This window comes from Onychostruthus taczanowskii, unplaced genomic scaffold, assembly GCF_017590055.1.
Source record: "Onychostruthus taczanowskii isolate IOZ18803 unplaced genomic scaffold, ASM1759005v1 scaffold1, whole genome shotgun sequence".
NCBI lineage: Eukaryota > Metazoa > Chordata > Aves > Passeriformes > Passeridae > Onychostruthus > Onychostruthus taczanowskii.
The window spans coordinates 10,202,383-10,346,561 of record NW_024496525.1 but is presented as its reverse complement, the minus strand read 5'-3'; the positions used below and the strand labels follow the sequence as shown (position 1 = coordinate 10,346,561).

General features: G+C 37.3%; 3 protein-coding genes and 1 long non-coding RNA gene across 5 annotated transcripts in view; 3 read left to right on the top strand and 1 right to left on the bottom strand.

The window, feature by feature from the left end:
* Positions 1 to 53,560, top strand: part of SPRED1 (sprouty related EVH1 domain containing 1) — a 60,942-nt gene extending 7,382 nt beyond the window's left edge. The window contains exons 2-6 of the mRNA XM_041397211.1: positions 26,431 to 26,605; positions 34,382 to 34,550; positions 35,841 to 35,890; positions 43,807 to 43,965; positions 48,483 to 53,560. Of these exons, the coding sequence (XP_041253145.1) occupies positions 26,431 to 26,605; positions 34,382 to 34,550; positions 35,841 to 35,890; positions 43,807 to 43,965; positions 48,483 to 49,142 (1,213 nt within the window). The 3' untranslated portion in view covers positions 49,143 to 53,560. The remainder of the gene's footprint in view (positions 1 to 26,430; positions 26,606 to 34,381; positions 34,551 to 35,840; positions 35,891 to 43,806; positions 43,966 to 48,482) is intronic.
* A 24,062-nt stretch (positions 53,561 to 77,622) lies between these two features.
* Positions 77,623 to 92,517, top strand: FAM98B (family with sequence similarity 98 member B). 2 transcript variants are annotated; one of them, XM_041400394.1, is made up of 9 exons: positions 77,623 to 77,761; positions 77,947 to 78,099; positions 78,700 to 78,848; positions 79,648 to 79,782; positions 80,538 to 80,716; positions 87,301 to 87,381; positions 87,760 to 87,876; positions 90,241 to 90,408; positions 91,859 to 92,517. In XM_041400394.1, the coding sequence occupies exons 2-9, from the start codon at positions 78,035 to 78,037 to the stop codon at positions 92,225 to 92,227; spliced, it is 1,263 nt and encodes a 420-aa protein (XP_041256328.1). In that variant the 5' UTR covers positions 77,623 to 77,761; positions 77,947 to 78,034; the 3' UTR covers positions 92,228 to 92,517. The 2 variants fall into 2 exon arrangements, with proteins under 2 accessions (XP_041256328.1, XP_041256339.1); XM_041400405.1 differs by lacking the exon at positions 77,623 to 77,761 and having other exon boundaries at positions 77,832 to 78,099.
* A 1,278-nt stretch (positions 92,518 to 93,795) lies between these two features.
* Positions 93,796 to 95,157, top strand: LOC121333765. The gene is made up of 2 exons (XR_005952360.1): positions 93,796 to 94,229; positions 94,319 to 95,157. It is a non-coding gene; the product is annotated as an uncharacterized LOC121333765 (long non-coding RNA).
* A 1,111-nt stretch (positions 95,158 to 96,268) lies between these two features.
* On the bottom strand, positions 96,269 to 134,105 carry RASGRP1 (RAS guanyl releasing protein 1). The gene is made up of 17 exons (XM_041401884.1): positions 134,019 to 134,105; positions 131,569 to 131,738; positions 118,178 to 118,283; positions 116,035 to 116,097; positions 114,823 to 114,954; positions 113,598 to 113,751; positions 110,314 to 110,487; positions 109,471 to 109,587; positions 107,510 to 107,785; positions 106,250 to 106,330; positions 105,499 to 105,603; positions 104,394 to 104,503; positions 103,602 to 103,746; positions 102,849 to 102,885; positions 102,133 to 102,279; positions 100,542 to 100,915; positions 96,269 to 99,180 (listed from the first exon to the last, which is right to left on the bottom strand). The coding sequence occupies exons 1-17, from the start codon at positions 134,048 to 134,050 to the stop codon at positions 99,046 to 99,048; spliced, it is 2,358 nt and encodes a 785-aa protein (XP_041257818.1). The 5' UTR covers positions 134,051 to 134,105; the 3' UTR covers positions 96,269 to 99,045.
* Between the last annotated feature and the right edge of the window lie 10,074 nt (positions 134,106 to 144,179).

Below are 144,179 nucleotides of genomic sequence, written 5' to 3'. Positions count from 1 at the left end.
ACACAGAAACCCTAACTCCCAATGCTACAATTAAGGTGGGGAAAACAGATGATGGTGATGATGATATTATTATTATTACTATTATTAATTTTGTCCCTGTATAATGACAGTAAGTTAATATATCTGTGAAAGGAAATCACAAGCATTTTTCTCTGTAAGAACTCAATTCCATATGACAGTAAATAATTCAGACAGGGAAAATAGGCCATAAGAAACTTCATCAGTTACTGTGTTTCATTCTGCACTGCTGTGTGATACCAAACTTCCATTCAGAAGGAAATATTTTTCATGTGTACACTGTGCAAGAATTCACCAAATGTGTATAATTGAAACATCTAAACCATCTTAAAAATTAGGTGGTATACATCTGTTTCTTCTTCCCCGCCCCCCCCCAGATGTATTCATTCCTGTGTCTTGACTGTTGCTGTTCATAATGTTTTGATTATGTAAGGAAGTCTAATTCTGTTAAAGCAAGTTTAACACTCGCCTGTTCAGAACGCCAGAAGGAATTCTGTGGCCCAAATGCTTGGCTTGAATGGTTTTGTGAGCCAGTTTTTGACTGGAGTGGTTTGCAAGAGCAGGTGTCATTGAAGTCTATGGAAGAGTTGGGGTTTTTTTGAGTTGTTTTTAAAAACTTCCAGAAAAACAGTAATAAATTAATAGGCCTTCCCCAAGACAATCACCTGTTTTCTTTGACTCCTGCTGGTTAGTTGAGATACTGAACTGAAGTTTGTCAAAGCAAAAATGAAACTGATTTCAGTTTTAAGTAAAGTCAAATGTTGTCAACAAACGTACGTACCAACAAGAAGCATCAAAAATTTCATTAATTAAACAACTAATTACTGAAATCTAGTGTGATGTTTATTAGAAATTGTTACTGAGACTGACTGTCTTCCCTAAAAAACGCCAGAACTGGTAAGATGTAGCTGTCAGTGATGATTCCTGCCAGGCGTTTTTATTCCTTCAGAATTGTGCAGAACTGTTTTGGTGAAGTGGTATAAACCTTGAGGGCAGAAGAGATTTCTCTCTCCTTAGCCTTTTTTGAAAGAATTAAGTAAGGGTAGTGAAAGGTGGGAGTACTGCGCCTGCTCCGATTTAAGAATTTTTATGTAGCTTCTTAGAAACTTCTTAACCTCTCAGTGTGATAAAGTATTCTGAGCCCTGGGTATTCCTTTCTGTGCACGATGTGCTTATTCTGAATCCCAGTACAACATGTCTTAATATGAGGCTGATATATGTTGAACATTGAACAGGAATACATTTTTAAAAGGTGTAAAGAAGCGAATTCAGAATTTAGAGATGAGATTTGTACATTTGAAGTGGGAAATCCTGATGGTATTTTAATCTGTGTATGGGGCTGACCTTATGTAACAAAGCTATATGTCTGTAAGCACTAATTATTGTTGATAATCACTGGTCTTTGGTTGCTTTAGGGCCAACAATAATTTGGAAGTTTCATAGCAGGATAGAGTTTGGATAGGTATGTTTGTGCCCTCTTCAGGGAGTAGTTAACTATCTCATTACAAGTTCTACTTGTGATTCAAATGATACTGATCTGTGCTACTGATGATGCAAAAAATTTTTGGCATTGCTGTCTCTAATTTCATAAGATTTTTAAGAAGAAATTGATTGCTGGTACCATTTGTACATAATGAGTGTGCCAAGGGAATGCAGAATTGTAAAATTAAATGTTTGAGAATTTTTGGGTTTGAGAACTGAGATTTTTTTTGTGCAAATAAAATCCACGTGGCCAGGATGCATGAATTTTGATGATTTTGGTAATAAGACAGATACACCATTGTAATCAGATTGCCTGGGTTCTGCTCTCAAATCTTCAGTATTAGGAAATGGCCAACCTTTTTTTTCAGCCCCTTGCCTCATTTACTTCTCCTGTGCCAGAGAGGAGGATTGTGTCTTCTGGTCATGCACAGGTGGTTCTGTGTAATTGAAGACTCATCTTAGTAAGCATTAAAAGTCTATAAATAGTAATATCGAAAAATAAAGCAATATTCTGACAGTTTTGTTAAGGTTTTTCTGTTTGATTTGTTTCTTGGGTTTAGTCTGATTTTAGTCTTTAATCTTCAGAGTTCAACTATGTGAGCATTTCACATGTTGGTAATATCACTGCAATTGCAGGCTTGTAGCATGCTGTTTCTTACATTCTTTCTGCTAATGTGATTTTCTTAATCATTACCTGAAAGTTGGGGTTTTAGTATTGGGGTTTTTTCCTGACCCGTTTGGAACCTCCCTATATTTTTCAGTTTATTTGAGGGAATAATACATTTGCTATGTTGAACTTTATTTTGGTTTGGTTCTTTTGAGGTAGTGATGGCATCTGTTATGGCAGGTCATGGAGGCTGGACACACGCATCACAATGTGGCAAGTTACAGAGTGCTAGTGACACTGTTAACAATGTCTGGGCTTATTTGCTGTGGAGCCACCTAATGTAAGGGGTGGCGTTAAGCCTGGGTTTTCTGTGGTGTCCCTCATGTATCCTATAGTAATGGTGTCATAGTTCAGGCCTGTAAGTGCAAGGTACTTGCTGCTCTCATTGACATAAAAATGTCAGTTGCTTGTCATTTCTTAATGAGTAAAAAGAAAAGAGTAAGTATTTCTATCTGGATCTTTTTTTCCTCTTTCTGAGGGGCTGGGGTGGGTGGGGAAACTTTTTGGTAAACGGTGTTCATAAAATCTTTTACTGTGTTGTGCTTTGCTTTGTGGTTCCCAAAGAAGTTAGTGTGTGTAAATCAGGCCATTATTAATTACACAGTTGTTTTAATGCATTAAGGCCCATAAGTGTCCTGACAGAATCTTGCTGCATATTCTACTTCTTTCAGCCTCCAGAAAACTTTTTAATGGATGTGTAGCCATTGCTTGTGGTCTTGTGCAGTCTTGTGATAATATCTAGCACAGGATTTTCATGCTTTCTGTATTTGTACTGAACGGGGCTAGCTTAAAATATCTTATATTGTCTTAGGTGTATTCAACTTGACACATCCTCTAGAAGAGCCCCCATATGCACCTTAAAATGTACGTGCTTTGTTACTATGGTGATGCAGAAGAATCGTGCATGTTAACAGCCCGCGTTAGGTAATGGAGAAATCAGTTAAGCATCTGCCTGGGACATGGAAAACTGAATCTGTGACCATACCTGCACCTCAGCCTCTTGGCTGCAGGCAGGCTGAGGGAGTCTTGTTATGAGAGTACCTGCTTCCCTGTTTTCAGGTTGTCTGAGGGCCAAAGATGACTTTTTGCTAATGGTTTCAGGAGGTGAAGTAGCCTTGCCTTATCATAAGCTTTTAAGTGTCTTCTGTCGTATACTCTAGGGTATTCTACATAGTGTAAAGGAGATGCTTGGGCAAACATATGTTTGTCACTGACACAAACCTAATTTTGCTTTTCTTCAGACTACCTGGGCTGGCGATGCGTGAATTCACAAGCTTTCTTTTCTCAGTTATGGCTGCCAGCAAATCCTGCACAAGGAGAACATGTCCACATTCATTCCCCTGAAGCAAGGTAGAAAACATGAGCTCTTCTTCATCTATTAGTTGAATTCTGGATGAAGAACAGGTCTATTCAAGGAAGATATTCCATAACACATGAATTTAGAGTGCTGTACTTTAGTATATTGTAATTTCCTGTGGAGGCATTTTATTTTCCTTGTTCTGGAGTAAGTTGTGGTTAACTAGGGGAAAACTAATAACCTTAGTTGGCTAATTAGAGGAGCTTTTTCAGGTTCTCTCTTCTTTCCTTCTCTGTACATTTAAAAATATATGGGTTTTTTGCATCAATTAATTTATTTGTTTCTTTGTGGTTTTTTGTTTGTTTTTCATTTGATTGTTTTGTTACTGCTGAAAGTGGTGTATTTTTTTCCATGTTTTGAATGTGTTGGTTTTGAAGTATGTAGGTTTCTCACCATCCTCACAGATTTTGGCTTGTTTTTAGTAGTTTTAGGAAGCATTTTTTCTGAACGTTTTTCTATTAGTGTTCTCATACAGGTTATCCTGAAAAGCTTCTCTGGAAAGTAAGCCACTGGTTAGTGTTTCTTAGAGATGTTTCACTGGTCCATTGAGCATCCTTACAGGTCTTAATACCAGGGTTTTACCCTTGAGCAATGTTAGCAAGAAGCTTGTCCTTTACCACTCTGGAACAATAAAGACATAACCCAAATAAAAACATGTGTTGCTTTTGCTGTAGAAGGAGAGAATACTTCCCACAGGCTACAAGTTCATCTTCTTTTCATCAGTGAAAGAGGACATTACAAAAATGTTGAAAATCAGTGTTGAGTCACTTCTCTGTTACAGAAAATTCAAGTTTTTTGATATTTGCAAACAAATCTTTCTGAAGTAGAACTGTTAGATGTATAGCTTCTTTTCAGAACAAAACCAAAATGTATGGATTAGACTTGAGGAGTAACGAGAAATAAGTTTACCCAGTCTGTTTTTTGGCAGGTATAGGATTAGCCTTTGTGGCATTTGGCAAATCTGTGCTGCTTGAGCCCCTCAACTGAAGCTCAGTGGATGAAATATGGGCTTTTAGTTAAAGATCCTCCTGCTCCTTTCAGTATGTGCTAAAAGATCATTTCAGTAGAGATGCTGCAAGAGAGATCCTAATTGAATTTCACATGGCAAAGGAGGAAGGATCAAGTGATACTTCTCAAGAGGAAGAGTGATTTTGGTCAGCTTTTCTGAGATTGCTTCAGAGTTTGTTTTAAAGGCAATTACAGTCAGGTAGTGCAGAAACTGTAGTATCCTATGGTAGAAATTATTTGCTTTCTGCATTTTTTGTTTCTTCCCTTTATTTTACAGTGGAGAAAACATAACTGTCAGTTACAGCATTAATGTCTGTGATCCAGGGTGTATTTGGTGAGAGGATTTTTTTCAATGTTGTTACTACTTGGTTTCCCTTATTTTGTCTAAAGAATAAAACCAGCACATTTGATTCCTGTTTAATTCAGTCTTAATAGTTGAAATTAAAGATTCTATTCAATCTTTTATCATTAACCAAAAAAAAAAAATTGGTTGTATAATGTTTTCAGTAGGATATAACTTCTTTTAGCTTTATTTACACTGAGAAATGGTGTTCTCCGAAGGAGCAATCTTACTTTCCTCTGCAATGAGTTCTTACTGTAACTCAGCAAATAATTTTGTCAGGATGTATTCCTGTTTGTCTTTGGGATTTGGCCTTTGTCAATAACAATGCTGGCCAAAAGGTAGCAAAATCTTTTGTTCTAACCTTTTCTTCGTGCAATATTCCAGTAGATCACAAGAAGCTCAGATCAATAGTTCTCACAGTTTAAATAGCCACCTACTATTTGTGTTCCTTTCATTTCCGTGACAGTATGATCAGAAATTGATGTAGCATCTGGCAGCGCAGGTAGGGAGGTTTATGTGTTCCTTCTGTCTATCTGTTTTTGAAGATTTGATTTTTCCTAATGATAAACTTAGGTTCATTAACCTTCAGTCTCTCCAGCTCCATTGTGTACCATTTTCTTCACAAAGGACAATGTTGTGTGTGCTTTATTCATTCCAATACTAGAGTTGCACTGGAGTTTCTCAGTCTTTGCTGCTACCAAGTGAGGTTCCAAGATCCACAGGAATGAAGTTAAATTCAGTATTAACCATATTCCTTGAGATTACACAAAATTATTTATCTGTGGCTCTGAACAGTCTCGAAGTTGTTGCTCCTTTGTAAAAATGCACTGAAAAGGATACTCATAAGATCTTCATAATTCTCTGGGTGTTTTTAAGAGATGTATGTAAATGCCCCCTCTCCCAAGCCATATGAAGATTTGTAATGATATATTTAATATGTGCTATCGATGGGTTTGTTGTAAACGTTTGCATTATTTGCAATACTTAACTCTTCAGGATAGGTTTGAGGGTTTGGTTTGAGTTTTTTCAGACCCTTTCTGTGAAGTATTTCAGAATAAACTACAGTTATATAAGTACACAGGCCATTTAAAATAGAAATAAAAGAGAATTCCATTAATGCTCTGTGGTTAATCAACACTGACAAATCCAGTTTCACTAAATATAAGAGTACTGGTGCTGTCATTTTGACACACAAAATAACTTAGTCTCTATGTAGTTAATAGTCCCCTTAAAGCAACTAAAGCAAATTTACAGTTGAAATCAGTTAATGAGAGAGAGTGGGAGTAGATTTATTTAAAATCTACTGAACTTTAATGCTCACTTGTTTGCTTTTTAATGGTAAAACAGATCTGTAGTTTGAAATGGTTTGGAGAAGTTGTGACAAGGCAGATGATTCAGAACTGTTGAAAGACTACAGAGGGGTCAGCTACAGTTTCTCTTTTCTGGGAGACTGGAAATGTCCCTTTGAAAATGTCTGAGAAACTCAATAGACATTGAAGATGTTCAGAGATGCCATTAATATCTGGACAGTATTTCAAGAGCATCACAAATGAGTAATGATTTAGTACTATATTTTGCTATTTTAACTTCGTAATGCTGCTGTTACCTGAAGATTGTCATGCTTTACATAAAATCATAAGTTTCCATAAAGAATCTGGCAAAAATTTTTGTTGACATGCTTTCTCTGACTTTTCCATTTGCTATGGAACTTGGTTACATTCGAAATGCATCTGTTTCCTCATCAGGAGGTTTGGGCTGAAATATATTATTTCTGTCTGGATTCTTTGGTAGGGTTGGTTGGTAGGGCTTCATTTGACCTTAGCAGAAAGTTAGGTTTGGGTGGTTTATCTGTTCTTAATTGAAGTGTTGTGTTTTCAGGCATTTAGAAGTTCAAGTAAACTGAAAATGCTCTGCCAGCTTATGCAGTTCTAATCTTTTGATGTAACTGGCTGTTCATGCTTCATGGTAGAACATGAAATTTCTCTTTTCTAAATGAAATATTTCAGTATCTGTGTATTGCATGGATGTTTCTTTTCTTGAAGCCATTTGTCTCAGAAGAACCATGTAAATAAGGTGATGAGGGAAAATGTTGTAGGGAAGAACTTAGCAAATTCAGTTTTGTTAGGAAATGTGTTGAATTTATGGTCATGTCTCAGTGCCAACTGCCTTCTTTCTGATGTTAAGGTGTGGTGTTTTAGCAGGTAGAGAAGGGGATTGGGAGGTGCTGGTGCTCTTGGGTTTTGCCCTTGAACAAGGACCTCATGAAGTAGGGGGAGATTGCCTGTGTTGCTTTCCTCAGTCTCTGTTCAGTCAAGGTTCTTTCATTAATACTTGGAAACTGGGTGGATTTCTTGTTTGTTTGTTTTGTTGGGGTTTTTGTAGTTTGGGTTTTTTTTAAGATGCTGCTTTATACTAGATACAATTGAGGTACAAACAAAAGATTTATGGATTAAAAGTTAGGTACTTCAAAATTTGCCTGTGTATTCCACTTAGCTGTAGGTCTGTCATTTTTGTATACAAAACAAAATATGCTTAATGGAAATCAATTAAATTCAAGGGAATTCTAACTGTTTTTTTGGGCTAAGGCAATACTGACTGCAAATGTGAATTCATATGGGTTTGAGAGAGCTGCTGAGTGTTTTAAATTACATTTTTTGTGTTGCTGAAGTAGAGTTAAATTATACCAGGTCTGGTTTTGTTGCATGCAACACTTCCTCAACTGTAAAATCTTTTTCCAAGGGTGGTTTATCTGTTAGATAAACCATTAAAGAGATGAAAGTATGAAATGAAAATAAGGGCAGGAGTGTGGAAGGGCTACCTGTGTCTACAAAATATATTAATTCCTTTTCCCTACTTAGAACTGAACCTTCTGCCAAGACAGGTCTGCTGTTCCAGCTGGGGCTTGCAGTAGGTGATATATACCATTCTTCTAATTCTCAATGGCATTGATGGGACCTGAAGCTACTTTTCTTTGCTCCTGACTATCTTTGTTAGAAGTTGAAATGAAAGGCAGTAGAAACAGTAAGACAATGCTGGGGAAAAAAAATTACGAGGAGAGAAATATGGGGCCTAGTTTTAGGTATGCATCTAGAAATCAATTAGGCAAACTGCTGGCATTAAATTTCTAAAATTATTTCAGATGCCTGTCTTGCTATTTGAAAACTCTTGTAGCAGATTTTTAAGGTTTTTAATTGAAGTATATAGTACAGTGAGCATTAGAGTCCTTTATTAAGACTGCTTCTCATTTTGAATTACTGCCGTGTTGCCCAGTGCCTTGAGTTTTGGAAAAATATCTAGTAAACTCCACAGCCTAATTGATGTTCTGTTTGGCAGTGTTGGAAGCTATAGATAGTTTGTCTAAGAATTGCTTCCAGTCCTACCAGTGGTATCCATGGCACTGGTAAGAAAGCATTTTTAGGCAATTTTTATCGGCTTCACTTGTTAGCTTTCTTGCTACTTTAAAAGAATGCCCAAACACTATTCTGGAACTTTAAAGAAAATGCAAAGAGAAGTTTAAATGTCTCTGTGGGCTATACAGCTGCCACTCTTTATATGAAGAATGACAGGCTTCACCAGAATGTCTGGCTCTTAGAGCAGGAGACCATGATGCTGAAACACATTAGAGCAATGTTATTTATATTCTGCCAAAAGCAATTATCTTGCAAGACTTATAAATATGTGTTAGCTTTTATGTGTGTGATAAACTCTACAGACTTCCAGAGAGATCTGTAGGTCTACTCAGAGTGATATATTTAAATTTTTGCAGGACTGAAGCCCAAGTGTTTGCATAAAAAGATGTTTCTAGTTGCAGGCATATGCTGATTATTCAGTAGTATGGCAGGAGTGTTTGGGATTGGTCTGCTATGATTAGGATTGTTAGTATGCCGAGCTAAAGAATTTTATATTTAATAGTATCTGATAAGAGTTGTTTAAAGAAACCTGTCTGGATCCACTGGTATTTCTTTTCAGCAACAACTTCTAAGCTCCCAAGGGCTCTTATCTATCCAAGTACCCCTATTTTTAATTTCTGTGAATCCTTTACTTTTTTTTTTTTCCCCTTGAAGATTTATTACTCCTTAAAAGTACCTTCAGTTAGCTACTTCAGGCCCTAAAACTGGCTTTGTTCTATGCTGTGTCTTTTTGTCACCCTGTGACAGAAAATGAGCTCCACTGTTTGAGAGGAAAGGTCTGTACTTTGGATCTTGGCTACCAAATAGAGCAGCTTTTCTGTTCACCCCACAGCTGTTGTTAATGTTTCATTCTGCAACTGCTAGAGGATGGGCAAGTAACCATCCTCATATGAGACAAAAATATAACTCCATTAGTCAGCTGGCGTGGGTTGTTGAAGCAAAAATGCAGGCAGTATTTTCTCCTGATGGAGAAAAATCCATCACATCCTATTAAAGTTGCCATTAGCTGACTATGGGGCAATGTACATTTCCTGAATTCATGATTGCCTGTTCTCCTTACTTTGATGGCTGTCTACTTTAAAACTTGTAATTTAGTCAAACTATTATAGGATCATGTTACATCTCTGGGGTTAATTTTATTTGACATATAATCTGTCTGGGAAAAACTCTTAAGAAATAATGATGTTTGATGCTACCTGAACCTCAAATTTCTCAAATTATTGTAGTGTGAATTAGAGAACCTCATTCCTAGAGAGGTTCCATGAGATTTCTCAAATCTATATTACCCTAAAGGACTTCTAAGATTTAGTATTTAAAATCATTGCTGTTAAACACAGACTTTTAAGTTTCTATCAAAGATGACATTGGGGGGAGGAGGGGGTTTTGATTTCTTTGTTGGGGTTGTTGGGATTTTTGTTTTTTACAGCTGTCTTCTGAAGGTTGAAAATGTGATAGGCTAGCGGCATCTCTGACATTCTCTTGCCAGTCAATATTCATTATAAAGTTTAAGTGAGGGAAAGTTATAATCCTTCAATGTTTTTACACTAACATTTGAGCCCTTTATGGTTTTTGGATGTTTCATCTTCATAACGTGAAGTTATGACCTAAAGCAGAACCAAGAAAAGAAAAAGGTGCCATCTTTTCCTAGCTGCTTATCAGTGAAAATAAAATTATTTTTCTTTTGTATTATGGAAGTGTGACTCTTCCGTCACATCTAGAGCAGTGTTTCAATAGAGGACGACTCCCTCTCTGAGGGAAATACATACGTGGTCAGGCTTCTTCTTAGTTTGGTGCTTAGGGATTTTGTTAAAATTCCTTATTTCTTTAATAGTTCATTTACTTTTTTAATGTAATGTGGACAGAGGAAAATGTACAATCTCTTAAATTGAGAGGGATGAATATCTAACCTTAACAGGAAGATAGAATGGTTTTTTACAATAGCACTTCTGGTATTAGTGTATCAAATGTCATAGATCATTGGTTGCAGGTTACAGGTGCATTAACATCTGTAAAAATTAAAGACAGACTATTCTGCAATTCCTGTGCTGAGTGACCCATGTCTCTTTCCAAGTTGTGTAGGATATTGGTGAAGAAATGACGCAATGGAAAACTGGGGTTTAGTTTTGGTCCTTACTGCAGTAATGTTTCAATATAGGCAGATCCTGGGTGTATCTCCAGCGGCTTGACGGTTCTTTGTCTCTGGTGGTTTTCATGTTTATTTAGGGCAGGTAATTGGCAGCACCTTCTGCTGCTTCAGTTTTGCTCCCTATTCCCTCTAGTAAAGCCGCTTCTTGTTCTCAGTAAGCTGTCTATGTGGCAGTAAGGAATTTAAGAATGTAGCAGTGAGCAGAAAAGTTAAATAGGAGCATTAGATGACTGTGTTGTTATACAGATATAATGACTCTACTAGTTGAATTAAACTAAAAAGTAAAAATTACCCAGCTCCAGCTGAGGGAACTATTTTCTGTCAAGTCACTTGTTGCGTGCTCATGTATGTTACATACCCTAAAACCTAGTGTAAAAATGTTGACAGAATTACGTAATAATTTACACAAGAACCTGGTTGCTGTGCTGAAAGCTGTTGTAAAACGCAATTGTTAATTTATTAGATTGAAAATAAAATCTCTGTAAAAATAATTTTTAACTTCCCAGAAAAGAACATGAGCAGGATCCTATTTCAGTGTATTTGATCAGGCAATTCTAGTTTTACCAGAGTTAAACGCAGGTTTCATTGCTGTAAAGGCTGGGTCCTTTTTGGAATCTTCACTGAGAGTAGTGGAATGTCTCCTCAAGTGCTGTGTCTTGGAGTGGTTTTCCTACGGATTTTTTCAATTTGCTGTTAAATAAAACTTTAATGCTTTCCCTTCATGAAAGGAAAAATCCATGTTCACTATGTTTCTGATTGGTCTGGTTTTGTCTAGCAGCTCCCAGGCAGCCATGGGGGTTTCAGAGTCCAAGCTTTCTCTCTAGTCTCACTCTCCAATAGTGGGCTTATCCTCTGCATGCATTGCTCATCAAACAGGCACTGTTTTTTCTTCAATACAGTAATTTTCTTTATGTCAAAGCCTTCGTGTGTGCTAAACAATACCTCCGAGTCTTTGGTTTTTCCCCGGACCACTTGAAGTTGCGTGTAGGCAGCTAGATAGAAGCTGAAGCATGCTTCTGTGAGTGTGGACAGGGCTGCTCTTACCCTTGCAGTGACATTTTCTGTACTTCCTACTTGTTACATTAGGCATAGATGTAGTAACTGGTCTCTGTGAACATAGGCATGTGGACATTGCTGTCTGTAGGCTCTCGCTCTTACCTGCTTCTCTTCAGATTGGCTTGGTAGGAAGCTTGTTTTGCCTCTTACAAATTGAGAGAGATTGCCATATGGTCTGGTATAGTTCATGTACACAACTGTGATCCAGTAGAGGAAAGGCAAACTCCCAACCCCCCTACTGCTGTTTCAGAAAGGAACAGACAGGAGGAAGTAGGAGTGAGAACAGATTTCTGGATAGATTGGTAGGCAGTGGGGTGAATTCTTAGCACTTCCCACCAGAAGTCTATTCTAATAAGCGTCGGATTTTAACTGTGTGTGTGCTGCTGAGGAAGCTGGAACATGAGTATGAGGAGTAAATGCATAAAGAGACTTAAAGGGATAATTTCAATTTTAAATCATCAAAGTGTTTCTTTCATATCTGAAAAAGGCTGTGGTGCTCTCAGCCTCTAGCTGGGTGAAGTTAATCATGGCTTGATGTTTTTTGGGGGGGCGGGTTTTGGTGGGTTGTTTTTTTTTGGTTTTTTTTTGGGTGCTTTTTTTTGGGGTGCTTTTTTTTGTTTTTGTTTTTTTTTTTTTGCTTTTGTTTTTAACTTCTCTTTTTTCAGTTTCTTTTTAACTCTGCATTAAACTGAATGTATGCACTGCTGGCTTTATCTAGAAAACACTGCTGTAGCAGTATCCTGACTGAATGATACTTTCCTAGGGTTCACACCTAGGAAGTATGTGCATAAATAGATCGAAAGTGATTGAAATATGCCCAATGCAACAGAATTTTTTTCGTGTTTTCTGGGTCCCTTAAAGCAAAGGAGTAATGTTATTTGTTCCCAGAGTGTTCAGGAGAAACAAATGAATTTTTATGTTGGACAAATGGCTAGGATATTGGTCATCAGTTTCAGTCTGATTTAAATCTTTACAGCTTTACTGAGTTAAAGTAGTAAACAGGTAGTCTATTTAGAATTAAAAAAAATATGTTGACGATAGAGCAACTTCTGTGGCTTTCCTGTGGATAAAAAACATATTTTATACATGCATGTGTCCACAAAAATGAATATTTTAGATAAGTCTTTAAAAACCTATGCAAACCTGCATTTCTAATGATGAAATATAGTTTTGAGCTGCCATTGAAAGGTGTAGTTGGCATTCACTGCCTTGGCCCTAGACATAGGGGGCACATGACTGAAGGTAAGTTGGGGCACTGATCCATCAGAACAATCTTTTTGGGAGGATGGGTTTTCTGTTTTGGTTTTACAACTAGTTTTCTTTACAGTTGTGTACTGATTTAAGTTAACACAAAGGAGGTAGGAGAATTGTACCCCAAGACTGGAGGAGAAAAGGGGTAGGAGTTCAGGCTGGATTTATGTGCAGAGGTTTAGCTGCTTTCCCATTATCCCATAAAAGCAAATAATTTTTGCTGCAGACCTACAGATGCTGAATCACTGATACAGCTCTGCATTTACGGCTGCTCAGACATCTCCTATGAATAACATCTTGCAATTAATAAAGAATTCAAAAAATGAGAGATCTACATAGCATTTGTGTGCTATGCATAGTGCAGTGTACTCCTGTCACATAGCTGTTCAATGGAGCATCACCCTTTAATTTGTCTCCTGGAGATGCATCGTCTGTCTGTGTCAAAAGGCTTACATGAGTGCAGTCTTTTCTTTTGAGTGCCAGTTTACTGGAACCCGATGTTAAAGTTTCAAATCTGTGGATTTTGTATTATTTCCTTGCATTCTCAGGAAATACTGAATAACTTTTTCTAAGTAATGATGCTTATTAAAGGATGAATAGCTGCAAAGCTTGTGGTGTCTTCATGTTTGGGGCTTTTTTTTTCTTCTTCCTTTTTTGTAGAGAGGAGATTTGTATTTCCTCTCCCTTATGTGCTTGGCATAATAATGCAGGAGCACGAGCAAGGGGGTGGGGGGGAAATGTTTACAAGCAAAAGTAGCTCATGATGCCAGTAGTACTGTGGCTGAAAAATGTGTTTTAGCAATAAATTGACTAATCTCAATTTAAAGTATCTCCTTAACAAGTAGTTAGTTAGCAGCATGGTCATTTAATCAGTTTTTGTTTTTCTTTATTGTGAATGAATGTTTTATAGCAGAAAAGGTTCAATTGCCAAGTGAATTTTTTCTAGGCTGTTTTTGAAGGCTACTTTTCTATTGTAAAACCTTTTATGGGTAATATTTCCTTCAGTATTGGTGACTATGCATCAATGAAGATGAGGTGATAAATCACTTCAGGCAAATCACATTTTTCTGCTGTATATTAAACTTCATCCAAACAGAGGCTGCTATAATTCCTTTCCAGTGAAAAGATCCAGACTGAATACTCCTAACTCCTAACTCCTTCCTGACACTTACGGTGGTTTGCTTTCAGACTTCGAAATTCATACAGTAGAACTATCTTTAGTGCTAATTTACTGTAAAATTATTGGTTTATTAGTATAAAAGGTTGGCCATATATGCTGTATCAATGTTTTAATGTGCAGAAAGGTAGTAGTACTCATTTCTTTTATATCTGCGCTGAAAATATTAGGTTTTGTGTAGATTAATGATACACAGATTTAAAGCTACATGCAGGTTATATGTGCTTTTAATTGATCCTCTTCTTGTGATGTATTTTCAATTGTATTTCTTGACGATTGTTGTTTCACTACATTAAGGGATGAACTTCTTAGTATTCAGAATACCTATTTTCTGTGCTACCAGAGTTAATCCCTTTGCACATTCTGGAATCAAGGGTGCTTTCCTTTTGTGTGTTCAGTCATTACATAAAGGAAGTGGTTTGATTTGTTAGCATGTAAACTGGGTTTAACCAAAGGAGGGCCAAAACCTCTCACAGTAAGAATTCAGAGAAAGAATCTTTTTTCCCATTACTTTTTTTATATGTTTGGTCCTCATAATTCCTCACATATGAAGCCAAAAAACTTGATAATTAGATTTTCTCTTTGTGTTTATACTGCAGGAAAAGGTCAAATGTGCCAAACTTTGTGACTTAAATCCTGGATGTTCATATTGTTAGTTGTGTCCCAATCTCAAAATACATATGTAATGTAATACATGCAAATAATGTAATAATGTAATACAATACAAAATACATATGTAATGTAGAGTAGCAGGCAAGCTCCAACTGGGCTGTAATTTACTGATCAAGGTTGGATAATTGTTCTGGATTGAAGTGGCTCTTTCTTCTGGATTATTCTTGATTCCCATCAGCTTTCCCAATGCCGATCACTGCAGGGCTGCAGAAGCGGTGGAGAAAGTGCATGTAGAAATAAATGATCAGGGCAAGAGAAGGATGGAGAGTGCTTCTGGCAGCAGTGCCAGATCACATTACTTTAAAGTGCTGAGAACGATAATTGTAGCATAGGTATGCAAGTTGCCTTGGATTTATTAGCACAAGATAGTGTAGAACTGTCAGTAGCTTTTGTGTTCTCTCACAAGTGCACAGGTGGCTGTTAAAGGACCTCCCGAGATCATGCTGCAGAGAGGAGTTTCAGGAAAGATTCAAAGAAATCTGACTGCTCTGCATCTTCAGCCCTCTCTGCTTACTCATTGGAAATGCTTCTTAAAACCATTCTTTCCACTTCTCCGTGATGCTTACCAGTTTTCCACCTGTTAAAACTGTTAATATGGTATAGATTTTGATACAATAACTTGTTTTTGCTGAAAATGACTTAATGAATAAACAATTTAAAATGAAAAATTTCTATCTTACTCTGGGTTTTTTAATTGCAACCAATCTAACCAATATTTTCCTAACTTAAATTTGGCTACAAGATTTCATACTGCCCTTTTAATCCATGAAAAAAAAAAAATCAGTGTATTATAAAAAGCCATAGCATAACAGTTGCATGTTAAACAATGATGTTCATTGTGATTATGCTTGTCATTGAAAGGCACCTAGTTTTTCCTCATGTGTCTGCTTTTTGTTTGGGAAAAGGAGATACTGTTTCTTTTCTCTTCCCTATTTCTTCAGTATCCCTTATTTTTTTCTCTCCTTTTTTTTCTCTCCACTACTGTTATTTACTTGACAGCTGACAATTTCTACAAACCATATTTTTCCCCCCAATCTTTTAATATCACTGACTTTGGAAACATCTATTACTTCACTTTGGTTACTTGAGTTCTGACATTTTAGCTCCTTCTTCTTCCCCTTAATTTTTTTTTTTTGTGTGCTTCCTAAAGAAACAACTGTGTCAGCTGTTTTTTTTTTTTTTTTTTTTTTTTTTTTTTATCATATTTTTAAGCAGAATAGGCAATATTAGGTTTTTACTCAGTCTTCTGTGAAAATGCCTCATGCAGATGGTTTTATTGAGTACTGGGCACAAAACACTTCTCAGTCGACACAAGGGTGAAGAAAACAAGGATGAGCTACAAGGATTTAGCTACCTAATGGTATCTGAAAGTGCAGTGACAGTTCTAAAATTCTTCTACTCACATAGTCACTTCTCTTTATTGGTATTACTATTTCTAAGAACTTACTGATTAAAAAAGTCTTTTATCCATTCCTCCCAATATTATTGAACTTATAGGCAAATGAATGTGTCTAGGAATTGCTGCATGACTAGAGAAGAGTCTTTCTTCTCTTCCAACTCAATTTAATTTCTTGATATTTGAGCAACCAAATTCAAGAAGCAGAGCCCTCAAACCACTATTTTAACATCCTGTATGTAAAGCTCATATGTAAATGAGCTTTAAATATATAATAAATATATTCCTAATGTTGGGTTTTGAGCAAAATGTACAGAATTCTGTCAGATGAACATGTGTGATGCAGCTGATACTTGAGGCTTAAGTTCCTAAACAATGAACATTTTAGCTCAAAATTTAGAGATTGTTAGCACCACCAAAGCAGTTACTTATAATATGCTGTTGGTCTTTGGACTTTGCTTTTCACCATGCATAATAAAATGCTGACTGCTTATCTTCAACTAATAAAACAGTTAATGACTTCTCCTGCCTTATTTGAATTACTTGGATAGTACCCTTGAAGATAAAAGTACTCCAAATTAATTGTTATTTATAATAAAGGAAAATTATTTGTTATCCTCACTGTTTTGATAGTAGACCCTGTCCTTGGAGTATAAATATAGAAGGTCTTTCTGTTGCTGCAGTAAGAGCAAAGATCTGTAACAAAACACATGGGCACTAACGAAAGAGCCAAATTGAAATCCTTGAGTTTGATCTTCTCCATCTACACTTATTTGTCTGTTCTGCCAGTTTAATTTCTCCTTATTTTTTTGAATATATAATGTCTTCTGTCTCTCTAAGCAGAGATATTTAATTTTCTGATTGTATTTCTTCAATTATGTAGCCGTGATTCATTTCCAGTACTGTTAAATAGAAAGACACAAATATTTTTGAAATGGCTTCATGTATATCTCATTAATTTAGTAAGGTTTTTTTAGTTTTGTACTTTAGCCTATATTTTATAAGCTATTACACTTTATTTTGTATAATAAAAGGGGCAAATGCCACTTAAAACATTTTTACAGTGGATAGCAATCAGCTATGTCTAGTAAAGCTGTGCACCATTGATGTCAGAGCAGCACCAAAAAAAACCCCAAAAACAAACTTCTGCTTAGCTGTTCCTATGTGGCGTTTTTGTGTCATAGATTGACTGCAGCTGAAAGGCTGTTGTTTCACTCCTTGCTTGCATTCTACTGTCTAAAAACTGTTTTGAGCTTGCATTGTACAATGTTGCACTTGGCGTCTTGGTACTCGAATCATGTATTTTGTGTAGTTTCACTTATCTGTCTCCATCACCTTTTCCAGAATTTCTTCCATAGGGTGAAGTTCCACCCTTATTTATCATGTAATGATTTTCATTCAAAGAGAGCGCAGAGGTCGTCTAGTGGAAGATTTGGGCAGGGGCGTTTTCCACTAGACCAGGTTGCTCAGAGCCCCATCCAAGGCACCCTTGAACACTTCCAGAATGGAGCATTCACCACTTTTGTGGGAAACCTGTTCCTGTGCCTCACCACATTCACAGTAAAGAACTTCTCCCTAATATCTAAGCCTATCCTTCATCAGTTTAAGGCCATTATCCTTCTAATGGTATTAATGGTTTTAAAAGTCCAAAAAGGAAACAAGGAGATGTGATTATAACACTAAATTATCTCATTATCTCATAATTTCTGTTGTAACCCTTTGTTTAGAGTTGTGTTGTTGCCAAAACAAGGAAAATGTATCTGGTGGATCCCTTTTAAGTTGCTGAATAGACAGAGATTCAATGATCGTTGTAGGAGTTCTCATGACTATCATTTATAAAGTGTGGATTTGTTCTTACTTTGGTTTATTACATATTTGGTGAGGAAGGGGAATGCATAAGTGTACTCCTTATTAGTTTTCTGTGCAGTTGCTTAACAAGTTTCTAAACTTTTCTTTTGGAAAAGCAGCAAGTAATGGAACTTAAATAATCTTCATTTTGAACTCAGAGGCCTTGCAGTGCCTTATTATTGCTTGTCTCTGTGTTATGTTCATACACGACCCATGCATTCATTACATGCAGTTTTTTTGTAGAAACTGGTGAAGAATAATGCTTTAGCAGTAATTGGAATGGGGAACATAGTAAACCAAGGCACAGTTGCACATTTTTTGGGGTGTGCTGTTAAAATTCATATGTTCTGACCTTAGGGTCCATGGGTCACCTATTTCTATGCTTAGACTGCTGGTTAGGCTGCTAATTATTACTGAGATTATCAAATATAGTAATACAATTATATAATGGCTATGTAAGTTACATTGTTCATGTGGATGCGTGACAAATATAAAGGGCATACCATTGAAACAGTTTGTGTAATCTTATTAATATTATGTTTTTTTCTGGTTTGAGGGATTGTTGTAACAGAAGTATTTGCATTTGTCTTTCCCTTGTTTATTTCCATTTACTTCCTCTCTCTGAAATATTCATGGTTTGTTAAAACTACAGAAAAGACTGGTTCAAGCCATGAAATGTGGTGCTGTGTAGCAAGGGAATGGTAACTTGTTTTTTTGGTCAGTGAACATACACCTTTAAAAAGATTCTGTAAGTTCACAAGCTTCTTTCTTAAGGCTCATTTGGCCTTTCTTTTTTACTTTGACTTTGGTGTTGTTAAGCATTTTGCAGTTTGGTTTGTAGTCTGTGTTTTGTTAGTGCAGACATTGATGATTTGTCCATTTGTGTATGTTCAAAACGTCCTTTTGGATGTTCATTGGTTTTTTAATTATGTTAAAAGGAGAAATTTAGCATTAGGGATTTTCTTAGAATATAATTTACCTTGCAAGATCACTTTCATACATGGTTAAAGTCCTTGAAAAGCCATGTCAGTGTAAATGTTAAGACAAACTTTAGATTTAACAGTATCAATGAATGATGCTACAGTTTAAATTCACATGGGTTTAAACACAGGAATGTTTCTTATATACAATATTCATTAGCAATCTCACAGCTCAGCAAGGCTGTTTGAGTATTTTTATAAGTGTGGATATGCTTTATTTGGTTCCAGGTTTCTGTTCCTTTTCTGTGCAGGCTGAGTGGGAAATGCATGCCAGAAATTACCTGTACCTATTAGAAATTTCTTTTAATGTGATAAGAATAAAATTTAGTTTTTGTGCTTGCCTACCTAATTTCAAGTATTATTTTAGGTGAGTAAGCTCAGTAGGTCTGATGCTTTTTTCTTCCATAATGCATTGCCAAAAGTTAAAGAGTATGTAGCAGTTCACCCCCTAAGTTCTGTAAGCCAACGAGCAACTCTGGGCTTCGTTGGATTATGCTCATTACGGATGCTCTCTGGCCCAAAGGGTCTATAGACCAGGATGACCTGACAGAAATTCAGGCAGGGTAAATACAAAAAATCTGTGATAATGTTTTCTGACCTGTTTGAGAAAGTATAAAAGCTTTGTCCTTTATTTTTGCTATCTAAGTTCTTAGGAGGAAAATAATAGTTATCTGAGCATTTGTGGAGTACTATTCCTAAATACAACAAGCAGTGGGACAAAAAGTACACAGGTGCTTGTTTGAAAATAATATACTTAGTACAGTCTGTTGTACCTTAGAGTAGTTAAAATTGTTCATAAGGAATGTGTCAGTTACCTTCATCTTATTTTAATAGTCTAGAACTTTATTACAAAATGGCTTGTTGATTAATGTATTCACATTTGTTAACAGGGTTTCCAGTCCTGAAATCCATAACCTCAGTGGCTAGATGACCAGCTTTGACAATGAGAGTGATCTAATTGCATTTGCGTACTTCATACTTGGACTTTGTGAGCATATAAGACTGGAGTACAATGGCTGTGAGAGAAGAGAAAATTCTGACCTGTTCAGATACAAATATTACCCAAAATCTTTCCATAAATTGTTGTCCTAAATGGTAGTATTCCCAGGAAAATGAAAAGTGCAATTGAATCCACAAGGTTCGTCTTAAAAAAAAAAAAACAAACCAAACTGGACTGGATGGTGTTGTCTGATGAAATTTACTGGAAGTGTCAAGTTGTCTTAGTTTCAGTGGAATCTGCCTTAGGCTGCAGACTTGTGCTTGTTTGCTAAGGAGCTCAAGAAAATGAAAAGCTTGTGTTCCATCGTTTCTTTAGATGTTTCTTTGTTTTTGCAAAGAGCTTACAGCTACAGCCATTCTTCCTTGCAGCATTGATTATTTTACATGGACATAAATTGTCTGTATTCAAATAGGAACACTATAACCCCTTTCCTAATTTTAAATTTTTCTAAATTATTCTTATGTCCAAAAGAAAACTTCATGAGAGCAATATAGTATTTTGACACTTTTTCATTTGTGTCTCGTTTTCCCTTTTGAATAGTAGGTGCACTGTTAAACAGCTTGTTTCATGAGCCTCTTCTACTGAATAATAGTTGTAATCATGTACTTTTGACTCTTTCAGGATACCAGTTATCCCTTCCTTACGTGATACTGTTTCCCATGTAGCTTTTTCCTTTTGCCATTTTGGGTTCAAGCTATTTTGCTTGATAGCTCAGGTTTCTGTAAATAGATTTTTTTCTTATTGTTTTGTATTGTTGCTTTTTTGGGGTTTGTTATTTGAGCAGAATGTTCCATACAGGTTTTTTTTTTTACAAAATCCAAAGCTCTTCAGTAAAACAATGTGGTTACCAATATCCTAAGTGTAATAGCATTTGTCTGTATTCCTTCTAGAAATCCATGTTTTTCCTTGCTAAACTTCTCAAAGAAGTAGGCTTCCTAGGCATAATAGCCATGCATATTTGCTGTTTATTGTGAGGAATACCTCCTTGCTTCTTTTTAAAGGAGAAAATCTGACAAGTCTTGCATTCTACTAGTGTAAGAGTTTGGTGTATATTCTGATTTGTTGATATAATTTTGAGAGGAGAAGGGTAACAGACATGTTAAGCAAAGCCTCATTTAGTAGCTCTTATTATGGCAATATTCCTCTTCATTAAAAAATAAGAACATATGCTGTCATGCATTTTCTTGATGTAAATTATGTCTTCTTTAGCACTTGTGCTACATTTGCATCTCCTGTTCTAGGTAAGTCATTAATATTTTGTGCCAGTCACACTCATTCTCTAAACCCTTAGTAACGAAGGGTTTATAACATCAGCAGTGTACCAATAAGGTCATCTGGTATTTGTGATATTATTTTTCTTTCTGTACTGAGTCAATACTCAGAAAATGCTAACTGCAAGCGAAACAGACTTTAGCTTAGTGATCTGACAGTACCTTTTGGTATGTGGACATGCATGTACTCAAGCACTTCTTTAGCTGGGAATCATGAAGTCTTCTGCTAAGCTGTTTGGATAATAAGAACCATAAAAAGCCAATATATGCCCTTTTGGTAAGGCTACAAACACAAAAGTACATTGCACCAGAAATTGGAGGGAGTAAAGTATGTGTGTAAAGTGCCAGTCAAAGGTAAAGAGCCTTGATCCATGACCATTTCATATTTAGAGACCAGCCTGGAGCTGTTACGTGGGTGCCAGCAAAGATAGTGTAATTTCATAGCAGAGTGTGTCATGATTTTTCAGAATGCCTTTTTTTTCCCCTTAGTCTTGTCAGAAGTTTTTAAATAGCAGTTTGCCCAGTGACAGCTCTTGCTTCAAAGAATCATTAATTCTTCTAAATTAACCCATATATTTATGCAGTTGTATTTTATTGAAATTGCTGTGCTTTGAAATATGATGTTAAAGAAAAGAAAGAAATTGGAGGGCATCTCTGGTTGTCATCTTCCCTGCTGCTCAAGGATGGGTCATCTAAATCTGCTTACCTGGGACGCTGTCCAGATGGATTTTGGAGCTCTCCAAGGATGGAGACTCCACAATTTCTCTGGTTAACCTGTGTCAGTATTCAGGTACCCTCACAGTGAAGAAGGGGTTGCTGATGTTCAGATGGAACTTCCTGTGTTTCAGTTTGTGTCGGTTGTCACTGGTGCTCTCACTGGGACCACTGAAAAGAGCCTCTGTCTATCCTCTTTGCACCCTCCCTTGAGCTATTTGTATACACTAAAAAAATACCCACAAGTCTTTTCTTCTTCCATCTAAGATGTCCCAGCTCTCTCAGCCTTCCCTCATATGATGGATACTTCAGTCTCTTAATCATTTTTGTTGCACTCTGCTGGACCCACTCCAGGGTCCATGCCTTTTGTGTACTGGAAAGCCCAGCACTGAACAAAGCTCTCCAGATGTGGCCTCAGTAGAGCTGAGTAGAGACAGAGGATTGGCCCCTGTGACCTGCTGGTGAAATTGTTGGCCTTCTTTGTCCCAAGGACATGTTTTTGGCTTGTGTTAAGCTTGGTGTCTGTATGAAACTTGAGGTCCTTTTCTTCAAATCTGCTTTCCAGCTTTGAAAGAAATTATATTTTTACCAAATATTTTTACCAAAGCTTAAAGAGTCAGTTTCTCTTATGGTTCAGTTTATAATTCCACTTGCAGATTCAGGTTTCTTGATGGTAACACTTGTAGCTGTATGGTACTAAAAAAAAGAATTTGCAATTACAATACAATCACTTCAAGCAACATTTCTAAAATTGCTTTTGGTTTTCAGTCCTATATTAAAATAGAAATGTGCAAAATGCAGTACAAGTAGAAGAATGGCGATGTTTAATATGAATTAGAAGAGAGAAGATTTGCATACGGTTGAAACTACGTTAAAATATATGTAAAGCAAGAAGATGGCTGCTTCCCCACTATCCCTAACGTCTCTTCCCCTTTTTTATGATTGTGTTACTTCCCCAGCCACCAAAAGCAGGTTTGTTCCTTAGTTGTTGAGCTGAGGGTGCCAGCCTGTCTTGGCCAGTGATGTGCCTCCTGCACTTGCACAACAGTTTGGTCATCCAGCTTATAAGTGAGTTTGGGCCCAAGAGCATTGCAGTGATATAAACACACAAGGACTGTAGGTCATATCTTTCCTGTCCGCTTAAGGTTTGTAACCTTTTGATTTTGTCCATAATGCTTTCTTAGGGCGCTTAATTCACCTCACTTCAGATTTCGATTTTGGTATAAGAATAATCTTCATTTGATATATTTTTAGAATGAAACTTCACACAACATATTTATTATGCTATCTTAAAATTGCTTTGTTTCAGGTTCAGTAGGTATAGCACTCAGACATAGGCTGTACTCCTCAGTAAGTCTTCACTGCTAGAAGGGAAAAACAGCGTAGATAACCTTTTTTTTTTTCTCTTTCTCCTTTATTCCAATTTATAATTCCTTTTAATCACATTAGAATACCATACTCTTATCTCTACCTGAGGCACTCAGTTGTTAGAGAGATCTGTTTCCTTACTTATTAAAAAGTAGGGAGATCTTTTATTAAAAAGTAAAAGATCTTGGATTCCAGTGTCATTGTCCCCAGTCTTACTGATCCTCAGTACTGACTTGAAGAAAGCAGCATGCTCCTTTGTCCAGAATACCATTTCCTTTAAACCTTGCTCTGCTTCAAGAATTTCCTGCGGCCATGAGCAGAACCAGGGAGTCTCAGGAAAGGCTGGCTTCAGTACAGTAGCTTTGGACCTGCTGTTGCAATGCTGCCTTCATGCTCCATGTCGTACTCTTGTGATAGCTCTGGTAAAAGGCTTTGTAAGAGCAATGCTCAACTGATTGCCTTGTTTGTTTGTTTTTTCTTTTGTTCAGGTATTGCTGATAGAGCTGCTAAACATGCAAGAGTAGGTAAAAACCTTAGGCTGTGTTAGGAAAACACCAGATCCTTGTCTGCCCTTTTTCCCCGCTGCTAAGGTACACCAGCTGTTTAACAATTTGTTCTAAAGTTCCCAAGAGTAGATAGGGCTATAATGCTTACAGATACAAGACTTCCAAGTGCTTTTGTAGTGCCAGAGTGTGACATGCAGATCCTGTTTTGTTTGCAGAGGATTTTGGAAATGGGAATCATTTATAGGGCCTGCCGCTGCATTCTGGTTAATTGCAAACCAGCTTGTGTTGTGGCTAAAAATAGCTATTGTTACCAATTGTGAGTTCCATTCAAATATAAAAAAATATTAAAAAACAACCACCAACAGAAACATAAAACAAAAAATCTCTTTGTAGACTGAGGCATTTCTACAAGTACAGGATTTGTCTAGTTAATCTACAGGGTGGTTATATGGAAAAACTGTCTTGTTTCAGTTTAAAAGTTTGTCCATTAAATATTACTTTTTGGGGATTTTTATTTTGCACTAATGAAGCGGAATTGATAGTAGTTTCTAAAATATTTGAAAGGATAAATATTTAAAACATTCATTTGGAATATATGAAAAGCAAATCACACAATTGTTAACTAGACCAGACTAAGCATCTCAGTATAGGATAAAGGGAAAACCCCAACACTGACAGAGAATTCTATTGAATGGAAGTAGCTTAACTCTCTGTCTTTGCTTGTTCTTAGCAGTTCTTGGAAAGAAAATGCGTGTGGAGTGTGAACTTCCATTTTAAGAAAAAATTAATGTTGTAGGTTTTTCTCATGTAGCCTAAGGGAAGTTCTCTTTAACTGAATTCTTGCTGCAGTCGGTTGATATACAAAAAAAAAGCTCTAATATTGAGATTTGCAACCAAGTTTAAAGAGTGAAAAACTTAAAAGCTAAATTTGTGGTTCACTTAAATTGAGAATAGCAAAGACAGTTTTTAGGCTTAACCAATCATACATCCTACGTCTTATTGGTTTAGAGGAGAGTCCTGGAGTCCTCAATTTCTGTCAGAAGAGGCTCTTCTGAGAGGAATGAGATGAAAGACTACCTGTGTATGAAGTGCACAGCTACAGTCTGACCTTAGCTCTGAGTGAAACACAGTGATGGAGACCAGTGAATGAATGATTCAACTTTCAGTAATATTATTCAGCATGAGATGTAGCCAGTTGTATTTGCAAATATTAGAATTGTGATAGATGCATACCATGAAGGATTGGATTTTTCTTTATTATATTTGTCTGCTGTGTTTGAGTACTTAGCTAAAAGATGTTGGTAAAGAAATGGTGAGCAACATTGACTGAACCGTCATTTTAACTGAGGTTTAGAGAGAGGAGGGGGCTTTGCTCAGAGGCAGCAAACTAAATACAGCTGCCTATAAGCTAAAAATTTACAGTCTTGTAAAATTTTCCATTTTACAAACCATTATGTGCTTAGGCTTTACATGCTTGCAGCAAAATTCTTATATATAAGTGTGTTTGTGTGTATATATATACACACACAAGTGAATCATATTTTGAATCATACATGTGTGTGATAATGTAATATATTAACTATGCAAAAAAGCCTACCTTTGTTATTTTGGGGATTGTCGGGGGGTGTTGGAAATAAAGCAGTGATCTTTTAAAAGTGCAACAGCTTCATGAATAATTTTATCTCAAATATAGAAGGAACAACTTTGATCTCTTCTAATATTTCTTCTTCAGCCCTTAAATTTGACATCACTGGTGCTAAGTGGCATAAATACTTAAACCCACAATCAAGAATATGTTGCAAAAAGATACCACCTTATTTTAAGGTGTTGAAATGTTAAATCACCAACTGCTACATTCATCCAGTAAACTGTATTTCAAATATAGCATCTTATAACATCCTTGGCAAACCATGGGGTTTTCCAAGTGATATAGTGGCAAATTCATAACCAAAAGTTTTCATTTAATGTAAAAGAAAAAACGAAGAGCAGAGAGAGAGCGAAATGACCAAAACCTCTTTTTCCAATACTCTGCAGTTTGGTATTTAAGTAATGACTTAAATGGTAATAACTTTTTTATTTTATAAAAATACGAAATTATGGGAAAATATGTTAGTTTGTAAAATTAAAGTAATTTTACTATGATGCAAATACAGGAGAGAAGTGGCAAGTAGACACTGCAAATATGGATTTTAAGTAGTTGTAACTGGTTCTGTTTTCAAACCCCACTGTGTGTGTCCTTACCTACCCTTGCAAAGAACGAGTTATATTCATGGGGAGGAGGGATGGATGAAGGGAATCAGGGTTTCTGGCTAGAATCCTGTTCTTGTTTAGATTTCAGTGACAGAAGGCCTGACCTCTTTCTGTTTTCTCGTTATCTTTTCTGTGCAATTTCGTGGTGGCTGACTGGCTTCATGATTAGTCTAAAATAAATCAGGAGTAGATTTGTATTTTCTTTCTGACCCTCTAGCTAGATCATTGAGTGTAAAGTTTTTGGAAGAAATATGAGTTTTGATTTGGCAACTATGTTCTCTGGTTAAGCCTCTTTACAAAAGATCACAACCTCTGAGAAGTCCTAATGAAGGCACAAAAACAAAGATGAACATTTTTTAGAGGGTGTTTTCTTGTAGGTGATGTTTGTGGAAAGACAGTGCTAATTATTGTGAACTTGGTTGTGGGTTTGTTGGTTTTGTTTTGTTTTTTACTAGACTTAGGTTGTTTATGTTTGTGGAAAAATAATTTCGTCTTTTGCTTCTCTTTCAGTAATAGTTATGCACGAGTGCGAGCTGTGGTGATGACCCGGGATGACTCAAGTGGTGGATGGTTACCACTTGGAGGGGGTGGACTAAGCTGTGTCACAGTCTTCAAAGTCATTCCCCAAGAAGAGAATAGCTGTGCTGATTTTCTTATCCATGGAGAACGACTCAGGGATAAAACGGTAACAATTTTTATCTATTTAATGATGATATTAAAACTATATGGGACATAGGTATAGATGCTTGCTTATTACTGCCTATAGGCTACAAAGTAAATTTATAGTCTCAGTCTAATGCTGCTGCTGAACTTCTCTATATCAATGATTGTGTACCAAAAGAGCCAGTTATTTGGTTTTGATTCCCCCTTTTTTAGAATCAAGCGCATTGATTTTTTTTTAGGAACTCTCCATACATTTTGGGAAAAATTTTGCTATTAATTTTTCTTCCAAAGAAAGATTAGAGTTAAATCTTGTTTCTATACTAGTGATTCTCATTTCCACCACTCCTCCTAAATGCAGTATTTTATTAAGAATATGAAACCAAGTGGAATTACGCAGCAGTGATTTGGTTAGCTGTGGAAAATGGCTATGACAAAAATAAGCCATTTTACATGAGACCAACTTCATATTGAAAGACAGCATGAAGCTGACAGGTTCAAGAATTGGCCTGGTTTGATGAATACATAGACAGTATTCATTCATCAGCTACCCTACATAAAATACCAGTAATAAATCTCTCTTAAGAGGCATCATGAAAATCAGCCTCACAAAAGGAAAACTAGTGCAGGATCTCAGCCATTTCTACATGCAGACCAAAGGAAGACAAAATGAGCTTACTAGATTGCTTGGTTACTTGTATGGCAAACAGATTTCTGAATGGGGCTGTTTTACTGTGGAAACAAAGAGAAGTAGAGAAGACACAAAAGCTCCACCTTAATGACTTTTTTCAAGAATTTATTCTTTTCTGCAAATGAACATTGACTCTTCTGTAAGCTTAAAAGATAGAATTACTTATACTGTGCTGCTGACCCTTCCTCAAGCACACCAGTTTCTTGTCTGAGGCAGGACTGCTGAGTTTTCTGCCTTGACTGTGACTGTTGTAGGAAGAGAGCATATAAATAGAAATTCTGCTGACTCAGTTGTTTCAGTGGGGCGTAGTGCGATTAGCAGAGTACCCTGTGTTCCCGCACAGCTACGTGCACCTGCAGTTCCTTCCTCACTTTGCAGCAGTTCCCTTTAGAACTTTTTTTAGCCTTGTTGAGGCTCTTTTTGAGAAACTTAATTGCATTTAGAGATACTTGATAATTTTTTCTTAATTCTTAATACTTGGAATATTCATAGCTTGCCTTAAGAATAATAAAATGCTGTGAAGTAGAGACTGGTTTAATGTTTTGCCTGCATGCATATAAAAACGTCCGGTCATCAGTGTCCTGATCTGTTTGCAGTGTCCTCTCTCCCATTTCCCCTAGGCAAGACTTGTTTTGTTTCCACTTCTGGTAGAAGGTTTTAAATGTTTCTACTCCTCTTCCTGTCTAAAATCAAGCTCATGTTAGCATGAATATGTTTTCCAAACCTTTATTGTCTTAAACAGTTTGTTTTGGTTTTGTTTTTTTGTGTGTGTCCCATCCTGTGCCCATCTGTCTTCCTTGTACTTGCCCCCCCAAATGTGATCTAACAAGATTGTAATCTTGCTGTAGTTATGTGAAGTTGCTGTCGGAAGTCAGCCCCTCCAAAACATGGGATAAAAGGCGGAAGAAGTGCAGCTAGGACGAACATCTCTCCTGTGGATATTGAATAAAGCTCAGGGAACTAACAAATATAGATTTAGGGTGTGGTGAAGAACACTAGAGAACCAGTAATTAATTGATAACTGAATGAAAGTTACTGTGTATTCATGTATTTCTACAGACTTCAGTTAATGAAATTATAAGCAACAGCTAATCTGTAATGAATTAATGACCAAGTTGTATGGAATGCAAGAAGACCCCACTTGGCACTGAAGAAACAAGATCCTACACTAAGAAATGTGGTGACAAAATTAGGTCATGACGCTTACTTAGAAGGGCAGGAGATAGCAGGCACTGAAAGAGAAATTCTGTTGGACATGTCACTGATTCTAAGACTATTGTGATCATTATGCTTTCAACATGATTAATGGTTTTACATTCATTCTTTGGATATTCCTGTGGATTCAAGCACAAATTTTAACCTTTTCTTTAATGAAGCCAAACAAATGGGGTTTTAGTCCAAATAGAAGTGCCAGGTGACTATTATATTTCATAATAATTTTATCTTTTATTTTTTATTTAAAAGTAAAGTAAAAGTGGAAGCCACTGCATTTGCTATTGAGTCGAGACGAAATATTTTGATAATCTTCAGATTTTGTGGAAGTGTTATGCTGAATCTACTGTTTCTGTGCACCAACTTCCCTTTAGACTCATTTTAGAATGCCCTTCATAAATCTCAATGCCTGAATAATCTTAGAAGTTAGTAGTATGCTGTTTAGTTGGTTGCTCTGCCATTGTTTTTGAGAAGAGTGTTACAATTTTTTTAAAAAACTTCCTGAACAGTTTCTAACATTTCAGTTATTCAGACTTTGAGTATTTGTGTCTTCAGGAATGTTTAATTAATAATCTATTTTAATATCTACAAGTCACTTGGACCATGGTTTTCAGTTCACTAACGCTTTTGCAAGGTACACACAGCTGTTTCTGAAAATACTTCTATGGATTAAAAGAGAAAGTCATTTTTACAAATAACTTCCCTGCAGTCTCTAAAGTCACATTACAGGTTGCTAAAATACCTTTCTAATCAAGATTATATCTTGATTTTCTCTGGCCAGTAAGTCTCTTCTGTTGTGAACTAGTTAGCTTCCAGAAAAGGTACAGAAATTCCTTTATCCTGGAAACCTAGAGTGTGGAACTTGGAACACTTCTCTGCGACATGGGGAAGCATAGGTTTTGAAATATCTTAAGTTAGAAAGTAAATGGAGTTCAGATCTATAGCTTTTACCTAAGATAAATGGGAATCAGAATGCCAGTATAACTGTTTAACCAATGTGTCAGTAGAAAGGTGAAACTCTCTCCAGTCCAGCTTGAAATCCATAGGTGAGGTATCTTCCAGATACCTCTTAAATAGTTATACTGAAGAGGAATTACCTTTAGTTGCTGCTTCTGACACTACATTGCAGTTCCATTCCAGTGTGCCAGATCTTTCCATGTATTTTATAGGCTGTGCAGGCATTTAATTGTAACAATAGATCTCAGTCTGTAAGTCAGCTGTATAAATACAATACTCTGGAATGAACATCAAAGTATTGAAGGTCCTTGTTGGAGAGGGCTTGTCTTGTTTCTTTTTAGACCTGAGAGGCAGGTTGCGGTCAGCCCTTATATGAACCAGCTTCAGACTACATGTAGAACTTCCAAAATTTTTGTGCAGTACACAGCTATTTAAAACATCTTGTGGCATTCACAAAAAGCATCCTAGTTATCTGAGAAGAAAATCAAAGTGGTGGCTCCATTGAATTAATTTGAGAGAGAATACTCCTCGCTAGTTTGCTCAGGTTGTTTAGATTTGTGTTGGAATGTAAGGGTATATTTCATGAAGACTTTTCCCATAATTACACATTTCCCCCTTTATTATAATCACCTTCCTAGATCAGGCTCCAGCCAGTCTGCTTGGAACAATTGCACTCCCTCATAACCTGGTCAGATCTGCTGTGTTCCCTTTCTGTGTTTACAGTGGCTCTCTTCTATCTCGATAGCTAAGCACATATTAGGCTCAAACTTACTGGTTTTTAGGCTTTGGTGAATTTTACCGTCTTGAATGAAAAGTCTAATAGACTTCTCTTGTTTGTTTTCTTCTCCAGACTTTGGTCACGCAAGTTTCTATCAAAGGAGAAAAAAAAATATTACTAGTATCTTTTAGGTCATGAAAGAGGAGTAACAAAGTTTAAAGTCTTTCCTTTGAACAAAAACTGATTGTGTAAAGGGAGAGACACAAAGCTAAAACTGAATAGAAATACCTGTCTCTTCTGAAAATCTGCTGTTTACAAACTTAAATATTTACTTTTTAAATTGTCTTTGAAGTTTGAGGGGAGGTTGATTCTGATGGCTGTAGTACAGCCCAGTACATCATCATCTTTTTTGAACTGAATCAAAAGTATGCATAGAATAATTATGTCATATGGTTACTGTGGCACTGGGTTCGTGTACTCTGTAGCATTGTAGCATGAAGGTAGTGCTGCTTGTTCCCAGGAGTAAAGCAAAAAAGGCATTGAAAAACTGTGTGCTTACATGTTTGTAGATTTGGGTTGGGAATGAGAAACAGTGAAGCTGTCTATCTTACATGTGCTCTTGTAAGCTTTGAAAGTACAGCTAGAAACCAGTAAAATAGTATCCAGGATCTCAAAATGTTCAATTATTGGGTCTGTTACCAAGGTAGAAATTTGTATCAAATGCAAAAGTTTTTTTGTTTTCTTTTTTTTTTCTGAAATAAGCTGTAAATAATTATGTGATATCTTCCATACTCATTTCTGTTTTAAAATATTTGGGTTTTAAGTGCTGAAGTAGAAAATTTCTGACTCTGGAAATTGATCTTGTATATATAAGCCAAATAGATTTTATTATCTTTAAAAATTTAGTTTTTAGAGGTGAGAAAAGAAACATTAGGCAAACAAGTATTTTTGAGTAGCAATGAATTCATTAGTGTTACATTTAATGACATCTATTAAAAGGAGCTTTTCATTAAATAACAGGAGACATAGAGCATAAATAGAGCTCTGTATTTATGCTCTGAGAATTTAAATTTTGGTCATGTGGATCTGGTTTTCTTCTGCCTTGAGTCTGATTCTACTATAATTTTCCATTATGTGCCAAGGTAGATGTTTCATATTGGTATGGAAGTCTTATGTTTAAGTCTCCAAATGAAGAAAACCTTCAGAACAGTAACCCATGAGGTGTTTTTTGAAATTAAACTTAGTTAAGCTGTAGGCATTTTACTTACAATTTTTCAGGCCTTTGCTGTGCTTATCCCTGGAGATCTTGGGGATGGTCTACCTAAAAAGGTTTGGGAGTGCATATTTTGGGTAACCATGTGGAAAAGTATATGACCTTCACCCATGATGTGGAGAGTTCTGAACCATAGCAAAGCGCACTAAAAATAATTGGAGTTTTGAAATATATCTGCATTGAAAAAGCCTGGTTTCCATTTCCAGGCCTTGGAGAATGTATGTAGGGGGATACTTCCTCCCCAGCCCCCATGATACTTTGCATGCTTGAGCATAAGGTAGCCTTTGGCAAAATTAAGTTTTACAATTTAAAAATTCACTATTGCTGCAAAGCATAGAAGTGTTTCATAGACAGAAAAATGCTTCTGGGGATAGTTGGTATGTTTTTTAATTTGATTTGCATTTTTTGTATTTCTGAATGTAACAAATACTATTGTTTATAAATTTGTGTCCCACTGCTAATTGAGACTTATAACTTTTCAGCTTTCTCTCAGATAGGGCAGGAATCAAGTCTTGCTTAATTTTAATGCAACATATTTTTCCCTTTTCAACGCCCTTTCACTTATATCTTCTGTGTTAAGCAATCTGTTTTCATACAGGTTTAGATGGGAAAAATCAGTGTCACCCCCTCAAATGTGTTATTTCCTTGAATCAAGTTGGAAACAATTACAATGTTGGATTGGATGTTTACTTGTTTTGTTAATCAAAGCTTGTTATATACTAGGTGAGGGTTGGAATGGGGGGTAAGTGTTGCTTTTTGGGCTGGAGGGAGTTAGTTTGGGAATTTTCTAGTTTGGATTGTGTGTCTTTGAAAACCATAACTTCTACTCAATGAAGTTTTAATCCTGTTTTTATCTCTAGTGGTAAAATTTTTACTGCATATGAATTTTCAGTATGAAATAATCTGGATTAATCCCTTGGGCACCAGAAATTCATTGTGATGCTATAAAATCAGGCTTGCAGTACTCTTGTTGATGGTTTGGATGACACGGCACACAAAAATAGACTGTGAAAATAGTTGGTGTTAATGTATTAGAGATTTCCCCTGAAGAGCTCTCAGACCTAGAAAAGGCAGTGGTCTGAGAAGCCTTCCTTTTTAACTGCTCTTTGAAAGAGGAAGCAAGTTTGAAATCATCTAGAGGAACAAAGAACAACTATTTGATGCATCTTAGAACTGCAGAATAATCCTTTTTTTCTTCCTGCAACAACTTTTCCCACAGACCTCTAGCAAGCAGATTCCTTTTTATGTTTTCTTCTAAGCAGTTTTACCTACATGTTGACCATCTAGGGAGATCCGAGTGGAGAAACAAAAAATTGTGTTAATGCTGAAGGAGTTTATATGTGCAGATAGAATATTATCCTTCTAGAGGCAGAGGTAAAAGGCAGTAACAGTTGAGAGGAGATGATTACTGGTGGGTTGTAGGGGGAATAAATAATGAAGCACAAGAGAAAAAACCTATTTGCCTATGTAATAATTAGACAATGAAAGGAGAAGAGGAACACAAAGAATAAATAATAACTCAAATACATTTATATTTTTTTAAAATTTGAGGGGTTTTCTCAGTTGTTTATACTTAAACTAATTTTACGATATCCTGTGAGGAAATTTGTATTTTTTCTTTTAAAAAGCCACATATGTTACAAAAAATAAAAACCTTCAAGAAATACATCAATGAAATGATAGAATATTGAAATTCCTCATTCATGTCTCAGTCAGTGTAGGCCTCCATCATCAAATAGCAGTACAGAGAGACATGTCTTGCTGGGCACTTTCTCATTCTGCATTTGGAGCAAATCAATGAACTTCCCTCCATACTTTCTTGTTTGCATTGGATTTTTTTAATCAATAAGCACTCTCTGTAACAATGTTGCTTAAAAGTAACATTGTAAAGTAAATATGCAAATATATTTTTAAAACCAGTCTAATTAAAGGGGAAATCATAAGGCTTTGCAGTACCTGAAGGGAGCCTGCAAAAAAAGCTGGATAAGGATTATTTAACAGAGAATATTATTGACAAGACATGGCAGAATGGCTTCAAATTTAAAGAGAGTGGATTTAGATGAGATACTATAAAAAAATTCTTTATTGTGAGGGTGGTAAGGCCCTGGAACAGGTGGCCCAGAAAAGTGGTGAATGTTCCATTCCTGGAAGTGTTCAAGGCCATTTTGGATGGAGCTATGAGCAATGTGGTGTAGTGGAAGGTGTCCCTGCCCATGTCAGGGGGGTTGGAACTGGACAGCCTTTGAGGTTTCTTTCAATGCAGACCATTTTATGATTCTATGTGAAGACTTCGCTTTTAGAACTGAATGTACATGTATACCTCTAATGATTTTGTAGCCAAATACTGTTAATTATTCACAGTTACTGTTTTTTTTTTATAGTTGAACATGAGCCACAAATGTGTTTTTGTCTAGGTGTAGGCACTAGTACACTCATATAGATTTTAGGTTTTATTAATTTCATTTATTTTTTAAACATTTCTCTTGTATTACTTTCACTTGTCTAGTAGCCCTTCTGAGAGAAATCTGAAAATGAAAGCAGAATGAAGTTAGTCTAGTGCTAAAAGATGCTGTAGATCTCAGTGATACAGTAAAATTTGATATCAGCACACATAATGCTTTTTGGGGGGATGTGACCTATTTCATTTGCTGAACATGTACCAAGTCTGTACTGGTTGTTGCAGGTATGAGATACTTTTATGGGTATGAGATTTTTGAATAGGAAGGCTGACTCAGTAAACAAATAGTGTCTTCAACCCATACCATTTATCAGCAACTGATAATGAATAATTTGGCCATAATGGAAATGAAGTTAAAATTACATCCTTGTAGCAGGAAGAAATTTGAAAAGAGACCTCTATGATGTATGTTTTAGGTAGTTCACAAACACTACCTTTTGTTCTCAAATTTGATATATTGGTCATTGATGTCTTCTGTTTTCTTTCTGAAAGGTGGTCTTGGAATGCACATTAAAGAAAGACCTTGTTTACAACAAAGTTACTCCTACTTTTTACCACTGGAAGATTGATGACAAAAAGTTTGGCCTCACGTTTCAGAGTCCTGCTGATGCAAGAGCATTTGATAGAGGTATTCGGAGAGCAGTAGAGGATATTTCTCAAGGTACATATTTCAGGTGAAAGACTTGGTAGGGTGGATGAATATTTACTAAAAAATAATGGATGAGTGGATGAGTGTTTACTAAAAAAGATGTCAAAGCACTCTGTGTAACATTTACATGGACAGTATTTAAGGATGTGGATTAAACTACAGTATATTGGGATTTTAATAATTTTTGAAATAGTACTTCTGGCATTTCTAAAGTGCCATTCACTGAAGTGTCTTAAATTGTTTCACGAACACTAATAAGGTAATTTCCTAAAACATCCCTACATAATAAAGCATTGCCTCTTTCTTTTAGACACGAAGAAATGGAGGAAGCTGGAGTGTAATATTCTCTCACTTTGATCTTAGAAGCTTTTTGCAACTCCTGTGTTCTTGTAGGATAAGCTGGGAAGTTGAATGATTTGTGACCTATTGAGTTCTCTTTTTATCTGCGCATACTTCCAGTTAATAGTTTTATTTTTTACTAACAGCTGAGTTAGTAGTAGTAGTTCAGCGTGGTTCTGAGGACAGGTTCTTTAGGAACAGAAGAAGAATTTACTTAGATAGCAATATGGCCAACTGGTTCCAGAGTTTTCCAGAGCTTCACTGAATTAATGGAAACCAGTGAGCAAACTGAAGGACATCATCAAGCTTAGATTCTGAGCTGAAAATATGATAAATGTATTGCTGGTTTGAGACAGGGAGGGAAGAGAACATGTGTCTCAGGCTTGTAAAAAGTAACTTCAGGGATTTTGTGTGTTATCCTACTAATGAAGGGGAGGAGCATGTTTCCAAAGGGAAATGCTTTTTGACATACTCTAATGACTGCTTTGGAATTTTGTTGGTATGATCCATATCCCTGCAAGACAAATATTCAGAGAACATGAGAGTAATTTTTTTCTCTTCGGGTCTCACTTTTAATTTCTGCTGGTTTATAGGAAAATGCAACATAGTGTGCATTCATGCCAACCAAATGTGTCTGCCTTTAATTTTCAAAATGCTACATTAAAAGGAATATACTCCCTTGCTTCTGACTGTTGATGACACTTTGAAAATGCTTTTATAAGGAAGGTGGGAACAAGAGAGAGGAGTGTGGCTGGGAATACTCAGTATAGAAAATGCAGTGTAGAAATTAAGGATGCTTACTAAATCAACTTGAAATGCAGTGATCTATAGGTTAAAACAGTAAACAAGAATATTTATATAATTATCACTGGATATTGAGAGATGATATGGATAACTGGAAGCATTAAGTGGTAAATATGAAGAAAATAACCTTGCCTGCTTTTTTTTTTTCTTTATTTGAAGGTTATCCACCCTCCCAAAATGATGTTGAAGTGGCAGAAGACTGCTTTCAAGTGAGTACATTTTTTAATTAATTGTGCATTTTTTCTTTTACAAATGTACAGAAAAGATTTTGCTCTCACTACTGAGAATAAGCAAAATAAGAGCAATAGCAAAATTCAGTTTAATGAAATAAGTTCTAGAAGAATTGTCTAGAAGACTTATAATATTATCTGTCTTAACAAAAGTAGTTATTTAATCCATAGGATAATTAAGTATCCTGAGTTTAATTTTTAAGTTCAGTATGTCTGTTCAAGTTATATGTCCTCTTTGATCTTATGAAATAAGAAATATTTTTCTGGGAAAGAGAAAATAGAGGAATGAAGTATCTTTTTTACTTGTACCTCGTGTTTGTTTCCTTAAATTTCCCTTTGCAGTGATAAAACTCGTCTAACATCAAATGGTTAGAGTTGAAAAGATGCTGAGACAACGGTTGAAAGAATCTAGTCCGAACCAAGACAGAAGTTCAGACAATTTTTTAAAACACACTGAAGATAAAGTAGTCACTTGTTGAGATTCAAGTTTTTATTGATCATTTTTGCACTATTCAATTTCTGTAGGTCATAATGGCTTAAGAGAAAAAAAAATTATGTCCAACCATGCTTCATAGTTGCAGTGCTTTATAAGTATACCACATCATATACCATAAGTACAGTAACACTGATGCATAGCACTGCCTGGTAATATCCAAGAATCGTGTAATTAAAAAGCCAGCACAAAAAAACATTATGGAGATATATATATATATATATACACACACACACAGAGAGTAAATAACTATATTGTAAGTGAATAAGTTCTACTTGTGTCTATGTATGCTTGTCATTTTTCCCTTCTTATTTATGGTTTTAGGGAGAGCCATGTCTTCATTCATACATATATTCTGTTTTCAGAGTGCAGAAATTTAAATGAATATGAAGATGGTAAAGAAACAAGTTGACTCAGGGGTCTTAGTGACTATTCAGAAAACTGATAGTGTTGCTAAGTGATTTCTTCTGGGAAGGAGTCTTGTCACTTATGCAATAATAAATCCTGTATCAGTGTAGATAGATCTAGTGTAGAACCTCTAGAACACAAAATCAAGAAAATTGGCAGTTGACTTTGAAGATATGATAGGAGACTGAGAGTCAAGTATCTAGAAAGGATACTGTAATGGAGTGGCAATACAGAAGTCTCCTGATATCTTTTCACTTTATGGTAGAAGAAATGTATTGCTTTGTGTTAGTGTTGGCTGTGTAACTACCTGTTGTTCTTTACTTGCAGTGCTTTATTTTAAGGCGCTTGAAAGTAAATTTGCTATGAATATTAGAAATTTCAGATTTTAAAAAAGAGATTATATTTTTACAGGGTGAAGGAAATATGTGCCAAACTTAGTGCAGTCCTTAATCAGGTCTTGAAAGACTTTCTTAAACTTGCTTTGTTGCAAGGATTAATAATTGAACAGTTTCAACAAGCCTAATGAGATCAGAACAAATGAATTACCTCTGATTTTGCTGCCTGGTTATTACCTTTCTATATAAGGATGCCAAAATTGAGGAAAATATCTGAATTCATTATAGTTACAAATTTGTTACTGACAAAGTGGAGAAAAGTGTATTTATGACATCTATTCTATACATATGAATATCAATACGCCACCTATTTACATATGTAAGTATAGGTTTACTTTATATTCCATTTTAAAAAATATATTTTTTTAAATGTCTGTAAACCAGATTTTATATGTATAAATACTCACACACCATATATATATTAAAGGTACAAACAGTCTTGTGTGGTACAAACTGCTGGCTGAACTATCTTTTACATTCTAGACAGGAAAACATAATTAATGACTTCATCGCAATAGACATTGTTTAACTGTGGATTTATGCTGTGGATAGATGTCCTGTTTTCTAAACACAAAAAAAGCTAGCCAATATCTCTTACCATATCTCTGCACAGCAAAGTAAAATAAGTGATACTGATACTAGCATTTATCAGAAGGAAGGAAAAAAAAAGAAATGCAGAGAAAACTGAATCAACCCTGGTTTAGCTCTGCTTCATCCAAACCAGGTTTATGTATCAATAATGAAGCTGTAATTGCAGACTTATGCACATGAGTGTAGAAAACTTCACCATTTTAGTTACAAGCATCAGGTCTGGTCTCCAAGACCAAATTGTCCACATTCTCTTTCAAATTATTAATTCCTTCCCCTTCAAGACTGATAAGCTGATAAGTGAAACTGGATACCCCAGTTTGATGCATAAGACCATCATTCTTTAAGGGAAATGTATTGAGTATTTGAAGTCATGTTGACTTGTCCCCCACTTTTTGCCACTTCTACATAGTTTAAAAGGCTTAATGATTTTTTGTTTACCTGTTTATTTTATAAGCTGTTTTCCAAAGTCTCCATTAGTATTTTTGAGTGTATTTTGGAGTACATCTATGCAAGGGCATTTTGGAGTGTGGATACAATATTAAAGAGTAGTTTTTCCTATACTCTTCTTGTCATCTTACACAGCAGGAAATCCTATATTTAGTGTACATTTGAATTATAAATATAGTATTTGGTTTGTACATAAATTTCTTTCATAGTGACTTGTTTTTGTTGTTTGATTTTATTAAATGAAGATGACTAGATAATGAAGAAAGCTAAACATGTTTCTTAATTATTTTACTGGCTGGTTATATTTGGTGCTACAGAGAGCACATAAAATTATCCAAAGAAGATCAAAAGTTATCATCTCAGTGTGAAATCTCAGTGCTTCCTTGTAATAAGTATTATCACATTTTATAGAAGTAGTTAGCAGAAATAGTGATTGTCCAAAAGTTGTATGTGCATATCTTAAATGTAAATCCAAAAACTGAACTCTTGTCTTGTGCCTTCTAGGCTAGCAGGTGGCTTGCTATGTTAGACTTTGGTTCACTAAATTTTTGATTTTTTAATTTACATTTTGTAAATAAAATCTCCCAGAGAAAGCATTCTTTTTGCTGAAGATCAAATTTATCATTTTAAGAAGACATAGCTTCCTTGTAGTTTCTTTAGCCTCTCTGTTTTTTACAAAAAATATTAAAATCCTAGTATTAAAAGAATATGATCACTTAAGGGTTGTCATGGTTGCTTAAATTATTGCAATTATTTTTAGTTGTTTAATTAACTTATTAGATGCGAAATGTTCATATCATCAAATAAGACCTAGTCTTACCAGATTAATTTCAAACAGAAATACATTAATGAGTTAAGGCAGAGCTATCTGACTTCCTATAATGTTGGTAAATGGACCCTGGAAAAGTATGTGTACTTACACGGAAATATACGTTGGGAATTTGTTCTTTTAGGAAGTTTAGATGGTTTTGGTATAAAACCTTGCATTTTGAATCTAGGAGCAGCTTGTGTAAGTCACTTTGCTGGTTTGTTAAAATATTGGCTCCAGTTATTTTCCTCTACCAAATATAAACTTATTGCTCTAAAACTTACCTAGCTCAACTGAAAAAAAACCCCAAAAAATATATTTTTTTTTTCCCAAGAAGTAAATCTAAATGAAATCTAGAGCTCATATATTTAAAATTATTTTTGTGGGGGTTTGGGATCCTGTAATCTGTAAGTCTTACTTTTGTGAACTGAAAAATAGAGTAGTTGAGCATTAATTTTTTCAGTTTTTGTAGATTCAGCCATATTGTTGTTATTTATAGGCTACCAACACATTTTAACAGTTTGAAGTAATAAGAATTGAATCACTTAGGCTTCTGAGTTTCTTACTACTAGTAGAAGAAAACTGTAGACTGATAAATTGTAAGCAGAAAATAAAAAGTTTGGCTTGTTCTTTCAGAAGTAAGTACACTGGACTTTTTGTTAATAGTAAGGGGAAAAGGCCTGAAACTCACATGCATCTTAAGTGGTTTTGGTGCAGGCAGGGAAGACATTAATTGTTTATGCGCTGCTGTGTAAATACACTATTTTGTGACCTCTTCATAAGGGCCTTCAATGACCACTCAATTTATTTTATCTATAACAAAATGTTTGCAGAAATTTTATTTTACAAAAATGCCATTATGACTTTTAAGGAAATGTGAAATAATTTACCCTTGACACACTGTTTTATGGATAAGATGGTAAAACACTAAGGATTAGAAACACTTAGTGCAGTTAATAAATTGCTTAGGTCCAGTTCTTAGAACTAAAAGTAATATCAATTCACATTATCAATTTCAAATAAATCTGTTTATATATTGTGCTAAAACCATTTTGGTTTATTAAGCTTTTTTTGTTGGAGTTGTATATAAAAAACAGGAAGAATTCTTTTTTCCCTCACCGTATTCCTAGCAGCCTCTTTATATGTAGTGTTCTCCATATATTCAGGTGGAAAAGCCTTTGAAGAAAGAGACATGCCAAATGCCAAATTTTTTAGTTTAAACTGTATGAAATATTCAGAGTAATCTAGGTCCTATGTCAGAAACACATACCTGAAAATAATAGAGTTTCTTTGCCAAATATATTGCTCCATCAGTCTCAGAAATAGCCAAAGCAGAAGGAAGTCATTCAGATGTTTTTGAAACCTGTATAATTTATTCAGAATTGAAAAATTAAGGAAAAAGCATTGAAATGTTTTTTGTGTTGTTAGCATCAAACAGCAGATTTTCGGGCCTCATGGGAAGTAAATGCAAGAACTGGGATGCAGCGGAAATGTGGTCTCTCATCCATCCTTGTGTGTAATCATTAAACTTACTTAGAGGAGAACATTTTTAACAATGTTTGCAGAACAATGTTGAATTCTCTCCCAGACTTAACTCTGGCAAACTGGGAGAAGTAAGGAGAGAAAATTTGAAGAACAAGAGAAGCTCAGTCTGGTTTTCATTTTCTCTACAGCTGTCATCTGGCTTTGAATTCTGCTGGAGAGCTACAGCTGGAGTCATTTTATTGCTTTACCCAGCATCCTTTTGCTTGTGCTCACAGAAATGTTTTAGTAGTCTTGGAAAAAAATTCAGAGTATCTCTTAGCAACCATAGGACAGTAATTATTATACCAGCAGCTGGGAGCAAACCAGATTTCCGTTGTGCGTTAAAAACTGGCGTAGGTTACTTTACAGATGATACTGAATAACCTATGCCAGTACTGTACTTTGCAGGCTGTGGTTAAAGAATATTGAATGTGGGCGGTGTAATTGCTTTGGACAGTAGAAAAGGAGAATGTGTGCATCTGTATTAGTGTGTGATACTCTGTATGTTTGTTCTGTATATGTTCTTGTGGAAAACTTTATATGTTTGCTTCTTACTTAAATGCATTTTCAACACAATACCATTTTTGTTTCTAGGGCTTCCTACTTCAGATTGTCAGTGTTTCCATTATAAATGTGGGTTTTCAGATGTTTATGACCTTGTAATAAAACATCACATTGGAGCAGGAAGTTGTCCAAGGAAAAGGTTTTTGATGCTAATAAGCGTGGTTTGACTGTATCAAAACTGCAGTTTAATTAAGAGCAGAGAGTTCAGCATGTTCATCTGGCTTTTCTGTAATTCAGCATAGTGAATATTTATTGGCTAAAGGACTGACATGATTGCTTTTCATTTTAATACTAGAAGTCAGTCTGTGTCCACTTACCTGTAGGGTGTAGGATGGTAAGCTGAGCATTGTGCTTCAGAAATGCTGTCTGGCGAGTTCTTGCCTTACAAAAGGTCACATGCTTTTCTCTGTCTGCTACCACCCTGAAATTTGTCCTTGAAGTCAATTAGTTTGAATTGTGGCATCTGTGTTGGAATTTTCTAAAAGCATTCTTTGATAATTGCTGTGTATAGGGCATGAAGGGTTTGCTTTAAGATGAAGGTTTGGGTTTCGTGCATCATCTGGCACTGCTAGTTAGCACAGTAAGAGGTGATCTGTGCCTGTGTCCTTTGTTAGATGGAGCCCTCCTTGACTGCCAAGGGGGGTTACTTGTCTTCCTGTGTGAGCATGTGCATGTGTCTTTTTTGCTTTAAAGTTATGTAGTTTATTTTTAAAGAAGAAAGGTGTGAATCACCTGCAGGGACAGGAAATAATGCAGGCTGCAAATATCACCCAGGGATAAAAACAGGCTTGTGGGTAGTATGTGTTTTTTCCCTGGGAAGGAAGGAGTAGAAGTTTTTGCAGCTTGCTCCCTTCTTCCTAGACCACTCAAATTTATAATAGCCAGGGGAAGGGGGATGCTTATCACTGTGGTTTCTGTAAAATGGCTTCTGGCTCTTAGCTTAAACATTTGTGGTAATTTTATACATTGCTCGGACCCAAAATGGTTGTAGGCATTTCTTTCTCATTTTGAATGCAGTTCTTCTGTAGTTTGGGCCACTGTTTTGGAAGCTTTTTATGTCATTGGGCAATGTATCTGCAGGAGTACCTCCTGCTATGAAGATGTTTGCTATTGCAGTAATATTTTGATGATTTTTGCTCTTAAAATAAGTATACATATATGAAGTCTAATTGTTTTTAGTTATTCCAATATATCTTTTATACTCATTTCCCAAAAATGTTTCACCAGAAAATTTAATTTTGACAATAACAGGGTCAATTACTTTGTGGTGGTGTCATGCTCAAGAATCTGGCAATAGTACTTCTTTTTGGTGTTTTGCCTGTCTTCAAAATTTTTCAGGGGAGCTTTACCCTGATTGAGTGAGCTTTTGTCTTTCTTGGGGTGTATGCTCTGTAGTATTAATTACACTGATCATTAATTAATTACTAAATTCAATGTTTTCCCATATGGTGCTTCTGAAACAATACCTATAAATTTAGTGACCTGATGATTTTCTTTCTCCTACAAAATCAGCTACAGACCAGCTACTTCAAACTATCTACATCTCTTCAAACTTGATATGTTAGACTTTTATGTGTGTGAGGTACTAATGTAATCCTAGAATAAGTTCCTTAAGTACTTTGATAAGTGAAAACTAATGATTCTGAGTCAATATTTAACCTGCCAAAACTTTAAGTTTGCTTCTGCCTCAGTATTTTTCTGTAGTATTCTTATTCTTTTCCTCTAAACGTTTTCTTGATACATACAAATCCTTGTAATAAAGCTGAAACATTCTCATTGCTGGAAGCTGGATGATGCCAGAATTTTCTCAGTGCTATCCATGATGACAGCCAGTTAACTTTACAGCATCCCTCAATGCAAACAAAATACAGTACATTTTTGGCAGCTCAATGGAATTTGTATTAAAATGCTGTGCTGTATCCTAAGTATGTCCCAGTCAGTCAAGCTTAAAGAATGAGAACTGTTCGTGTTTTCAATTCATTTCAGAAACTGGATCATCTTACAAGCCAGTATTCCACCCAAACATACTTCCTCTTCCTTTTTCTGAATAGCACAGGTCTTGCAGCCATTTCATCATGTATTGCTTCATAGTCTCACTTTTGTATCAAATTGCCTATACAGCTTTAATTGCAAAATGACACTCATTCGTGTTTAATGCGCACTTGCTGCAATTAGGTATTTTAATTGGGCCAGTATAGGTTAATTTTTTTTTTCTTCCAGCTGATTTTGCTTTTAATTTATTAAAAGATCTGACTAGCTCTTGCCTTATTAAATAGTCTCAGATTTTTTTTTCCAATTGTGTTTTTGTAAATACTGGCAGCCTCATGGGTAGTTAGAGAAAACGTTATCTCAGAGACAGGTTAATCTCTTATTTCCTTAAAGAAGTCTAATTTTGCAACTGTATTTCAAAGGCATGTATCTCTAGTGCCCAAGCTGTTTACTGTCTGCAGAGAAATTCTGCATTTACAAAGGCTGACTCAAAATAAAGAAAACGCTTGCCTGCTTCTAAATGCTTTAAAAGTGTGCATTTAAGAATACTGGTGTTTATGGATACCTCTAATACATTATATGAAATATTAACACATTTATGTATGAACTGGTTGGGTTTGGTGTTGTTTTTATATAAATGCAAAAATCATTTCAAGGAAGTTCTTATGTGTTCTAGACGGCTCAAGAAAATACATCAGGTTCACTAATGAAAGATCACCTTTTTCAACATGAAACTGTAGTAACCAGTGAAACTTACAACAGTGCAAATTTAAGGCCTTCAACATTTGAGGATTTCAACACCAGGAGAGCCTGTTTTCCTAGCCAATCTAACCAGGTAAGAATACCAATAAAAGAAGCAGTCTTTATTTGCTTGCTGTATTAATGGCACAGTAAGTAGTTTCTGACAAGAAATCACTGCACTCCAAGTCCATGTACTTTCAGCTTCTTGAAATGTTCAATATTAAACTTTGCAGCTGAAATATTATAGCATTATTAGGACAGAGGTAAAGCTTTGTGAAGGTATTTACCTATCAGTGTAGTGCACCAGACTACGTGATTAAATATTTAATTTCTTTGAAGTCTGTTTTTGTATTGCAGATTTCAGTATCTTTAAAAGTTGTTTAATTTTTTTCAGAAAATGTTAATTGGACATTAGCTCAATCTTAGTTGCATGTATATTAATACTGTTTTGCTTAGAAATATTGAAAAGTATTCAGCCTTTGGTACAGCAGTATAGCACTATACATTTTTCTTCTTTTCTAAAGCTAAAAGAACTGACAGTTTTTGTAGACTGTAGAAGTAGTCTTAGTAAGATGGACTACAATTAATTTGATGGTCTTACGTCTAGAACCAAAGACATGGGAAGCTTTTAGAATGTACTGAATAACAGATGTCAAAGCAGAATGCAAGTTCAAGTAGTTCTGAAGACTTACCAAATAATTCTGTTGCTTGTAACAAAGCTTTTTAGTACCTTCAGTTATTTTTGCAGAGAAAAATAGAATTGTAATTAAGTCTTATATCAGCTGCTCTTAATCTGCTTTATTGGGCAAAAGAAGCAAGCAGTGTTGTCTGGAGAACTAAGAAGCTTGAAATTATTAATTCTTTATTCATTGATCTACTCCAATTATCTCTTCATATAAGTCACCTCATATTTTTGTTTCTGTTAAGGTGCATATTTACCTTTTTTTTTTCTGTTAAGGTACATATTTTTCCCTCTTCCCATTTACTTGCAAAGAGAATTGTAAGTATTTTTTAGAATAGAATGGTGATTAGGTTATTGCAGCTAAAATTTAATGGCTAGAGTAAGCAGTGATGTATGTCCTGTTAGTCTTCCTTGCATTGTAAAGAAAAGTGCAGTAGCTTGAAATTTCTGTGTGTTTTAAAAGCACGTATAAAATCAACTGCCACGGAAGTGATAGGTTATGTTAAACTGATTAGTCTGTGTCTGTCTGATAGAAATTAAATAGAAATTTCTTCCAAATGACCATGTTAGAATTCAGTTCTTGAAAAGTGAAGTTATGGGGGATTCCATAAAAATTTAAATAGATATTCTTTAAAATATTCTTCTCCTATTGTAGCACCACTTGCAAGCAACAGACACTCTCTGCTTTTTGCATGGTCTTGTGGTACACACATTTAGAACATAGGTAGGTCACCAAAACTTCACATTCTATATGTGCACACGCTGTACTGGTTCTGCCAAACTCCATGCATATGACCAGGTGGCACTGCAGATCTTGAGCTAATTACTGGCTTTATTTCAATTTTGTGTAAATAAGTTTGAACACTCTTACTTAAGAGTGTGCTCATAAGTTGAATAGTTCAAGAAGTACATGCTCCAACTAAAGAAATAATTAATGACAATTCAGATTTTACCTGTCATATTTTGACTGTTAGTAAAACATACTCAAGTCCTTCACCTTTCCAGCTTCTGATACCTGGATGTGTGTTAAACTTTGCAATGATGTAGGCAGCTGCTGGTGTCTTCATACTGAGAAGTTGCAACATGAGCAAAATCAGGTGTAATTTTTTGAGGAGAAACAGCAGAGGCTACAGTACCAGAAGTGACTGTGCCTTATTTAAAGGTGCACCCCTTCAAGTAAGGTGCAATACTTGTGGGTTCAGTTACATCAGGAAAAGTTTTCTGCTTAATTTCTGGTTGGCTAATCATGTCAGATTCTCTGTGGAATTTCAGTTTGCTGTAACATTCTTCCTCCCTTCCTGCTTCAGCTTCACATAGATGACATTTGTACTGAGTTTTAGTTTTGACTATTTAGAGGATTGAGTGCATTATTCTCATTTGTACCTATGTGAATTTGGATTGTGAATTGTTCAAAACTTTTCATGTACTTCCTGCATTCACATAGGTGCCATTTAATACCCAATGAATAAGCTCTTTCCAGCCTTTCTTCAGTTTGCTTATTTTTCAGTGTGTTCTGCTCAAAAAATATTTCTTAATATCGGTACCTTAAAGTGTAGTGGTGCCTTACTTGTAACATGCCAGTTAAGTATTTTTAGGTGTTGGACTCAAGGCTTGAAAAAAATAAATGAGTTCCACGTATGTGGCGTGTTCTGCTCAAACAAATAAAAAGCCTTCAAAGGCTAAGGAGAAGTCAAATTCTACCATTGTTAGTATTTGTAGTGATCTTTATTGGCTGTTAGCTGTCTGGGCAATGGGAAGTTGAGGGTGCATTTTTGTATGGAGGTTTTAGGGTTTTTTTCTTTTAAACAATGAGTTTTATTTACTGTCTTAAGTGCCTGCATAATATTCTACGTGGACAGCGGGGTAAGGATCCTTTATGCCTGTAACATATGGAATTCTAATAACTTTTGTGGCTTTTTTTCTTAAATAAATTTATTCTGTAAAATGTTCAAATAAGCCCATTAGCCATAGTTAGTTATTTTTGCTAAACAATGGATTCTTCCTCTTGTTTGAAAACAGAATAGGGCTGAGAAGCAGTCTGCTTTTATAAGCAAAGGGGAAGCCTAACTGCTTGTATAGGAGCCTGGGGAAGTATGGAAGTGAAGCAATGTTAGCTGAATTGGGTATAGCCTTTCTTCTCCCTGTATCCTTGAAACCTTGTGGAAGTTCAACTATGTGGCTTAGAGCCAAGAAAAAAAAAATTGTTCTTGTTAGCATACTCCAGTTGAAAGTCCCAGGGCAAAGCATCTCTAATTACAGTTCTGTACTCATCACACAAGGATTGTTGAGCAGGGAAGTGATGGTTAGAGCAGGCTACAGATATTCTTACATAATCAGAAGATAGCATATTTTAAGAAGCTCTTCCTTCCTCTTTTACAGCTGCCTTCCCTTTTCCCTTCTCTGTCTCCTACCCCAAAATCAGGACATGCAGACTTCAGCACAGTAGGAGTACAGATGCATGCAAAGTGACATAGAAGTGTTTTAACCTAAAACAACTTCTTCAGTAGTTTCACACACTGCAACAGATCAGGAACATGCAGTTCAATTGTTGTACATGACTATAGAATGGTGACACATTCATTCTCATTAATTTGAGTACTAATATGATAAACCTTCTCAAAGCAACAATACTGATGCCAAGATTATTCCCAAGTAATTCATGATTCTAGAAGAATTTGTAATACTAATAGGTTAGAGAGGGGAGGGGTATTTTGTCTTTTCTGAGAAATGGATTACAGGCTGTGCACTAGACAGAAAAAAAGGCAGAATTTGACCTGAAGCCCACTCATAATCTGGCTCTGATTATAATAGCCCTACAGTGTAGAAAACTAATTGTCTGCCTGTAAGGTAGAAATACTGGGGCATACTGAGACCCTTGCTCTTTTGCTGCACTGCCTGCTGTTTTCAGGAGCTACTTTTATACACATATGCTAAATTTTTACCCTGTCATTATTTGCACTTTTTCTTGCAAGTCACTTGTAATGTGATTTCAGTAATATTTAGTGTCAATTCACTGTCTTACTGCAGGCCTTAGATATCTAATTGTATTTCAGTTTGGATGATTCTCTGAATTTTGTCATCTTTGTCAACTTTTTCATGTCCCCACACCCTTTCATTGTAAGGCAGAATAAACAAGAATTCTCACCTTATTTCTCTAATGGTTTTGTATGTGTTCGGCACATTCATTATTACTTGCCTTTTGAAGTAAAAGGTCTTAAATTATGGTCAGTTCATTACAAATGGAAAATTTAAGAAGTACTTGGGTCTTTGCCGGCCTGTGTCCTAAACTAATCAATCTAAGTACTGTATATTATCTAAGGAGAGATAACGCATGCTGTTACTGATTGATTGTCATAGTGAATGTTGTTCTTAGTAGTGCAAAATCCTCATCTAGAACACAGCCTTGATAATTAGTTACCAGTATTCAGTACTCTTGTTATGAATTGGAGAGGGTTTGAAAACTTACAGCAGGAATTAAGGAAAGCTTCTCCTGGATAACACAGTAGTGAATGTAGCAGAGAGTTAGTCCTAAAGCAGCAGATCATCACATGAAATCAGCACATAAGGCATAATTAGTCTGTGGAATTAGTTTCCACTTTAAGATGTTAACACACTAATTTTGAGCATAATTCACAGAGCAGCATCAAATTCTATGTGGATACCAAAATACCCAAAGCTCTTACAAAACATTAAAAAGTCAGGAAAGAATACTGAAGCTCATAGACCTAATACCCTGCAGAAGACTCATTATTGTGGGGATGTTTGTAAATTTTAGTAGTGAGAAAATAATATGATTTTTTTTATCCTCAGGCAGCAAAAGAGAAAAGTCTTGATTTTTTAGTTTTCTAATTGAAGTTTTACATTGTAGGTGGACACAAATTTGGGACTTCACCATAGTAAACTTCTATTACTTTGCCTCTACTTTTCAGGTCCCACTGAAGTCAATCAGACACGTTAGTTTTCAGGACGAAGATGAAATTGTGAGAATAAACCCTCGTGACATTTTGATACGTCGTTATGCAGACTACAGGCATCCTGACATGTGGAAGAATGACCTGGAGAGGGATGATGCGGACTCAAATATACCATTTTCTAAATCAGACAGTAAAAAATCTGACTATTTGTACCCGTGTGGAGATGGAACTAAGTTGAATTCCCTAAAAGACTCAAAGAGTTCTGTGGTATTTAAAACTCAGCCTTCCTCATCAAAATTTAAAAACTCAAAAAGAAGAAAAGAGGATGGTGAGCGTTCCCGCTGTATATACTGCCAGGAAAGGTTTAATCATGAAGATAATGGCAGAGGAAAATGTCAAGATGCACCAGATCCTATTAAAAGATGTATCTACCAAGTTAGTTGCATGCTTTGCGCAGAGAGCATGCTGTATCACTGCATGTCAGACTCTGAAGGAGATTTCTCTGATCCTTGCTCGTGTGACACTAGTGATGACAAGTTCTGCTTACGCTGGTTAGCACTGGTGGCACTCTCGTTCATTGCTCCATGTATGTGCTGCTACCTCCCCTTGAGAGCATGCCATCACTGTGGTGAGGTGTGTGGGTGCTGTGGAGGAAAGCATAAAGCTGCGGGATGAATCGGTCTTGTGCCAAACAGAGCTGAAAAATCTTTGTTTCCAGGAAGCATCTAACTTGGATTTGTGGAAGCTTTTTGGCAAGCTGAAGGGAATCTTCTTTCACGTAAGAGATGCTTGATGTGGAGGAAGCAACAAGACTTGTCAGACCTTGGCATTTTACAAGCGCTAGCCACGCCTAACTATTTCCTTTGAGTGCGTGGCATTTGTTGCAAGTTGTGAAGGAGATTTTGCAAAGGAAAGCCTGTTCTTATTATTGGCTATAAAATGAGTATATAAACTATGATTATACTAAAAGGGATTAACTTTTGCCACTTTGTACATTCATGGTTTAGGTGAGGGGGCTCTTCTAAAAGGATTAAAACTTATCTGAGGGGAAATTTTAACTAAAAGTGCACTAGTGACAGTTGATTTAAGATTAAGAAAAGTTAATACTCAGCAAATGAGAATTGAAACTGATTTTAAGTGCAACTAAATCACTTATTAATAGTTTTTTGGAAGCAACTTTATGTATAAATAACAAATGTTTATATTTAACTAAATGTGTAAGGTACGAATTATTACTTGTTAAACTTTCCTTCCCTCCAATATAGTAGGTATGGACCATATCTACTGTCACATTCCATGGTAGTATTTTAAATAGTTAATTTAGTTGCATTTTTATTCCAGATGGACAAATTGATATTTTCAGTCCTGGTTCCCTTCAGCTACAGTTTGTGTTGAGTTGTATCCATGCATTCTGATAATCTAAAAACCTTTAAAATATTAATTATTCTAGTCTTGAGTGACCAATATTTTTTTTGTTAAAGCACAGATGTAATTGTCTAAAATGTTCTTGTTAGAACATAACATTTATTTTTATATATAAATTACTTTGATTTCAACATAATAGCAAAAAGGACATTGTTTCTGTTGTTCAACCAGCAAGTTGTTTTCTTTTGGGGTGTCCTCCAAAAATACTTTCTTGCATATTCAAATGTTCATTAAGCAAAAGGTACATTAAGGCAGTTGTAACAAATTGTCACCAGTGTTCTTGTTCATCCTTCTGTTAAACTAGGATCCTGTTCAGCTGTTTATCAAGTACTATGATTAAAACAAAAGATTAATAACAAAAGTGAAATTGTTTTCATTATTTTGAACCACAACTTTTTCTAATTTGAATGGGCAAGAACAAAAGTACTGTGTGTTTTGTTCAAAAAGAACAACAAAAGACTTAGCTTGAGAAATAAATTACAGCCCAGGCAAAACTGAGTGAATTTCTTAACTGGGGAAATTTGAAGGCAGGGCTGGGGAGGGAGGCTGAAGAGTGTGCATGTATGTATGTGTATGAGTGGTGGTATATTGTGTATGGTATTTCTTATGGTTTTGTACTTAGCAAGTCTAGCTTTCAGGTAAGAATTAATCAATTAACCCACAGAGAATTTTTAAAAGCATTACATGTTGTGCTGTGTTATGAAATAAGAATAATTTACTTCTTATTAAAAACATGTGAAACACTAAAAAACAGTCACAATTCGTTAGCAAAGGTGCCTGTTTGACATCTTGGCTGGAGTGGGACAGGTTGGCTTTAGTATACCCTTGTTCTTAAACACAGAACCAAATAATTTTATTTTTAAAATGCATTACTTTTCTCACTTACATGCATTTCTTGAGTATATTTTGCGTAATTTTTTTTCTGCATGTATCTGGCCCCTTAGTTTTCCTTTGTAGCCCAGAAGTAAAATAAGCAAATGTATATATCTATTTGTAAAATACTTTTTAAAAGAAAACATTTATATTTATATTACAGCTTGACTTGACCACCTTGTGTACATAGATCATCTCAAAGTATTATTTCACATTGAAAAAGACAACAAATAACTTGATAACTGTAGAAGTTATGGAAGAGCTTCTAGTTTTGTATTAAGAGTTGATTGGATGGCTGAAGTCCAAGAATATGACACGGTAGCAGCAGTCTTGGGTTTTTACTGTTTATGTATTTGAAAGCTGCTACTCTGGTTGGTTTTCGTGCTTCACACATTTTCAGCTAAACTTGGTTGCCTAGAATAGACTGTTAACTTTAAAAACAACTTTCATTAAAAAATGTTGATGTTTTTCTAGTGAATGAGAGGAAATTAATGTTTGTACATGCTAGGTTCCTAATTCAAGGTGGAGAGGTATGAACAACCTAAGAAAAGAACTTGCTGGCTGTATAAGAAAATGCTATATAATCATACTGTAAATATACTCCAGAAAGAAATTAGTTTTAGCAATTTCCTCTGAGCACTATACAACATAGTGAAACTCCTGGTCCTGTACTGTATTTTATATGACACATATACTTTAATATTTTTATTAAATGTGTGCATTAGTATTTTCACCTTGCATTTAACCACTTTGCTGCTAAAATGTTTTCACCTTTTGCTTTTCTCTTTGAAGACTTCTGTCATCTAATAATGGTTGCTGAATGGGCCCATGCTTGCTTGTTCCTGTTGTGCAGCAATGTCAGCCAGCTTGCCTGGTTTGAGAGACCAAACAAACGCAAAGATGTGAGATTGCATAAGGACTGGTTTTAGTAGCATGCACTTGTACTTTTTTCTCTGGTGCTAGGGATTTTACCCACTGTTACATTTAGGAGATGAGCAGTGGAAGGTAGACATACAGCAAACTCATTCCAGAACGGCTTGTTGCATCCATACATCTTCTGGTTTTGGCGGCACGTACCATTCATTCTATCTCTTGTGAAATACTTTCTTGAGCATTTGGAAATGGAGAAATTTCTTCCTCAATCCGTAGTCTTTGCCCTTAACATCCGAGCTGTAGTTTGTCAGGCGTGTAGTAGCAGAGCTTTGTGTTGCTTGGAGGGGACCCGAGCCTTTGGAAACCGTCACTGAATATTAAGTCCCTCGCTCGCTGACAGCCTCGGTTACGGTGAGAATTGTTTCCCCTTGAAAGCGGGGAAGTTAAGGGAGCGCGGCGCTCGGGCACCATCTGCTGGGGGAACGCTCGGCGGCCTTCAGGCACAGCCCTTGGTGACACCGCAGTTAACTAACGGGGCTCTCCGTGCACGCCTTAAGGTACACCGTTAGGTTATGCTTTAGCCATGAATTTGCAGAATACTCATTCGCAATCTGATGGGATACTTTAGCTCACCATGCCTCTTAAGTTTAATCATTAATACTGAAGTAAAAACCTTTTAAACCCTATATTTTGTTAGGTTTAAAATTGTTATGATGGCCTGTTACAAGAGCATAAAAACCAGGAATGAAATGAAAATTGTTTTGATTGTGTCACTGGGCTTTGAAGAAAGGGGGATTTATTATTATGATTATTTTATTTATTTCCCCTCTTGAAGTTCTTCCCACAGCAAGGTGGTGGAGTTTTCATGCTCCTGCAGATGGAATTTGGCCTTTTGTGATACAAATCAAGTTGTGAGGATGCACAGGTGGGTGCGTGCTCTCGCAAATGAAATTCAGTAACTGGAGGATACACCTACAGCTGTGTGCATGGTTAAAGCAATATCTAATGATAATCTACAATTATTATGGTAACTGTTTAGTAAACAGCATGACATCATAAAACTCTTCAAGAGCTTATAGAAGAGATGTCTCAAACAGTCTTAACCAATGCAGTTTCCTCTAGAGAAGCAAATGTATTTTGAAGAATGCCTTAATTGTGCATGCTGGAATATAACATTCCCATTTTGGATGCGTTGTCCTCAGAACGATATGTTTGTGTGTACCTGGAGGATAATGTTGAACACTTCTGTAAATAATGCCCAGGTTCAAATTAGACTTTAAATCTTTTCCAAGCTTATGGCACAATGTGCAGCCAGTACAGCTATATGTTCATATTAGTAAAATGAAGATCAGGATCGCTGACTGGCAAAAAAACCCCAAAAACTTTAAAAAGATGCCTTATGGTACTATTAGTCCAGCAGCTGGGTGGATAAAACTTGTTTACTTTGGTGCATTTACAAATATAAAGGGTTGAGGGGGATGTTGGATTTTCATTTTGATTTTTGTTTCTCTGAAAGTTTCTCTTAATTGCAAAAGTTGTGGTTCGTTAAAGAAATCAAAGCATTTGGTGAAAAAGCAGCCTTCATGTTTAAAGCTGTGGTATAAGCTGTACATGGTTTTCCTTCTTTTGCTTGGTGCCATTTGCTTTTCACCCTAATGACCTCAAAGTGCCTCATGTGTATATTGTTTCCATTAAACCTCAACTGCTATTTGTGTCTACTAAATGATGTATAATTTAATTAACTCATCCCATAGGTGTTGCGTAAAGAATATGAATATAGCTTGTTACTTTGAGTATATAATGTAAATATGTCTTTAAGTTTGTAACTGGTTTGTTGCATCATATCCTTCTAAGTTGATGAAGTAGATAACACCATAAAAACTGTTTCAATGTTTTTCCTGTAATTACCTGATTAAAACTATCTTGAAATGAAAAAAATACGTTTTTCTGTTCTGTGTTGGGATTGCTCAGAACAGTGCACATGAAATGAAATGTTGCAGCTCAAGAACAGAATAAAAAGAAGTAAATACAGATATTACCTTCAAACTCTAGCATCTTTCATTGTAGGAACCATTTTTAAGAGTCGCTATAATGTTTTAAAGAAAAACGGGCTTATACCAGTTTGCTTTGTATGCACAGCAGTACTTGTCATTGACATCATGCTGAGGAGATCAAGATTCCTTTACATAAAACATATATATCTGAATTCCCACTTGACCCCACCACAAAAATGCCTATCTCTGAATATAATTCTAAGGTTTGTGTAAGTTACAGAATAAGAAATACACCAGAAAAGGAAGGAAAGCTAATCAGTCCATGAAGAAAAATGAACAAGTAGAAATCTGTGAGACCATAATTTGAAAGTTCAGTGGTCAGGGTTTAGGCTAGATAATTTTAAATTGAATTGTATTTGCCTCTAGGTTTTACAAATGCTTTCTTATTGGTTACAGCCAATAAAACAATTCTCTCTTTTCATTTGATCAGTTGCTAACTTTCAGTTGCTAAGAATTTTCATTGCCAGCTGCCTCTAGGTTTTACAAATGCTTTCTTATTGGTTACAGCCAATAAAACAATTCTCTCTGTTCATTTGATCAGTTGCTAACTTGAAGAATTTTCATTGCCAGGTGTAACTTTTACAGGGACTATTAAGTGTAGATACTTGAGCTTTTAATTAATGATGTGAAAATGCACCTCTACCAGAGAAATGAACCAGACAAATGAATTGAACGACGAATAAGGTGAAGAGCTGCTAGAGCAAATGGTAACACTATGTGAAAAACAAGCATAAGAAAGCAGTTCAGCATTAAATATGGTTTCATGTGATTCAGAAACCTAGTGTTACATCTCAGACAAATCTACCTTAATGTAATGATTAATGCACATTCTGGCTTTGAACAAGAAAAAAGGATAGGTAAGGAGTTCTTGTTGATTTCTTTTTCTTGCTATTTTTTCTCTTTTTTTATCTTCTTGGTTTGTTGTATTTTTTTATTTGGGAGGTTTGTGGTGGTGATGGATTTTGTGGGGTTTGTTTCGTATTCTTTTTGTTTTCTTGTTCTTTTCTTCTTTACAGCTGAATTGAACTTAATTACTGGAGTTCACAGAGCTGGTGGCCAGTTTCTAAAGGCAATTCACAGAAATATCCAAGTCATTTACCAATTAATATTCAGCCTTTTGTATCCCTGTTTCCTTTACTTTTTGACTTATTGTCGTGGATCACTATAGGATCCTGTGCCAGAACAGAAAGACTTCAATCTGTAGGATTGTATCATCACTTCCATAATTTGAGAACACTGAGATGTAATTTAACAGTTTGGAAATAGACATAACAAGTAAATGAATGACAATAAAAAATAATCCACATTTTATACCTTTAATTTGAGATTGGACAGTGTGATTACACACACAATGGGATCTGACTTAATTGTGTTTGGAGTAATGTGTACTGTGAATCACTAACAATACTTTGTTTTACCTAGAAGGAAAAGGAAAAAAAGAGATAAGTCAGTTCTTCAAGAAACTTGTATCTGTAGGTATCCATGCCCTGACTTGAGGGGTTTGGGAATATTTGAGAATATAATGTCTTTGACAAAATAAGCTTCTCAGATTAATTGTGATTTCTGCTAAGTGGTGGTTTGGCAGACTCCAGGCACATCTCACTACCCACCAAATTAAATACAATGTTTTTAGCAATATGCAATTATCTATGTCACTTCGAGGTAATGCACAGGAGAAATTATTTCATGTTTGGCATTTGCTGCTTTTTTATTTTTTAAACCACCAACAAAAACCTCTTCTGCATTCTGATTTTGAGTAATATGAATCAGGGTAAGTAAGCTGACCAAATAATAACTGTTTGAAAGAGGAGACACCCTTCTAAATGTAGACCCAGTACTGATCAATTAAATCTGTTTTTGTGGTCAGTGCTAAAAGTAGCTATACAAAAGCCTTTTAAGATGATTAAACTTACTGTTGCATGTAAAACTGGCTTTGAGTTAGGAGCTAATCTTCCTTACTCCAATATTGAAACCTGCCAAAGCATTCCTGTATGAGCTCTCTCCTTCCAGTATGACATTAGTAGGGTACAAATCTAGTGACACCTGACACCTCCTAGCTCTCAAGTAAGTAACTTGCCATTTTCTATCCCATGTAAACAGCAAGTAGTATAGTGGACTACTTTCAAACTGAAAATAAGAAAATATTGTTTCTGAAGTAGAAAGGGATTGTGCAAACATTTTGCTGCTGTCAGCAGTTATCAGTGCCATTTGCTGGAGCTGGCTGTCTCTTTGTACCTGACAATGTGCTTTGGTGCTTTTCTGTTGTTGCTTATATTGCCTGTGAGGGAAGCGTTACAGTGACTTACTCTTTCTGTCTTTTCTCCATAACTTGTTCCCTTTTTCTTTTGGTGTGTTTTGAAGTTGTCTCCAGCTTTCTCTGCCAGCACATACAGTTTTTACAAACTGCGTGCATCTGATGATGATAACTGCTAATTACTAAATGCCCATTATAAATAGTATTTAAAAGTTGTATTGCAAGCCTCAGAAGAGTTTGAAATACTTCATCACTCTTGAATTAGGTGGGCATTCAGCCACAGGCTGACCAATCCAAAGAACTGTTTTCCAAGTCTGATATGGTTTTACCTAAGTTTTCTTTTGTCTCTTACCTATTTGCATTTAACTGTTTATAAGATGGGCAAATGGGCTGGATTCTGCAAAACACTGGGAGAGTCTTTTCAAGGGGAGCAGGAAAACTAAACCACTGAAGCTCTAAACAACTGTTGGTTTGCTCTCTTGTCCTAAAAATCACTTTGGTAATAGTGTTAAATAATTTTAACAGTTGTTGGAATTATGTTGAAACCAACAAGGTGGAACAAATTAATTTGGGAAGGTTGTCACTGTTGGCCTTCAAGAGTACAAGAGACACTTGAGTCACCAGCTGTGCAGGATGCACTCTTCTTGTTTTCCATGACTCTACAGCTAAGTGTTAAAAATGCTGCTTATGAAGGAGACGACTCTTTTTCTTTCAGAGCTAATTCTCTCATGAGACTGGTGAATGACTCTTCCTGCTTCCTTGGGCTTAGTGGACTTCTGTTAGTTCTTGGAAGCCTGGAAATTGGTGGAGACATGAGAAGTGAGAATGATGATCCCTGCAAGGCAAAGAGGTACACTGTGGGACAGAGGTTAAATTACCTCTGTCAAACCATGGGATTAGAGAGGGGGAGAAGAGGAAGAGGAGCATCATCTGGGTCCTGCTCACAAAATTAATCTCTTCAGGATGTGTTCACAAATGATGCAGGGTTCACAAGTGATGCAGCATTCACAAGAAATTTCAAACATTCTGAATACAGCTATTAAATACAGCAGTTTCTGACTTCCCCAGCATCTTTGAGCCTTTTTGTGTACCTGAATTAATAAGTAAAGTCTGATACAGTCAAGGTCCTGGTTCTTCCATAACAGGGAGTGTTTCAGAAATCTGCCAAGTCCTAGTTCAGAACACTCCTCTTCGTACATGGTGCATGTCTGGGATTTGCACAGATGAATAGCTAATTGACTGGTATTGAAGGTTGACTGCTGTCCAGACATTTCAATTAACAACACTGTTCTAAAATAGCAGTGCTTCCAGACTTCTGATTAACTCCAATTTGTGGCAGACTTGCACAGATTTCTATGAATTAGCTATATCAGTAAACTTATATTTCTAAAGTCATAGTTCTGAAGGCTTTAGTGCATTTGGAGCTGGTTGATCAAAGAAGTGATGAGTCTCTATCCTTTTGAGACATTGAGAATTCACTGAGGCTGGTCCCTGAGTAATCTGTTTAAGCTAACCCTGCTTTGGGCATTTGAGGTTGGACTAGGTGATCTCCAGAATTCACTTACTGCATCAGCAATTCTGTGGTTTTTAAGAAAATTATTAATTTTGAAGAAGCAAGATAGTTTCAGAATAAGTGATGTGATTTTGTGCCTGCTAAACATGATCTCTAATTTTGAGGCAAATCCTACCATTAATGCTTGAATATTTCAAGTTACAACCAAAGAATTGTCATTTTAGTCGTGTCATTATTATAACTAAATGTTTTTCACTGTCAGAATTATTAAAATATGAATATATTTCATGAACAAAGGCTTTTCAATATAAGTAATAGGTATTAGCATGGTATTGAGGAGAGGGGGAAAGCTAAGTGTTAGTAAGCTTAAAAATATTCACAGGTGTTTGCATAAGTACTGAACAGCTGCTTCACATGCTCTTTTGGCACAAAAATGTTTTCACAGAGTTGCTAACTTCAAGACAGTTAAGTTAAAATAAAAAAAAATCAGGACCTCCAAAGCTTTTCCAGATTACCAATCTATCTTAAAAGCACCTCTAAAACCTGGCTGGAATCTGGGGCCTGAACCAAGCCAGGTAAAAATGCCTGTGCACAGTATATTTGGAAGGCACACATATCTGCTCAGGCTGAAGCATCAGCAGCAGGGTGAGACTGGACGTGGGTGAGTACAGGCAGAGCTGGCAGCTAGTCAGTGAATCTGGGACCCTGTTTCTACTACAAAATTTAAACTGTTCTTAGTAGCCAGAGCCAGAGGATGGGTGGGGACCTGAGAAGACTGAGTCATTCCCCTTCATGCCACTACTAAAAATCAAAGTAATATTACTGTGCACAAATATTCATCCTGTTTTTAGTCAGACGTTTTTCTCATGTGGTTACTAGAATAGATTTTAGCTGTGTAATTGCCAGTTCACATTTCTTAGTCCCATTTCTCTCTTATGAAGTTTAGAAAAATGAAATATTCTAAAAACTTTTGCCCTTTCTGTGTTTCTGGAAAATTCAAAAGTACCTGAACTACATTGTTTGCTTGTTGGGTGTTTTGTTGCCAATGGATTCCTCCAACCAGCAGTGAGGTGGTAAATCTGGCTCATCAGTTTACTCATTAACATGATGATTGTGACTCAATTCCTTCCTGCACTATCCTTGATGACTCCATGCTCACTGTAGCTTTTCTCTCCATTAATCTACCAGGGTCTCCAAAAATGTTCAATTACTGCCTAAGGTCTCTCTTCCCTTTAGACCAGTCACATCTTTGCTTTCCCCTCAGTCCATCATTTGTTCAGCCTGATACCTCTGAACTGGCTCACATTCATGAGTGTGGTGGCAGTTTTCACTACTGACAGTATTTTCCTCCAATGTTTATTAATTTTAAATATAATTTCTTGGTAAATGCTGCTGTGAGGCTTTACAGTAGCGTAAGGAAAGTAGAAGAATTTTGCCCTAAGATCAAACAAAATATCCCCTACTCCCCTCCTTCCCAAGGTGGGAAGTAAGCTAAGGGAGGGTGGGAGTGATTATGTTGGTTGTACTTTGCCATGCTGTCACTCCTCAGTCTTGCAGTGATATACCTGTGGCACCAGAGTTAGGAGTGTAAGGCACTGGAGCTGTAAGACTCACTTTGACTTCACATCCTGAATATATGGCCCAGATGTGTCTACTGAAACTCCTTTGCTGCAGCAGTTATCTCCATTCCCTCTGAATTTCTTTAACATATAAACATTTACATTTAGAGGGAAAAGTAGGGTGAGCCCATTAGCAGATCTGTATTGTAACAGTTAACACAGTTGGACTCGCAATAATTTAGAAAATGCTCAGCCAGTTGACTTCTAGATTTCTAGACGACAGAATAGTTTCTTCCAAACTAACCTCTACAATGTGCTCTGCCCAGTCGAGGTATTCCCAATTGGCTACATATCTGCTGAAGAATGAGACAGAAGTTACCTTTAACCATAACCCTGGGGATAGGCTTCAGTTACATCTTGAGTTCAAAGCTGCCTGCACTGGGAAACAGCTTATTTCAAGTCCTTGCTCCCTTTTTTTTGTATATTTTTTCACTCTTTTCCTAAGGGCTTGCACTTGGGAATCTACTTTTAATCTCCTGAGGAAGATAGAGAAGCCTTCCCCTTCATAAAGCGGGCAATCATAAGGTTATACAGTGGAGTCTCTTTGTAGACCTGGACAGAACACCATCTGGGCTTGCTCCTTGATTGATAAGTAGCATGTACTAACTCAGTGATGGGTTGTGTTACTGTTGTTTACCCACAAATGACCTTTAAAAAATGTAGCCTTCCTTATCAGGTTATTGGCTAAAGAACTGTCCTTTGCAAGACATCAAAGTGATACAGATTTGTAAATGGACAAACTAGGTCCTGCTACGTGTGTGGACCTCTTCTGGAATTGTTTGCCTTCTAAAAATTTTGGGTAGGTAAAAAAATCTCATCTTGTGTAATGAATGATTGTACTGTAAAAAAGATCTTCAAGCATGCCCAGTCTAAAACGGTGTGTGTGGCAACTGGACGTAAGAACATTTAAATGGAACTGCTCCCACGTGTTGCAAAGGTCATTTAGGAAAGGCTGACATCATTAATGACTCATGTCTGCAAAAACACAGCAACTGACATACTATCACAACATCACTTGAGATGAAAGTCTTGGCTGTCAGAGCATTTGGTGAACACACTGCCGGGACTTGGTGGAACTTTGACATCTGTGATGCAGCTCAAGAGGAATTTCAGGTTACATATTTACATGGATGATTGGATGGCACCTCATCAGCTGCAGTCACCTTGGAATGATATTTTCTTCCCTATTTCCACTACATGGTGCAGTAAACACTTAACTATCTCTCAGACTTTGAGGATCAATTCTACTTGCAGTACTCTCACCAGCTACTGACATGCTTGGATAGTCACTTACTAGACTTCAAACAACTTCTGAAATGTGGCTGGTAGCAACATGCTAATAGAATTTTCAGTGAGTTCTTCCTTTTTTGGACAGTAAGTAACTTGTCAATAACACACCTACAGTGACAGAGTTTTAAAGGAAATCTTGAAAGATTGTCAGTTCACTCTTACCTCGATTCCTTAAAAAAGTGGAGAAAGCTAGTAAAGAGGTAGGTATCAACAGGTGCTGCTCAGTGTCAGTAGGCATAGTCTAGCTATGTCATTGATAGATGTAGATAAATGTAGCTATGTTATGCAGAGTTATTCAAAAGCCTGCCATGTCATCATGTCGATCAGCACAATACCTGAAAACTTACCTTTGTCTTTTGATACTGACTGTTAAATCACAGCTGACAGTAATTTCTGATGTCAAATAAGGACTGAAGCAAAGATCTTTCCCTAATGTGGTTTTTTTTCATAGTATCCTCCAAGTCAATTATATGTTTGAATATAGGAACTTACAATGATCACAGATCTCAGGAATTCAGAATATAAAACTGCTTAAAATCTTAACTGGGCTCATATACAATGTGGTGAATGCCAAGGATTGCTGAGTGCACAGTCTTGGTTCCATCCAAAAACTTGTGCTTGCTGAAGACTTTTATGTCCATCCAATATGTATGTCAGTGAGCAAGCAGCAGTGAATCAGTCAGCTAGATAACAGGTAAACAATGTCTTACAGTGGTTTATTGACAGTCCTCTTCAGGTGAAACAGCTCCAGATGAGTTATTGATGGCTGATGGTACACGTAATCTGTACAAATTCATTTCAGTGTTTTCAAGTCCAGAATGAGAAAGCTGAGCTGGGGTTTGTCTTAGCAGCTTGGTATTCAGCCTTGCTCAACCCCTGCATTAGTTCTGCTCATCTGTTTAACTCAAACACAGTCATTTCAGCTCTTCTACCAACATAAATATTGCATGCAGCACTCTGCAGAGGTATGGCATGAAAAGTTTCTTTTCAGCTCAGCAGAGCTTAGTGAACCACAGCATGTCCCAAGGAATAGCAAATACACCAGCCTGATGTTGAAGCAAATTGTGGTGTCTTAAGCAAAATCTCCATAGCCAGGTAAACAAATTGTAGTGTCTCAAGCAAAATCTCCACAGCCAGGAGATTCTGCCTCTCTCCCACCAGCAAATACATCCTAGAGAACTGTTTTGGGTTGTTTTGTGGTTTTTTCTCTCTTATTCTCAGTCACTTGTTTGCTTACATACATTGTTTCCTGAGCAGCAAGTTTAGGCTTTTGTGCTGCTTGCTGCCTGCAGCTTTAGAAGAGCATCAGGTTTGGGAGCATTTGTAGAAGTGCCTGATCTATATGCACGCTGCTCTAGAGATCTTTTGACAGTGTCATGGACAGTTCTTTAGGAGATCTGTTATAAGCCTGAATCTTCAACAGAAGCATCAGGCAAGAACATGATCTGTATCACTTGTAGTCTTACAGGTTGCTGTGTGATGACTTGAAGCCTCCTGATGCTTTTTGTTAATCTGGCAGTAACAGAGTTGCACTTCATCACCATTCACCTCAATGATGAAATTACAAATCTTGTGCTAAGATGTACAAACCATGACGGTTTTCTTCCAATCATCCATTAGGAGCAAACAGAAAAAAAAAAAAACTTGCCAAAAACCACTCCTAAAAATGTTTCAGGAAAGAAAGAGTGTATAACATCTGTAATAGCATACATAGTATCTTTAGTTTTCAGGTTAGAGGGCAATGTACCTTCAGCTTGAGGTCCCAGCAGAGGAAATTGATCTATTCCTTTTGAAATGCTGAAATGTGATTAGTTTGGCTTCCTGATCTTATATTCTTCTTCTTCTTCTTACACCGTCTTTTCTTCTTATCTCAGAACTTCCATTGTGACTCCACTCGCCATTTAGTATTTTCATAATTTTGTTACATTAATAAGCACTACCTGCACAGCTTCAAATCCTGCAAGGCTAATCCAGCTTTCTACCACTCCCCTTACACATCCTGACAGGCCAGGTGGGAACCCCTTACCTGCTTCCTATGCCACCAAACATCCCAAACACCTAATCTTTAGAAGTTAATCTTAATCTTTCGAAGTGGGATTACAACCTGAAGATCAGCCCTGTAAATGTGCAACCCTCCTGTGCATTGGGCTCCAACGACCTTGTTGTGCTCTGGTTTTAGCTCACCTTCAGACAGTGGTTGACCACATCCCACTTTCCCTCTTTGTTTGGTCCAGTACATCTATTCCAGTTGGAAACAGGCCTCTGAGTTTGTCACTGCTCAATGAATGAACCACATTGATAATGTTTTTGTAAATTGCATGGAGAAACCCTGTTGTGCTTTTCCTCCCTTACTCCCTCTGCTGTAAGAACCTTGCATAAATTTTAGTGTCACTTAGTCACACATGAATAAGACTCTTTCAGTGCCAGGGGAAAAAAAGTCATTGAAAGGCCAGTTACAAAAAAACTTTAATATCTAGTAAATCTAGTAGAAACTGTATATATTAATTTTTAAACTAGATCAGCCCTTTAGCTAGTAGAACTTATTATTCAGGTGCTGTTATTGTGCCTTACATTTTGAGTGAAGCAAAACTGCATGGATTACAATTTATGGAATGAGCAATGTCAACAAAGAAACACACTGAATATTTAAAAAATTGCTTTAACCCCTAAGTGGTTAACATTAACATTTGTTTAGTGCCAATGAAGTTAAATTTATGTGGCACGTAATTTAGGAAATTGAGTAGGCAGAGAGCTGGTAGATGCCTTTTTAGTTTAAAGAAATGTTCATTTTCCATTAAATGCTCACACATTTGTCATAGCAACCTTGAAGGTGGCCATAATGCTAAGCAAAATAAACAGTCCTAGCATAATGTTCACTGTAATAACATGTCTCATGAGCTAGTTCAGTACTCCTTTTTATTACCTTATTTTCATTGCTCTTTCACTGTGTTGGAGTTCTGTTTTGTGGTTTAATCATTATTACATCATTTTCCTTTCTTAATTTAAAGGTGCTGCCCTTTTCCTGTCATTCCATGACACCTCTTTATTACATGCACGTATCCCTCTTAATCTTTATTTTTTTTTATTTCTTAACAGTGAGTTCTTTACTCTATTAGTTCTCAGTAAAGACTAATAGTTGGGTACATTTTTTTACAAATCTAATTAGACTCTGCTTTGTCATTAGGAGAAAAAATACAACAAGAAGGGAAACAGGAAAAGGGCAATACAGTTAAAAAAGTATGACAATACAAAATGCACAGAAAGGTTCTGCAAAATATGTCATAGTGACATCTGTGCATTGCAAAAAGTTCTAATGTTTATAGCTAATGCTCATCAAATTTCATGAATCATGGACAAAGCGCTCAATATTTTGCACAAATTCTGAGTTTAAAGTAGAAAAGCTGTTCTCTATTCCTGTAGTCTTTTTTCCTCCTCTTCCTTTTGGAGATGAAGATATGTAGGTAAAATTGAGCAGAACAACATAACAGATTTGCGTCAGATGGAAAATTTCTCTTCTATGTGTCTTTGCTGTCATTCCTAATATACACAGGAAAATCCCCACTAACTCTCTCTGGGGATGGCCAACTGCCAGGTCAGGACTGAACAGGGACAAGGATTCAGGGCTGGCACCTGATTTTAGCATTTTACCCTTTAACAGTTGACATATTGAAATAACTAAACTGCTCATTCTTAAGCAACATATATGTACTACATAAACAGGAAAAAAAAAAAAAGAAAACAGTGTATTACCCTTTTCCCTTGGTAGAACATGCTAGTTCATCATTCAGGTGAATATTTTAATCTGGTAATCATCCTTATCTGAGAGCTGAAATTTAGTTTAGCTCAGATAACCAAGAAAGATAAAGAATACTCACTTTTCAAAAACCCTTCTGAGATTCCCATTTACTCAATTCTAAGTTAGTTCATGAAAAATAAGTAGGTGGTTGTTTTTTGGGGTTTTTTTTTTAAGTCTCATATTGTCCATCCTCTGATTTTCTGTTCAGGTCTGTGTAGAAAGGTATGAAGAAATGGCCTTTGAGACATCCAAAGTACATCTTATGATATTTAGCCCCAGTGTCATATTCATGGAAAGACTTTCTAAAAATTATGGCGAATTCTCCAGGATTAATGAAGAGCAGAAGGAAACAACAGAATGATCAAAAATCAAATTTGCTGATACATGATGGATATTTGCTTTATAAAACCCCAAAGAAAATGTCACGAATTCTTCTCCCAAACCAAAAATATAATCCAAAGAAAATGTACTTATTCCCAGGAGCTTTTCCCAGGTGCTGATGCTTAAGCAAGGTTCCTTTCACTTAACTGTCTGCACTGAAATTTGATATCATAATTATTGCAACAGTTCTGTGTTTTTTTCTGTTTTCTCACTGATCCCCCTCTCTCTGTCTGCTCAATGCTCAGGTACCAGAATAATAGGGAGGAAATGCTACTAGGCAAAGCTTGTTTCCAAAGGTCCATCTGTGTGAGTAAGATCTGCTTGGAGTGTAGATTGGGTCAATTTTGGATAAAGCATGACAAATTATTTATGGAATTAGATTTAATTGAATATATAAGCCCTAACCTTTTCATGCAATGGTATTCTGAAGAAAATAATAGTTTAGCTAGGAACTGATGGGCTAATGCTGTTTGTATTTGTTTTATGATGTTAATTAAGTTTACATGATTGTCTGCCATTTACCTCAGACCACAGGATTAACTAAATGCCTTCCTATTGACTCCATCATCAGAATTATTATCACTGCTTTTTCCAGGCAGTATTATGACATACAACATTTACTTTAATTTCCCCCAAATATTGAATAAAAAGTGCATTCATTATATAATGCATTTACTCTTAGAGTCATGAAGTCATGAACTCATTTTAAGGACTGAGAAAAAGAAGCAAATACAAAATTATTATGGGCAAGACATGCTGTCTGCCTCAGCAGTCAGTTTAATGTCTGTCATGGAGAAATGTATTTTCAAGGCCAATTGTGGCACAAGTATTTTTAACTTGCCCTTGCTTAGACTGGTTTAAATCTGGAATAACTCACTAAAGTTAGAGAGTAGAAGCCTGGATGAATTCCACAAAGTGAGAAATGAATTTGGCTGCTAGTATATAAAACTAAAGCTGTTAATCTTCCTTTTGATTCTCAAATTGGTCATTTCTATATAAATGTTTACTACAGTTGTAGAATCTAGGAAGAAACTTACTTAACATTTTGGTTTGAAAATGTATTTTTTCCAGCTGAAATCTATATTTCAAGAAAGTGTCTTATTCTCTCAAGTGTATTAACCTGCCCCTCTTTCTGTACAGCTGCATTGCCTCTACACTTCTCACTGTTACCAAGTGGTTTCCTTTACAATACTTCCAGGAGGTGTTCCCTTTTCATGGACAGCCAACTGCATCGCATAGGGATTGTGAACTAAATTCAGAGCAAGGACTTTTTTCCTCAGGTGTTTCTGTAGGCACTTACAGACACATTCAGTTGCCTTATCTACTCCACACTAAAAAGCACCTGAAATCACTCAGTGCCTAGTATTTCATCTGTGAATTTATATTATATATTGGCTGGACATACAGGTGCAATCATATCCAACAGCAAGTGCTAGGCAGCCCCAGGGATCTGCCAGGATTCACAAAACAGAGGTTCCTCATAATTTATCTATTATTTTTTATCTACTAACTAAAATTCTCCGGTAAGGTGGGCATGTGAATTAGTCCCAACAGTTCAGCCTGTCTGAGTAACCCCTTGGGCTTCAAGTGCCAGGCTTGGATCCCAGCAGTCCTGGTGCCAGTGCTCCTAAGTGATGATGATTGTTCCATCCACTGGGCTCTCTAAAAATTTCTTTAGTGCAGTGTACTTTCTATGGAACACATATTTACCGTGTCAAAAAGGCACATTTCCAAGGCATGCAGCTAGGTAGGGGCAGACTTAATCTAGAAATTTCTCAGTGAAACCAATTTATTCATAATGGACAATCTTCAAGAAGAAAACTTGCCTGAGAAAGCCTCAGCCTGCAGCCTGGTGGGATGAGGACAGGGACATGGTGGGGGCTGTGACTGGGGACATGGAGCAGGGAGAGCAGGCAGAGTAGGGTGATGGGCTGATGGGGCTTGGCAGACAGGTGTGGGGGCATGACCTGGGGGGTGTGACAAAGGCTGCACAGCAGAGGTTCAAATTTGAATCTCCCACAGCAGAGAAAATGCAGAAATAGTGAGCTAGAATATACAACCACCATCCCTCTTTTCTTATTGATTAAGAAACACAGTTTGACTGTTAATTAGAGCAGCAGCAACCCTTGGGCCCTTGCCTGTCCCTTGGTATTTCCCAGTGGATAACTAAGCTATCTCTTGCCCAGATCAACCAGTTTTATGAGCTTTACCCTTCCGCATCTAAGGCTTTTCATGCGTTATGAAAGATAGGCTGGGTTTTCACATCACGGCATTGCAGCTGGTAGCATGCAAAACCCAGGGGAAGACTTGGGCCTCTCCATTAACTTCTCTTCAAGAAAACTGATAGGGCTGAAAACTGGCCTAGAAACTGCTCCAGCATGTTATCCTGACTCCTTCCTTCTGTCCACCATATTTTTCTTGAAAAGCAGCAGTGTCTCAGTGGAATCACCAATTAAACCAGCTTCTTCCATCTAAAATACTTTTTCAGTATCTTTATGTTTTAATAGAGAGCAAGAAGCACCAGCCCTGTGTTAGAAAGGAGAGGTGAAAGGATCCCTGGGTGCCTACAAGGTGTACTCAAATTGTCTTGAAGGAGCTTTCCCATTGCCACAACTGGGCCATTGACAAGCACATGCTTTGTATGTACTGTGATTTGGAAAAAACAGAGAGCTTCCTGTCTTGCAAGATGCTGAACTCTTCATTTAGCAAAAGAAATAGGAAACAGCATGCCTTAAAGTTTGGTCATGTCTCAGCACTACTTACTTTTTATTCCTATTTATGCCTGGAAATCTTCTAGGTAGGTTAGTGTCTAAATGGGTGCCTATATTGCAAAAAAATAAAATAAGGATGAGGAAAAGCTCCTACAAATGAAGTCCTAAATAGTACCAATGTTTTAGAGGTGTCCCCTAATGTTCAGAACAAACAAGGAGAATTATCGTTTGGGAAGGTAAGCATCAAGAGCTAACATAAAATATATTGAAAGTAAGTTTGTTGATAAAATGGGGTTTTAAAATACTATTAAGGAGTATCATTCCCAGATAAGTACCTAAATGGATCTAAATGCAACATGTAGCTCTGTGTATGGGGCTTACAATGAAATTCAGTTAAGCTGTGAAGCATAATTTGTTTTTACATGCTACATGATATTTTGCTGCAGAAGCCAGATCTACTGAAGCAAGCCCCTCTATGAACACACCTGAACTGAAAGATGAGTTAGAAAATAAGGGGCAAAATGTCTATTTTCAAGTAAATATAAGTAGAATTGTGAATAGCTTGAATTTAATATATAGGTTTTTTTCCCCAGAAGTTCTTTCCATTGCATCAAGGGAAGGCTACATAACAATCACCATCTATAAAACCATTCTGTGCGTATACATTGTGTGTGTAGATGGTATATAGAGCACCATCTACTGACATACTGTAATATATAGCTGTAATATTCTTCCTTCCTAAATTATCTTCATTGTAGCTCGTAACTGTTTTGAGGTTTTAGTTTTGCTACACCCTACAACCTGTCTTTGATTTAGATATGTCTTCCAACTCTAACTCACACTGTAAAATGCAAAAGATTATGAGGCAAATAAAAATATGTTGGGAAGTAATCAGGCTAAGGACTTTCCCTTTCTATGTCTCCAGCCAGCACATCCTGAATGTGATGATTTCTGTGAATAAGCCTATCATGTATATTGCAATAAAAATGTGCATTTTAAAAAAAATAAACCTTGTGTATTGGCCGAGAATAAAAAATGCATTTGCAGAGACCATAATCTTTCTTTCATTTTCTCAGTCTGCATAATTTACATCAAATTCCAGCTTGGATGAATTCATCTTTCATTACAGTAGTCTTAAATTTGCTTGCTCACAAGAAGAAAACTTAGAAATTAATATATTACATGTATCACTTTATCTACCTCTCCTGTTAAACTGAGTTTAAAGGTTTTAGTAGACTGAGAGCTGTTGATTAGGTACCTCTGTCCTCACTTCCCTCAACAAGAGGAAGCAGTTTATTTTGCAGGTTTTATTCTTCTGGCTTCACCACAGTGAAGTTGAATTTCCAGTCTGCTTGTAGCAATTTCATTGCTGTCACCCTCCAGACATGAGCCACTGTGCCTAAAGTGGCTCAGGTAGCAGTAGCTTGCTGATGTGAGATACTGCAGCTATGTGAGAGCAGTACAGAGCTCTGGGGCATCATAAGTGTTTCTATCAGAGGGTTTTTCCCCCCAGTTTTATAGAACTGAAATGCTGATCCACAGAAAGAAGGTGTGAATGACAAAGATGTCTTGGAAATAGAAAGGAAGTATAGTCTTCCTTGTTTCTCTGTTCTGTAGTAGAATTATTTTTTTAATATCAAATAAAACAATAAAACCAGATATTTTTCCCTGTGTTGTTCAGCCATTACTTACTTGGTGTATGAATTACCAATGCAAATAGTGAGAGGGAGAGGAGTACTTACAGAGTAGCAGGAGATTTGTGGAAGTGGTCACGCACACACGATGACAGTGTCTTGGTTTCACCCACATTACTCCCTCTTCTCCCTACAGAGCCCCCAGCTTTCTGAGGAGCAGCCATATGCTCAGAGAGAGGGGAATTGATGCTGCTCGGACAGGATTTGGGGCTGGTTTCTCTTCTGTGCTCTCAGACAGAGAACTCCTTGAGGACAAGCTGGGCTTAGGTGGCTGTATGATTTCACCGTATTTCCTAAGTGATTTTTGCAAGATCCTTTTCAAAGGCTTGCACAATTCTACTTTCCATAGTTTATAATCTTATCTTCTGGTTTCTGTCTTAATACTCACATGAAGGTAAGCTGTTTGCAAAAATCTGTCATTCAACAAAGCCAATATTTTAAATCATCATACTAATATTAAGAGGATACACACAAATCCTACCAGATTCTTTCTGAAAGAACTGATAAATCTCTGAGCTTCCTGAGCATTCCCCAAAGGCATTTAAAAATTAAAAAATCATTTGTGGATGACCATTCTGATTTCATCTCACCAACAGTACCTTGAGAGCATCTTAGACTCATGCAATGCAGGTGTTTAGGAAAAGGGAGAGGACAGTATTCTTGAAAAGCTTCAATGGTGCAAACAATTACTGTCGTTACATGTTACCAGTAAGCTCAGAAAAAAACTGGAACCATCCTAATAGCATCAGCCATGATATAATCATGTAAAATTGGACCCCCAGAAAAGAAAGCATAAGCAACAAATATACTGGAAGTCAGGTGAAGAATTCAGCACTGTCAGAATGGAATGGGTCTAAACATTTTTTTCTGATGGGGAAAAATAGCCATTCGGAGAATGATTGTTGCTATTTATGAACATCAGGTTGCTAAGTGACATCGTGTGATGTTCACCACTTCATCGGCCACCCACAGCTCTCAAGGAATAGCAACAGAGGGGGTGAAAGAAAACCAAAAGGCTGAGTTACTATTAAAAAAAAAGGGCCTACAGTTCAAGGGAAAGGAAAAGAAGCTTTCCAAAAATACCTTATTTCTTTTCCTAGGAGAATCCAATACAATTATGCTAACTTTTCACAAAAGCTATACCTAGGTGAATCATTTGAAAAAGACAGACTAAGAACCAAAACCTCCCCCAACCTGAAATATAAGTTAAGGACCTGCTTTTATATACACATATGTGTATGTATGGATGTGTGCACATGTGAGTTTGTATTGAATTTTTCCATGAGAAGAAGACACCATTTGTTAAAGGCCACATCATACTTCTTTTAATTTGCTTCTAATGCTGTCAGATTTCAATATTTTGAGCTCAAATGCTTCACACTCCTTTAGTTTAGTAATTTTTTTATTATTTCAGCTATGTCACCTCTACTGCCTCACATAGATTATTTAAGCACCATTTCTCTGAACCTTTATCACTTCCTGTGATTTGCAGTGTCTTCAAGTTTATGAGGGGAACAGGGACAAGATTGAGATTGAGATAGAGAGGAGAAAAAGTTTGGATCAAACAACCCACAAAAGCATGGGAGAGAAACTGATGAGTGTGGATGTAGAAACAGAGAAGAAACAATGAACTGCACAATTCGTTTATTTCTGTTGTCTGGTAAGAAAAGCTCTGACGGCATAGATTGGTGGTCAGCATCCAAATCCTCATCACTTCCTCTTTGGGGAACTCATGTCACTCAGGACTTGAGAAGCATGTTCATAACACATGCATGTGTACATGCCTTTCATGCTAGTGTATCTTTTGAGCTGGTAATAGTCATGTTTTTAATCCCAACTTTTTTTTAACCACCTCTCCCATTATGACTTCTTTTTGATGGCTTTTTAACTGCTGTACTCTGGACCATAAACATTCATTTTAACTTTATTGATGCTTTTCTTTAACTTTTAATACTAATATAAAAATTATTGAAAAATATAGATACACCCTAAATGTCTTCTTATAGAGAGGGAAAAGCAAGAATGTAATTCCATGCAGACACTTCTTTATTGACATTTTCATTTGTGCTGTTGAAAAAGAAAAACCCAGCAAAAAGGCAAATATGCCCTCAGTTCATTTTCCCATGCTAACAGAGTAGCTTTTTTTCGCTGTGGCAAACACACCTTCCAGACAGGGAGTTGCTTTCGGACTTTAGTGGTTCACTCCCTTCCTGTTTGAGACCAATTATGTCTCATTTGCAATACCATTAGTCAAGGAAGTGGCTATCCTGAGGTCACTTCTCAGCCCACCCTTCCTAAATGACACTGGTATGCCTTTCTTCCAAGCCACCAGGACGGGAGGCTGGGCCCTCTGTGTGGTGCAGGCTCCTCCAAACCTACAAGCAATGTCAATCTTTCAGGACTGGCCACAGCTAGTGTGAGTTGAAATGCTCCAAACTAATTTGAAAGCTGTGGTTTGAAAAATGATGCTGGCTATTTATTAAAACAGCAAGCATGATCAGACCAAGCCAATTCGCTGGTTTAACAGATGGAAGCTTGTTAAAAATCTTTATTCCAATATGTTAAGAATCCAGTTTTGCTATAAATTGTGAAGTATGACTTGTGAGTCAAGCCCCAGTGGAATGGATGCCTCATATTCTGGAAGTCTCAGCCTTACATTTAAGACCCAGCATTTGCCACTTTATGTTTCAGGAATTTTTTTAGACATAAACTATTATTATCATTTAATAATATTCCATGTTTCCTGGTTTTTATTTTAACTAGGATAGATAGTCTGATACTTTACATTTTATCAGTCAAGGACAGGATGATGATTATTATTTCCTCTATTTATTAAATTCTGGTCTACTATCTTTACTATTCAGTTAACACTGTTCTTTTACACCTGAAGTACAGAGTTTTAAGTGATTCCCCAAGGTCACACTGTGTACATGACTAGCAGAGAAACAATTTTGTCTTACTGTATGCAGAAGTACTTCCTTTTCCTGGTCTCTCAGCAGAGAGATAATAGGGATGAAAAACCCACAGAAAATTCACTTAATTGTGGGAAATCCATAGAAAAAAAGAAACAGGGAGTGATAAAAGAGCTGATAGAGGGAGCTGCTGCAAATCTACATCCTCAGTTTCCCTATGGATGCAGCACAGTGTCTGCATCCATATGTATGCCCTTGTTCACAGGCTTTCCTGGACAGCCCTGCAGCCTTATGGTGTTACTGACACAGGCTGCCAGGACTCGGTAGCAGGTTTCTGACCTCAGGGAATCCCTCTCAGGCAACTCACGGTCCTGATCACATACCTTCTTTGCCATTTAAACATTCAGCATTCTTTCATTAAATTTGTATTCGCTATAACTATCATAAGACTTTTCTCTGTTGTACTTCCTTAAAATTAAAACAGAGTAAGTAGCAATCAGGCACCTATGACTACATCATACATGAGTAAAAAAGCTTAAAATAAAAAGCTTGTATACATTTATGAGTAAATCAACTTTCAACCAGAAAACCTAAAAGCAGGAATAGTGTGTGCTTGGGTTTCCCTCTCATAACTCCAGTTTTGAGCTGAGATTAATGAAGTTACCTTTCATTAATCATGAAACATGTGGAAGATACAAGAATGGCCGTAATACTTGAAGCTGCTCCCAGTGAAGCCCCACCACTTAACTTCTAAGAAATAATGTCAGTGTAAATCATGATGTGATGAATGCTTCACTGAAATTATTCATGCCATATGGTCTGAAGAGCAAAATGGGCACAGTTTATTTTTAAAAGAATAAGAAATAAGAACTTGGAATATTCATTGCTTTGTCCTGCCAGGCTGAACATTTGCTGCAGCAGGGACCAGACTTACTGCAGGTCTGTCTTTTTTTGCTCACTTAATTTGTTGCACTAGTTTGTGGCTTCAATCTCATTCATAATGGAATAATGCCTACAAAATTATGACCAGCAGTCTGCAGCCTCTTCCACAAACAAATGTTCACAGGGCACCTAAGGGCTACATCATCTTCTCACTTTCCCTTTAAAAAAAACCAAAAAACCAACAACAGAAATTTCAGATGTAATTAGCCCTTACAGTATAATTACTATCTTGGTAGCAAGAAGACAATTAACTGAGTCCCCTGACAGAGGTGAAAGGTACTGGCAATTCCACATGTCATTCAGCTTTCCATTTTGTAAAGCTGCTTATGTTCAGTGCCTTTCTTTCTGTATTGTTGTGTATTAATATATTCTCTGGGAGAATCCAGTTAAGCAAAAAGAAATCTAGCTTCTTTAACAGTCATAATGCTTCTCTTGTAGTGCACCACTAGGAAAAAAAAGAGAAACAAATTATTCATATTTATTTAGTGATGCTGAAAAGTGCGAGCCCATCTCACTGAAATATTTAGGCTCCGCATCTACTACCTCAAAGGTAAATGACAAAACTCAGTAACTTCAACTATGTGCAATTAAGTCTATAACCTTGCAAAGCTAGACTGCCTTATTCATTTTATTCCAACTCAAGGAGAGTGAAAAGGCACCATCTTCTTAGACAAGTACTGGAAAAAGGGTACTAGTGGGTGTGTTGCAGTCATTGTGCAAGGTGTCAATGGCTGCCTGGTTCTGCCCTCTCCCACCCTTGTGCAGAGAGATGTGCCATAAGAAAGTCACTTGAGAGCAGTCCATTATATCAAGGAACTGAACTTTGTATTCTGCAGAATTTATTACTGTGTAATTTCTTGAAAGAATTCATTCTGGACTGAAAACTTTGATGTCACTGCTTCAGGTGGCTTGATTTGGTCTGGAAGATGTTAGAAGGGTGATTTCTAAATCAAATATTTATGATGGGATGTCAAGTTCAACTTCAGCAAGATAGCCAGTAAATGGATGGGCAGGATCCTTGTGGCTAGCGGCAATTTGTTCAGGTTCGGTGATGTGGATATCACATCATTCACATTCATTGCGAATACTTCATTTGTGAGACTGATGTAATTAAAATATATAGATCAATGTCAACTTGCAGTCTGATTCCACAATGATGTAATGAGGTTCATACTGCCTGGGGTGGCTACTCCTAAATCATCCTTAAAGATAAGAACAAGCTTATGGAAGGATTAAAAGCAACTTAACACTAGCTTTTAAACAAGCAAGCTACACTTATTTAAATGACAGCAAGTCTGAAGAACAGAACCTATTTTTTTAAAATAGGATAAAAGAATGATTAGCACCTTTTTACAGATGGAAACTGAACAGACTTATTCTGGATTAAGTTAAAATGATGAAAAAATATCTGTGTAAAGAAGCTGTTTCATTGTAACAAGTAAACCTGTTATTGATATATTTTAAATTTAATACAAGCTTCTTGTACCAACCTAAGTACGCACAGAGTGCAGATTGCTGTCTTTTCTCAATCATTTTTAAACTGCAAATACTGTTTAACATTGCACGTAGGCGAGCTTGGATTAGAGGAAAGCATTAATCATGTAGTACATTCAACTCCTTCTCCACTCCTATGATCCCCTCTAGTGGTCAATTAATTGTCTGCTAAATGTTTCTTAGTACAAATTACTTGTACCTCTCCTGCATTAAAATGGTGTCTGGCTCCATTCTGTTTGAATTCAAGAGACCTCGTTTTTTATTCCTATGCTGCATATGAGAAAGACAAAGCAATGAATCTTTGAAATGTGCAGCTGCTTCATCTGTGGGCAGCTTTATTTTCCCTTCTAGGAGCAGACAGATTGTGTCCACCACATAGAACCCAAAGCCATCTCTGTTGGCAGTGCAGACCAGGAGGTGATGCCCTGCTGTAGCAGTAAGCAGGACCCTTCCTCCCCATTCCTGCCATTAGGCTGTGTGAGAATGCCCACTGCGAGCCTGGCAGCAGGAATACTTCTCAAGCAGTTTCAAACAGTGTAACAATTTGTTCATACAAGTAAATGCTTGAGGTTTACCTACCTCGGTAAAAAACTGAGTCATGTGTTTTGTTTTTTAGCAAGATTACAGGCAACTTGTAATTTAGAGATTTCATACAGATTGGCAGCCCTTTCCACAAAATTCCCATCGTCACCTTGCTGTACAGATAGACACAGCTGCCATTTTGTATCAGTTTGAGCTGATTCAAGCCAGTGCTGATCCAATGCTATCTTCATTTTCTAATCTTGGCTGTGCACCTCTATTTCTTCCTTGCACTAGGAGTTACCTGACTGCTGAGGGAGATGGCTAACTGGCAGTCCAGTGAAAAAGAAATTCTGACAAAAACTGAAAAGCTCTAGGGCACTGGTGAGCTAGCTAAAGTCACATGGGCCTTCTGTTGGAAAGTAATGGCTGTGGAGCACCGAGACCTCTCCCTCTGGTGTTCTCACTTGTGTGCTTGTGGTTTGATGTTTATGTTTGTATATTGCAAAGGGCATGGGGCAAAGGCAAAGTCCACGACCGTGGGCATATATCGTTACAAAATGTGTTTCAGCCAGCGTTCCCATGATCCTTTTTCCCCGTCTCCAGAGATGGGAAACTCAGGAATGGACATGGAGAAAGCTGTGGACTGCATGAATGGTAACACCATGAGAGGAGCATAAGTATACAATCACAACCAAAATCGTCTCTCAGCTGTGGGTGTCAATAGACAGTTTGGGAAACTCAAACTTGTCCTCCCTCATACACAGAACAGCTCTAGTACACAGAAAAGTTATGATTTTTCAAGAACACCCTGTGGAACTAAAGCAGTGACTGATACCTGACACACATGCTTGGCTATCATATATATATATATATATATATATATATATATATATATATATATATATAAGCAATGCTATCAAAAGACAGTGGGAGAAAATTACTAATTTAGGTGTTTTCCTGTAACATAAATTAGCAAAATACTTTTATTAGGAATATTTACAGCAAGAACCACTGCTGCCATCTACTTGTACCACCACACAGTACCTCTTAAATCACTAGGTTTCTTTTTAGTTTTGATAATGTTATGCTAGTTTCACTTCTAGTTGTTCCCAGTTCTTTGTCTTAACCTGCATTATTGACTGATATGAAAATTTCCCAGTTTTGGAGAACAATTGTATAGGGATGAATCACTCTGGGTGGCACAAAGATACAGCTTTAAAAAAGAAAGGAAAACAGAAGTGGGTATTTCTGTCCAGTTCTGTGTATCTTGTTTTCTCATTCTACTAATTGATGTTAATGTTTAAAAAGGAGCAAGAATTCATGTTCTGAATCTCTGCTCTCAGATGCATGCTCCTTCATTTAGAGAAATTATGTTAGCCCATTTGAAACAGAAGCATCGAAGTTCTGTCACATGGTACATGCCAGTTGAGAGCTGTGAAAGGGATTGCTGAGGTACTGGCACTGATGTACACGTATGGTCAGCATAAGTGTGTCAGCCTTCAGGATGCTCTTCCTTCCCCTGACTGCCATAAACAATGTTTTAATATCTAGATTTCTGTCTGTGCATGTGGGAGGATGTCATAGCTGTCCTGATACCCACTTTTTAAAGCTTAGCACTCAATAAAGCCACATCTTCTGTTAAACAGAAATAATTCAAAATAGTTGCTTCAAAAATTGTAGAGATTTCGCAGACTAAGAATATTTATGTATTGAAATAATTATTTCCATCTGATTGTGTGCCTTACTGGTCTTCATCACAGATGTAGCCACTGGATTTTCTGAAGGTCCATATAAGAAAACACTGGTTAAAAAAGGTCAAAAGGGCTGTTGTGGTTTTACACCGCCTGGCAACCAAGCAACATGCAACCATTCACTGGCTCCCTCCTTCTCTCCCTCTGGGGAGAGAATCAAAAAAATGGAAACACACGTAGGTTAAAAAGTAAAGAGCAAAGGCTAGAAAACTTGTGGGTTGAGATAAAAGATAGTTTAATACATAAAACAGAAGTCATGCATGCAAGCAAAGCAAAACAGGAATTAAGTCACTGCTTCCCATGAGCCCACTGGGAGCATTCAGCCATCGCCAGGACAAGAGTTACTTGGGAAGACAAATGCCATCATCTCCAACTCCAAACATCACCCCTTATTCCCTTTCTCCCCAGCTTTATATACTGATCATGATGCTACATGGTTTGGAGTATCACTTTGGTAGTTGGGGTCAGCTGTCCTGGCTGCGCCTCTTCCCAGCACCACCCCTGTGAAGTCCCTTCACAGCTGGGGTACTATGAGAGCACAAGAAGCAGAAAAAGCCTTGGCTCTGTGCAAGCACCGCTCAGCAATAACAAAAACATCTCTATATTATCAGCACCCTGAAACACAGTCCCACAATAGTCACAGGGGAGAGAGTTCACATCAGCCAAAATGCACACAGCAGGGCTGAGGCACCACCCCACAGTGGAAAATCTGCAGGTGCCCAGGAGATACGGCCTGCACCATCTCAGGCAGAATTTCTCAATTTGAGAAGTCACAGAAATAATGCCTCAACACCAGCTTTTCGAACCACGACACAGAGGGGGCTTGTGTAGGGGTGGAAGAGTTGGCTGCCCGGCATGAGCCATGTCCGGAGCCTCAAAGGGTGGCTGCGGTCGCTCCTGATCCTCTATTCCTCCAGGCGGCCGGTACCCCGTGGAGCGGGGCCAGCGGGCAGGGGTTTGGGGCCAAATCCGGAGCACAGCCGCAGGGCCAGGAGGAGACGAGCCCCGCCGGGGAAGGGCGAGGGAACCCGGGCGCCCCCCAGCACGGGCAGAAAGGCAGGGCTGTACGGAAGGGTCACCCCCAGACACAGGCGGAGGCCGCTCCCGAGACGCTCAGCGCCCGCTCGGAGCGGGGGTGGCCGCCGAGGGAGGGGCGGGGGCAGCCGGGGCCGCCCCCCGGCCGGGGCTGCCGTGCGGCGGCAGCGGAACGCGGCGGCCGGCGCCGGTTGCGGGCTCGGCGGGGCCCGGCCTCGGCCGGGAGCGGGGTCACGGCCCGGGCGGTGCGCTCGGCCCGGCTGTAGTGCGGGGAGGGCGGAGGAGCCCGGGCGCTCCCTGGGTGCCGCGGCCGTGGTCAGCGCTGGGGCGGCCGCGGGAGCGTGCGGCGGCAGCGGAACGCGGCGGCCGGCGCCGGTTGCGGAGGGCCGCTTTGAGGCGGGCACCGCGCGGCGCGGCACGGCGCCGGCATGAGGGACCTGCCGCCGGGCCCGGGGATGGAGAGCGACATCTTGGACGCGCTGGAGGCCTTGGGGTAACCGGGGAGCAGCGGCGGCTCCCCCTGCGAGGGGCGAGGGGCCGCGGGCAGCCCGGCTGGGCCCGGAGCGGCCCGCCGCAGCCGCGGGCTGGCGGGGCAGCAGCGCCTTCTGTGGTGCCTGCCCACCTCCCGCGGTGTGCTTCGGATGGTACGGGACAAAAACTGTGCGAAATCTGGCTTTCAGTTACGTTATTCCCAGTACTCCCAGGCAGTTAGTTGTTACTGTTAGGAGGCGGTTTCACCAAACACTTGAGTTAACACTTGAGTTCTCAGGCCTAATTACATCTGAAATTTGTGTTGTTGTTTTTTTGGGGTTTTTTTTAAAGGGAAAGTGAGAGATCAGAGTGTTTTCACGCACACATGTAGAAGTGCCTGTCTCATATTTTCTGACAAACTCTTTTGTATATAAATGACCAATAACTTTTTGATGTGCTTAAAAAAAAGAAGTCTGAATTATTCCTTGATGAAAGTAACGTAGAAAGATTCATTCCTTTAAGTGAATGTAGTTACTAACCAGTTTACAGTAAAATAATTTGAAAATATGTATATTTTATGTTATGCTTGCTTCTTATTACTAATGTTTATCCATCTGTGCAGGTACACGGGTGCCCTGTTGGAGGAGGAGGCCCTTAAAAAAGCAGCAGAAAATGGATTGTCTTCACCAGAATTTTTTGAGCTTTGCATTTGGTTAGGTTCCCAGATAAAGTCACTTTGTAATATGGAAGAAAGCATCACTGCAACAGATGGTATATCAATGTTAATTTAGTATTTGTTCAGTGGATTTAGAGCCATACTGTTCAGCTAATAGTGAAATTACAGTGTTGAAGTTTACAAGTAAGCTGAAAGGTAGCCCAGCTCAGACTGATATTTGTATATATGTGGCTCTTGGATTAAGATCTTCTGTTCTGAAGACTGTTTCAAAAGGAAAAAAGAAGGTGATTTGAGATGGTTTTAGATATACATAAATGTGAAAAGTACATTCATGCCTGTAATCCTATTTTGATGGCATGAATTGCAGTGCCGGGTGTGTTCCGGCTGTTGGTCCAGCACAGTGCTGTGGTCAGCACCGTGTGTGGATACCTGAAGTGCTTGGTAGTGCTGCCCGATTGTTTCTGCCCGAGGGCTGGAGTTTGGATGAGACTTTATATTACTTATGTTTTTACCAAAAAAGTAGTGGAACTAAAACCAATCACTGAAAATAATGGGCTCATGACTCCTGTGACTTCTTCATCAGAAAATTAGGTGCATGGACACGCTATATAGTGATATAAACTGTTCACTTCCTACTGATGGGCATTTCTGTTCATGTCTTCACAGACTGCTGTAGCATTACCTCATTCAAAGCATGAGTTCAAGATACTATTAGAAGGCATATCTTCTTGTATATAGGACTTTTTAAACAAAAATGTTACTGGGGTAGTAGGTGGTTAATACTGGGTAGGTAGGTGGGCTGTTGAAATCTGCAATAGACGTGTATGTTAAAAAAATTAGATTGCAGTTTGATGTTTCTGTAACAAGCCATTAATTGTGCATTTATTTCCTTAGGAGTGAAAGATATAGAGAGCTTCCAGCTTGAAATTAGTGGCTTTCTGAGAGAAATGGCTTGTCCGTATTCATCACTGGTGTCTGGAGACATCAAAGACAGATTAAGAGAGAAAGAAGATTGTCTTAAACTCCTTTGTGAGTAATAATCATTTTTCCCATTTATAATACAGTATTTTATGTGCATGCTTTATCATAACTGAACAATTTACACTGAAGAGTTCTTTGTGTTTTTTAGTTGATGTGTACAGTCATTACACACTAGCTCAGCATGCATCAACTCACTTGTGCAAAGTGAAAAATAGAGCAGCATTAGAAAGCTGTTCAGCAGAAACTAAAATTTCTTTTAAAAGTATGGTGCAACCTACTGAGGCTTCCTGATCCCTCTCTTGATCCAGTTGTTCCTGCTCACCTAAAGTGAGACCTTGCTTCCTGTGTTTGTGAGAGGTTTCAGGGCAGCTTAATCAGAAATTATGCACAATCTGAAGGTGCTGAAAGCAGACTTGAGAGAAACAATGTCTAAGTGTAAGTTGGACTTGGACAAAGGAGTGGCAGCAGGAACCAGTGTGGTAATATGAAACTAGCCAAGGAACTTGGGATCTGGTGGCAGAAGGAAGTTGAACAGTTAAATGCAGTGTGTAGACTGAAGGTAGGAAGTCAGGTGAGAGGGAATTGAGGTAGAGAATGGGAAGCATACTGACCTATTCAGAAGAGAACTGAGAAAGTCTCCCTTTTATCACGGTTATCTTGCAAATGTAAGATATTGTAATGTATATCTTGCACAGCAAATCACGGTTATCTTGCAAATGTAAGATATTGTAGCTGTACTGAGAATGTGGATGCAGAAATGCTTAACTGTCTCTAAATTGCTGTTATGATGCTTTTCTCTCTAGTATTTCTAAGTACAGAACTTCAGGCTTTAAAGATATTGCAGAGCAAGAAAGTTAAAGGCTCTCATTTGGAAAAGCACAGTGAAATTATTCAGGAAGTGCAAGCTATTTGTGATGCACTGGGTCTGCCAAACTCCTCATCTTCTGGTATTCCTCCCTTGTTAACCAGTGTGGAACAAAAGGTATGGACTTTCACATTTTCTCACTCTTGCTAAACTGTAAGCGCTGTCCCTGTAAGCATTCATTGTAGAGCTAAGGGCCCAGCAGTCTCACCCATAAAAACCCTATCTGATAAGTGCAAAAGAGTTTTAAATTCTGAAAGCCAGCTTAGTGTTTTAAGTTAAACTGTTTTAGTTATGAGGTGAAGTATTTCAGCATTTCCCTGAGGTTGCAATGTACCTGATCAGACATATTTGCCATGCAAGTTTAAGGTATAAGTTTTCCTCTTACCCATTCAAAATGCTGTAGCAAGCAGAAAACTTTGGGTAATAACTGATTGTGCATTTATGTACCTGCAGTCATTTCTGGAATGTATTTAAATTTAATATCCAAAACTTAAATTAGTCCTTTTGAGTTTATTAATTTCTTAATTGCAAGTGTGGATTTGTTGCAGAAGAGGATGAAAATGCCTCAATTGCCATTATTCAGTGAATAAGGCAATTTAAACCTTAGTCAGCAAGACAGTTCTTTCTGTTGTGTCCCTCCAGGTTCTAACTCATTTCACTGATGTGATCCTTAATCTGATTTCCTTACTGCAGAATGTAAATAGGCTCTTGAGGTGGAATTTATCTTCTCTGTCACACAGCTAGAAGTTTTGCTCTTCATCTCTCTCTAGTGTTTGGGGACAGAGTGACTGATCCCCTCTGTAGGGTAGAATAAAAACTCCCTCTGCTTCTGAGTCTTTAAATTTAATAATTTTACATGATTGTGCTTGTTTTTTTTCATTCTTCCTCATCAACAATTGGGCAGTTGAACATTCAGAGATTTTGGGGAGAGGGCCTATTACTTACATGATTTTCTTACATCTGTCTTCAGTGTGACAAGACAAAACCTTTAATAGGTTCATTTATAAATGGCATCACCCAGGTGCAAGTGGAATTGCCTATTCCTACACTATCTGTGCTTGGTCTCTTTAGTTCTAAGGAAATCTTTATATTCAGTAAATGTTTCTGAAGGGATGAAGAAACAATTCTAGCACTGTTTTGGGAATGAAAGTGTCAGAGTTACAGCTGATGACTGATGGCCTGACTGTGCTGATCTCCCTGTGTGAGTGGTAGCTGTGTTTACATCCATCTGTGTTCATAGGCTGCAGCTATGGCCTGTGACCTTCCTTGCTTAATTCCTTGCTTCACTTCTCTGGTGCAGATTTAGTTTCATCCCATGGTAGGGACAGGACTCCAGTTCTGCAGTTGGGGTACTGCAAGACCAGACCTGGAGCATCAGTTCCTTTACACGCACATAGTGATATAGAACATTTTCTTTGGGTTATTGGACACCTGGTGTCTGCCACCTTTTGCAAAATCTGACATTTCCTATCAGACAGCATCACGGGCTTGAATTGTGCATGGTGTTGCCATCCCAGTTTGTATAAACTGTTACCCTTTCAGAAGTACTCAAACGAGCAGAATCTGAGAAGTATTTTATCTTTGGTTTTGGTTGGTTGGTTGTTTTTTTTTTTTTAATTAATGCTGCCTGGACTATTTTCCAGTGGTTTTCAGGTCTGCCAGTTCCACAGTGGTCATACCATTTGTACTCAGTTCAGAGTGTAGAAAGGTGACAAAACCAGTTCATTCATCTTCTGTGACTCCTAATTAATAGTGTAATCTGTTCTCTGTGTGTTTCATCCCTTATGAACAAAGGATTTTTTCTTACCTTGCAAGAGATTTTGTAGAATTTCTGCAATGTGTTTACTTGTCCTTCATCCATTGCTTTAATGTAGGAGAAGTTTGGAGTTGGTTTGATAGATGACAGGGTTAGAGACCTAAATTTATAGGTATAGCTGCTTTAGAACAGTGGTGCCACCAATTAAAGTTCATTGGTTTTGTAAACATTTTTTTAAGAGCACCGTTTTGTTACTTTTTTTAAATATGAACACAGAAATTCACTTGAAATGATACATTTATTTTTCCAAATATGTTTTCGGTTTTGATTTAATTAGATTCTGCATAATATTGCACTGTTGATGTTTAGTATTATATCATTCATAATACAGACTTGCATACCAATCTAGTATTTTTATTTAGTGTATCTGCAAATGTATCTGCAGCATTTCAACATGTCTACTCTTTGTCTCTGTCTAGCATCTTCAGCATTGTCAGTAGCTGTGGGAGTAGTTCTGAGAATAGTTTGGCTGTGCAGCAGCAACCTACCAAAGGCCAGATCACACACTGTATTTTGGTATGGAACATTAGAACATTTATTGTTTTAAGTGATTTTGCAGTTTATTTAAGAGTTTATTATAAAATCAGGACTGCTTTCTTCATTCAAAATGAGTTTTATAGTAGCTCAAACTTTGAATGTACAATCATAGCAAGTATCTTTTGCATCTCCTGTAATTACCTGGGTTAGTGGTTATCAATATACCTAAGAAAATGAGAGATAAATTGACAGCCTTCTATCACTAAGTGTATCTTATTATACAGCACTGAAAAACTAATAGTAATTAGTTAATTAATTTTTAAGTTGTTTAAGATGCTGTTTCCTTGTGAAGTATACAAAGGGGGAATCTAGGAGTCAATCTGAATTTTAATGCCAAAACCTCCATAAATTCTAAATGAACATTGATGAAAGATTCAGAAAAGTTCATGCCAGTGTTGTGCTTTGTAACTAGTGCTTACATCTGGCTGTTTTCCAATCAAGATGGTGTGAATTTCACACCTAATTACAAAGTGACATTCTAGTACTGTTTATTTGAAAAAACTTCTAACGTGATATTATTCAAAAGACTTCTGAACTTTTTTGGCCCACATTATTAAAAGTACTCTGCTACTTTTCACATATCAGTGGAATAAAAAGAAGCTACAAAAGGGCTGCTGAACAAACTAAGTCAAAATTAAGCTAACATAATACTTAAGTGAAATGTGAGAAGAATTTTTTTTTTAATATTTGGGTAGAAATGCTAGAATTTATTATTATTTAAATTAATGTGTTTCATTTAACTGTTGATCTGTAGTAATTTTACAGATGTAATGGTGCCTGGACAGTAAGGATTAATGTTACTGCAGGGAACAAGACTGAAGAGTTGTCCTGTCTCCAGACATCAGGGTCAAACAAAAATGTATTTGAAGTTAGATAAATACTGAATTTATCTGCAGGTATATGAAAGAGAGGCTTAAAAATATTTTGTGCTTAAGATTTTGGGTGATCTCTATGCAGCTGTACAGTATGACTGTACACCTTATGACTAAGTAAGGCAACATTCTTTCCTCAAATTTAAATTAATAATACGACACCTGTCCACAGGTCAGGTTTTTTCAAAATCTCAAAAAACTCTGGAGGTGCATACATATATGATGTTTTTCTGTGCAAATGGTGTTAAATGTAAAAATTACTGCTCTGTTTTGACAGAAGATGAGGATATTTAATAAATACATTGAACAGGGTAATGAAATGGGAGCTAATTTTTTTTTTCAGTTGTACAAAATTACAAAACAAATAAGGAATGTCATGTTCAATAAGGATACACTTTATTTGTTAACAATAGAATAACTGTTTATTTTTATGCAGCAGATTTTAATTTGGTTGTTTTTTCTCAAGCAGATCCAATGGCTTATTTGTTTTCATTTTATATTTAGAGACTGTGTGAACTCCCAAAGCAATCCCATACATTTTTAGTGTTACCAAGGTCTTTGATTACATGCTATGTCAAATAGTCAAACATACTTGTCTACATCTAGTTTTAATTATTTGGTTTTATTTTTACACCTGAATGTGTAAAAACTTTAGGATGATTTGACAATTACAATTTATGTTACTTTGAGTATGTTTTCACTGCTCTTTTATCAGGGCACTGCATTTGGTTTTGTTGCCACTTATGTATATAGAATTCTTTGTGGGTTGTGGTGAGTTTTTTTAACTCCTACATATCCTTCTCAATCCAGGGCAACTATCATGTGTGGGAATACAGGTGATAGCATAGATTCTCACATCCATTTCCTCACATCCTTCTTGTCCTCTGGCAGACTGTTGTGTGCCAGAGTTCCTGTGCTCATACCTCTGTCATCAGTCATGGCTGGACAATGTATTCTGCAGCTGTAAGGCAGCTCAGCTTGCTTCACCATTATAGCTGTAGGATTTCCCCAGGAGCCCTGCTGGTGGGAGTGAGGAGTAAGTAGAGATTCAGTAATCTGAATATGACTTCACAGTGTGTCAAACACATAGACCAGTTCATGAGTATAGACCAGGTCATCGGTGAAGAGATTGCTCCTTAACTGTTATTTATTAGTAAAGCTGTGCTGGATAAAAATTATATAGGTGTTCTCTGACTTTGAAAGAAAACATTGCAGAAATTTGGGGGTAGTTTCTCAGTCAGTAAAGGACTGTTTCATTTAGCTGCTCTTGTTTCTTCTGGTTCTGATTTTCATTGATTATCTTCCTTAATTGTTCTCTCTAAACTTCCTTTCACTTTTCAGTTCATGGAAATTAGGAGTATGCAGCAGTGATTGACTTGTGATGGCAGAATGTGTGGCTTTTGTGTGTGGAGCCCATTGTTGTGTTTACCTCTTAGTTGTCCTTGCAGCTGCAAACTTAAAATCATTCTAATCTCTAGGTAGTATTCAGCATCACTGGCTTTCACAATCTAACTGTAAATTACATTGAGAATTTTTCATTTTGCTGTATTGGTTTTTGTTTCAGCAGCTGGTCTCATTTTGATAGACTCTTTCTTTCAAACTTTGAGGTAATATTTCTGACCACAGTGGTATATGAAGAGACATCTCTTGCCCCATAGAATTGTTAATTCATCTGCTATTCATTCCTTCTTCTATACTCATTACTGACTGATCTGTTCATCTCTTGTTGTCATACTGATCTTACTCTATTGTTGATTATTAACTTCTGATTTTGATCTTCAAGCATTTATTTAAATTCAAATGTAGTTTGTGCTTAGGTGCATTTGCGTTTTGGAGTGGAATATGGCACTCTGTGTGTGCTTCAGTTAAAAAAACTGGCTACATGCAGAAGACAGACAACCTTGGAGTGTTTTGTGTAAAGAAAAAGGTTATAGAGAAGCAGGGATTATCAGAGAAAGAGTGTTGGGATCAGTATGGTACATGGAACTGAACTTCACCCCTTATTGTAACCTCTTTTGATACTAATTGAATATAATAACAGGGAATATTACACTAGATTGCCACTTTTCAGATACTGCTAGGCTGTCTTTTCTGATGGAGTCAAAACAGTGTTTTCCCTTAATTTGCTCACTGCACAATATATTTACCTTTTTCTGGGATATTGTGTTTTTAACCTGCCAGAGTGCTGCCCAGCAGCGATGTAAAAAGAAAGAACAAAAACCTTAGTTTTCACACAAAATTTGAGACCAGATTTTTTTTCTTTATATACGAAAAAAAAAAAAAAATTGAGATAATTATAAAAATCCTGCCATATGAAAGTTGATTTAATAAGTATTTCTTTTTAAAATTAACTAGGTGCTCCAGAATTTGAATTTTGACTTCTGGAATTTTTTTCAGAGCAATCATTAGAGATTATATTTCTGTAACATGTGAAGCTCAAAACTGAGCTTTGAACCATGCCTTTGTGACAAATGTAATGTAAATGCCTGTGTGCCCGCATGAAGTCTTATAATCCTTGCAAATGTATCTAATGGCTGTCCCCAGATACAGGTTTTACTGTAGATCATGCACTACCTTAATCCTCCCTTGGACATACAAACGAAAATTAATTCTAGTTTTACTCATTTTGCTTGGTTCCCCATGGTTATTTACTGAAGCAAATGAAGATGTAGTTCACTCCATCAGACTGTACAAAACTTGAACAATAATGTGCATGCAGTCAACTCCAGCTGAAAAATCAGTTGGATTATGTTCAGGCTATGTACAAGTGTTGTGGGCATTCGTGGTAATGATTTTAGAAGAGCTTTGCCGAAGGAAGTTCACTCAGGAAGAGGAGGTAGAGGTTTCTTGTGATGAGAGAGGAGAATACAGTGGTGTTTGGAAGGTAGAGCATATTTCATCTCTAATTATTGAGGGCAAGAAATAGTGGAAGAAGTATAAGCAAATTTGATTTGGAGTGAATGCAAAAGTTTTAAACATGACGTTAGCTGGAACCAGTTATAGGATTAGAATAAAATTAATGAGAAAGAATGACTGCATGCCTGTCATATCTCCTTCCTTTCTTAATAACACCCATCACCAGATTTTTTTGTAGCCCAGTGTAACATTTGGCAACAGAAGTCCAAACTTCCAGTTGTTGACGTTACAAGACTTAGTAGTAACTAAAATGAGTAATTTAGCTAGTCCTACTTCCTGTATGCATTTGATAAATTTGCTGTATAACTATTGTTCTGTTAATGGGAGGACAAGTGATGTGCCATAAAATATTTTTGTATAGAGGCTGGTCATCTTACAAAAGTACTCAGGAGTTCTTTTTATAGTGGATCATAAGCTAGAAGATGTGTATCTGTTTCGTGAGTCTGCTAAAACAAACATGCTGTGTGTGATCTTCCGAGTAGCAGAATGAGATTGTAACAAATTTTGCTGAAATAAATCTAAATATCATTTGTGTTCTGAGATGTATGTGTTTTTTTCAGGTGAAGGACATTCTCTCAAAAGTTAAAAATAACCATGTGGGGAAATCACTGCTGACAAAACCTCTGAACTCTGACCAAGTGGTAAAGTTTCTCCATTTCTTTTCAGTATTTACCAGGATGGTCAAAATAAATGTATATGGCTTCATTTAACTTTGCCTTTTTACAGTCACTGTTCTATTGCTGAATATTAATACTAAAATTCAGTTGCTAAATACTAACAGTGATAATCAGGTATTCTTCCAGAACTGACATTACAAAACAAACCTTGTGTTGATTCACCCATTGTTCATTTTCAAATCATTTTGTACACGCATTCTACTGTAGCATTACATAGATGCTGTGTAGTTTGTAGTGGTCACCTCGGGATAGACATCTTAGTTTATGGATGGGGTTAAGTTTGAATTGACCTCTATAACTTTATATATTTGTCTGTTTGAATTTCTTATTGTAACGCTGCAGGAAAGATTGGAAAAGATCAATGATGCTCTTTGCAGTGAGTACGAGTGTCGACGGCGGATGTTGATGAAGAGGCTCGATGTGACTGTGCAGTCTTTTGGCTGGTCTGATAGAGCAAAGGTAAACTCAGTGTATTTTTTGCTTCCTGTAGGTGGGAGTCTGCTACTGTTCCCCAAGTCTTCCTACAGAATATGCATGCCATGTAAATACACAAATACACTTCCATCACTGTTACCTTTTTTCCCACCTGTTCTCATCTCAAGTTGTAATATCTAAATCCTAGGTATTGAGGAAGGGGATGGATTTAACCAGGCATGGCACAGTCCATCCTTTGTGACTGTTTATAGCTTCACAATTAGAAATTCTAGCATCCTTTGTTGAGGTTTATCACTTTAATTAAAGTTCCCATTTCCCTATTTTCTGTATCTAACACCCTCCAATGAGTTTACTAACTAGGAGGGAACCTCTGCACCTCATGCAGATGCTAAAGACAAATACTGGGCCTTAACATAGATTGGGTGTAAAAAGTGACTGTTCATAAAGTCTGATAGGTTACAATGACTGCCCCCTATCTTGGATTCTACTAGATGAACAGCTGTTCAGTTGAACAGGTTATTTGAATAGTAGCTTGTGTGAGAAAATCACACAATTGCTTGTAATCCTTCCAGTCACTAAAAATTCCAAAGCACACCTCTGTATTTGTTCTGCTGGTATTGCTTTTATTGTGATAATTTCATTTGTACTGTTTCCTAGAGCTCTGTATATTAAAAAATAGTAGTGATATTTCCGAGCTGGAAATATATCTTGTTTGTATCCCAAAGAGTAGGGAGATAAGAAACACAAAGTTAGTAATTTGATGAAGACACATGTGAGAGAAGCTGGAGGCAGATGTTTTTGTTCATTAGGGACAAGATCAGCTTTCCTTCCAAAGGTTTCTTTAGAAAGCTTAGGATGAATAAATCTTAAAACTTGGAAAGCTTACTGGAAGTATGGATTGTTACAAGTCTTCGTGACATCACAATTTGTCATTGGCACATGCGGAATCATCTGCATGAAGCTCACTAAGTATCACTGGAACACAAGTCTTGGTGCTGCTGTGCTGCTTTGGAGTAGCTCACTGTTTAATTTCTGAAGGGGTTGTGAATGCTTTTATCCTGCAAGAAAGGAAAAGGGAGGTGTTTTACTCGGAGAAGCCAGGAGATGTCCCTACTTGTATAACTTCCTTACAGCTGTACCAATACAATGATGTATCTTCAAATTTAAAGTATACTTCTAAAATGTAGTTGATGTGACTGATGACTAACTTAAGCAGACTAAAACTTTGTCACTTGCTCTTGTTCCATAAAAGCAATGAATGCCCTTTTGAAATAGAACAATCGTTTAAAGAGGTTTTTGATGATAAAGTAGTCAGATGATTCGTTTTCCTGTCTTATAAAGACTGTTGAAATATATGCAGTTACAGAAATAACCAGGTTACATACTAATTCAAAATAACATACTGTTTTAAATCTTTTTTTTCCCCTATTTCTCTTGAAGGAAAGAATTATGTTAATCACTCAGTATCTTTGAGAAGGTTTTGGGGATTGAAAATGTTCTGACATTGATGTAGTTTAGAGATGTTTATTCTTTTTAAGCCAAGAGACAAATTGTTGTCTCATTAAAATTTGTTAGCTTGCCTTTTTTTCCCCACCATTAAATAGATATTGATACGTTTCTCTGCTTTTGATGGTATGGGTTTTTGGGGATTTTTTTTGTTTGTTTGTTTTTTTGTAACTTGTTCAGCCTCCAAGAGGGCTAAGTTCGCAGACTGAAATGGGTTCACAAATGATGGAGTAATTACCTAGCAGAACAGTCTTGTAAAGGTTCAGCATGTATTGTCTGGTCTAGCCAATATTAAATGTTTTATTTCACTCTGAGGGTCATTCTAGATTTTCCCAGAAAGTATTCATTTATTTCTGCTAAATAAATGAAGCATCAAAGCATGCTTGTAAAAAATCTAATGTTGTCCTCTTCTCAGTCTCACTTTTTCGTGGCTTGCAAAATTGTTTTGCTGTATTTTCAGGTTTTTTCCACAAATTTACTTTATGTTGAAGCTGCTCTGTTTTCATCATGTTCAGAAGCAATCTGTTGAATATGGCTATGTAAAGCTCTTGAGAAAGCAGTGTGGACTCCTTAAGTTTTAGTCCGTAGACATGTTGGAAGACATTGAAGAATCTGATGCGAGTAGATAGAGAAGTTTCTTTTGTACTGGTGCTAAGCATCAATTAAACATAATCAGCAGCACTTTCTGTGTAATACCCCCACCAACAGGAAGAGAACTGGTGATAACTGGCACTATGATTTGTAATATAGTTTGTATTTCCAGAAGCTACACCTCACCTTGTGTTCAGATTGAAACTTACTGAGACCAGCACATGGTTTATAGTAAGTCTGTTGGCGTGTTTGCTACCTGGCAAGTAAGTAGTGTTTGCTGTCATCCTTCAGGTAAAAACAGATGAAATAGCACGGATCTACCAGCCCAAGCGCTACGCGCTGTCTCCCAAGTCCACCATTACACTGGCTCACCTTCTTGCTGCTCGCGAGGACTTCTCCAAGATCATAAGAACCAGTAGTGGATCAACACGGGAGAAGACTGCCTGTGCTATCAACAAGGTATGCTTTTCTGGCAGTGAGAAATGGACATGGGCATTTGCAGACCTCTCAAAAGGAATGAATTACACTGGTTTTGCTTGGTACCTTAATTTCATTTTTTCCATTTAAGAAAGGAAGGTTTGCAGTATTCTGGTAAACATTGCAGAAAGTCCTTTTTTTGATCTTCCTAGACAGTCAGTCATGCAACAGGATGAAATAGAGTAGTGTAGATGGGGGGGGAGTGTATATGTGAGTGTAGATGACCTCTTGAGTTCAGGGGAACTGCACACGTCAAGGATGCATGTAAGTGTTTTTGTGGTATCAGTTCCTGAACTACCTTGCCAGGATATTATTGTTTGGTTTGTAAACCCACATCTCTAGCTCATCGGTGTGTTATAAATCATGAAAGTTTCTGTAGAAATGTCATTTTGCTGCAAAGTAAAATTACCTGGTTTGGCTGCAGTAGTGAATCGACAGTGCTGCTCTCTTGTATGTGATAAAAGCTGAAGCTTGTAAGTAGTGACGTGAGTTTCACCAGTCAAGTGGTGACTAAACCTGATTTCATTGATCCTGCATTTACAGGTTTTTCTAATGTTTTTTACCTGATTTAGATACTTTAATATGTTTTGATCCTTAACACTCTGAAATTTCTTAATTATTATAGGATTTCAGAGAAAGGTGGGTTTGTTTTTTTTTGAGAGGACTTTAGTTGGAGTGCCTGGGACTAATCAGGGAATGTTAACATTGATCACACGGAGTTTAGGAAATTCGAAAGCAACAACAAAAATATCTACTTGGATACATCTTTGTTTGTCAAAGATGTTTGTTTTGTTTAACTCTGTCCAGTGCAGTTTCTCTTTTTATACACTGAGTAATACCTGCCATAGACACGATGCCTTTTTTTTTTTTTCCTTTTCTTGGAAGTGTTACTGCAGCCTGTTGCATATTTTGTTCATTCTTGCTGTTCACTGAGTGTCAGTAGTTTCTAATGTTAGGCAAACCGGTGTGCCTTTGAGAACTGCACATCAGTTTGCCAGCTGTTTTTTTGGTTTTTTTAATTGGCTGATTAGGTTTGAACCTGAACTTTGAAATTTAAGTAGAAGAGCCACATCATAAGGAGTATAAATTTATATGTGTATTTGTATATATTGTATATGAAGTGTGTATATTGCTTATTGCAATAATACTTCAGGTGTGTGGTGTTCTTCATAAAAAAATTAACAAAAGTAATATGAGCCAGCTAGCTGCAGTTATTTCTGTTTTAGAGGTGAAAAATGAGACCATTTCCAGAGTTCTGTTGTGGTGTTACAGGGACAGGAGATAGTGATTCTACTGTCAGGCACTGCACTGAGGGACCAAAGTTCCGGAAAACAGCAGGCAGCATTTCTCTGTTCACAGGAGAAAATCCTGTGTCTCTTCAAGTTAGTACTACTGTTTTTTAACTCTGAAAATGACCTTTTTTTCCATACAGGTTCTGATGGGGAGAGTCCCTGACCGTGGAGGCAGACCAACAGAGATTGAACCACCTCCTCCTGAAATGCCTCCATGGCAAAAAAGACAAGAAGGTGGTGGAAGAGGTGGCTGGGGGGGCGGTGGTGGTGGAAGGGGTAACTGGGGGGGTGGGGGCGGTAGAGGGGGAGGAGGAGGTTTCAGAGGTGGTGGAAGAGGTGGGGGAGGCTTCCAGGGTGGAGGAGGCTTTCAAGGTGGAGGAGGCTTTCAAGGTGGAGGTGGCTTTCAAGGTGGAGGTGGCTTCCAAGGTGGCAGGGGAGGTTACGGTGGCAGGGGAGGCTACGGTGATCCCTATGGTGGAAGGGGAGGGGGAGGATACCGAAGATACTAAAGTACTGTAAATCTTAACAGAGTAACTGGCAGAATATAGTGGTGGTGTTTACTGGTACTAGGAATTTAGATATGTTGACTTGGGTTTAGGTTAGAATTAAGTATGACCATATGAGTAATTTCATTAGACCAACTGATATTCTCGCTGAGTTCTTTTAGTTAACTGAAGTTTTATACTAAAATCCGATGACTGAAGTCCTTGTTTTTCATTCTGCTTATATGGTGTTTTTTATTATGTAATTTTATTTAAAATAAGTCTCAGAAAACTGAATAAAACCCTTTCTAAACAAACAAAAATATATTAATGGTCAGACCTCTCTGATTATTGCATGTTGCATGTCTACTCTCCTGCTCCAAAATGTTGTGTAGAAAAAACAAAGTAGGCCTAAGAACTGGATGAAACCACTTCTAAAAGACTCAAGAATGCTGCTTTCAGGCTTGTTCTCTTCATGTCATTGTTATTCATTCATAGTTTTCATGAAAATGAATTCATGAATTCAATTTTAATTTCAAATGTTAAAATCCTTAAGGCTTTGGTGAAAATTATTCAATTAGATTTGATTATTCTTGCAGAACTTCACATTATAGTAACATTGTGAATTAATACTCTACATAAATTAATCAAATCAGGTTGGTTTTTTGTGTTGATAATGTATCAGACACACTAATGGTCAGAGCATGTACTGTAAACTCATCATAGTGAGTTTTGATAGTGTCTTATTTTCATTTTACCTGTTTTCCATTGTGGTTGTTTCATAAAAAAAAATTTAAAATCAGATTGGGCAGAAAACTTGCAGCCATCATGTCTGGTGTGAATTCATGTATGTATCCTTGTGTATCAGCTTTGAGACACAAAGTTGGAATAAGCTGAGCTTTATGAGAAAGAACATGACATTTCTTCTCCCCTTCTTTTCTTTCCCCTTGTTTTTTTTAAATTATTCTCTTCTCCCTTGCCTGCTCTGTGTTTGGGAATCACAACCTGTCTGGTTAGTAACAAGATACCTCATGTAGCAGTTGCCTTCTCTCAGTGATTTCTCTCTCTGCCAACCTAAAAGAAGCCCTGTCTTGACATGGTATGGGTTCCTTCTCCCTCACACACACAGTTAGTCTAGAAGGAGTTAGCTGACACACCATCATGCCTGTAAATATATGTAGACAGGAATTAAATTTAGCACTGTCACTCAAAGAAGTCAGTTTCTGCTGCCCAGTATCTTTTAGATCTGCCGTGTTGTGAGGCCGCTCCTGGGAACAGAGGTCGGAAGGGGATGCTGCCTGAATATGTTCTCATGACAGCATTTATCAGGGGCAGGTCACTACAGAGAGATTCAGGAAGGCAGCTGATGATGAAATAGCACAGCAGGCTTGAAGCACTTGTAACTGTAGGCGCAACTCCATGTTCAACTTTAGGATTTGATTTTGGATTTATGTTTCTCAGTTACAAGCTCTTTCTGCACAAATTTCTTACTGGTGTCCATTGGTATGCTTTAAAGATTTTTTTTTTTACTTAACACACATATCATGCCCTGTTTCATTGGCAACTTCATACATGAATATAAAGTTCTGTGCTTTAAAGATTTTTTTTTTTACTTAACACACATATCATGCCCTGTTTCAGGGCAACTTCATGCATGAATATAAAGTTCTGCTGCAAATCTAATTACTGTCTTTCAAAAGCTTTTCTTTTGTTATTTCCTCTCTCATCACTTTGCTTGAGAATGCTGCTTCTAATGTATGATATATATGGCTTTACCCAGGCTTTAAGGTCGCAGCAGGTGCCTGATAAAAAGAAGCAGAAGTTTTGCTTGCCTAGAACATGTTAGCTGGGATGTGAACTTTTGCAATAATGGCTTTATGTCACCCAACTGCTGGCACTGTCGCTCCTTTGCCAAATTTTTCTGTGCTTCTTACTGGCCTAAGCTCTTGGCAGCCTCTGCAGTCATTACGGAGAGACCCCTCATGGGTCACGTTGGAGCGCAGTACTGGTTCTCTTGATTCTGAGCTTGGTTTTTGCCTAATGCTCTGGAATAGCTCCCAGACCAATGACATACCAATTGAGACTGCTGCCCTTGGAGCAAAGTGTGGGTCAGCAAAGGAATAGAGAGCAGCTTTTCAACAACCAAAGCCTTAAGATTACATTAAAATTCTGTTTGCTGATCCCAGTGTTTCTTTTTGCTACAAATAATCAGCAGTCAAGCATGTGGCTTCATCAAGGAACTACACCTGGAAAAAGAAACAACATATCTATGCTGATAGGTTTCATTAGTCTTAGGATGGAAGATTGCAGCAGTTTGGTTGGATTGTTGTAACTGCAGATGTGATGTGCCTTGGTGTTTTCACACTCATCAGTCCATCCTGTTTGTTAGTAGGCAGGACAGTTCTGAATGAAGTAAATCATCAAGTGAAGCAGGTACATGCCCACTTCAATTCTAACAGTTAAATTATTTCAGTATCCTATTTCAGTCAGGTGTATGTAGACCATGTAAAATATGGAAATACAAATAGGGCTGGAGATTTTCTTTTTTAATCTGGCCGTTTCAATCTTTCTTAAATAACTTCAAAATCTGAAGCCAGTCATTAAAAAATAAAGTAAGCACCACCATATTTCATGGAGGTATCCTTTGCTGTCCTTTTGTCAGGATGTATGCTTTAATTTCTCAAACAATGCAATAACACCATGAAAGTAATTGATTTAAACCTCAAGTTTTGTCTTGAAAAAAAACATTTTCAAAAATACTGTTGTAAGTAAAAGATTTTCATATATATGTTTGTGAACATTTTTGTGTTTATTTGCATTTAATGAATACCTAATTAATATGGTTTTGTTTGTTGAAGATCTGAAAAAAAAAAGGTTGGGGATTTCTTTCAGGAATTGAGAGATGCTTTTGTCAACAGCTGTAAACACTGAGGAATAAAGAACTGTATTTAAAATTATTTGCATCATCTGTGTGTATTGTGATTTGGATCCACTATCATATGTTCCTCCTTTGTTTGTAAGAAAGAATTCTTGCTGGTGATTTACAATAATGGTGAAATTTACTTTTTATGGTGATGGAAATAACATGTATTTTGACCAAAATGGAGAAGGCAAAAGATAACTTTATAGAAAAATTTTAACAGGCAAGGTATGTCACAAGTCTGGGATTTTGTCTGGGATTACTAAAGAATCTCAGTTACATTTTATCTTACTCAAAAAAAATGTAAAAGCACAGTGATCTATATGATCACTGCTTTTGTCTTTTTGTAAACTAAAGAAATATCCTCCAATTACTTCTCAAGTTTTATTACTTGAGATAATTATGAAAAAAACCCCACAACTTGTTTTGCCTAAGACTGTAGAGCAGATTTGCCATACAAATAGGAGTTTCACCTCTTCTTGTCTTCCTTGACATGATTGAAGATAACTGAATGGATGCCCATTTCCCCATATAAAAACCAGTTTAGGCTGTGGTAGTTTGAAGTTTACTGTAAGGTAAATAGCAGGTCTTCAGAGTGCTGCAGTTCTGCCTGTGCGACAGGCAGCATTAGCAGACACAACAGAAGCTTTACTTAAACTTGACTACTGTGCTGTGAAATCTTTTCAAAACTAGCATTCTTAACAAAAGTGAGAGAATATGATACTAAAGATGGCTGCTTTGTAGTACTTGGCATACTGAGTAACAACACAGTGTTTTTACTATGTCAGCCAGTAGAATACCAAACAAATAATCTGCAAATACCTAGCTTCCTGAGTTTTCGCAGGACCATTCCAAGGCTCCGAGAAGGTGAAGCTGGTCTGAGACACTGGTACTAGGTAAATGCTGCAGAAGGGTCTCAGGTAACAGTCAAGGAAGACTAGTATAGTTTGTATAGACTTCTCTGAGATACAAAATCAGAGGCAGCATGAAATGCAATTTTAATATTTTTCTATTATAAATATTAAACCAAAATCTTAACAATTTATATAAAATATTTACAATCTGTACACTTTTTCAAACTTCTCAGACAGCATTAAACTTGAAGTTGCCATAGAGAGCAGTTACAATAAACTAACAGATGCTGCTAGAACAAAACCGTATTTCCAAAACACATGAGCTAATCTAAAAGCAATTGTATTTAACCTGAATATAAACAGTAGCCCCTGCCTTGTTAATTATGATACTACTCAATCTATTTACTTTTATCTTTAAACAATCAGAATTCACGCTTAAAAAATAAATGAGGAGTGGTGCTTGTTCTCTCTGCCTTCTTGTAAGTAGAGCTGGACCTAGAGAAGGAAGAGTGTGTTCATTTGACTTAGCCATGACAAGATAAATTTCAGTGTCACTGTTTGATAACATGACTTCTAAACAGCGCTTTTAATTGTGTCCCTTTTTCCTAACATAAAGCAGCTTGAAGATTAACACAAAGGCAAGTGATTTTTTTTTTCTGGGTAGCATTGTCAGTTTTAACAGTTTCCCTGTAGTCAGGTTCTGCTGTTAAGTCTTTCATGCAGGAAAAAGAACGTCCCAAAAGAAAAGAAGGGACTAAGAGCACTTCAGAGAAAGAGGGGAGAAAAAGAAAAACAAAAAAATGAGGGGGTTGGGTGGGGAAGGAGGAGATAACTGTTACAGATTTTGGGCAAACAGAGAACCTGAAGGTACTTACAAAGCTCTGAAGTTATCCAGGTATCAGCTGACTTCTTTGAAGCAGGAAGTTTTTAGCACACATGAAGCACTGCACACTTGTTCTGCAAGACATTCTTGCATACAGATCCCTTTTAAATCTTTCAGATTTACAGAGAAACATTAAGTTAGCGCTTAGGACTGTACAAACCTGTGGTCATAACTCAGTCTGGAGCATTAAGTACCTAGTTCTACAGTAGCCTTTGGCCCAGCTGCTGATAGTAGGGAATTTTCCTTTAAACTACAAGGTTTTGTTCATGATCGCCACACTCCATCATAGACAAAGTATATGTACATACACAAATTCAAATCCAGAGTTTAGACCACCAGTGAGCACTTAGCTTGGCTGTACAACAAGATTTATGTGTCTTAGCTGCTCCTCTGGGGCATTTTTTAAATAAGTGAAAATATATCCAACTTTTTATCTTGTTTAATAGTTGTAGAAACAGGCTTTTATTTGTTAAATGCCTTTTAGAAATATACCTTGCTGTAGTTCCCTGAAGAGAGGACAAAATCAAGAAGCTCACAGAAAATGGGCAAACCAAGGGTGCAGACATGACCTGACAGCCATTCTGATTGCTTCACTGACCAAAGTGCAATTCCACCTTACTTGATAATAATTCAGGTTTAGTGTATGAGTTTAAAAAGCTGCACAGAGCTGTTTTTTCCTATGCATTTCAGTTATTTACAGAAATGTTACAGAAAATCTACTACTACTACTACTCCTTCCCTCCATTTGTTTTTACTTATACATGGCATTGCAAGCACAACCCAATTTCCAAGCAATTTTGAATCACTAAACTGGCAAGTACTTTCAAATTAATTTTATAAATAAAGCATTCATATACCTGATAATGACTAAATTGTGGATGGAATGTATATTTATGCCACTTTGAACACAAAGCACAGATGCTATTGTCATTGACTAAATTTCAATCTATAATGGAACTGGTAACTTAGAAGTGTTGAGCATTAAGTGGACTTTTTTATGGTGTTTGTATGTGTGATGACAAATACACAGCTCTTAAGTGTACAGATCTCTTGGAATGCAAATGGAATTTTCTAATCGGCTATTTTGACAAGTAGATTTATCAGTAACTTGAAAGACTATTTTCTCTTAACAATATATACACTTTGTGTCTTTAAGTTACCTCCCTCGCACCTTTTACTATACAAAATTTACAGACATAGGAGCACACTCATCTTGACTTAATGTAAAGTGCATGTGAAATCTAGGAGAGAGAAAATGGAGAAATCTTGTTAGGAGCTCTGAACTACAGTAGCTATTGCACAGGGCTTGCTGTCCAGTTTCTCTCATAATATGGCTCTACAGATTCTGCTCAACAATGGCAACAATCTACTTTGATGTGAGAGAAATATAATCAACCTTATGCCATATCTACTGTATGTGGACAACAAGTTACCCATTAAGCCAAGTAAGAGGAATTAAATCTTCCAAGTCATGGCATGGAAGCAGTATTCAATGTCAAGTCTCTGTAGTCTCACTTCTGTTACTTTAATAAAGGTAAGTGTTTGAGCAGCAGAACTTCTAAAGCTCTGAAAGATGTTTTAAAAATTTGTCAGTTTATCTTAAAGTGTATGGATCAATCAAATATCATTAGATTGGCTACTTTAATTTTCTTGTTAAATTTTTGGAATTAAATGTGACCATTCACTTCATGTTTTTAATTGGTTGCAGCTCCAAGAATGAATTATTTTTCTTAATATAGGTTTTCTACAGTTTTAATTTACTCAGCTTTATCACACATTTGTATCTATAAAACTGAGTTGGGCCAAATTTGAGGTGACCCAGTCTTATGAATATCTACTTTGTCAGAACATTTGTACAGTAAGGCATGCTGTTGGCAGCCAGGTAAGTCACTGGGAAATCAATATGGTCTTCAACATGAACAGAGACTTCAGCAACACTCTCACTCCTTTTAAAAGCAAACCCAGAAGATACTATTTTCCATTGCACAGATAATGCTAAATTACAAGGTCAAAATTATTTTATACATTTGGGAGTGCATGTTTAAAAGGGAAATGTGTTGAGTAAAGAGAACATTTCTGCTTAATATCCTTCAGATTCTCTCTCCAGTTCACTTGGTAAGCAGCTTTATCATAGCCCCTCTTTCAGTCTTACGATCTTCCATTCCATAGGAGATTTTCCTCTCATCTGCTAGGAGCAGTCTCTGTGTTGTAGACTGTCAACTACATGGTTTCTTTTCTGGATTGTGAGAGATTCAATTGTTTTGTGTGCCTGTTCCAGCTGGATCTTTAAACCTTCATTGTCTGCCTTTAGAATATTCCTTTCCTAAACAAACAAGAAAAAAAAAAAAAGATAATTGTATTTTATAGTGCAATTTTTTGAGGACTGTCTGGCTGTATATTTAGGTTGACTGCCATAAAAATAAATTGGTGTAGCTCTCAAAAGAACCAGTAACTTATCTGAGTATTTCCACAGTCCCTGCTCTACCCTTTGTGTATGCTCTGGCAACTTTCCACCAGCTGGTATCTGAGTCATGTCCACAACCTGCACTTATCCCCCCCCCCCACTGCACCTCTCATAACAACAGCAGTCTGGGGAAACAACAACACACGTCAGACTTTACCACTCTACTGCTGCAGAAATTGATGTACCAGAAGCCATTAATTCATAACATCATCTGCTGTTTAGTAGTTGAGGTCAGGAGGGAGAAAGGGCAAGTGTAAATTACAGGGCTCACATGAATGGGACATTGTAAAGAATGCTTTTTTACAAGTTCCATCCATGCTTCACATCCTTGTTGTATTGAATATACTGTTGATTGAAAGGGAAGTGGTTTGTACTGGAAGATTGTCTTAATCTTTGTCTTAATAAACCACTCATCTTTGATAAAACATGAGTTCACTTTATCAGCACCAAGGGATATTTTGAAAGTTAGAGTCATCATTGAAAGATTAGACTGTGGTCTGTCATCACAGAATAGTGATAAATATTGAGTAAAAAGTATGAAAATAAGTCTTTGTTCCTCATAATTATAGCTGGATCCATCCATTATTTGCACCTTTGGAATTATAATAGTTTTTTTGACCTGTTTGGAGAGGTGTTTGTGCAAACCTGAATTTGGGCCATGTTTGAGGTGACACAGTGTTATGGATAACTCAGCTTACACTTTAGAGTAAGCTGAGACATAACAGGGCAGATGCAGGTGAAATCTAGCAAGAAGCATCATGTCTATTCACAGTAATATTTCTTGGTGGTCCTTACACTTGTCAGTTGAACAAAAGCAGAGCTCCCTACCCTCTCAGCCCCATATATCCTGTCATTTGGGGTAGCAGAGGCCACCAAAATCAGGAAGAAATTCAGAACTATGTTCCTCATTTTATGAAGTAACATTCTGTCCCGAGTGATTGGATTATGTTCACATTCTAGAACACACAGGGATCAGTGTGAGCATAACAACGGCTTCAAAGCCCTATACTAGAACTAAAATTTATCATTTAAATGAAGCATTGCTGGAAGTTAAAGTGGCTAAGACTTTATGATGCCATTCATGGATTGTTTAACTGCAATTAAACTGGGAATTAATTACACTGGAGTAAAGTGACACCTTTCTACCCAGCCACTCCCCACACATCAACCACTTGACCATACTGTTGTGTGAAACAGAATTTGTTCCATCATGTATGTACCTGCTCAAGTTCCTGGTATGAGGGTTTACAGCTGTGATGCTCCTCCTTCATTTTCTGGCTGGAGTCCTTGTTTTCCCATTTAACAAATGCCTTTCTGCGGCCTAGAATTGGGCTTGGAAATGTGGATGCTGGAGCTGCCTGGAGATAAGGATTTTCTGGCATCCTGTGTTCTTTCTTCTCTCTCCGCTTACGAGATACATCACCAGCCAGCAGTACAGGATCAGTCTGTGTACTTTTATGAATCACAGCTGGTTTCAGTCTCACTGAGATTTTTTGAGCTGAGGAACCCATGAGCATAATGGTTCGATCCTTGCTGTCTTCACTGTGCTCCACTACTTCTCCATTAGGAAAGGTGAATGATCCTTCTTCTTGTCCTTTAAAATATATACAGTCAATTAAGGCAAAATCTTCTCCCAGAAAAGGAGAAACAGGAGGCATGGTAATTAAACATGGTTTTAATAAATAAAGCATTTATTCCTTACTGATTTTACATTCATTGCTCTCCAAAACAGGTGTCTTTAGAAGTTTCTCAATGTTTTGTCCTGTGAAACAACTCTTAGCCCTGTCTCAGTAACACAGATATGGATCAGTAGGAAGAAAACAGGTGTGGCATCAAGGTCAGCTTGTGAAAAACTTTGATGTGGGTAAGAGGTGGTTATTACATAGTGCTGCAGTCATTTCAGACACAATCACAGAGATGCACATAGCATCAAGAGAAATGGGCTGCACTGAGCTCTGCAGATGTGCTAACAGAAAGCCTAGGGTGGAATCCAGCAGTACGAGTCTTAAATATAACACAAAGGATTGATAATCAAAGTGGCAGGAAGCAGATTTGAAGAACATTAAATACAGGCAAAGAGCAGGAAAGAAATTCAAAGAGAGTGAATATGCAAAGAGTTGGAACATCAAAATAAAAACAGAGGTAGCCTGGTGTTTTTCAAGGACAACATTCCTTCTTTGGAAGCCTGCACAGTAATACACAGTAAGAAAATGTTATACAGTTTGTTTGATACAAGGAGAAAAGAACAGAGAGGTGTAGATTTTTCATTTCCAATTCTGCGGAAGATGGGCAGATGGACAGGAGTTAGAGATTCAGCTACTGAAGTGGAAAAGGTGAAGACAATTAGCTGTTGGTTTTCCTAGCACACAGATACATAGGAAAATTTGCTTTATAAACTCCACATTAAAATTTCAGTCAGAATTGTAACAGTGCAGTAGTCAATGTTACAACTTGCTAAAAATCAAGACTTGCTTGTTACAAGGTGAGAGAGTTAAGGAAGCCTGTTAGTTCTTCATGTCACATGGCATCCAGTTCTCATGGGAGTCTGGCAGAAGATTTATTCGTTATTTAGTGGAATTTGTGCACCATACATTGTGTAGTGTGACAAGAGATGTGGAAAGGTAGTCCAGCCTTAGTCTAGAGCAGGAATGGTGTTACTTGATACAAGCTAATATACACCTGTTTCTACTTTCTATGGAGATAAAACACCGCAGTTAACTCACAAAACCTAAAAGGATGGTGTACAACAGGTTTAAAAGAAAAAGGAGCAAATAAAGGAAAGATTATCTACATATTTTGGTCTTTTCTCACCATGGAATTGTTCTTTAACTCCTACTGGGCAGAGGCTTGAAGCAAGCACAGATGTTGGGCTGCTGTCTGCAACTGAAGTTTTGGGTCTTTTCTTGCACTCTATCACAACCAGGTCTTTGCATTGCTTGTGACAGTTCATCCCACAGTCTGTAAACAAGACAACATTTACATGATTCGTGGCTCTGGTGTAGCACCTAAGGTAGCTCTGACACACTGCCCTCCTGGGAAGCAATCAGCCTGGTGTTCTCTATGTGCATTACCTGTAACAACATACATCTGTAATACAACATCCCTTTGCTATACATGCCTAAAACTCCTTTTCATTATGAAAGTACATAATGGCACCGTTCAGTCACAAAAGTGCTCTGACTGTAGCAGCTGCAGAGAAAGCTGATACCTGTATGAGGAAGAAAACTGCAAAATAAATGTTAGGAATGTGCTGCACAATATTCACAGAGTGGTGATGTTTGTGTCCAAAGGTCTGTTCCCAAACCCTCTGAATTCAGTCATGTCTTGCAAAGCATTAGAGCTGTCAATTACAAGTTCCTTCATCTCTGCATTTCTTCTGTCATACTATTCTTGAATCAGTCCTGTCCTCCATAGGAGGTCAGATTAAATGGGTCCATAGATATAGCCCTGGATCTCAGGAGGATCACAGGTTTTTGTCATTCCCTATAAATTATGGATTAAAATTAACGAAGTATAAAGTACTTTACCTTTGCATCTGTATCCTTGTTTAATGACTCCCCATAGCTGAAATTCAAACAAACAAAAAGCCTATGTATTAATATATTCTTCTGCATTTGATACCCCCATATAAAAAATACACTAAAAGCTCCACTCTTTTCTAAGATCTGAGCACTTGCAGAGTATCTTGTTTTCCTACACTTCTAATCATAACATCAAAATAGATCTATTTACCCCTTTAGCATAAGGTAAATATAATATTTTATGTGTCTCAATGACAAACAAAATATCTTGAACTAGTCTAGTGAATACATCAGCAGATCTGGCAGTTCCTCGAGAAGCTGTGGAGCTGGAGTAGATGGAGAATTCTGCTGTCTCAGCACCCTTGTCTGATCTCACCTGAACAGCAGATTTGTAAGATCCTACCAATCTGTTACAACAGTTTTATTAAACCTTCTGTGCCACAGGCAGAGGCAAGTCATGTCTGTATCAGGACATGAATTCTAGCAGCCCCAAGGAGTGGAAGGCTCTGCATTTGGAAGTCTTGCCTGAGACTGGTTTTGGTGACATAACCAAACCCCACAAGGTATGAACCATGTTTAAACATATTGGCACTGCCAAGAGAGGAGTAAAGGGTACCTTAAACATCTACAGAGAAAGAAGTCTGGTGTTCACTGATGTTTTATATAGATCCACTTCTGTATATGACACAAGGCAATTATGAGATAAGAAAGGCATAATTCCAAAGAAAGTTAACATAATTTACTAAAAAGTAAGCTTACAAATCCAGCACAGTTGTCGCAGAAAGTGGGCCTTAAGTAAGTGGTCTCTTGGAAGTTGTGAGCAAAACCAAGTCCTAATTTGGAATAGATTGAGCTAGCCCTCATAAAGTAAGCCGTTATTTCATCCCTGCTAATCAGACCTTCCCTGGAAATAAACAAGAAAAGTTGTTTGTGAGACATAGATTTTGTAAAATGCATAAGGAGAATTAAACATTTTTTCTTCACATTTTATAATAGCAATAGTTTAATGCACAAAAAACTAAAGTGATCTCAGCAATCTTGCCAATTGTTTCCAAAGTATATAGAAGCTTATCTACACACTTAAACTGCAGACTGACAGGATAAATGGAATATCTGCATATGTGATGCAACCTCAAAACTACTCAACAGTAAACCTCTGAATAATCACTACTGTATTTTTCCATGCTCTAATATGTTAAGAAAAATGCTCCTGATTTTATCAAAATATATATTTGCCAATTCTCTATTTTTAAGAGACACCTTTATCATAGGAAAATTCTTTAGCAGTATATACTGAACATAATTTGAAAAATGTTTATTTTTCTGTTGTCTGTTTTTTCTTCTAAATGAGCTTGGATACCACTGCTGTAAGCCCAATGAAGGTGTCATTCACAACACGTTTAGAAGATGCTTTTGTCAGTTATGTTTTCACTTCTGTCTGTGCCTGAAGAGGATGCTTTTAACACCCTAATGATAAAATACAATTTAAACACAAAACCCCCTAAATCTCTCCCAAAATAGATGCTACAAAGTTGATAAGATGGTACTCACCAGTCCTTAGCCATTACACAAAACGAGAATGGGAAACTGGCAGCAATCTTTTCAAATTCTTCCTGGGAAATGTATCCGTCCTGATCATGGTCATAATTCTTGAAGACAGACTGTGTGAGGTAACAGCATAATAGTTTATAATGAGGATGGTCTCAATTACCACTTTAGAAAGCCTCCTCATTATTTATGGATTTCCTCTCCCATCTTCACACAATGTCTATTAAACAGTGCAATAGTTTAACTGCAGTTTCTTCTTGAGACTAAAAAAGCATTATGATTTCTTGGTTTGCAGTGAAACATAGGTAAGTCATCACAAGCTGGACTTAAAGCTTCACACAACAGCAACACAATGACAGCTGTTTTTTAATTGTGCTTTAAGACCATTCTGTCCAGGCCCACATATACAACATAATGTATAATGTTCTCAATTAGTGCTCTCAAAGGTGCTTTCTGTAGCCAAATCAGTGTAGCTATTTTATCAGGTCAGTGTTATGAGAAAATCAATTACAGGACAGAATTGTCAGGCAGACACCTGTTTCCACTTGTGGAATGTACTACTGCTTGTCACTGGTTGCAAGGCAAGGAGCACACCCAGAATAAATTTAGAAATATATTCCAAAACAGCGTGTATCAAAGGATGCCTCACAATATCAGAAGTGCTTAGAAAGACAAGAGATGAAGCAGGCAAGCAAAGACAAACTCTTTGTATCTCTATCAGTTTTGGAATCAATCACCTTACTTAGTAGTTTTCCATAAAGCAGGAGACCAAAAGAAAAAGCAACTGCTGCATGTAACAAAGCCACTGAGAGGCCTCCTGTCAGACTGCATCAGTAACATGATGTTGGAGGCCCTGGTAGAAATGGACTCCCTGGCCTCCTGAAACAGTGACTCTGCAAGTACACAAACCAGCATCCACACCTCCTGCTGGCCCTTTACCCTCTGAAGGAATTTCTATCTGTGCCTCACAGCTGCTGCTGCTATTTACAGGTAGGCAAAAGTATCTGTTTGTGAGGACAGACGTCCCATCCCCATATTTTCTCATACCTTCAGATTAAGGCTATAAAGATTTAAAATAATAAGAAATACACTGGCCAACCTTACTTACATCTACCATCCTCTGAACGTGTTTGCTGATGGTTTTTGGATCAGGTTTTGGGGCCACTCCTGAGGCCCAGTCTGCAACTACTGGTGGTTTGGAAGGTGTCATAGGCTGAAAAAAAATCAGAAGTACCACATTAGTACCGCATGGAAAGATTTTCAGTATTACACTTCTTCCATTTGTGACAGTGGACTATGTGACACAGGACTGCAGAAATGACCTGCTGGACCCAACATAACTCTTTTGATAATTACATGGTGCTTAAGCTCTTCCTTGAATTTGTTCAAAAGAGCAGTCATTCCTTAAATTGTCACAGTTCACTGACAGCCCTGTAAAATCACCATCTTCTCCATATTAATAAAACAGGAAGAAAACTACCACATAACACTCATGGGTTTCATCATTTGAATAATATAAGAATTCTCCATTTAAATAAAATAGTATCAACTGCCAAGATTAAGACTGATGTCATGTCTCTACACAGCAACTTCATTTGTCTTTGTGTTCATATTATAAAACCTGATATGGTGTAAACTCTGCCATATATTCCATCTTAAACTTCATCATCAACCAAATAATTTGTGCTTTAATAGATTTCACTCATTCTACAAAGCTAAAATGTTTTCAATTTAGCATATAATAAAATAAAATACTAAATTGAATGGAAGATATAAAATTTTCCTTTTAAAAATCCTGGTTTTAAATTACAATCACTTATAAAGCCTTCCTTTTGTTAAGAATCTGTAAAGGCCCTTACAGCAGCTCGGTGACTTCGTGGCTCTCGTGCATACGAAAGTTCATAAATTTCATCTTCTGTGTAGTAAAGATCAAGGGACAGCTGAAAACAAACACATTAGTTTAATCCCAGAACAGTCACTACTACTTTATAAACTTGCTGCTGGAATGCACTCATATTTTTTGGTGCATTATTTTTTAATTTTGATTACACCTAGAAAAGAAATGGACTTGATCTGCACAGGCATTCACAATGATTTGAAATGTGTCCAAGTCTACATCACATACTGTTATTGCCATTATCTGGAAATCTGTAATAGGGACTATTGGGAGTTCAGAACCTCCTGCATTGAAATGAAGTATTTCTTCTCATTTATATCCTGTCATATACACCTGCATGAAATTATGATCAAAGTTCTACATATTTGTAATAGCTGTTTTTATAAAAAATTATTTAGAAGAAAAAAATACTTGGAATAATTTCAAACAAAACATTTAAAACAAATAGCAGGAAGAAGTAAGTTCACCATTTCACATAGCTGTACTTCAGACTCTGGGCATGCGTGCTTAATCTCACACAAGGTGCTCCCAGACAGAACAAATAACCTCAGGCAGATAAGCATTTTTATCTATTAGATTTTTCCTGAAACAGTGCTTGTAACCAGAAAGTGGAAGCAGACTATCTGGTTTTTCCAAGATGAAATACTTGTTAAGACCAAACAAAACTGAGAAACAAGAAAGGAAGATTTACTCTTTTAATAGAAGGTAGTGTTTTAACTTACTAGGAGAAGCCAAAACTACAGCTTTAACAATGACCTAGGTAGTATCAATTTTTTAGTAGCATGGCACTGACTAGATATGACTGGGAGTGAAATACATCAACTACATCTGACTAATGTTTATGTCAGTTTCTTAAGTATCAGAAGAGACTTGGCTAGAAATGCAGTATCTTGAGGGACTGAACTTTTGTGTGATTTTGTTTTCAACACAAGCAATCTGCCTTACTGACAGTACAGAGAGTAATACAGTGAAGCAGAAATAAACATTTCCTTCCCTTACAGAAATAATTTGAAGCATACTGCTGAAAGGCACCTCTACCCTTGCTGCCACATAAATCATCACCAATTTTTTCTCTTCTATTCCTGTACATTTCCCCTTTGGGGAAAAAAAATTACAATCTTATGTATTCAGAATTAATTAATTAAGGGAATTCTCTATTTAGTTGTTTGATAGGTATATGACATTTTTAATTGGATGTATTTATCTTATCTAACATACTTACTGTAAGCAAGTGAACAAGGTCCATATTAGCCTCCAGGGGAAGTGGCATTTCCTGGAGTTGTATCAGCTCATCTATGTGGTTATACAGAGAATATAGCTTGTACACATTAATCTTTTTGTCCTCCAAGTAGTCTGGCATGCCCTCATAAAGGGATATCAAGTCTTTCAGGTGGACCCCAAGGATTGGGATCTTAAAGTTACTGCACTCATTATAGGCACGTCGGTAACTATCATAATTTCTGTAGGACGAAAGCAATTCTGTCATTTCATTAAACACCTAAAACCAAAAAGAAAACAAAAAATCAGCACTAGTTACTGTTTCTGTTTTTGTCATACAGCACATGAACTTCCCATGTTATTGTTAAGGAATTTACTCATGAGTCTTGAAAACAATTTTAAAACTTTGAATGAAATCTAGGTATTCTAGATTTCCTATACCCATAAATTAGGTACTAATATGTAATTATAGATGGTTAATATATAGCTTAATCTATATTGCTGGTGTCCTTACGCTCCCCATTTAGTCAAATGAAAAGAAATATGATTCTCTTGAATCAGGGGGGTCTGTATGCAGTCAATGTGTAAGCACAGCACAAGATCGCTGACATTCGTAGCAGCCATCTTCACACTCAGATGTGGAATGCATTCCCTGACTTTCAGGACACCATCTGGAATTGCTGGAGAGATCCTGGCAGTGAAATCCTGTGCTGAGCCATGATCCCATCATGGTGTCATCAGAAGTCATACCTCTCTTTTTAAGAATTGTTTTTCCATGGAATTGAATTAGAAACAGCATCTTGGCTCTTTCATAAAGGCCAAATTAATCTTCAGTCTAGCAGTATAAATATATCCCTTGTTTAAAATTCTACAGGTACAAAGTTGACCCATTAACACAATAAAAGCAATGGACTAAGGTTTTCTCTGGGAAATTCCTGTCAAAGTTCTCCATTTGTAACATTTACCGACTGTTTGATGTAGTTAAACCTCAAATTGTGTTTTCAAGTCACTAATTACCAGACTTTTATTACCTTTCTATTAGCACCTGTATACAATTTCTTGAAACGTACAGTTATTCAAATGATGTGCACACATGCAGACCGTAAAATGACAAAATTTGAAAAACATGTTTCTAAAATAAGCTTTCTAACTAATTTTATAGATTCTGACAGCTGTAAGCATTTCCAATGGGAGGTCACATTTCAGGTCCCTACTCCAGGTAAGCACTGTTCATTTAGGTTGATCATACTGTGATCAAAACAGGCTCATTAGATACCTTCATGGACTCTTTCAGGCCCAAAAAGAAGAAAGTATCTTATTCTCTTAAGAAGTCTCTTAAGAAGCCACATGAATGCTTAAGAAGCATTGCTAAAAATATGCCTTCCTTCCGTTTTTAATAGCTTTCATTGGTATTTCACAAGAATTTAACAGGAAATTTAAACAGATTCCTAACAGTCCACCATACTATGTGTGCATTAGGGTTAAATTTGTTCAAGTCTAAATTAAATATAACCAGCCAAATGGAATGATCAGATGAACAAAATCAGTCCTTTCACTTAAAGTTCAGAGCTCTGTGCTAGCATTTTACAGATTAAGGATGATCAGTGTTACTACAGAAGACAACAGTTTGGTTTTCAAGTGTCCTAGGATCCAATTCTCTGTTTTCACATTTGAATATTATTCTGTACTACTGCATGTAGATGAAAATGCAGCTCATGACATCTGAGACTAAAGGAGAAACCTTAGAGAATGTATACAAGTCTTGAAGAAAGGTGGGGTTGCAACAAGTGTAGGAGTAACTGGTGATGTAGAGACGAAATAATCAATAAAAACCCTTCAAAACCAAAGAAATTTTTGTTCTGTCTTTCCATCTTATCCAATGAAGTAAGGTTACTTTTAGTGTGTGCAGTGACAAAAAATGTTAAAGGTTCTCTTATTTGTAAAACTTAGAGATGCAATACTAACCTTAATTACATCATGAGGAACACATGAGCTTGTTTCCTTGAGCCTGGAAATGGAACTGTGACAGAGACCTCCTATCACTGCCATTAATGTGTTGAAATTCTGCAGCTGGTGGAGCTTCTGTGTCCACATAAAAAAAAAAAAAAACAGATAAATTAAAGGTTCAGGTTGTTCAATGTGCACACCCAAATTTTAATTTCCTCTTTTGTCTTCCTCTGAAGTGTTACAAGTTTGTGCCATTTGACTTCATGTATTTTGGTGATGAGCTATGATTTTACTGGGTGTAACATGAACTTACTTTACTGTTATTAAATCAAATATTAAATTTTCAGATACAGTAAGTCTTAAAAGTACCTCCTCAGTGCTTCCTCCTCTTCCCACAGTCTACCACAAGTAGGAAACACTGCCTATTATCTTGGTTATGATTGCAGTTGAAATAGTATGCAAAGAGTACAAACAGGACCATAGCTCTCCTTTTATCCAGAAAGGTGTTTCTGGTGGAATGCTTTTATGACAGCTAAAGCCATCAGAGTTGCTCATGCTTTGGAAAGCTTCACAGCCACAGCTGGGAATCTCAGATGCTGATTCAAAAGTAAGTCCAGTTTTAAAGTGAAAATAATTTCTTCAGAACGAACATGAGAAAGTGCTGGTGCCATGACACTAATATCTGAACACCTGGTAAGACAGCACACACACACACACAAATGCACATTTGGTGTGTATGAACCAGGAGAGCAGTGCCAACACTCCCAGCTCACCCTACAGTAGTAGGATGGGAAGAGCAGAAAAAAGGGCTGCATCAGAGAAAAACAAAATAAACACCAAACATGCTAGATTTTAACTGACCTGTGCAACATGGATAAACTTGATGAACACTTCAGCCCGAAGCTGTGGTGTTGGTCTGCTGAGAACCATTAGCTGCACCCACTGAGAGATACCATTGCAAAGAGAAATTGATCTTTCCATTGTTGGGTTCTCTTTCACACAACTATTCACAATGTAGTTCTGATAGTCTGAGAACTTAAACAAACAAAAGAAGCGTAAATGAAAACTCATGTAGTTTCATATGCCTCATGATCTGTGTGTGGATAGAGGTCTGTTTTGTAAATGAAATATAAACTGTATCTTCTATACCTGAACTATCCATACAACTGAAATCTGTTCTTTGTAAAAGCTTTGTTAAGTTGAAAACAGGGGCTTCCACTAATTAAATTAACTGAAAACTTCTTTTTGCCAGATCTCAGAAGTCTTGGCTCTTATAAAAGCCAGGATGAGTAGAACTGGGGCTTTCCTCATAGCCTCAGTGGCTTCATAGATTCATTGACTTCTATTGGGAAGGTTAAACAGAACTTAAATTGTAACCTAATAACTCAGTAATAGTTTAAAGGAGTTCAGTGTCCAGTTTAGGTATTCTGTAGCTGGGGCACACTTCTGAATTAAGCTCCACTAATACAAAAAGCAAGTTCAATGGGATTAATACGAAACTGAAATATGACCATTAAGAGGGAGGGCTGCAGATTCCTCAATACTTTTAATACAGCTTGTGAGGTTCTCTTATTTAATCAAGGCAATCTAAAATTGTCCAGTAGATACCTGTAACACATGTATTTTTTAAGCAATTCTTACATTAAGACTAAAGAGAAGAAATAATTTGCTTTTGTTGATGCAATTTTTATCCATTCTGTTGATTTATCCATTAACAAAAATACACAAGAATTTGAATCATCAGAAAATGTGACATGGGATTTTTACATCCATTCTTTATTATGACCACTAACATCTTACCAAAAACACTCATAGCTGTAAGGGACATACACTCCTTTCCACAGGAATATGTGGAATAGCACTGATCTTCAAGCAAAGGTCAGGCTGTTTTTTGTTTCTTACTCTCCCCCCTCTCACCTTCTTGCAACTTTATAATTTTTTTCCATCTGATTAATAAGAATTATTAGCACATTAAAAGCAGATGACAGCAGACACCTCTAGATTTGTCCTTATTAAATTAAAAATGGAAGAAATATTAGTAATAATTAGAGCTGTCTCTGAGATGACATAGTACTTACATTACAATTAATCTTTGAATTTTGAACCCAGCCAAGTTTTGCTGGATCTTGAAATTTAAGCAACTACTCTATACAGATAGATAATTTTTAAGTGTCTGACTACATAATTACGAACTTCATAGAACTTTCAGTACAACTATGAATCAGTTTATTTTTTTTTCTCAGCAGTCATCTCCTTCAGAAATTTTTTTTTAAATGCTGAAAAACTGAATCTCTAAAATGCTACTTGAAAGTTCTGAGTTAATTGTGGTACACAAATTTACTGAGGTCAACCATAACAAGCTTGTTAGTGGCAGATACACTAAAGTAGTTTAGGTATTTAAATATTGCAAGAGTCTGTTATTGTAATGACTAACTTAAGAGCCTCAACAGGAATCCAGAATCCAGATTCTTACAAAAAAGACTGTGGCCTCCCTGCACTTTATGACTAAAGATTAAAATACTTTCCAAGCACCAGCATGCCTCCAGTCCTTACTCTGTGAACACCACTCCTTGCATCTTAATTTGCTGCAAGATGGATGGTATCTCATGGAAGATTTTGCTGTATGCTGTGTATGTGACCAAACATTCCCTTCTGACTTTCAAATGCCCAAGCCTTTAAATAGTTATTCCAGGGACTAATAACACAGCTGGTCATTTTCAATCTTTCTCCTGTATATGATACCATATTAGAATAACAAAAGGATTCTGCAGCTTAGCACATCATGAACATATTCTGCAAATATTTAATTCATATAGCTAATTATTAATTATGTATTATTATCTGATCCAAAGTCTTGGAAAGCTCAATTTATACAAAAACATATGCAGGTACCCTGCATATAAAATGTATACATGTATGTAACTGTTGGAACTCCATGACACATCTGACACTGACTAAAACCATATTTGTTATACTCATTAATTACCTTACATCTGCACAGAGGTTTTGAAAATTATAAGTTATATAAGCTTTGCATATTATTACTGCCTACAGGCAGCAATCTGTGCATGACTTCAGTTCTACAGCTTTTTGAGTTTAACACAAAACACAGTCGTGTACTGTCAGCTCAAAACAAAGTACATGAAATCACAACTGTGAAATCTTCCAACATCTAGTGAGAGCCCCTTTTCTTGCACAGGTTCAGCTTCATATTGTAGTGGTACCAAAAAAAAACACCAAAAACAACTAAATAACAAGCAACAGCAAAAAACCAACCACTGAAAAAACCACTTCAGTCTTATTATCACACAGACTTTCCAACACTCCTAGATTTTGGTCCCTAACATTCACTTTTCCACGTGTAAACTGTATCAGGTTTGAAAAGAGGCAATGTTGTAGCATACAATGATGCAAGTGAAGCCAAGGCGCATAGGGAAGTTTGCATCTTATCAGCTACAAGCATTATTGAGAAAATAAATCAAATGAAAGAAAAAAGTATCTTGGATAAGTCCTTAAAAATTGTTAGTGCATATGAAAGCTTGTATAATAAAATATGTTTAACCCCCTTACATTAAAAATGGCATTTTCTAGAGTGGTTTCTTATCTCTAGTCTTCATTTTGTTATGCACAGTCAAAAAAGGCAAGCCGAGTCCAGTGGCTATCTTCAGTATAGTCAATTAATCACTGCACAGGATTGCTGCACTGTTCACTACAGCCACAGAAGGTTAGCATTCTAGCAGAATATTCCAAGTTTCCTCATCCCACTTCAGCCTGACTACTGATTTGAGTCAAAGGATGCTGCCTGTTCTTGTGCCCAATGACATCCCTTGCTCTAACAAGCAGAGCTTCTTTGAAAGGTTTTCTCCTCTTCCTTCCAACTGATCTTGCTCCTGCTCTCCCACAGTTGAGGTTCATTCTCTCACTCACATATGCTTGCAGCACAAGGGTATTTACTCAGAATCTAAGTAACACTGGCCACCTTCAATACTAGTAAAATAAAAGTCTAGAAAACAAACTCAGCATATCCAACATCTTGTATGGCAGAGTTAATCTTGTACTACTACCTCTCTGCCATATTTCCTATGTCTTTCCCATATTTGCTTAATATAAATAAATAATTACATAAATAAATAAAAATAACTTACTGATATTCTTCTGAAAGACTTAAACTCAAGATAGGTAAGGTGGTCTGACAGCTCCTCTGGCTCAAGGTGATCAAAAAGAAGCGAGACTTTCCGTTTCTTACTGGTGTTGGCCTTTACCCGCTGTGTCAGTTTTCTAGACCAATCCCTAGAATTTCTTTTAAAACACAATTACTCCAAGTTATTTACTGAAGAGAAAAATTTTCCTTTTTCCCTAAGTCAAAGGCAACATTGTTTTCATGCCTTACTGCAGCAAAAAGTGAATTGATTGAATTTCAAAACAGCAAACTCCTTTCATGCATGAGAAATTATATGACAAAATATTATTATTAGTCTTTATTGTATTGAGGTAGCACTTTAAGTACAGTACAACTGTCTTACAAAACAGCATGAGAGTCTATATAATTTCTGCAATCAGTTCTACATTTTCGGAATAGCTATCTGTAACTTTTTCTTCGTTGAACACATCCAGCACTCCTCCATTTAATAATCCTTAGATTTCCTTGAGCAACCTGAATACGAACTGGCCCCATTTGCAATTGACCCATAGAGTAATAAAATTTATTTCAATTTGAAATGCTAAATATCCTCTTTCATAACCAGATCCAAAATGTATGCTAAATTCTGCTCTGCCTTAGCCTGTGCATTTCCAAAGTACAAACTGACACTTGTTTTGTCAGTTGTACTGTTCCACAGAACTATCTCACTCTCATGCAACAGGGAAACATGTCTTCCCAAGAAAGAACTATGTGATGTACAGCTCTAGGATCTATTCTGGTCACAACAAATATTTTATAACCAAAATCATCTAAGCAATATCAAGAGTTTGACAATGTAATTAACTATATCCTCACTTACCTTTGTTGCCAAAATATGAACACATTTTTTTTACCTCATGTTACCTAATCAAACTTTATTCTCTTATTTTCAGTGATTTCAAGTGATCTCACAAAACCACTAGGCATCTACAAGTTTTCTAAGTTCCCTGGACAGGGTAAAACCTAGCTGTCGTAGAGAATCAGCCCAGAGTCTATACTGCAGCTAAATTCAACCTAAGCCATTCATGAAAGGCATTCTGTTCCACTACATAATGTACATTTCATCTGTAATGAAGGATAAATTCTTGTAAGGACAGCTAACAGATGACTTATGAGAGACATTATATTTGAATAAAGGAAATTCAGAGCAAAAGTTTGTTTTCTGAGTATATTGAGACTTCGACACTCACATTTGAGATGTGTCAATTAGACGACAATGTAACTCCTCACCATTAGCTCGAACCACTTCTTGAAATTCCTCCATAGCTCTGGATAGCTTAGAGTCCATTTTGAACATAATCCAGAATTCTGTAATCCAATACCTATTCGAATTAAAACATGTACACACAAAGAAAAAAATTTAAAAAAGGTTTTGAAGGTTTTGATCTAATTAGGCTGAAATTTAGTATGATCCTGTATGGGTTGAAATGTTCCTTTGGTCAGTTCAGGTCAGCTGTTCCAGCTGTGTCCCCTCCCAGCCTCAAGCTCACCCCCAGCCCACACTGGCAGGAGCAGATGTGAAACAGAAGGCATTGATGCTGTGTGATCACTGTTCAGCAAGAGGTAAAATAATGCTGAGTTTTACTCACAGACTCAACATGCAGCATTATAGAGGCTGCTATGAAGAAAGTTAACTCCATCCCAGACAGACACACTACCCAGCACTATAGATGTAAAAACCCGTGCTTGTTGGAAAAATAGAAATGCACATTCTTACGGATGCACGTATGTATGAATTTGCCTGAAAGCAAAAATGTTACCAGATCTCACACAGAACTAAAGCATGCTGACATAACAAATAATAATCTGCTCTGAGATAATAAAATTATCACAATTTAAGACAATTCTACTTTCCTGTTACTAATAATTTTCCCCTTTGTGTAAAAAAGAGGTATACTCAATCCATTAGAGCTGAATATTTTCCCTCTCTTCTGTTTTCTCTATGCTGAGATATCAAACTTTATTATACTTAATAGGTAAAAAAAAAGTGTTCCAGGACCTTTGCAAGTAGAATTGCTAAGGAGAATTACCTACCAAATGCAACAGAGCTTTGCTTAGCATAAAATATCTGCAATATCACACTTAATTTTTAATAGACCAATATAATAATATTAGACACATTTCCATCATTTCCTGAGCACTGTCAATTTTCACAGATGTTTAAGATACAGATTCATATAGACTCAGTTCAAAACTGTGACCTGACAACTCTTGCACTGATTTAAGCCAAAAGCCAGTTCGACCTTGTTGTGTAGAGCTGCTAAAGAGAACCTTGAAAAGGTGAAGCAGAATACCTGTTTCTCTTTTTAATGTAATTTCAGACATGCCAGAACATATTTATATTTGTCACATGGACAACTGCAGACTAACAACTAATAGCTACCAACCACAAATATACTTACCTCACAAAATAGCAGATCTTTACACACAGCATGGAAGAGTTATTTTCTAAAGCATTAAGATAGGTAGAAAACTGTTAAGGAAAACCACATCCATTCACATATGATGTAAAATGTAACATGCTTGATACTTCCCAACCTGTAAGCAGTAAGAATCACCCTGCTGGATGGCAGATATTATATCAGATTCGGTTTTTACAAAAGTATATACCAAGTATATCCCAAGGTTGTTACCAAAGTTTATTGCAACTATGGCTACTAAGAGTAATATTGGTGCTGTTGCCAGAGTACCGAATAGTGTTAACCAGTGAAAGGATTCTGTTTTCTACGTGTTTCTTTGCAACATGCCTCACAATTTTTCATAAAATTTGTGCACTGACACATGTATTTAAAATTTGAAATATTCATACCAAATTTATCAATCAATGCATTTATGAAGCAATCCTTTTCAGCTAATTCACTGGAAATGAAAAAAAAAGCTTTTTTTTTTCTTTTAAACATAACCAGTTGTAGACAATGGCAGAGCAAAATGTAACAAGGTTCTCCATAGTAACCTCACCTTTCTAGCTACACAACAGTTTTCCTTTCATTTGCACTGGCAACTGAAAGAAACAACCATATTTTTAGTCTATTAGCTCTTTAAAACATGTTTTGATATTGTAGCCAATGTCTGTTGAAGTAATGGAAAATACATTTGAAAAACATATTATGCATGTCTTGATTCTTCTGATGGAGGTGACACACGTATTTTCAGGCCTGAAAAACATAATTTAATGAAAATATCTTGTGGATCCACTGACAATCTGATTGCAATTAACTGCAGCCTAATCTACCTCAGCTGAGGGGACATGCCACCCACCCTTTCAGCACGCTTACACTATGCTGACTGCCGAACTGGTGAAGTCTGAGTACATTCCCAAATATTTTTAAGGGCCCCTCTCTGAATGACTAGAACTAGTTTATTTACAAACAACTTGTAACCACCTGAAATCACTCCCGTAATTTAGGAGATGGGAAATGGTGCAACTGGAACACTTGCAAGGTTTTGCAAAAAACAAGAGCCCAGACTACCTGATCCATTCAAACTGTCTTTAACAAACCAAGCTTGCAAAATATGCAAGTCTAATAAAAGTTTGAACTGCTTTTCTGATTGTAGAAAACGTTTCATCTCAGAAAGAAGATGCAGGCACTGACTGTTGCATTTTCCAAGAGCCCAGGAGCCTAAGTGAAATGCAACACTACACCACAGCTGTAGCTTAGCACACTTGATCCAGCATCTGCCATTAGAGAAGCAGCAGGACAGTCCTGCTACAGACAGACAGTCAATGCTCCAGTAAAGCTGTGTTGTCAAGGATGCCCCTTGTAAATGCCTGGAAGATACACAGTTTGAAGAAAGAAAGGATTATTAAATAGAATTGTACCAAAATTGGATGGAAATTGTTAGCATGACAGGTCTCCATCCTGTACTGTGCTCAACTAATTAGGAGTAAACATTCTGTAAAACTAAGAAGACAGGTAACATATTCCACAATTAAAAATTCCAAAGAAAGACTAGCATTGCAAATATGATCTAGTAGCTACATCGTGAAAAATCCAATTTTTTGGAGCCAGAAACACACATATATGAGTCCAGGCAGCCAAATCAAAATGGGAACAAATAAAAAGGAAAAGCTTATGACTTATTTCAGCAATTTTGAGTGTGTGTGAGAGAAATAATTTTTGCTGAAAATTTTCACACCCCAATGACGCAGTTTTGTTCTTTGCTCTTTGACTTGGTAGTGGACAGAGAAAGAAACAGATCTGAAACTTAGGCCCAGGTTCACAGTACCTAACTGAGGTGCCTACATTCATCTAACACCTGCTGGATATTCCCTCCCTAGCCAACAGAGGGTGATTTATCCTATTTAAAACCTGACTTGGAGTTTCCTCTTTTCCTCTGTGTACAACAAGCAAAACCTGACAAACAAAAAACCCCAACCCCAAACCAAACAAAAGCACACCATACAACCAAAAACTAAAGAACAAGTATACAGATTAATTAGTGGAATACTAATACACCCATAGATTAAATATCCTCTACTTACCCTTCTCAAACTTGTCAGGCTATGAAGTTACCTTAAAAGCAGGTGAAGATTACAAAGGATATAGATCAACAAGTTTCTGAAGCATGTCTGCAGAGGAGATGAAAAACTGATGCATGGCCAGAATTATTTTTAGCAGCTGGTTGTTTTGACACGCATTTCCTTCTAAATCTAAAAAACAAAAAGAATTATTCATATTGAAATCTTGCTATACCTTCATAAACAATTTGTAACAGGGATTTTTTCAGAATCCCAATTCTAATCAGGTCTGTTCATGTATGCTACTTCAAAGATAGCAGTAACTTACTAATTTAGGGAGTGCATCATTTTTCTGGCGAGAGCCACATAACAACTATTATATTTCACTACTGTGTTTGGAAGACTCTTTAAAAATAAGAAGAAAAAAAAAGGCAAACAAAAAAGCAGAAGTGTCTCAAAAGTAATCAGAATACCCAGATAATTATACATGATGATCTAAGCTCAGAAATGCACTTAAATGCTTAGTTTTAGGCATACGAATATGAACTTGGAAACAAATCATTGAACTGCAGAGCAAAGTCGTTCAGTTACTGATCCATCTCAGCCAGTCATTGATATAACTATACTTACCAAACAGAACAACAATATTCTCAATTGTTTGTAAGCCTTTTTGTACAGATGACACACATAACAGCAAAGTGCACACACAGAATAGGATCACAGATGTGCATGGATGCACACAGAATGAGATACAACATATGCTAGAAACCCAGAGGTCAACCTGCACACACTCCCTGTGCTGAACCTAAAAGTACTGCACACGAACTTGAACTATGCACTACAGGCATTTCAGCAGAGGGGCTTTAGACTACATCTGTCTTTTGGGTCTTCTGGGATTTTTTTTTCCATATGTCAAAAAGATCAAGGGCATGAAATGTAGCAGAGCACTTTAAAAAGTTTCCATTTCTGCAACAGTAGTAAAAGTGTTTGTAAATATTAACTGACAATGTTCTCCCTCAGCCAGTCACACGAGAACATAACCAGCTTGAACTGGAATTTGATGCCCTTTCAAATACAAAAGAAAATTTATCTTCTCAAATAATTTTAAATAGATCAACCTCTATGGGAATAAATGTAGTTCTCTCTTTTAAAAGCAGTAGCAGGAACAAGATAGAGAAGCAAATCACAATATGGCAAAATGGAAGAGGGATGTGAAACAGCAGACTTCCAGCATATGAAATGACATCTACTGCTAAGGAAGGCAGGGAGAAGGCACTTCAGCTTGAACATCACCAAAATGGAACTTTAAACATAGCTCGTTTGCAAAACAAGATAATCCATATTCGTTACTGGGTGAGAATTTCCACGCACTTCTACAGGAAGATACCAAATGTATCCACCTTCAGTGGTATGGGCAAGGGGAAAGTCTGCTTGTCCTACAGCCCCATGAATGAGAGCAGCACAGACCCCAAGTAACAGGAAGTTCTTGATCTGCCTTTTGACTTTTGCTGCGAGTTGCAGCATGAACCAAAGTTTATGTGCTCCTTGTTTGTGTCCACACAAAATTTCATTCTGTACTGAAAGAATCCTTCTGAGATACAAACTGCCTAGGTATTACAGCATGAGCACTGAGGGCAAATCAGCAAGTTACTCAGCTAGAGAAGTGGGAAATTTGCAGAGGAAGGCTGGAACATCAAGAATAAATACTTAATCAGGCCTTTAGTATTAGGCATTTTGTACCCTTTGAGTGTCTTCACGAAGAGTGAAATTATTTTAGGCCTCTGCTTGCAATGCCTGTATCCATTTTCTTCCTTTGGCAAAACTTGGTGTTCTGCCAGAAGTTCCATCCACTAGCTCCTGTTTAATCAGGAAAACAGTTCAGTATATGCTTTCCTTGGAAGCCAAATGGATATGTGCACACATACTCTTAAGAACATACAGCTTCTTGTAAGTGCTCAATATAGATCATTTCCAGACAATAAAGACAAAAAATAACACTCTCTCTCCCTTAGCACTTCCATTGTGTGCATTTCATTGTGTGCAAAATCCTCTGCTCTGACATAACACAGGTATCACTTGGCCACAGGTTCCCATTTGAATTTTTGCTTTCTAGAAGGTCTCTCTTCCATTTAGCTTTTTCATGTCACAAAGGTACAGAGAAAAACAGTATGTTCTGCCTACTGTTAGCAATTAAGTCAACACATTTATGGTGTTTTTCTGCATAATGAAAGTGTATTTATGCTTCACCACATCCAGACCTAATTATCTTGCAACAGAGATACACTTCATTACAATGGCATGCAATTATTTTGCACACATTAAAGCAATACTAGCTTTGGAGCTATCTGTTCTCTCATCCAACTAAAAGGCTCGCCTTCGCAAAAAAACCCCATTGTATTTGCGGTGGCTTAAAAAACAAAACAAACACTCTGCAGAAAAAAAATCTAAATGTTCCCCGTACAGCTGAGCACTGAACAGCAAGCCTGCATGGAAGAACTGCACCAGCACACAATTTACAATGGTAAAGCATCTTGTACAAATGGTGGAGCCAGTAAGAAGGCTGGCCTGACTGTGCTGCAAGTGTGCCTCTGAGTGCCTCTGCAGCACTCTCCTGAACCCCCAGCAGTTTGTTTTAAAACTCCTTTTTATTTCCGTTTGTATACCTGCTTCTAACCACCAGCCTACTGAGCAAAACCACGAGTGAATACTAACCAAAGTGTGATGGGTGTGTTTCAGTTAGTCAATTTACATTAAAGAAAGCTGCAAATTACTGCCAAAGCCTTAGCTTTGTCTCACTGTAGCAAAATACAAATAACCAACTGGTTATTTGCTGCATGTTTTTCTCCTGCAAATTCCCTTATTGTATCAATATTTTAATAAATATACTCTGAAACAAAACAGAAAGCAGAAGTTAAATATACTTTTCCAGCATTTAACTCCACAAGTGAAAGCACAATGACAGTTAATTACAATTATTTTATGATCCATGTAGTAGAACAAAGCCACTAAAAACTACAATTACAGAAGTTCCACTTCTTATGTGAGACTCACAACACACAAGGGTAAGAACCTTCTAATTTAGACCCATCAGCCACTCTATTGCAAGACCCAATGAGTGACTCCTCCTAATCTTTTTAGATTTAGAAATAGCTTAAGTATCTCTAGGTCCTCGAATGCTTTAGAGAAACAAGTTGCTCAAAAGTCAGTAAGCAAGGCTTTAAGAGCAAATTACCTGCTTTCCACAGGTCCTGATGGCCACGAGCCCGTGGTAAATATACTTAACAGAAAGAATATGTTCAGTAGAGAAGATCGCTGCACTGAGACCTTCTCTCTGATGCATGAATGCAATAAGGCAGTAGTAAGAATGCCAAGGATGTCTTAACCAAACTGAATTTTACAGGAAAGAAAAGCTAGCTTTTCTAGGTCTAAGAGGCCCTTATTTCATAAGCACCATCTTTATTTCATAAGCAGGTTCCAACTGTATCACCTAGAGTACAATCTGAAATGAATCAGAAGTGAATCACGGAGCACTGACATCACATGATCAGTGACTAAGCTACTGAGAACACGAATAACTTCTTGTAAACTCCCTTAAGTCTTTCAGTGGTTATCAAAATGCAGAAAACAACACAGTGCAAGAAAGTAGCAAGCAATTGTCAGAAGTTAAGTGCAAAGCTGAAAGTCGTGGGTTGCTATTCTGATGTGCTACAGAGAATTCTTCAAGACTTCTGCATTTTTTTCTAGTAGTTTAAAGAACATGGTGTGAGGATGGTGCTATAAATGTCTGCAAAGATTAAGACAACATGTGATCTGAAAACTGAGGGAACTTATGTTCTTAAGGTCTCAAGGTTTCAAAGAGTTTCAAAGACCTTGATAAAACACACAGACATGTAAGAAATATGCAGATACATGTGGAAGTACACGGTAGGGTTTAGTGACTGAAATGAAAAAGGTGCAAGTCAATGCATCTGCCCCACATGCGAGGTGCAGTACTGCAAGATAACTTTAAAATGGCTAGAAGCAACCAAAATGAAATATTTCATGAGTATTTTACAGATACTCCCTGGAAATTCCCTTTAGAAACAGGAAACCGCCTGTTCCCCTTCAGCTTAAAACTTGTGCAACCCATAGTAGCCTTCTTATTCCATGCTTTCTACTTCTGTGTTGGAATTTGATACCCTATAACAGAGCTAGTCATTTAACTCTCGTCATTAAATTGAATACATTTGGCCAGAATCAGATTCACAAGAAGCCACCTTTCTCCTTATCAGTTATGACACCATTACTGAGGGTCAGCAAGCAGATTCAACTTAAACTAATTTTTTAATGACAGCTGAATGCTCAGTTGATGGCAGATATCAGGGCTAGGAGCCAATATACTGTATTCTGCTGCTCTAATACAGAAACAGCTTTCTCAATATCACACTTCAGAACCAGTTTAATTTGTCCTTATAATTCTACAGTGATGAGAACTTCACAGCTTTTGCAGGTGACTTATTCCAATGCTTGAATTTCTCTACCTTTTTAAGAGTTCTTCTTTCTGTCTAATCAAATATTCCAGGCAACCTGGGATGCTTAAGCCCAGGCTCCAGCTGACAGAAAAAAATTTTCTTTTCCTTATCAATATATTTTCTCTGTTTAAGGGTTGCATCCCTCTATTTTCTGAGCTAAGAGACATCAAATTTGTCATTTTTTTATTCCTCAGAGGCAAGGTTTTCTAGCTTTCTGGTCAACTTTGATGTTGTTTTCTGAATCCTTTGTAGCTTGTACCATTATGAAGAAAATCTGAATATAGTACTACAGAGGAGATCTTAGCACCAGAGTTAGAATAGTATTCTTAATATCCTTTACATAATATTTTTATATACACCTACATTTTAAAAGTAGGTGTATAACGTATATACAGAAAATATGAAAGTAAACACATCCCCCCATGCACACAAGGTTTCTGCAGTGATACAACATCATTATTGTAATTAATACCATTTTCAGTTTTCAAGTCCCTCTTCACAATGAGAAACTTTTCTGCAGAAATGCCATATATGAAGGACTTTACCATACTGTTTTTACAGCTGATTACTCTAAGTAGAACTTTTACTCATCCTTAGTGAATTTTTCTTTATTTCAAATCACTAAGTACTTAATATCTTTCAGAAATAATATAACTTAATAAGAACATCCTTGCAAAAATGACACAGTAATTAGGTAATAGAATGCTTTTTTTAGTTTTAGCTGCAGCTGAAAGCTGGTGGAATATTGAGCTCCAGCTTACATTTCATTCTGCACAGGATGGTGGTATTCCCCCTCATGCCACAAGAGTTACATGATGTTTAGCAGACAGCATCAAAAACCTCAGGGAATTGCACCCAAGTTTTGGATTCATTTGTTTGTGTCTTTTTTAATTGGCTTATTGTCCATACATGACTGCAACTATTGAGTTTTACATACATTTATTTACACAAGTAATTGACCTCAGGAAGAAATGCTCCAAAACTAAACTTGGAAGAAATCAGTATTTTCCTGAGAGGAAAAACTGCACTACTTTGTGATCAATCCCGCACCAACAGCTCTCTAAATAAGCCAAGTTAACAAAAATGTTAGAAGAAACACCATAAAGTTGGTGTTTCTTCAAGTCTATCCCCTTTAAACTCCCTACAGAATACAGGACGGGAACCCACTCCTTGTCCTCCAAATACTCATAAACAATGCAGATATCTCCAAGACAAAAGTAGGGATAATATGCATCCAAAAAGAATAATAAGACTGTTTTGCGTGAGGGTAGGGAACATTAGGGGAGAGAAATCTCCAGGGAAAATCATCACCCTCTCTCAGAAACAGCTTTTGGAAAACTACACCTTGCAGAAAGAGCTCTAGGTGGGTAATTCTTTGAAATTAAAACAAGGAGATAAAAGCTCTTGTCAAAGGGAAATGGGATGATTTTCTGAAATTAAAATGTACTTTGAGAGAAACCAAATGCAATGTGGGTGGAAAGCATTCCATTAGCCTTGGAAATTCAGATGAGGTACACAGAAGAAGACAAAAAGTTTGCACACACAGATGCACACCACACATCCTTCTACAGCATATTTAAAATATTGATTTTAGCAAATTTAGATGCAAACTTTTTAATAAAATAGTCTTTTTCTCCAAAGCCTACAAAATATAATTTGAGTATTCAAGACTTCTTCCAAAGATTTAAGTCATGATGCTGGAGCCATGTGAATTTTTTGAGCTGCAGGCAACTCCTGAATAATTCAAATGTAATGCTTGGCAATACAGCTGTGCTAGCACAGGCACTGATGCATAGGAAAAAGCAGATTCCCTGAACAGAACCAGAAACTTCTGAGGTCAGTGTCCCTGTCTGACCACTGAGCCCAGATGTGTGCTTAACCCCTACTCTGCAGTGTTTTACAACAAGCTTCCCTCTAAGGGCATGACTGATCCTGAGGCAGTCAGCCATCACATCCAAGGAAGCAGGAAGCGTGTCCCACCCAAAGGTTCAAACTGCAACAGACTAGTAGACACCACACTGCTTGCCTCTCAAGGGCTTGAAGAAGTTGCAGATCCCATGGGTCGCACCTCCTGACCTCGATTTTCCTTAGTGCTGCATGCTCCAGCTCTAATCCTGCTCTAATATTCCTCACTTACCATTTCACTTACAAACCTAAGCTTCATAGTCTTTGCTTTAACTTCTGGGTATACTTCTGGAACTGGTGTTTACAAACTATGGCAAACTAACCTCAGCAGCTGGGGATGCCTTCTCACACTGCCCCACCAGCAAGGAGGCAGGAGGGACACAGCCAGAACAGCTGACCCCAGCTGACCAGTGGATATTTCGTGTCACATCATGTAATGCTCAGCATTTAAAAACAGGCTGCAAGTTTGTCAGGGCTGCTGTTGCTTGGAAACTGTCTGAGTATCAGCTGGTTGGTGATGGGCAATTAGAATATTTTGCATTGCTAAATAATAGTTATACTGATTTTTCCTATTTAGTTATATTTAGATGCATGAACATAGAATTTGCAGTCATATCCTGGTAGTAAATATAAGTAAATAAGAGACAGCATTATAAAGAAGAAAGTCTAAGTTTTCTTCATTTTGTTTTATTACTTACTTGTTGGCTTTGGAAAATTATATTGAAAAAGTGAAGTCAAATTTGCTAAATAGAACTCTATAATATATATAAAAAGATATCTAAAGTTCCTTTTCTTCTGGAAAAATTTTTCACAGACATTAGGTGAAAAAAGAAATCATTTTCATTTTGGTACAACCACAATTAACTTTAATAGTTAGCTAAACAGCACTTAGAATTCTCCAGAGCAGTAACTACTTTTCTCTTCCCACAATGTCATGCATTCTACAGAGCAGTAATGACTCTTCTGTTCCCACAATGTCATTAATTGATCATTAACATAGTTTCTGTTGCCAAGCAATAGTAAGGTTTCTGCACTGTATTTGACCAAATAGCGCTCAGATTACTTAACACACAATGATCAACAGCATTTTCACACAGAACAGCACTGTGAATAAAACTTAACTATATTGGGGGGAATTGGACACCTCAACATTCAGCTCGGGCTTCAAGAGCAAGGGATAGAACCCTGCAAGCTTGTGCAGCATGAGAAAAACAAATGACTGTTCAGGCAAACCTAAGAGGAAAAAGCAAATGGCCACAGTTGCATTCTGTGGGTGTGCATATGCCTTGAATTTATTGCCTTTGAATCAGAATCCCATATGAGAATTTGTTATATAGTAAATTTGATAAATGGATAAACAGTAATTGAACTGTGATTGTTTTAGCTTCCAGTCTAGTTCAATTGTATGTTTGAACTAGACTGGAAGAACGCATTTATGTTCAAAGTAGCGTGAGTTCTTCCAGATAACCGATATGGGAAAAACGGGATAGTTTTCATTTTTTTCTGTATTTTAGAAGAGAAAATGCCTGCAGCTCTAAAGAGGGAACTCTAACTTGCCAGCTTTGTTGTTTGTAAGATGGATGCAATATGCATCTGACTCTCAAAGAATTCCTAAGTGTCAATATGTTTTTGGCACGATATTGATATGAGCAATAAAAAACATTATCAGTTCACGTAACTACACAACTCAATAATGCAGTTATTTTTTATTCCAGAAAATGTGAACAATGATTACCTTTTAGGCAGCTTACACCTAAGAGTCCACCAGCACCTCTGTGAGATTTTTGGTTTCTATCAAAACACTTTCATGGCATCTTTCATCCAAATTAGTCTGGATGTAGTTTCCAGTGTTTCTAAGGCTTGTTTACAAACATGTCACTCTATCACACATTGAGCCAACAAGCTAATTTAGCACGGATCAAACACTGCAGAACAGCTTACTATCACAACCTACTCCTACACCTAGCTGTCTATGACTACTATGACCATTAGAAGTTGCAAATTGCATTAGGTTCACATAAATTCTATTCAGAACATTGCTAATCTTTGAAGTTGTAATTTCCCACTTCCTTTAAGTCCTCCATGGGTTAAAACTGACATATATGTATAAACAAGCAGCTCCAATGCAAACAGTTTATAATGGATGAGATTTCATATGGAATTATGCTACATGGTCTCAGAAATATTTTTGTTGCTTTCCTAAAGCCCTTTACTTGCATCTCTTTAAAGAAACCAAACACAGGGACACTGTACCGTGACATGCATTTGAAGATGATACTTCTTGATTTCTTTTAAACTGAAGTGTCTGAATTGTAGGATAAGCACAGGTCATCCACATGCTACAGTAAACATTCCAGCACTCAAATATAAGAGGCAAAGAGTAAGATCTTGTACTCAGAAGTTAAGGACAAAAACTCCTTCATAAAAATAACATCTTGAGCTCTTACAGAATTCTCAGCTTTTAAATGATCCTCAGATTTTTTTAGCAAGATGTGTTTGAATAAATGATGGCTTTCTAGTGCACTCTTGGAATTGTTTGTTATGTAATTCTAGGTGACATTTCAGGACTTTACTACAGACAAAACAAGGAGATGTCATTGGCTATATGCTGAATACACATTGTCCTGATTGCAATAGAGTCTTTAAACACTTGTAAAAATAATTTAAACAAACGTTTTGTGTGGGCAAGGAAAAGGCCCTCTGACCCTACATGGTTTATATGATTGAATGCATGTTAAAATAGCTCACTGGATCTTTGAAAGGTATGTTGTTTAAAAAAATAAGCACCCTTAAACTTTACTCTAGATTTTACAAAGTAGATTTATAAGACAAAAACAGATGTAGTCAAAGAAAAGAAACAGGAACCTCTTACCATGCACTAACATATTGTGAAGTTACAAAAAAAAATTTCTAAATTAGAAATTGACTTCACAACACATATTCAGAACTTCAAGTAGCATGAGGATACCCTAGGGTGATAAATGTCATGAACATTTAGCAGATATAAAGTTAACAAATTAGGTATCCAGTGAAGGGAACACTGCTAATACATTTTTTCTTTCTGATCTGTAACACTTTCTACACTAAATATATGTTATTCATTTATGTATTGTCACAAAGATTACTATAAGAACTAGACACAAAAGTATGGCTGTGCTACTAAGCATATGCTTCCTGTGTTCTACTGACCTGCCAGCAAACTGGACCCTACTCTGCTGGTTTCAACAACAAAGCTGATCGACTAAGTGCCTTTACAACTAGCAACAAAATAGGAGACAAAGCCATATGGACTTTCAGAGAACTGTCTGCCAGTCAAAAGTACATTTTCCCAGGCATTTTACATACTACATAATGGGAAAAAAAAGGGGTTATGTGAAATTCCACTCCAGACTCACAGTCACTAATGTAGATGTCCTCCAGAATAAATTATCTCCCTCCTGAAGCTGTCATATTCTGGGCCAAGATCTATTAACTACTTCTTTGCTTCCCTGAACTTACAACTTCAGCCATTTTGTTGCAAATCAGGATTAATATCTCTGATGTAGAGGTTGCACTGAATCTAACCTTTCTGCAGCTACTGTCTTTTCTAGTTTTTAATCATTTTACCCTATCTCCTGCTCTTCCTCTCTATGCACTCTCCTCCCTTCTTTCTTTCTCTTTTCCTCCCCTTCTTTCCTAAGGCAATCACATGTGATGCAGTTATTTGTGCTCTACAATTCTTCTTGTCAATCGAGATCATAGCACTAACACCATCCTGTAGCTACTTATAATGCTGGGAGGTTTTCTGAGACACATTTTGAATCACTGTCCTGTATAACCAAATCTCTTCTCTTAAAACTGGTGAGAGTGGTATCAAGACTCTACAGATCTTCTCCTAAGAAAGGATCAATATTCCTTTCTAAGACACTTCCTACTTTCAATCTCTCATCATGCTATTTTTTCCCCAAACTCTTGCCTTCACTTACATCCTTGCTTTTTTGTTGCCCTTACTTTTGGCAACTCATTTGCAGGATGATTCATCTTCATCATCCTGATTCAAACTTCCATGGGACTTGAAGAAACCTCTACTTTTAGCATCTTCTCATCATGCTGTTGGATAAACAATGGTATGATGCTACTCTTTCAGATGTAGTGACCACCTACATGACTTCAAACTACCACTTAAGACCCTCATTGTTTCTGATGCTAAGGCACATGCCTGTCATCAGTCCAAGCTAAAGAAGACCAAGTTTGAGAGAGGTGAAAGAGCACACACACTAATCACCCCAAAGCAGGATTTTAAGTTAACTGCACTGACTAAGCTTTTGGATTAACTTAGCTCTCATGACAAAGTCTTTCATCTTGGAATCCATTTATAATACTGCAGCAAAGTTTAGTTGTCTTACTTTTAATTTCAATTTAGCATATTCCCTTCCTCCTTTCTTCTCCTACTCTATGTTGTAAGATACACTACAACAACCAATACAACCTGTGTTCTCCACAGTTGTAAGTGTGTATTGATTCTTAATACCTTCTCGGTTAGACCTTCTTGTGGTATTCTCTACATATACAGCAAAAGGCTGCCAGCTTCTCCTTACACACCATTGTTGACAGGAGTCTCTCTTACACACTGTTTGCTTTCTCCAAACTTGTGCAATTGAGTGCAGGAATATAAACTCAGCTGCATCCATTACAGATGAATTGGATTTGTACACATAACATCAGCAAGTGCAGTATAATGCTAACAAGATGCAGTATATATTCTGAAACATGACACATCACCATCTCTGTCTACTGCCTCTTGTTCTCCTTAAGACTAGACAAATAAACCAAAGGCTTTTTTTCAGAAAGTAAACTTCAAATATACAATGTCTTCGGGGGGGGGGGGGGGGGGTGGGGGGGGGGGGTTCTGTACTTTAAACATTTAAATAAAACTTGCTCAAATCATAGCAATGACTTTATAGAATAATATACAAAATATTACAGGTCAGCATATCCAAGACTGAAGATATAATCTCAGCCTAAACAGAATCATCAGCCTAGAGGTTAGAAAATTTCAGTACTATGCATGGAAAGAAATTTCTCAATCATTCAGATTCCTTGTAATCATTCTGCAGCTATGCTTTTTTCCCACCATTTTACTCCCTGCCCCCAACCCTCTTCAAAATCTCAGATTAAAGACTTTTTCATCTCTTCCTTTATTGGCACAATCATGTGAATGAATTTTGCACTGGTTTTGGCGATAGCTACAAGAGCCTTCTTTAATGAACTTCATTATGGAGGTTGTCTAGAGTTGTAACAGTTGTATTTATATTTAAATACCTTAAGGGAAATTTCCAACATAGCACAAGAACATGCATAATTTCATAGAAGATGTATAAATACAGACACTACTCTGAATTGTCCAATTAAGGGTCTAAACCTCTGCAGCACACAACACGATTTTAGCAGTCCTTAGTGAGTTTTAATGATGTTTGCTGATGCACTACAATTCACCTTGCTCGACTTATGTACAGCTTGTCAAGGGTCAAAAAAACCCTATCTAGTCAATTACAGTAAATTTTCTAGCTGAAGTGTGAAACCCTTAAGAAAGATTCACATGCATGTGTAGCTGAACTGCACAGGTACACCTGCTTTTCTTCCTTACCTTAGTCCTTTTAATATACTGATGCTCAGGAATCTGAGAACACCTAAGCATGTCTATATTGCTATACAGAGTATTAACCAAAAATTATCTCCTACTCAGGGTTTCACCTGCACTACTTTAAACCAATCACTTCAATAACCATACTAGATTTTTATAATGTTACATTGATATTACTGTTTTTTCATAAAAATGTGGAGACATTAATACTGGTCAAGTAGTCACAATATTACAGCTACCTGAAGGTCTTATGTTTTAGATATCTTCTCTCCCTCCTACTGAACTGAAACCTATAAAAATATCAGTCAACATTCGTTAAGGAATTAGGGCTTTATAGAAGTTCAGTGTCTTCACAATAATGAATTGGGGAAGAAAAGAAGCAAAAAAGAAACAAGACTTTACTGACAATTGCATGTTTCACCAGCTTTTCTCAGACATGCATTTCTCTACTCATGCTGATTAGAAGGCTTTAAAGTTAAAGAAACCCTCATTTTAAACAAATGTGAAAGATTAGTCATTGTTTACACATTATTTATGCACTGTACCAGTAGATCAGCACGATGTGTTACTATTTAACTATATAGATAATTATTTTAGAGCTGAGTGGGTGTTCAAGTACATTTATCTTCTAAGGACTACTTCTGAAACTAAGACTTTCCCACATATACTTTGGCAGTAGCTCAAAGCACTGAAAGACTCAGCATTAACAAACAGATGTGCTACTTATAAGCAAATTATTCAGAAGCACTTTAAGTGTCTTCAGTAACAACATTTTAATAATATTGAATATAAACACATTTACTAATGGAAAAGTTGGAAAAGGAAACTAGGGGTACAAGGCTCAGGCAATGGTTACACTTATATATATTTCAATTCTTATTGTAAAAGGACAAATAGAATCCAAACAGAAATCACAACTGCATTTTTCAAACTTATCAGTTATCTTTCTCTTTTACAAAGAAACAACTTTAAATCTATACTGATAATGCAAAAAGCAATCCAATGTTATCTCACCTAGCTTGAAATAGCCCTTGTTGTTTAAAAATGTTTAATATGAACATGTTGCTTACATGCATTATGAGAATGTTACTGTAATATACAAAAATATAATGATTACTTGCTGAAGTTTACAAAATTGGTACTTGAAGGAACAACAGAAGTACTCTTAGAAGTGTAGATGATTGGCATTTGTCTGGTTCCCTCAAGAAAAAGCAGTAGTTTCTCTAATCTCTCAGCATATATTACACACATCTGCATAAACACACCATTAACCAAAAAAACAATCACCTGTAGCACAGACAATTCTCAGTTAACACCATTCTACTTCACCAATAAATCCATTGAATTCCCTACTGGGGGATTTAAACATAGCCAACAGAAACATAATCATAGACATAGAAACAAATTAATATGACTCTAAAAACCTCCAGGCACTCACCAAAAGACTGAATGCAGGTTTCAAGAAGATCTTCCAAAGTGGCTCCTTTGGCTAGGTGTCCCAACGGCACCATCATGACCTGAGTATGATTTGAGAGGCTGTGACAGTGGCTGCTCTGCTGCAGCTCCAGCGCTGATTCAGGGCCAGTGCTGCATGCTTGGGCAGGCTGCCTAGAAGAAAGCACGATAGTGAAGTAAACACAAGGTAGAGGGGCAAATTTTACACTGCATGGGAAAGGAGGAGAGATTTAAAGGACAATTAACTCATTCTAGTTAGGGTCCTGAAAGACATAACCCTCCCACTTGATATGTACACCAAAGGGACTGCTCAGTAAGTGACTTTTTTTCTGCTAAATGCCTTTTGCAGAGCACATGGTCATAGAGCTCCCTGAATGATCCCTCAGGATTATCAGGAGTCTTGCCTGTTTGTTGGAGAGTATGCAATAACCTACCAGCAGATGTTTTTGTGTCCACCAAAAGTAAAAGAGGGAAAAAATATTAAACACATTGGAAAACACCTGACTAGTTTTATTAATTTAATCTGAAAAGTCACTGTTAAGGAAACAAAATATCAGCACAATCTAATAGTGGAGTATTCACAATCAAAACAAATATATTAATTCGCATCTATTTAATACCATTATTTCCTAGGTTGTTTTAAAATAGTATACATAAACAAATAAATTTATTTAATAACAATTGTAAATGAGACAAAAATAAAGCACGTATCTAATTTTAGTCTTGTGTTTTGCCCATATAATACCTTCTACTTCAAGAATGTGTATGTTTATGGATAATATTAAAGGCTATTTGTTGCCTGCACACAAGTTCATATTTCTGTATGAAACAGTAAATTGGAATAATATTGTATTAATGAAAAGTGATGAAATATATTTGCCTGCAGATACCAGGAACCACTGCAAAATCTGACTTGAGAGTATAACCATATAGCTCACAAAAGAACAACAAGCATTGCCATTTCAATGAAACTTGGGTTTATTTCAGGGACTCCTGAAATTTCAGGTATCCCTTGAGTTTATTTCAGACACTCCACAGCCTTCCTAAACAAGTGACTCCAGTGGCTTTAAGGTGCTATCTTAAGCTTTCACAGAACTCTTCTTAGAACACTATGCAAGACTCTTATTAATCAGCTGACAGTCCCAGGAAGAAACAGCATAGAAATTCCTCCAGTGTGTGTATTACATACAGATAGTAAAAGTAAAGTCACAGACATCCCTGAATAGGTACTCCTGCATGAAGTTAAAAAAAATGCATGCCTTATGAAGACAAACTGGACCCTACCTCATCCCCATGAAAGTCCAGCCTCATCCTTACCTTTCCATCTCACTTGAATGCTGGGGAAGCCACGACACTGACCACGGTGTCATTTACAACCCAGCACTGATCCCAGGCCTCCATAGTTTGAAATTCAGGAAAATACACACCTGACCCTTCAGAGGCAGTACTCATCACTGACTGAGCTCCTCCGTAGTTAGGCTGACAGTAGCTGACATGCAAATGTTCTCTTCCCTTCCCCCTTTTTCTCAATTTCCCTCTTAGCTTTGTGATCTGACTTCCTGTTCTCATATAAAAAGAACAAGGGCCTGATCAGCTTTCAGTGTTTTCTTTTTATAAGCTTAAGCCCCCCTCCTCTAGCTTTATTCCAGCGCCTCTTCAACACAGGGGAGTGGATCCCAGCATGCAGTAACAAAGTAAGAGTTAAGGAAGAAGATATTTCAGGCTTTGGCAACACCCAGGAGAAAACCTGAAGTTTCCACACCTGAAAAAACTTTCGTTATACTGCGACCGACTTGGCCATGCTGGACAGACAAAGCTCAGCCGGTGGCACTTCTGGTTATTCCTTAGAACAGATCCTCTCGCAGCAGTCACCCGACATGACAAACACATGAAAGGGCGACTGAGGTGCAGCGGGGGGACGCCCGCCCTGCATTTCCACTGCACGCCCTCGGCGGTGGGGAGGACATCACACATAAGTGACCGTGCTCTGGCTGACTGACCCGGAGCAGGTGCCGCTTCCCCGGCGGGGCGGTGCCAGCCGCGCTCCCGGCCCCCGCCCGCCCGGCGGCCCCGGCCGCGCCGCAGGTAACCGAGCCCGGGCTCAGCCGACACCGTAACGTGAGGCGCCTCCACCCGCGCTGACCCGCCCGCTCGGCCACACTGGCATCCCAAAGGTGAAACAAAATCCTCCCCCGGACTTCTCTCCTCTCCCCCTCCCGCGCTGCTCTCCTCTCCCTGTCCCGCTCGGGAGGGCTTCGGCCGGCCCCCGCAGTCCCACCCCCGTGCCCCACGGAACCCCCCGCCGGCCCCGCCGCGGGGAGAGCCGCGCCCGCCCCAGCGGGCACCGCACGCTGTCAGGCGTGACACCGACCCCGGTGCCCTCCGCCGCGGGGAGGGGAGCGACGGGGGCACAAAGCAGCACGGCAAACTCACTGGTTTTCTCTCCTCTTGCCTAAGGTCCCCATGCCGGTTCCAGCCGCAGCTCCGCCCGGCTGGCTCTGCCGGCAGCGCAGGGAGCGGGGCTGCGCGGGGCGGAGGAGGCCGGGCGGAGCGGCGCGGCCCCGAGCATCGCCCCCTCCCTCCCGCCTCGCCGCTCTCCCGCTCCCGTCTCGCCTCGGGAGGAGTCTGAAACCGATTCAAGTAGGGCAGCGACGGCGGCTGCCGCCACCCGTGACGAGCGCTGGCGGAGATCTTATCGGCAGGAGGAAGTACTGAGCTGGGGCTGCTCTTCTCTGAAGCCGCCGGCTTTACTAGGTACCCGCACGCGCTCTCACCGCCCGGCTCTGAAGCCGCCACAACTTTTTTCTACGGCACCACCCGGGCCGGTGGGGCAGGGCAAGGGCAGGACCTGCCCTTCCCTCTCCTCCCCTCCTCCCTGAGCAGGCTGTTTCCCAGCAGCGCCAGCAGCTGGAGCGAGGGGAGAGCGGCCGGCCCGGCCCGTGGGCGGCGGGCCTGGAGTGGGCCCGGCTCACGGGGACGTGGCCGGCTCACGGCAGCGCTGCCCGCGGGACACGCGGCTGGCCCGCCGAGTGAGCCGCTGTGCCTGCTGAGGTGGAGGCACGAAACTGAGGTGCCCGCGTTGATGATGGCTATTTTAAAGGCTTATCCGGCACCTTACGTTGTCCCTCCAGTTTGACTGCAAAGGAGAGAGGGGCCCCAGTGTTTTTCATGGTTCTTGTATAACGACTAGGAGTTTCTGAGAGCTCTTCCAACTCAACGTTGTCAACTTTTCTGCTTTTGAGAAGAAATGGCTAGGAAAGAAATCTGAAAGGGCACAGTCACCCTATACCTTGTAAGCGAAATTACAAAAGTAAACTAAAACAAATTCTTCTAGTAAAATTAAGAAAAAGCAATGAAGATGTATCTTGATAATAGATAAAAGCATTAGAGGTCTGGTGAGTTAGGAAATGTTACTAGTGGTGGCACTCTTCTGAGTAGATTCACACTGATTTGTGTGGCTGTTAGGCTCAGTTCCCCAGCCTTTCTATTGATTCAAGATTTTGATATTTTGCTATTTAGGAGAATGCTGAATTACAGTAAACATTGATCATCTGCCTATAAGGATCATCTGCCTACCTTGCACGAATTTCAGGAGCAGCACAGAGTGGGGCAATATGCAGTGACAGGTCATGATATTTGCAAACTGAAATCTATATTCTGAATCAATAAAATCACATTTAATTCTGGCATCAGAAAGACAAAAGTTTTTATTTACTATAACTGAGTCCAACAGCATTGTCATCATAATTTTTGTTTCCCTCCGTAGCCCATAGCAAAGTAGCTTTCTTTCTTTTATGATCTTTCAGAATAAACATATTTGGTCAGATTTTATTTGATTGCTTACATGTACATACAGTTTACTTACTGATTTGATAAGAATAGCAAAAAACACCTTATTTCTTAAAACACAGGTGTATAAAGTATGGATAGATAAGGTGAAAAACAGCTGGTACCCTTGAAATAACTGTCCAGATACTCAAGATACAGAAAGGAAAAGCATAACAATACTACTAAGAATGCCTCTTTTTGGTTCACCATCTGATTTAAGAGAACAAAATAGCTACTTAAACAGGATGTAGATAACATCACCCCAAACACCCTTTGTAAACATTTTCCAAGGAGACAGTGATTAGCTGCTTCCTTTACAGGATATTTCTTGGTCAGCAGCGAGAGGCCAGACATCATGCTCTAGAAATATACTAAGTGTATTGTTTAAACATTTTAAAATTGTTTTCACAGTAAAATTGTTGCGGATACAACAGTCCCTTTGAAAGTATAACAGGATGAATGTTGGGCTCACAGAAGTGATGGGGTTTGGCTTTTTTAATATAATGATTACTTAAATTTTTCTAAAATTACATTGGTCCTTCAAGTTGGAAAGAATTGTAGATATGGTTTCAATGTGCTTTGTTTCTGGCAGAGCTGCTTCAAAATTTCTGAACTGAGTGGACAAAATTTAATTTTGCTGCTACAGTGTTCAAGGTCAGTGATAATAATTTTGCCCTTGTTATTTGCAGTGACAAAGTCAGTGAAAGGGATTGTGTGAACAAGTAGGAGTGACGGCTCCTGCTGACTGTGAGGTGAGAAGAAATAAGGAGTAGTCATAGGGGTTTCACAGCACGTGGGTGTGGTAAGTGGTGTTTCTTTGCCCTTTCTGACTTCATCTGCAGGGCAGGAACCTTTTCTAAGGGGAGTTCACCTTGGAATGCAAGGTTGTGCTGATTTGAACTAAGCACTGAATTGAATGCTGAAAATGGAATTGGACATAAGATGCCACACAGACAAGCCCCATTGTTCTCTGCTGAGGGACTCCCCTGTTCCATCACTTTAAAGGAAAAGTTCTTTGCTCTTCTCACCAGGTTTTGCTTGCCCCTCTTTGTTTCTCTGGTATGCTCATTATGTGAGTCAAATGGAGAAGAAAGGGAGAGGATAAGGAAGGAAGATATCTTCCCTCAAACCCGTTCCAGCAATTCACCGAGCCCGTGGTTCTGGAGGATCAGAAGGAAGCAGAACTGGGCTAAGAACATGTGGTTACAGGTAACAGTGGCTGCCAAGGGCTGGCTCTCTTCTGCTGCTATTGCTACAAGAACTAACAGTGAGCTGACCATTATTTAAATGGAAAAACTAATCTTAGTGTGGGCTGCAGATGGTACATTTACCAGCCATGTGTGTGCAGGAAGGGAAAGATTAAGCTTTTCAAGACTCCGTTTTTCCCTCATGTGTTCTCTTGTTCTCAGCAACTTTCTATACTTATGGCTAGACCTGGAGGCTCTTTCTTCCACCTGCCCAGGAGGAAGGGTGGTAGACTGAGTAATTTAATTGATGCCCTTTAAGTTGAAGAGAGGTAATATTTCATAATCTATTTGGAGCTACTTAGAAAAAATTCTGAGGATTTTTTCAAAGCTGTTTACAAAACTTGTTACCCATCACAGTACTTTGTTGAACTTCTGTGTGGTTCCTGAAGAATGTCATCAGGTTAGGGAAGTACACTGGTCAGTCTCTATAGGACTTACAGTTATAGTGAAAATACCTTGAAGAGGTGGGGGAGCAAAAGTGTGTTAACTCTTTTCTTGACACCATCAAACTTATAGGAAGGGAATGTAAAACCTGCTCATCAGTTTCGTAGATTTAACAGACACTTTGAAATAAATGCTGTTGGGAACAGGATCAGGAAAATTAATGCAAAATAAAGAAAATTTAAGTAAGCAGAGAGAAAATGGATATTGGTGGTCCATTGTGGCTACATGTGAAATGAATAGAGGGCAATGCCAATTACTTAGACCTAAAATGATGCAAATTTTTGTGAACTGCTCAGATCCAAGGATACCTCCTTACCTTTTCAGCTTTAAAGCAATGTGTATTGTTTCCTGTTTTAAAGGACAGCTCAGAATAGCAATATTGTAAAGTATTACTGTCACTTTTCTGAATTAGAAGCCCTATCCATTGTTGGCTTCAGTTTCAATCAGGGAGAGTAGCTGTAGCAGTACTGGACAAAATGTAATGGTGAATATATACCACTGTCAGTGTTCAGTAGCATATAAATAATTGAGTAATTTGAAGGTATTTAGACAGCAATTCAGCAAATTCAGTGTATTCACATCTAAATGCACTCTTACTGCAAAATGCCAAACAGGGAGCTGAAGATTTGCATGCTGAAAATTAATCTTGTTTAAGATACATCCCTATTTATTAAGAGCTCCTCTAGGGGCAATATTAAGGGGTCCTTGTAAAGCCCTAGCCCAAGCATCATTAGGTTCAGGAACTTAGTCTCTAATTATAGATGTCTCTGAATATCTACCTTGGAAAATAATGTACAATTGTCAAGATATGCCAAAAATTTTCGGTGCTTGTCACTCTACAAGAGGGTTAGGCAAAGTATTCAAAGCTTTTTGTAACCTAAGGTCTTTCAAAATTGTTTGTTTGCAGCTTTTTATTTTCCTCCTTCAATCATCTCTGAAAAAGGTGACAGTACCTTTCTCTATCCCAGCTGAAACCAGGACAAACGCTTCTGAAAGCTCCTTGAATCCTGTGGTATAAACATGAAGAGTGAAGTCTTATGACAACTTGAAAATAATGCAGTAGTGAAAGTTAGAGTTTCTGCTTCTGTCTGAAGAGTGATCGTTTGTGTGTGTTCTCTCTACCTATCTACCTGTCCTATTTTATCACTTCTTTGGCGTTTTGAAAGGAAGATCTGTTAATGTTTGCTCAGGATGACGCACAGGTTAAAAAAAGTGTGCTATTTCTTTGTCAAATACAAGTACATTTTAAAATTTGTATTTAAACTTAGTATTATCTTTAAAAGTTCAGAAAACAAAGAGAATTGAAAAACATTGTCAGTAAACTGTGTGACTAGTGAGTCAGAGTAACTGAACTAGTGTTCGTAATGCAGATTGGTTTATGCTGCCTTTAAGAGCATGCCACATATTATTATTCTCAGCATCAATTACAGAATATTATTTAAGACTGTAGACAAAAAAAAATTAATTTCTAGTTCCCTAGTAGAACAATGACAATAAAGAAATTGTGCTTAGATGGACATATCAGATCCTGTCAGTATTCAAATCACTATTTTAAATGGTGCAAAGTATTTGTATTCAGATAAGAAAGTTAAGTTCTTTTGTCTTTGTCTGTGGTTGTGACAATGAAAAAGAATTCAAACTTTTAATCAGAATAGGTGATAGTTCTTTTTTCTCCTTTTTGTGCCATTTATGTATAGATCAGAACACATTGTTTTGGTGTTTTTTAAAATTTTTGTTTACCTGTTGTGCAAATACCTCCTTTTCCTTTTTTATTTCTTTGTATCCTGTCTGTCTCTGGCTCTCACAAGACAAATTATTTTAAAAAGCAGTAATTGAAATCTTTTTACAGTTGGTTTATGGAATATGTTCGAAAAACAGCAAAACATTCCCAGTATACAAAGTCCTTGTGCGACCTTTTGAGTGATCAACACTATGCTTTTCTGTAAGCTTAATTATTTCAATAGTCTTCATACTTTGAAAAATTGCTTAAAGGAATCTTCTAACTTGAAGCTGTTTAACTTTGCTAAATCTTTGTCAGTTTATTTTATTGTCCATGGCCATATGGTGGTAATTTCTGATATTCTGACAATTTTAGTATAGTTAATCACACAGAACCTGGGGTAATTAAGGAACTACCAACATGGCCATTTTACTAAATAACTGTTCAGCAGGATTGCTGCCTTATTCCATAGAGTATTTTGTCTTTCAAAATCTTTAGATCCAAGTTAAAATTCTTAATATTCTGACATAGCTGCTTCCTCAATCTGGTGGCATCTAAGCTCTGTTTCTGGTCAGGCTAGTAAGCCCCCAACAATCAAAATCCATTGGCTATTTGTTCCTCTGGATATGTTGCTTGAATCTCCCCTTCCCAAGGAAGTGTTCTGGTAGTTGGCAGTGTTCATATTTGTTGTGTGCATTCCCTGTGCACATAAGCGGTTTTAGTTATTGAACAGGAGAATGAGAGCATCCTAGCCTATAGCCTGGCATTTGAGACATTGAGATAAGATTTGAATTTTTGCAAACAGTGGAAGGAGTTGAACTTAGGCATCTCATATAATGATATGATGAGTGTCAGAGCATTCTTTATGAGTGAAAGCATCTCTACTAGGGCTCCCAGTATATGAGCCCTTGAATTTAAATACATTACAAAACCTTGCCCTTTGAAGGGAATCTGTCTTCAGAACAAATTCCATAACCTCAAATTAAAGGAAATGTCTCCTTCCAATGAAGACCTCTTCTGCATCTCAAATGATGTTTTAGGATATAATCTATGAGAAAGAATGACCACTAATTTTGTTCATTTGCTCCCACCTCAGAATGCAGTCTGTGGTCAGTCTGAGTAACTTTAGGTTCTGGATTCTGTTCCATGACCAAGCACCTAAAGTGTCTTGTTACTGCTCATAACTGTTAGCCAACTCTGTGTTTCATGGTTAAGAAAAAGAAAGCTGTGGAAGAGCAAAATGCTGATTTTGATGTAAGAAGCTGGTGCAAATATCTCAACTAAGCCAGACTTCCTCTTTAAAATATTTCATCATAATCCAATAAACACATCTCAAGGATCCTGTTGACTTATGCTTCCATCTTTCCTTGATTACATCACTTTTTCACATTGCAATTGTATTGCTGCTGTTTGAAAGTACCAGCCTCTTAAAATGTGCAATCCCAGTGATTGCATAACTAGCTGTATTCATTACTATAGCAACAAGAATAAAAACGTTCCCTAGGCCATCCGATGTAAACGGTCTCTCACTGTTTTTATTCTCATGCTGAATGAACATGTATGACACAATGGAAATTGTGTGCTTTGGTTTGGTTGGAGGCTGCTCGCAGTGAGGCAAGCGGAACTGAATTTTACTGGAACCCTTGTTTTAAAAGGGGAAATAAAATTTCTGATCTTCTCCGGAGCACTCAAATGAAACATATGCACTGGCTCTCCAGCTTCCATCACTCCTGGCAGGGGATCTCACCAGCAGGACAAGGATCAAGTTCCAGCACGAGACACATGCTCAAACAGAATATTCTAATGTTGGAACTTCATTCATTGCCTTCCTTGAGCCCCGGTGAGGCCATGTCTATGCTGATATTTTTGATTAGCTCTTGCCTCATTATGGCATCTGAGATCACTAAGGTAAATATCCTCCATCATGAACATAGCTCCATCCCTATTTTCATCTGCTTCCTCTTTCTTCCTTTAAGTACAGCAGTAAAGCTCTCTGCTGCCACCAGTCCTACCCTCTGAAGGAAAATCTGGAAATCTGAGCATCCCTCCATGAGTAGTTATTCTAGGTAATTTCTTCCTTCAAGCCTCAGTTCATAATGCTGCATCGTTTTATGAGGTTTCATTTTGTTGTTGGGTTTCTAATTAATGAAATTTTTAATACGGAGGAAAACTTTAATACATAACTGAAGAAAGTGCATGGTTCTGTGAATATCAAAACTAAAGTAGTATGATTTTGGTCACATGAATTTTCCTGCTATCAGGCTGGCACCTACAACTGTACACCTATTTTCCCAACATTTGTATAACATTACCTTTGAGACCAAGATTTTGGAATTACATTATCTGTGAGACCAATACTTTGTGCTGTACCAATTTGCTACAGTTTGCCAGCAGGTTCAAAAATTACTACCAGGACATGTGTGCAGCCACACATACACACCCATGGTGATTGCACAAGTTTCATTTCCTTAGCAAACCAGACTGAAAAAAAGACACAAAGCAGAGAACTCAAAACAGTTTCTCCTAATCCAGCATAATATCCACATTCTAGCAAGTGAAAAAAACAGGGTATTTTGTTTCCCCTGTAAGCTGTATGTGTAAAAAGCAGCTTTGTTCCCTGCTTATTGGGCTTAAATGCAATAAATCCTCTGTTTGCAATTAGTCAGTTGTGTAATTTTGGTCAAATTCTCACTCCCTCATCTCATTTCCCTTTTTGCCTGTTTAGAAACAGTATGGTAAAGCAGGAACAAGCACTTTGTCCATGTCTTTACAGTACTTAGCATGCTGATGCCCAGGAAAGACTCCAAAAATTAATTCATATAGGAACATTCCTTTTGTTCATTTTTGTATAATTAACCAAAACAGGAATGATATTCAGTCACCAAAACACAAGAAAATAGAGCTGTTTACTTTCTGAAATATTTGTTAACTTTCTGAAATCTTCCCATAGATTAGAGGGGATTCGTTTATCAACTGGCCAAATTTAAGCTCGTACAACTTTTTTGGGATAATTTTAAAAGAAAAAAGCAATCAAGCTGCTTCTTATGAAGAACTAATCTAAATGACTAGTTTCTTCTGCTCTTAAGTACCCTTCCTACGGATTCTTTTCTTAAGCAATTTAACTATTTAGAATATGCCAGGATCCTAGGAAGGAAGGATTACTGTCTTTTTTTTTTTTTTTAATTGAGATTAAAAACTAGATTGAGAAATTCTGTCTGTTTTGATGTTACTGGTGTGCAAGTGCTGATAAGTGAAGTAAAATTTTTTAGTTTAAAAGGACTACACAAGCGTAGCTTACTCATTACCTTACTACAGACAGTTCAAGGGATGGGTTCTGTGATAAAGTAGTAAGGGTGCACCACACCCTGCACCCAGTTATAGCAGAAAAAGGGACAGGTTTTCATTCACACTGCTCCTCTGAGATGCTGTTAACCTCTGCTTTTCTTTCAGCACAGACTAAAACTATGGATTTGTGCCTTAGGTTTAACATCTATAAATAAGGGTTCAGAACTGTTAAAAAGCTGTTATGACCATAACTGTTGTAGTCTCATTTTGCATGAGAAATGTGTGCTGTGCTTTGGACTAATACAGCAGTGATCCCACAGAGCCTGTGCAAGTTATGAGAGACAGTCAGTGAAAGTTTATCTTAGTTTGGATTAGATGTCCATCATTCTCAGTTTATGTTCAACCAGAAACAAGTTTTATATTGACAGAGTCACCTTCTTCCTCCAATTACTTTAAGGTCTCTTTCTTCTGTACAGTGTTTGCAAAAGCAAATTTCTCTTTCATGCACTATTTTTAGGAATGTCCAATGTTCAAAAACTTCTGATAATTTTTCCTATCTGATTGATAACTAATCAAAAGGTGTTCCTGATTCATAATTGGAATTCAAGGAAAAAGCTTTGAAAATGAGATACAACTAGCATACACAGTGTCAATTAACATCCAATTACTAAACAGTTCTTCTAAGCTGGTATTAACTGATGCTGCATGCAAATTACACGGACCAGAGGAGCAATGAGTACAGTTAAGCTGAGGCTTAAGGCCTGGAATAATGAGAAACAAATATGTTATCTGTGCTAGGAATGTGAGAACTGTCATTCTAGAGTGCATCAATGCTCCTTCCTTTCAACCTTGAATCTTGAGTTTCACCATGTGTACTTGTAGACTTCATTGTAGGCTATTTTGTTGCTGCTCAGGAAAGAATCCCAAAGACTGGAGTCCAGACTTGTGATTAATACAACAGTACCACCACAAAACAGGAACTCCTCAGATCCCCTAAATGGAAAAAAAATCACTTTGGGTATTATTCTATTTCCACTTTTTTTTTTTTTTTAAGTGTCATGTGATCTTTGAAGCAGCACACAGTGCAAGTTTAGTGCACTAACTACAGAACAGTCTGTTCTTAGAAAATGGATAATGCTTCACCAAAGAACTGAAATATCCAGAAACTGGTGTCAGGAAAGGCATATAAAATACCCAAGAGAGATGTTTTCTGTCAGTTAGATGCATGATACTTGTACGCACAAATCTGTACATGAAGCAGAGAAGACTCTTCTTTGGGTCTTGGGCAGCATAAGAGAGATAAGATGTATGTTTTTAGGACAAATCCTTACATCTGAGATAACTGAAGTTGATGTGAAAAAAGCTTCAGATGATAAATATGGGAAATAACCTGAAAACACAGAAAATATTATTTAACATTCTTATGGACCCCCCCCCCAGATATTTATCCTTTCTTATCAGCAAATTTATGAAAAAATTTAATTTACCAAACTTTGCACATTTATAAAATCTAGCTCATATCTTACTGATTCTGCCATTTGTTAAACATTCATCATTACACTTACATCATATCTAAAAATGACTCATGCACTTGTATGTAGAATTTCAATAACATCCTGGTTGCTAGGCTACATGTGATCACTCTGACATATAAAGTACCTCTTAGAAATGGATTTTTAAAGTATATAATGATCAAATTTGTAGAATTTGTTTATTCAAGAAGTATTTCTGCCAGTAATTAGGCAAAAGAGCATGATATTTTATGCCTTTAAATAAATATTTAGTTGTATTGCACACAATGTCTAACAGACACATATGACTTTTTTTTTTCCATTTCAGTAAACAACTTTTTATTTCTGCCATACGCATGTGAAAGAGTAGTTTCTTGGGTGATTTTTCCTTGGCTTGTTTTTTCCCCCACTGTCCATGCCTATCAACATTATTACTTGTCTCTAACTGTTTTTTTATCTTTGCTTCAAGCTCCTCCTAGCTTTTTCTGGGGACCAGTCAAAGAAATCACCTCAAATATGTATAGGGATTTTGATACATGCTTCTATGTCCTCATCATAG

What these genes read in the sequence shown, in the direction of transcription:
- FAM98B (XM_041400394.1), top strand. Translation starts at nt 78,035, where the DNA reads ATGAGGGACCTGCCGCCGGGCCCGGGGATGGAGAGCGACATCTTGGAC. An exon ending in GACGCGCTGGAGGCCTTGGG is followed by an intron (nt 78,100 to 78,699) that starts GTAACCGGGGAG and finishes CCATCTGTGCAG; the next exon opens with GTACACGGGTGCCCTGTTGG. An exon ending in TAACCAGTGTGGAACAAAAG is followed by an intron (nt 80,717 to 87,300) that starts GTATGGACTTTC and finishes TGTTTTTTTCAG; the next exon opens with GTGAAGGACATTCTCTCAAA.
- RASGRP1 (XM_041401884.1), bottom strand. Translation starts at nt 134,050, where the DNA reads ATGGGGACCTTAGGCAAGAGGAGAGAAAACCA. An exon ending in CTAATTGACACATCTCAAAT is followed by an intron (nt 113,752 to 114,822) that starts GTGAGTGTCGAA and finishes GTGTTTTAAAAG; the next exon opens with AAATTCTAGGGATTGGTCTA. An exon ending in AGTTAAAGAACAATTCCATG is followed by an intron (nt 100,916 to 102,132) that starts GTGAGAAAAGAC and finishes TATATTTTAAAG; the next exon opens with GACAAGAAGAAGGATCATTC.